General features: G+C 40.5%; 1 protein-coding gene and 1 long non-coding RNA gene across 2 annotated transcripts; both read left to right on the forward strand.

The window, feature by feature from the left end:
* Nucleotides 1–10,235: 10,235 nt before the first annotated feature.
* Nucleotides 10,236–12,751, forward strand: LOC127059289 (uncharacterized). Its single transcript, XR_007776950.1, has 3 exons — nt 10,236–10,365; nt 10,821–11,111; nt 12,480–12,751. It is a non-coding gene; the product is annotated as an uncharacterized LOC127059289 (long non-coding RNA).
* Nucleotides 12,752–37,736: 24,985 nt separating this feature from the next.
* Nucleotides 37,737–100,777, forward strand: SEPTIN7 (septin 7). The gene is made up of 14 exons (XM_018920696.3): nt 37,737–37,755; nt 40,463–40,565; nt 73,889–73,995; nt 79,953–80,053; nt 80,659–80,793; nt 83,748–83,865; nt 85,552–85,644; nt 86,874–86,970; nt 89,030–89,081; nt 89,961–90,086; nt 94,146–94,166; nt 96,422–96,557; nt 99,108–99,247; nt 99,769–100,777. The coding sequence occupies exons 2-14, from the start codon at nt 40,556–40,558 to the stop codon at nt 99,806–99,808; spliced, it is 1,176 nt and encodes a 391-aa protein (XP_018776241.1). The 5' UTR covers nt 37,737–37,755; nt 40,463–40,555; the 3' UTR covers nt 99,809–100,777.
* The last annotated feature ends 43,402 nt before the right edge of the window (nt 100,778–144,179 follow it).

Raw genomic sequence — 144,179 nt, forward strand, 5'->3', positions numbered from 1 at the left:
TAGCCACTGTACAGGTGCTGTATTTCTCTGTGATTTATACTTTAGCACTAAAATGATTTACTATGGAGTCTGCAGTCTGACTGACACACAGCAAAACACAAGGGGAAGACCAGTGCTGAACAGCACCAGTATGGAAGCTAGTTCATAAAAGTAAAGTCAAAGTCAAACTGAAAAGGAGGAATCTTAAGTCTTAAGGAGATTTTTAAGTCTTTGTTATGTGGAATAAGAGATGCACCTGAGGAAGGTCTGGGAAATGAGCCTGAGTGATATTTGTTTGTCCTCACCCCCACTGCTGTGCTGTGACCAAAAAAACTTGCCTCCATTGACTGTTTCATCTCTCTCCTACTGGCCTTAAATCATACTAGTCACTTTTACAGCCTTGCTTCTCATCAACTTCCTTTCCAGCCATAAAATTTAAGAATATGCCCCAGATACCATCACTGGCTCTGTCCCCTTACTAGCTTTACCAGTCGCTTGTTTTATTCTGCACCTCCCATTCTGGATATCACCATCACGTGCCCTTAATCTGTAGCACAGTTTGCTGCCAGTCACTCAAACCTGACCCACGATACAGCCCAAGGGATTCTCCCACTCACACTTAAGGGTGCTTTGAGCACTCTTTGGTGCTTTTCATTTCAAAAAAGTAGAAGCCTGGTTCTTTTCCTTTCCCTGAAGGCCCTTCATGAAATCCCACTTTCCTTCTCTGAGATAGTGAGGGACTCCATCCTGTACACCTGCAGATCCTGTTCCATTAGTGGGTCTCAGTTCTCAAGAGTGCTCCTCATTAACTTGCATGAATTCCCTCATAGTTGCCATGATTGTGGATGGCCACCATGTAAAATAGTCTGCTTTACTAAAACAAGTGGAAGTGGGCCGTTTTTAGGGATCTGCCGGTTGTTTAAGAGGAAGAGTTCATCCTCAGCTGGAACATCTCTCCAATAGCTTTTGTGTTTTGAGAAATGAGTAGATATAAGGTAGTTAAAAGAAGAGACAAGGGAGATAATTTAGCAGGAAATATTTCCCTGCTTCTGTTGAAGGAAGGTTTAGAACAAAATATAGAATATTGGATATAGAATATAGAGTATATAGAAGATAGAATAGAATAGTTCAGCTGGATGGGAGCTAAAATATCCATCTTGTCCAACTGCCTGACCACTTCAGGGCTGACCAAGTTAAAGCATGGTATTAAAGACTTAGTCCAAATAAATGCCTCTTGAACACTGACAACTGTACTGCATGAACCATCTCTCTAGAAAGCCTATTCCAGTGTTTGACCACCTTCTTGGTAAAGAGATGCTTCCCAATGTCCAAACTAAACCTTCCCCGGTGCAACTTTAAACTATTCCCATGCGTCCTATCACTGGATCTCAAGGAGAAGAGATAAGCAACTCCAAAGATATGCCTTCCTGCCCTCTCACTATCTTTCATGTACTCTGGACACATTCAAGGATCTTCACATCCTTTTTAAGTTTTGGGGCCTAGAGCTACACAATATACTCAAAATTAGGTTGCAGCAGCTCAATACAGTGGGATAATTATTCCTCTTGGCTGGTCAGTTGTGCTGTGTTTGATGCACTCCAGGATGAGGTTTGCCCTCCTGACTGCCAGGGCACACACTGCTGACTCCTTTTGAGCCTCCAGTCAATTGGCACCCCCAGGCCCCTTTCTGTGGTGCTGCTCTCCAGCCACTCCTCTTCTAGTTTATACTTGTACCCAACAGTATTCTCTCCCAGGTGCAGAATCTGGTATTTCAGGTGGCTAAATTTCATCCCATTAATCATAACCCAATGTTCCTGTCTGTTACCTTGTTCACAGGGGTCCCAGGATGAGGGAAGAGATGACGAAGTTGACTCCATGTATCAGAAGTCTTGATTTATTATTATATGATAGATAATATATAAAAACTATACTAAAAGAATAGAGAGAAGGATTTCACTACAATGCTAAGCTAAGAATAGAATAGGAATGTAAAAACAAAAGTCTTCTCAGACCAAGACCGGCTGGACAGGTGTTCTGTGATAGGCTCTTAATTGGAAACAGTCTGACAGGGCCAATCACAGACCTCCCCGTTGCATTCCAGAGCAGCAGATAAGAATTGTTTACAGTTTGTTCCTGAGGCCTCTCAGCTCTCAGGAGGGGAAAAATCCTAAGTAAAGGATTTTTCATAAAACATGTCGGTGACACCTGTCTATCCATATCTCTCTTCAAGGCCACTTGTCCTTCAAAACAGTCAACAACACTTCCCAGTTCAGCATCATCAGCAAACTTACTAATGGTGCATTCAACTCCTGCACCCAAATCATTAATAAATATATTAAACAGAACTGTTCCTATGATTAAGCCCTGAGGAGTGCCGCTGGTGACCGATCTCTATCCAGATGTATCCTCATTCCCTACAACACTCTCAGTTCTACCCTCCAGTCAGTTAAAGCTTGAGTAAAAAATTTGCACCTTGCCATCTTTTTCAAAAAAGCAAGCAATGATCTGCATTTTTTTTCTTTGCCAGATGAATTTCTGCAGTAAATGTGTGCTCTTCACACTCTGTCCCCTCAACTGATCTGAGTTTCATTTCAATTTTCAAGACAATTACATCATCCCCTTTGAGCCAAGTATCCTTAGAATGGTAAGGAAGGAAATACAGTGATTAATGGGGTTAAACCCTATCCTGCAGAAAGACAAAAAGAAAAAGATCATTGTTCTGGTTTAAAGTAGTGACTGAATGGGGAATCACTAAGCTGCAGGGAGATATATTCTGAGCTGTATGTATTTGCCTTTGCAGCTCAAGAGATGCATAGCTGTACAGTGGACTGGTTAATACTTCTGAACAGCTTTCTGGACATTTCAAAAGATAGAACATTCCTATCTTCCATTTTAGAAATAGATACAGGGATAAATGCCTCAGCCCCAAGAAGCAGGTTGGATTAAGATGGAAGGTGTGTAAGATGGCTTCATGGGTGTTCAAACCCTTTTCAGAATTATTACCTGGGTGGTGGTATTCTTGATACTCTCTTATATATAATCTCTCCCTAGCAACTGATGAAAGAAGGGGAAAGTCGTGATTTCCTTGAAGTGCTGTACCATCTGTCAGCTCTACTCATCTTTTCTTCAACCTTATTTTGAGATAGCTTCTTTTCTCCTTCTGACATTCTCTATTCCCAGACTTGGCTATAGCTGGATGATTGTTATGTTCAGTTATAGATTATGAGATACATACAACTGTTCACTTGAGAAATCTGAGGTATCTCATCAAGTGACATCCCATTGACACAAATGTTGACAACCAGTTTTCCACGAGGGGATGTGAAGCGAGAAGATAACCAATATGATTCTCTCAGATACTTCTGCAGGGAATACAGATATTCCATTGATCCCAGATAGCTTCTGTAGAAAAGCAGCCGGCTCTGAAGTTCATTTGTGTTGGGAGCTGATGATAAACTTTGCAGACTTTCACCAGAGATAAAAGGATCATACTCTGCAATGGCCATAAACCATGCTAAAGAAGGTTTGTGTTCCTGAAAAAGCTGTGAATTACTGAACCTGTTTTTATCACATTTTTCTTGAACCTAAAAATTACAGTGATTATGCAACACAATAAATAGATTCTTTCATATTTAAATGGGATTCTTTCATTGAGTAACATCTGGATCATGTGTGAGGGAAGAAATTATACATCTTTTAAAACTCTGTGTCTGCACTGATAATTTTAACCTTGCAAAGACTGTTTTTGACTTTTAAATTTTCTTCTTGCTGTTAGTAGGACTTTATTTAGGGTTTTAATTATTTTTACTTGCCCTCTACAGTGTCTCCAACAGACCATTAAGGCAGAAGAGGTTAAAATGACAAAAAAAGGCCCACCCTTATACAATCAGGATGCTAAATTCAGCTGAGCAAAGCAAGCAGAGGGAAGAAGCAAGACAGAAATAAAACATGCAACAGATTCAGAAGTGAAAGAATAAAGAATTCAGTGTGGCAGACAGTGAGAAACTAAGCAAACACTGAAAACACAGCCCACGAAAGAAGCAAACATGCAGCACATATAATGAGGAAGGAAAAGTCAGGCTCAGGCCATCCCCACTCACTGGCAACACATGAAGAGAGTCAGCGAATGCAAGCTGTATGGGTTTCTCTGAAAACAAAGGCTTGATTTTCAGAAATGGAATTTTCTTCTTCCCATGAAGTCAGTCCCTCCAAAGAGTCAATTTGAATACCAGAATGTGGTTTAGGGTTTTGTCTTCTGGGGAAATGTTTATCCTCACTAACTGGGGGTAATTGGAAAGGAATCATTATAAATTATCTGTGGAGCTTTGAAATTTATCTCTTGCATTGTGTCATGTCCTGGCAGTAAAGTGAAAGTAAGTTAATGCTGGCGGTTCAGGAAAAAATCTGGAACAGGAAATATCAGGAAAAGTGAGGCAGTGAGTAGCTATTCAAAACATAATTTACAATGTGTGGATGTTACACACACACCTGGAGCAAGATGTGCACATGTACACCTTTGCCATGCAGACACTGAGGCAAGAGGCAGAAAGACTGAAGCAGAAAATAGCTTAAGTACTCTAAGTCCATGTCCACATGTGTTAGACCTCTGTCCCAAGCCCACCCACACTGAGCCCTTTTTGTTCACTTTGCTAGTCTTGAAAAATGTGACAAAGAACTCTGGCATGTGGGAAAAAGCTAGTGGTTTGCTAAAGCTCTTATGGGTTTGTCTGCTTTTTTAATCCTTTGTTAAATATGATTGCAGCTCAGAATTCAACCTTTTTTATGTTTTGCAAATTGAATTAAAAATAAATAAATAGATAAAAGGAACTTTCTAGGAAAATTTATTTTATGTCTGTGTTGTTATAATTCAGCTAGCAAACACCAAGTTTTTCAGAGGAAAACATCCAGAGCTCATGGCTTAAAAGATCAAAAAGCAGAAACAAGGGAGCAAGGAGCTACATCCTTTGCTACCAGCCCAGCATCCATTACTAAGGTTTTTATTATTAAGTTATACAAAGGCAGCAGTGAAAAATTACGAGTTCAGGAAGATCTCATATATCACACTGATGGAACTAACAAAATTTTAAAATATGTGTCATTTCAAAGGGTAATGAATAAAGATAAATGTGTCTTGTTCCATACTCCAGAAATGAGCAGCTATTCAGAATGGGGAACTGAATAAACCTATCGTTTCACATCACTTTCAATTCTTCTACCATAATTTTCACAGCCAGAATAACTTAATGGGAAAGTGACACAGGTCACCGATGTAATAAAAAACTGAACGGTCAGATGGTGAGAAAAAAATCCTTAGTGGTTTTAACAGTATCAAGAATATCAGAGGCTTGGTTTTCCTGAAGCCAGGGCTATCTGCAACCAGCTCTCACAGCATTTGCACTGGGGGAACTGCTGGTGCAAACCAGGCAAAGCAAAATGAAGTTCAAGTAAAGACCTGTTTCTGAAAGGTGAAAAGGTCTAGGCACAACAGACGCCTCAGCCTGACAATGTAAATTCTGTAAGGACTCAAACAGAAAGAGGCAATTACTGCCTTATGCTCAAGGTCTAATCTTAAATTATAGGATAGTTTCCTAATGAGGGGGGACACTGCCGGAGACAGCTGTGGTGGATGGAAGGGAACACTTCTGTAATTACAGATCCTTGCACATCAGTGACAGAAGTTCCCAAACTCCAAGAGGAAACACCTTAATGATGTTTGTTTTTACAGAATCAAATACCATTCGAAGTTTGCAGTGGAATGGAAACATTCAAGTATGGGAACCTTGAGACTGGATTTCAGCCCGACATTACACATGTTAGGAGCTGGATTGCTTTGGCAGAGGTGAGTTAGTGTGCTGGGATCTTAACTTTGGCTCAGGTATGATAACAGTGGTCAACTAGAGAAATGCAAGATTTGTGAGTGGCACTGGAGAGGGAGAAAAGAAAAAAAGCCAGCAGACAAGTCTTAGGCAGAACATCTGATAGGGCATAGTCAGAACAAACTTGTTCCCTTCTTTCAAGATGACTGCTAGCAGCAAGGGCATTGAATATTTCATATGACACATAGGTTTCTTATGACACAGAGCATGTTACTGGACAGACTGGAAAAACGATTCTTGGTTTAACACTTTTTTTTTGCCTTTGTGAGCTATACAGTCATAGACAGCAGTCTAAAACATGTGGTCTGCAGACTCCCATGGTTCCACAGATGACTTCCAAGGGCTGCAGCAAAAATAACTAAAGAACAAGCTGTTGTCTAGTCACTATTCAAGGATCTGCATGTCTCCAGTAAAGTTTACAGGAGTCTACGGGTGAAGAAAGCTTAAAATCTTTGCATTTACACTATTACTATTACAAGTGAAGAAATGGATGATATTTTTCCAATTAGTACTTCCATGGATGACTCAGCTCCTACTAGTATGATACACAACTATATTTTCAAAGTATCTTTGCTTCAGCCAGTACACAGAACAAGACCTGATTATGTAATTAGCAGCTGTTCAATGATTTGTGTTCTACTGGTTGTTTAATGGGGCTTCAGACTTTACTTTGCTGTATTCTTTTGTAATGAAGGAAGTATTTTTTTGTTTCCCCAAAATGCTTGTTTATTGGCATTTAACAGTATAAAATCTGGCTATTTCACAAATATTTTTTTAAGAAAACCTATGAGTGGATGATAAAAAAATGGGGGGGGAAATAATCTTGGCAACCAATGTGAGATATTAAAACCTGATCCTTTAAAGCACTTAATGTTTGGGATTTTTTTTCATATACAAAAAACATAGCCCCCATTGACTTTGGTTACAGCTCTGAACACAGCACTTTCTCACATCAGGAGTCATGCTGACCACCAGGGAAATTAGGAGCTTCCGGGTAAACATATACAAAGTTTGCCTGGAATGCAAGGAGTTTTGGAGCAGTGGGACAGAGTCCAAGGCAGCATTTGAACCCCAGGGGCCATTTATCCATACCATATCTTCTCTTTGCCCTCAGCTTTGAGTCCTGTAGTTCTGATTGATCCAGTCCTTACCTCTGCTCTGTAAACTCTCCACCCAGTTCTAATCTTCTTGCACAGAGAAAACTAGGCCTTAGTAAATCCAAGATTAATGGACCACAGACATCAGCCCCATGCACAGCTTGTTTCTTGGACCAGCACTGTTCCCGCTCTCCATGTCTCGGCATCAGTGTTCCCATTGCCTTTCTCCCTTTCTCCTGTGTCAACTCAGCCAGGTTCAACCAGAAGTTCTTGCTGTGGGTATTCCCAAGTTCTAATAATCCCTTCCAGCTCCTGCATTGCACTTTACTTCATCACCAGTGTTCTCCCCCATCTCTGATTCTGGTCTAAAACTTTCATCCTCCCTCCTGCCACCTCCAGGATCACTTTCCACTATTCTGAGGCTTCTGCTGTGCAGCAGCTTTCCCTTTCCTCCATAGTGCTAGCCAGGGGAAGCTGGCTGAAAACCAGGCTGTGCCCCTCTCTCAGTTCATTAGGTGTGACCTGACACAGAGCCAGCCTGGTAACAACCGTACTGGGGGAAAAGTTATCTTAAATTTGGATTGGAATGTGCTCAGGGAAGACAAGTCATCAGGGAGGTTAGCTGCTAAAACTGTTTCTGTTGAATATTTGTGAGTGTCAAACCTTCAAGGGCCTCCCTCTGACTGAGCCAACTGTAGCTGCGTTTGCTGAAGGAGTGTAAAAGAGAGAGCTCTTTCAGCAAGACCACTTCTCCCTCCTCCCCCCAGCCTTCCTGATGGCAAAAGCCAAACCTCCACTCCAAATGCCTTTGACCTGACCAAGCCTTTTAGGCTGGATCTGAAAATTACAGCCACGCGTACGTAGGTGTATCCCATAGAGCCAGACGGCTCTGAACAGCTCAATTCTAGGAGCTGAATTCAGAAGAAATTATAACTGGCTGCAAACAGGGCTTTGTGAGGTGCAGACAATTTTAATTATACCTGGAGCCACCAGACTCACCTACAATAACTGATTTCATTTGAAGAAATCTATACTAAAACTGTTTTGGTACAGCCTACGGAAAAACAAGCTTTTGTTTTATCTTCCTCCTCCCCATGTTAATTGTGACAGATACAGCCTAACATCATTGTAATCTGGGAAACAGATAGTTAGGAAAGGAATTGCAGCCACACCAGCACCTAGCTTTCATCTGACTTCTTTCTGCTCTTTGATCTCTTAGCTGGCTAATTAAGAAGCTTGAATCAGCACCCTGCCAAAATAGGTTGTGCCTTTTTTCCATACCTGTGACCCTCAGAAAGAACAACCAGTGTACTCACGTTCAGTGAAAGAGGCATTGCTTATGAGTCTTTCAGCTCTGTCCATTTAGATGACCATATAAATGTGTGCTGTGCTCTACTGTGGACCCTCCTCTTTCTGCATTTCCTATTCAAAGATGAATTGAGGGGGAAAAATACAAGCATTGACATCACATTTTGCAAAGGAAGCAAATGCGCTCCTCCCTAAATCTAAATGAATGGCCTTTTAAGGTGACTGCTGAATTAAATTCCTGTATGATGAAATCAACAGGCATGAGAAAGTTCTTATTTCCAAAAAAGAAAAATGTGGCAGGGGAGGAAAAAAAAAAATCAGCCAGTATGTGATTGCAGGGCTGAGAGCTGAATGGGAGCTGTTTACACTAACTCTATAAAGATACTTTACTCAGCTTTGGTAGTAAGGCAGCTTCACAGGCTAAAGGGAAATGGGGATATACATACTCTGAGCCTGCTAAGCTTCTCTAATGTAAGACATGTGCACTTCGCTGAAGTCTGAAATACCTCACTTAGAAGAAAGATGATTGAAACCCCAAGCCCCTCTTTCTGTTTATCATACATTACATATTTCTGACATACTTTGAGCAGTACTGTATGCAACCAACACCAGTCCTTATATATATGGCTGTAAGGTCTGCAGCTAAAACTTAATTTCTGTGAAGACCTAAAATACCCTTAAGACAGAGTAAAAATAATCTCATTAGGGGAATGGGACAAGTCTGGACATTCTCAAGATAGAAGCAAGCACAGCCTTTCACTTTACCCTTGCAGGGGGAAATCACAGGGAACCAAACCACCATGAAATGCAAAAATTAAGCAGTCTCCCTGTAGTCTTGAAAAAAAGAGCCAGAGACCTCCACGAAGGCCATAAATTTTGTAGAGCTCAGGAGGTCACTAATGGTTAATTAACACTACTGAAGCACTTTTGTCTAATTTTTCACAGCGATATTGCAGAAATATGAGAATACAATGGACATGAAAACCTAGCTCCAGTTTTTTACCTCTCCTTATACCTGCTGCCCCCATGTAACCCTAAAACTTGGGTCCTTCCTCCATGTCTTCCATTGTTGGGACTTCTCCTGTGGCTGCACTGTTGATAGAAATAATAGCTTTAGGGCAGGAGAGGTCCTTTAAAGTGTTGGTATTTCTATTATTATTCCATCATCCAGACTTGCATTAAGTAAGGTTAGACCAAACAGTGATAAAACATTGATGTCTTAGCTTAATTATTCTCAGTGTTGCTACAGGCAATGGTGCTACACCAGAGATAACAGAATGTTAGGAGAGGGCGGCTATTTTAGACAAGCCTACATGTGCAGGAAGGAAGGGAATGTGACACCTCATTATGGATTTAGTTCTATAGTTTTAAGATAAATGAAGCAGAAAGCAATGATTCTCCTTTTTTGAATGCAATTCCTCCTCCTATCACAGATTTACAGGAGGTAAATTAATTATTTGGGCAGTACAAATAAGGAATGGAGAAGGCGCTGAATGATGGATTGAAAACCTTTCAGAGGCAAGTGACTTCTATCACAACAGGCAGGGGAACACTGCAGTCAAAGCTACTTTCTGTGTCACAATCTGGAGCTAACCCTGAACTGTGTCTCAGCAGGGAACATGACAGCACTACACCCTTTTAACTTCTCCTGTCGTCTTTGCTCTCTGTCTACTAAAAGAACAAAATCTGAATTTTGGACCCTACATATATCTTATCCATAGCAACCACAACACTTCCCTCAGATTTGCTAAAATGCAAATCTTGAACTTAGATGAAAGAAGATGGATCTTCCCCCGATACTCTAATTCTGAGCTTGACTGAAATTTAGAGGTAAACATCTTTGTCAGCATCAGGGCTTCCTGATGGCCCTTCCCATCTTACAGCCTCCAGACTCTGTCTTAGCAACCCGTGACCTTTGCTAGCAATCAGTGGGAAAGCACTGAAGAGAAATTGCTGAGTGATGACTCACTCTACCAGAGCTTGGTTGCTCTATCATTTTCTAATGCTGCTGATGGGAAGATATTTTCTATTGTGAGAGGCTTGTTTTCCTGCTCCATAGGAACAATGATCCATAAGGATTTCCTGAGGAATGACTTCTCCTAAGAGTAAGTCTTCTTGTATCTTAGCCTCTGGAAGACTAACTGAATTACCCATTACCCAGTTACTTATAACCTTCCTGTGTTTTCAACACCTACTTTAATGTAGAGGACTCCTCACTGGACACAGGCCGTGGGGAACAGGGAACTAATTAAAAACTTTCATAAATCAGCAGGGGAGGTGGAAACATGTAGGACCCACAAGAGGAATCAGGGGACCCATGTGGAATACAGCACGGGGAATTGGAGTTGGAGTTGAGCAACACAGTCCTGGCAATGCTGGAGTGTGAACTCCAGCTTGGAACTGCTCACCCTGATGAGGGTCATGGCAGCAGACTTCTTTCTTCTCTGATTAGAAATACCACTTGGGGCTTCTTAAGAAAGCAAAGGCACAACAGCAGTCAAAGTTTATCTGCTTGGGCAGAAGTCCCAAAGCCACTACATTCTTTCCCTTTTATTTACAGCCTTCAGTGACAACTCCTCTCTGATGGCTGCAGACTGTAATGCTTCACTGCAAGCACAGCTGGCTGTTTGGGGTGGCTGACATGCAGAGCTGCACCTGCTAGAAGAGATGCTAAGAAAAGAGATGTGTTCTGGGAGATACAAAGGCATTGTCTGACCGATTGTGTGGGCAAAAGAGTTTTTTAAGACCATCCTGTGTGACCTCCTGCATTGACCATCTGCTGGCTCCTGGTTGGGTGACAGAAAGCCTTTCAAGATGCTACCAAACGTATATAAATTACTCTGATTTGATGGTGAGTATTGGTAAATATGTGTGTGTGTGTGTGTGCCTTTAGATTGGAAGAGACGTCAGTCACACTGCATAGCTCACTATTGTCCCTTTTTCTACTCCCAGGAGGCTGGGAGAAGCAGCTGTACTGCAGAGATGCCAACCATCAGCAAAATACAGCAATTGTTTAGGAGTTTAATGCTATTTATCTTCTAATTTATTTAACAGAGATACACATAATGTTCAATTTGCTGAGGAGAAAATTCTTAAAAACACCCTTCCATTTGCTAATGTATTTTTCTTATTAAATAGATTTTTAAATTTTTTTTTTAGAATATTTAAGCATCATTTAAAAAAAAAAAGGAACAAGCAAGTCAGGGTGGAGAGCTCAAGCTGAGAGAAGATGGGAGCAGGCAACGGAAAGCAGGCCAGCCAGGTCTCATCTTCTTGTTTCTAATGACTTGCCCTACCAAGGACAGGGCCCCTGTTGGCTTGGAATTTTTTGTGCCTGCTGCAAAGGCTCACATGCTTAGGGGTGAATGGTCACTTTGTGTAACTGTGTCTGAAGGAGTTCACTTTGATCTCCAGATACAAGTGAGAAAGTTGCTGGCTTGGTATTTGCCAGCACAGGTACTGCAATCTCCTCTGTGTTTACTACAGGTATTTGTAAAGGCTGGGACTGCACAGCGAGCACTGCCAGCCTCTGCACCAAGTGGAATTAATGGCAGGATAGAGGCCCACTGCAGAAGAGATAAGAGGGTTCTAGAAAAATGACAGAGGCCAGACAGCATGAGATAAATGGTGGTGAGAAAGCCTGCATTAATAGCAGTAATGTCACTGTGTTTCCTGAAATGAGAGCAAGAAATTCCCTAGTGTGGACACACTTCTTGTTGGCCAAAACGTTCTGAATTCCTCAATAATCAGGCAGGAAGTAGTAAAATCCATCAGAAAAAATGAACAAGATGCTATTTTTTCCAACATTAAAAATACATTTTAGGTCATAACTATTACAGAAAAAACATTTTTATGATTTTAAATCAGATTTACTTTTTCTGCCATACTTAATTTTTCAGTGATGTACAGCAAGTGGAATTTCTGTACACAAAGATGTGTTTTCAGACCTTTGTTTCCATCCAGATCAGTACTTTACCTAATAGGTGCATTATTCAAAAGTACTCACTGCTCTTTCAAAACTTTGCTCAAATAGAAATTATGTTTTAGTAGCTTCTCCGTCAAGTAACCAGAGAGAAACGCAGAATTATAGTAGCCATGAGTTTTGTGCTTCATGTAAACAGCTGGAGTTAGGTAATTTCTGATTTATTTTTGTCACTTTGTGTGATTTTGCCTAGCTTGCACCATGACTGAAGTCAGTGTTGACTCTGTACCACAACAGGTCTACAGCCTTGCCTTGGTTGGCTGTTCTGAGAGCCTCCTTCCAAGATTTCCTGTTGCCTCCATTTAAGAGCAGTTCTGTCTTTTCTTCAATGAGTGGAGGTTAGTAAGACCCAGCAGATGCTGCTGCCTGAGTTCAGTCAGCAGAGGAACACTGTGATTCCTTCCAGCTTCTTTGCTTGTACATCAAGAGGAAGGAGGATGCTAACTTTAACTTCTCCCCATTGTGCCCCAGAGATTAGGCACCTTGCCATATACATATGTTATCAAAAATGGAATCATTTTAAAAATAAACTGTGAAATAACAACGGACTACATAAATGTATGCTTTGGTTCAAGACCGATGTATTCCATTCTTTGAGAACATTCTCTAAATAAACTGAATGTTTTCAATTTATACTTTGTTATGATTTATCACATTGCGGTTTATTTAAGGCTTTCAATGTTCTCTCTTCCATTTGCTGAACTTAAGATATGGAATTAAAATACGCTTGACTGCACAGTCTTCCTTTATATTCAAAGAAGAAGCCATGTAGCTATCACAATGGATTAAGACATACTACATTAAAACCCTGTCACTTTTGCAACTGCATTTATGCAAGAAGACAACAGTAGCTAATGGGTCCATCTAAGACATTGAGTTGAATGGACAATTTTTTCATAACTGTGGTAATTATGAATACTCTGAAAAAGGCTGCTTTGCCAGTTGTAGCCCAAGAAAATTGAATACTGATCTCTTGCAAAGAATGCTCTGCAAGTATTCAGCCATCTTATTCCATTACATGCCATTATAAAAAACAGTGATTTGTTTATTAATTGGAAGTTCATGCACATACACTACATCATTTGACAGTCCATAAACACTGTTTTAGCCTGCTTTCTGTCAGAGGCACAGGCTCAAGCTAAGAACCTTTCTAAAGGATTACTTGTCCATTTGTCCACGATGGACAGACCATAGCAGTAATAGAAGCATGACCGCAAAATTAAGTGATCCACAGTCTTTCATACAGGTTCCAACAGCCAGCTGTGCTGTCTGGACTCAGGCACAACAGAGTTATGGAGTGAGCCACCCATCTGCAGGGAAAGCTTTTCTTTTGGGGTACATCCCCCAAAACATCAGGACCAAACATTCAAGTCTGTCCAAACCAATTCTTTCAAGAAGTAGGGGTTTCCAGGAAAAAATATTAGTGGTGTTGAGGTATCTTCATAATAAACTCTTTCTGCTGTTTCCAAACCTATCAACTTCCATTTGGTATTAAGTCATGCCTTAAATAATTTATTTACTGTCTTGTAATGATTCACACAACTATATAGTGCTGCCAAATGAATTCCATTACCATGGGGACATTTGCAGACATTTTAAATAGTTGAGATAAATACCATAAACTAGAAAAACCACCAAGAAATAAATTGATATAAAATGGGAGATCACTGGCTCATGAACTGGAAAGAAATACACTACATTTTTGAACCAGCTAGCCAACTCAACAGTAACTGCACAAGTTGCTTAATAATACACTACAGGTAGAACAATACTGCATTCTTTCTGCAATAAAGGAGGCAAAACAAATTTTAAAGAAAGGTAATGTGGACAAGTATCTGCTTCCTACACAACTGAACCCTCTTTCAATAACACTCAATTTTCCAGCTAGGTATTTTAAGGAAATAAAGAACACACGGAAACTGGCATGTGAGTGTCAATCCAATAGACTATTTCTATCACAGTATCTTTGGTCAAAGTGAGTAATATCTGAAGACAGGCATGGCCATTATAAATACTGCTAAATTCATAAAATATGAAGTCATACATCTAAGCATTTCTGGTCTATCTATCTATCTATCTATCTATCTATCTATCTATCTATCTATCTATCTATCTATCTATCTATCTTTTATTTAGTTTATTACATAGCAGAGGCATTCCCATGCACTCCATGAGCACAAGATTAACTACCAAAAAGTCCTATCAAGTAAAAACCAAACAGTATATGCTTCCCATATATTTGACCAGTTTTTTAGCATGGTTTTTACAGAACTTTGGGCATTACATTGGGCTGTTAAGGGAAAAAAAAAAAAAAAAAAAAAAAAAAAAAAAAAAAAAAAAAAAGCATTGGCAAGGAGTTTAGAAATATCCTGTGTAGGAAAGTCCATGCTGCCAGTTTATCCGAGAAGGACACTTAATGAACACATGACCCAGAAGTTGTTTCACAAATATATATTTATGATATTATGTAAATAACCCAAACCCTTATATTTCCACACTTCCATGCAGATTATGTGTTTTGCATTAAAATTTACACACTGTAAGAAGTGTGTCTGAAGTCTGGCTCTGTAACAAGCACATAATTTCTTCAAAAAATTCTCTAACAGCTAACTTTCTGTTATTACAACAACACAAGAACTTTCCTTATCTGTAAGACTAAGGATAAGTTTTGGGTTATGCTAATGGATCTACTTTGAAACAAGCTCTTGAAATATTCTTGGCTTATATAGTGTATTCATAATCAAAAAGACCATTATCTTCCATTATGAATCCCAAATGTCTATGTAACTGATTCTTTCAGAACTGCGCTGTATTTCTAGTATTGCTCAGTCATCATAGAAAAATCACTAAATATTTTTCTCCTTATGTAAAATAGAAGTTCAGAATGTTGCAATTCAGGATACAAACACAAAGAAGAAATCTGAATTAAGTTGCAGCATTTTCTTTGTTCTATGTTTCTAGGGGTTTTTTACATTATTCATCAATAATTTCAACTAAGTGGATCGAACTGTAATGTATTTTGAGTATTTCTATAATGTTATATTCATATTTTATCAGTTTTTTGTTTTCTTACAAAATATAGTTTTGAGATTTTTTTTCTTTTAAAAGTGAGCTTTGACTGAATAACCCTTAAATTGCAAAATTCCCACTATCACTCATGGCAGTAGCATTCAGTCAGACCTATGTGTAATCAGATGCCAACTGTCACACATGGTTTAAGTAAAAAATAGAAAAGAGTTTGCTTTTTACTTACTGCTAAGTATTTCATGTCACCTTTTGTTGCAAAAGACAAGTGAGTAGCTCTACTGGATTAACTGGAGCTTTATGCATAGGTGTGTTCAGCTTAATGACTGCCACTGAATAAACTATCAGCAAAGCCCAAAAGACAGGGACAAATAAGTCATCCTCTGACAAAAGCAGGAGACAAAACCAAGCAGTGAACTATAAAAGCTTCTGTTCATTGATTCTAGCCCAGGGGTTCAACAGCTGGGTTTAGGCTGGAATCTAGAGTTCACATGCATAAGGAGTACCTGAAATTTGCAACTGAGTGTCTGAAAGGTGACTTTCAGGAGCTTTTGTAGGGTTGATACTCTGGTGCCGATACATCAATAAACTTCTTTCATACAGAGCAGCTACTCAGAAAAACTGGGAAGGATTGTCTGACTACCTTGGACAAATTACATGTGTTTGTGTGGTAGATTAGACAGGAATGGTGGTACAAGTCCTACTCTGTGTGAAATCCTTCGCTCCTAAAGGTCATGCCTTTAAATGTCAAGCAATTAATTTTGCTTAATCAATTCATTAAGTGCAGCCTCCAAGGCCAGATCTGGGAGCCAAGTCACGTGCTAAGTAAGCACAATGGCACAAGGGTAAGCGCACTGGTGGACTCAGGACCTGACTACCCAGAGGGAGCAGAGTCCAAGCTGGTCCAGCCTGAGGCACAAAGAAGAGATTCGTCACTTTGGAATGAACTTGGAGAGGATTCCAGATTGTAGGCATGCCAGTAACTATGACAGAAGCTAGAGTCACATTTTTACAGGTAAAGGAAACAGAATGAAATGACAAAGTGATTAAAATGCCAGTAAGTGGCACAACCTGCTGCACTTGGCTTCAGCTGTTCAGCATTTCTACCCAAGGCCTTGATGTGCAGACTGCTACCTCAAGTCTAGAGTCAAGTACTAGATGTACTGCCGCTTTAGTGTGTGCAAAGACAAAGCCCGATTCAATGCTCCTAGGCTGATATTGATGTCCTTTAATCGAAAGGGGACAACTGCAAAACACAGAGCTAGACACCAGTGCCACAGTGGCTGGAGCCACAGTGGCACAGGGTACACAGTAGTTGTTTCCCATCAGAATGTGTTATTCACTTTACTTTTTATAGAAACATCATGATATGAGTAAAGAGAATCAAGAGCTGACTATTATACATACAGAATTGATGTTTTAATTAATTTTGTAATATTTGATTTATTCTCTAATATTTTCCTTCTGTAATTTTAAAAACACCCACTGTCTAGTGTTTATGAAGGCAATTAATTTTTAGCTCATTAATTCATTTTAAGAAATAACACTTTTCTTTGGGAAAACATAACTCCTTTCCTGAAATTAAAAAAAAAGGCAATAAAATGTCACATTACATTGCATGTCTAAGTATTTTTTCACCCCTAATCTAATATGCAAAGTGTGACAGCAGTACCCTATTCCAGGCTAGGAAGCACTTGCTAATGTAAATAGGCAGCAAGCCCAGCTGCCCAAAGGCCTGGCTCTCTCAGCAGTGGCAGCCTGAGCAGCCCCTCCGTGCCCTGCTCAGACAGAGCAGCCCCTCAGCCCGCTCAGCTGCAGCGCTGCTCATGAACGATTACACAGCTGGCTACAGGGAAAGCCTTGCAAGGATCTACCCAGACCTGCCCAACCCTGGTGGGGTTTACTTATTAACAAATAATCAAACGGAGAACAGGAATTACAGGACACGTGGCACATATGATCACCTTGCTCCTGGTCATACCAGCAGTTGCTGCTGCTACTGCCTGCAACCAGAGGGGTGGAAGGGCGAGAGGGGCCTTCACTCAAAGCTCTGATTCCCTAGAGTAGGAAATGTATTTTTCAATCTGTCAGCTCACCAGCTTGCATCTGTGACTCTTGTACAAACAATGCATTAGATGGTGCAATTTTCAAATACTACTGGAAATCTCCTATGTCTCCCAAGACAGGAGATTTTCACATGGATGAAGAAAACTGCCATGAAGTTTTCATGTATCTCACCTCACTTAAGGAAGTAATAGTTGTTAGTGTGAGTGTGGGGCTAAGGGTTAGGCTGCCTTCCTGCTTCTACTGAGCTATATTCCTGCTACACCACTAGAACTGCACAAAGCAACCATTTTCTACCTTAAACAATAAGTGCATGTGTGTGCCTCTCACAAGGATCACATCATTGGGTCATAATCTATCAAAGCCTCTTTCTTTAGATAATTGAAGTAATGGATGTATACCAGGACGATACAGTAAACACACTACAAAACAAGAGATGCTGTATTTTTCCTGTAGCAATTGTTCAATAGAAGCCTGTGTTCATAACTTTTAAAGCATTCACTTGCTGGTGAATGTGGGTCTTTCCTATTGCTGCAGAGCACTTTTTAAAAAAAGCAAATGGCAAAACTTAAAAGGGGGGCAAGAGGTAAACATTTTATCTTGCTTTATTTGCGTATCTGCAGAATAATCTTGTAGGTGGCAGCCAAAAACACCAGTCATGTTGCAGCAGTAGTGATAGGATAGAATAATAGAATGGCCTGGGTTAGAAGAGGCTTTTAAAGATCATCTAGTTCTAAATGGCCTGCTATGAGCAGGGACATCTTCCACTAGACTGGGTTGCTCAGAACTGGTGAAGTGTTTAAAGCCGATCTGGCTTTAAACACTTCCAGGGATGGGGAGGCCACAATTCCCCTGGGCAGCCTGTTCCAGTACCTCATCACTCTCACAGAAAATAATTTTTTTCCATATATCTAATCTAAACCTAGTTTCAATTTGAAGCCATTCTCTCATGCTCCATCTTTTTCCTTGTAGGCTCCTTTCAGGTAGTGAAGACTACAATCAGGTCACCCTGAAGCCTTCTCTTCTCCAGGCTAAAAAAACCCAGTTCTCTCAGCCTTTCAATGTAGGAGAGGTGCTCCATCCCTCTAGCTGGTTACTGTGCTGCTTGTGAGTTCACAAGGGTTGTTTCATGATAGCCCTGCTCCTCTGAGAACATAAAAGTGCCATAAATACAGGCCTGACTCTGGAAACATTTATTCAGGCAAGTGACCGTACTGACTTGGTAGGTCACAGAAGGACAGGGTCGAGAGACAAGACAGATATGACACCTGAGGCATAATTTGTATCACTGCTGTTTCTTGTGCTAGAGAGCAAAGTAAAATGGCAGCATTTACAAAGAGATCATCTAATGTAAAGGGCAACAGGTGTCCAACAGGCAACACAGTACAAGGACAAGAGACACTTCTGGTCAACATGACAAGCAGGGGTCAAAGAGTGGTAAAGATGCTGGTAAGCATTATTACAAATCTGAAATTTAAGGATGGGTTTGAAGGAGGATGCTCATTATTCCCCACTGAGTATCCTCAGCCCCCTATCTTGCACAAGTTAGACTGTAGACAGGAGCAGGAATTTGGGACTTCACCCTGTTGCTGTAAAAAAACTGTTGTTTTGGCAAGACATTGCTTGGTACACAAAGATCTGTCACACTTGCACAGCAGCTCCAAAGGATGCTGCATACTTTGGACTGACTGAGCAAACATGATTCAGTCTGGAGATGCACCATGTGCCCTACAAACCCAGGAGGGGTTGGAGTTGCCATGCAGGAACAAATCAGCAGACTACAAGCGCAGTTATTCCACCACATCTCATGCTGGAGCTAATGCTGTGTGCAAATTCACCTAGTGAGTCACATCTGCTTGCATTAAAAGAAAGAGAAAAACAAAATAGTCTTCCTATGTCTCACTGGCAAGGAGAGACTGAAACTGGCTAGGCTGGTTGAGAACCAACCTGGAGGCAACACTAGTTAGGAGATTTCCTATATAAGGTGAGTGGTTTTTGTTTCTGTATCTGAGGACAAGAGGGATAGAGATGGGGATTGAGTTATGGCAGATAGCGTCCTGCATTTATTTTTACAAAGCTTTTTATTAATTTCACAGAAAGTAGTCACAAAATTGTACCTTCCATATTTGAATCAAATAAATACAATCTACAGAATCCTGAAATTTACTTGTCGAGTTCAGTTTTTTAAATATTTAATGAAGCCTTTGCTTTTGAAGAGGAGCAGCAGATCACTACAGGAATGGAAAAAGTTTGGCTTCATTATATTGTACACAGAACACAGTATTTTTCAAGCTTCAGGGACCCATTTGCATTGGCTTTATTTCTCAAAATGAACACAATTTTGCAGAATCTCCTGAAGCTTGTGAATTGCTGTATGAAAAGAGACACCCCCACACACACTGCTATTCACAAGCCAGAAAAATGGGACATTAACCTCACATAAAACCCTTTGGCTTGCATCTTGCTTCCTCATTAACCCTGTGCCAGTTTTGCAGTAGGTTTCAAAGGTGCAAGCTCACTTTTGTTTTTCGAACAATCAATACACAAAGTAATCTTTTACTTAAAAGGGAATTCTCCAAAATCATGATTTCCTACTTGAAGAAATCCCCATCAGTTACATGCTATTTTCTCAACATCATATATCTGAAAACAAAGATAAATATTTTTAAGCAATATGAAACCCTTACTACAAGAGAGAAAACAAGTCTTATTCGTACTGTTTGTTTTCCCACAATGTATTTTTATGGGAGAGCTGTGGGGACCATATTTTGAATTCAGTGAACAACTTCTGTGGTGTAAAATGTCTCTCTTTGATACTTGAATAACCACAAAAGCAATGTAGCTCTATCTCATTCCCGTGGACATTACCACCTAAACCAACCAGAATGAAAAAAAGGTTATTTCTTACCTCATCCATTGTGAAAGACATGGATTTACGAGATAACATTTGGCAGTCCTGTGACCAATGATAATAAAAATCTCTTTCCCTTGGGCACCCAAGAACCACAGCATATTGTAACATTTCCAGTTCTAAAAGAGAAAAGAGTGCTGAACCACATTGTGAAGGGCTACATACCTTTCTGAAAAGATTATGCATTTTCCTTGTTGTCATAAAAAGTATTTGTTTATCAAATGCACAAAAAAAAAAAAAATACACTAGACAGGAAAGAATTGGACGGAACTCTGTGAGAAACAAAGGCAAACTTTGTGTCTTCATTGTTGCTTCTGCCTTCCTGGCTAGGAGTGCCTACAGAAATATTGCATTATTGAAAAATTTCCTTTAGGTGCTGAAATGAAAATTGCTATTTTCATCCTCCCAGTACCTGGGCACGACGTTAAGATGTACTTTTAATAATGGCAGCAACAAATTACATAATAAACAGTAAATTAGTGTATTTTTACCTTTTTGCTAACCACCTTTCCTGATTAGAGAAGTGCACCATGCCTTATGTGAAAAAAAGGGCCAGGAACGGACCATACTTGAAAATCCCTGACACAAAAGAAAGTATGCTAAGTTTCAAATCGCACATCATAAATCCAGGTCTCCAGTATTCCAGTTTGGGCATAAAAAATCCCAGATTTTAAAAGGCTCTGGGAGCCTTTGTATAGATACCTGTCCAAAACGTAAAACGGAAATAGAACGCTGAGAGCTCTATTGGAATAGGAAAGGCAAAAGGCATGTTTCTGCCTCTCTTGGAATCCATCTTTTCCCAGGTTTTCACTTCTGTACTGCAGTGGACGTTTCTCTCGGCTGGCAGCAGCTTTTCCGAGGAGCCAGTGCAGGGTCTCAGGGACATAGGGGACAGACTAGCCCAGAAGGTAGGGCTTGGCACTGGGATTCCCAGGGCACCCAAGCATCCCTTCGGCCCCCTAGAAAAATTTTACCTGGCACCTGCATTCAAAAGGTTTGGTTGTGTTTTGGCTGGTGCTTTCTCACTGAGCTCTGATTCATTACGGGGCACTTGGGCACCCAATCATGACTATGTGGGGGGAGCAGCGAGTCGATCGCCGCAGTGCCGCAGCCCGAGGCTAAGCCCGGCTGAGGGTCTCGCTCGTTCTGCCCATCCCGGTGCCGCTCTCCCGCCGGCCTTTCCCTACGCCGCCCGTGGGGGCGGCCGCAGGCGACTCAAGGGCCCCGGCCCGCCCCGGGCCCCGCCAGGAGCGCACGGATCGGCGCCGCTCCGAGCATGGCCCCGTCGCAAGGCGGGGGCGGCGCGACCGCCTCGCCCCGCGCGTCAAACCCGGCGGACATCTTTGATCCGGGCAGAGCGCTCCCGCAGCGTGCGCCCGATTCCAAAATGGCCTCCGAGCGGTTTCTCTGTTCTCCGGCGCGGCGCGGGAGGAAATAACAGCGTGACCGACCCCGGGCTGGGAGGGGCGGGGTAGAGACGTGGGGACAGCGCCGGGCGGAGGGGCTGAGCCGGAAGCTGCTGTGTGCTCGGAGAGGCGGGCGGGGAGCGTGTGAGGAGCTGGGCGGAGGCGGCGAGGGAGAAGGAGGAGCAGGCAGAGGCGGCGGCGGGAGCGGAGCCGCTAAGTCCGTCCGGCCGCGGGAGCGCGTAGGCGCCGTCTGCGGAAGGGCCGCGGCCCCTCAGCGGAATTGGCGTAGGGGGCGTTGGAGAATCGCCGCCGGGTTGGCTAGCGGGAGGCGCTCGGGGAGGAGGGGGCGGCCCGCTCGGTGCCGCCGCGGCTGAGGGAGGCAGGGCGGGAGGACGAGCAGCCAGCCGGAGCCCAGCGTCAGCAGCGGCACCCGCACCGCCGCCGGCCAGCGCCATGGGTGAGTCTCCAGCCCGGGGCCGAGGCGTGGCGGGGGGGCCGTGACAGTGCGAGCCTGCGGCCGTGGGGTCTCCGCGATGGGTGGGCTGAGAGGCGGCTCGGGGGGGATACAGCAGGCACCTCCGCGGCTCCCATCCTGGCGGCCCCGCCGCGGGGCCCCCCGTCCCTTTGGCCGCCCCCCGCCTTCCTCGTCCTCCTCCTCAGATGCGGCTCCAGCACCCCTCGCCGCCGCCTCTCCCCCCCAACCCCCCCAGTCACTTCCTGCCTCGCCGAAATTGTATAATGCCTGCGCGGGGCTTGGGAGCCGGGCGGCCAGAATGCCGGAGATATTTCTTCTCCCTAGCTTTTCTCCCCTTCCCCCTCCATCCCGGTCCCTCCTCCCCTTTTTTTCCTTTTGCGCCCAAATTTGGGAGGGAGGAATTTGCTGCTGCAGGAATTAAAGCAGTCTTTCAAATATGCGGGAGAGGAGCGGGTGGGACTGGAATCGCGGGAGGAGGGGGAAGGAAGGAAGAGGGCGCCCGTGCGCGGGTGGGAGCGTGTGTGGCAGCAGGAGCCCGCCAGCCGCCTGCCCGCCTCGCTTGCTGCCTTCTCCTGCCCTTTTTTTTTCTTCCCCTTTTCGTGGTTGTTTTTTTTTTTTTGTTGTTTTTTTTTTTTTTTTTTCTTCTGTAGATAATTTTTTGAAGGTTGTATCTCGCTTGGGTCTGGCTTTTCTTGTCCCCCGCACGGGCGGGCGCCCGTGTTGCCCCGCTGGCCTAGTCCGTGCCCCTGCAGCCCGAGGGGTCCTCGACCGGTCGTTTGTAAAAAGGAGAAAGTAGAAATTACAATTTTCGAGCAGCTGCCCGGGAGTCTGCATGAAACACCTTTTTGAGCAGTTTCTGTTTGATCCGCTCGCTTAGCGAACCAGTCTTGCAGAATAAATGGAAGGGGTGCTTAGTGTTTCAGGAGGGTGGCTGAGAAAAGGGGCGATTATGCACAAAGATTGTTTTAATGGGCGACTTAAGGAAAAGCAGCTAAACTTATTTTAGCGTGAAGTTGTTGGCTTCACGCTGAACCAGTTATGTGCAAATGTAATTCCGAGAAAAGACAGCGTTCAGGAATCTTCTGCGTGCAGTTCGTGTGCCGCCTCCTGCAGATGAAATATCGCTGAACAGAAGACTGTCAGAACTACCCATTCACTGAATGTTTTTTCCTGGCCATTGTAATCTCCCTCTGACTGACAGTGGCTTCAGGTTAGGCTTAGTGCAAGAAATGCTTCTATATGTCGAAATACCTATGGTCTGTATTAATATCCTGACCGAAAAAATGTCAGTTTATGTAAAATATGCAAATTTTGTTCCCAGGAAAGTTAGATGGGCCATCTGGGCTTAAAAGGTACACCATACCTTCTTATGGAAGTGAGATTTTTTTTCCTAGTAATAGCTGCTCAGTGCTAAATGATAATTTAATTTCTGTCTAGAACTTTCACTGAGGTATCAAACTAATATTATTTCTTCTTTATGATTCTATATAAAGTTTTTACGTGCTGACATTCTAGGAAATAAGGGAAGATATATTTTTGTGTAGCGTTTAGCATCTTTCAGTTGATACCTGCTTAGTTTGTGAGATTACTAGCATTTTTAGCCGTTGATTTGTGAACATATGAGCAGTAATTCAATCTGACTTTGGATGACTGCATTTTTTTAAGCTGACTCGCGAATAACAAAAATCAATAAATAGAATTTTTTTACCTTAGGAGAGTGAGTTTCAAGAAGCCATTGCTTTAAAGTTAATTACTACCTTGTCTGTGTTGAAACCTGAATTGGAATCCAAGAGCGTCACCTGTTCTGTGTTTGCTACTATGGAAGAAAGGGTTGTTACTTAAGTCATTTTTAAATTGAGGCACAGTAACAAGAACTCTGCATATCATCCATGCACTGATAATAACTCACAGCATTTGCTTCTGCTTACCCGTAAGGACAAGTAACTGGTCTCAGTTGAATCAGTGCTTCAGATATGTACTCAGTGCGTGTGTGTTTCTGTGTATAGGGATAAAAACTCGATTGTTTATCTTGTGTAGAAATTAAAGGTCAATTTTGTCTGCTTTGTAAGCTAAAGTACAAGAGGTTTTGCTTTTTTTCTTGCATAGAAATGTCTAAATGTGCACAGCAGATTTTTTTTTTCTTTAGGTGGCTGTCAACTTAGTGGTATTTGGTCTCTTTCATGGGGCAGGCTCATACTTCGTGTGCTTTATTTTCTTCAGATCTAATAACTCAGTGCTGCTGTGGTGGTTTTTTTATTACTATCTTAAAATACCCATTAAGACAACAAAGATTTACAAAATACAATGGCTGCAGTTTCAAAACCTCATTTTAAGCATAAAGTCAGTGAAGGGAAATTTGCTTCAGAGAGGGTGTAGGAGAGAGGACTGTAGTATGACACACATTTTTACCTTCAGTTTATTGAAGACTCTTCACTTAACCTGTCTAGACCAGAGATGTGTATGTATGTATGAGTGACGTTCTCTTTTCTCAAAGTTGGTGCTCCAGCTCCTGAAATGAGCTAGTTAATTGCAAATGTGTGCTCTGTAATTAGAATGGCATTTAGTCACCATTTAAGTAGTTTAGTTAAGCCTCGTTTAAATTAGTAATTCAAATTTGGGGTAGTGTTAAACTGTAGGCGGTCACAAACTATTCCCTGGGAGGGTTTGAACGTCTTGAGCTGATGTTTGTGGAGTAGATATCTTGCAGAGGTGGGTATGGTGGCACAAGCGAGGTGAAGGCATTTCTCAACTGCAGGGGCCAGGGACTCAGGTCACAGAAACCAGTGATTTCCTGTTCACCTTGCCGGACTGAGTTTCATGTATGTCAGGGATGAGTCAATTTTTTTTTTCAGCCCTGGTTTAATGGCTGCATACTGATAACTCTGTGATGTTGTCAGGTGGCTCCTTTCTATTATGTGGGGTTTTAAAATAAGAAACAATCAGGTCAGTATTTAATTTCATAACTTTAGTTTAATGCAGCAGCCCTGTGAAACCAGGTATTGGCTTCATTGCGTGGAAGTGGCTGTGAAACTCCTGTAAGCCATGGCCTCCTTACCTTGCGTTAAAAAAATCAAAAAGTAGCCAGTAGGTTCATAGCCCCTTCAGAAGCCAATATGTATCCACTTTCCTTTTGACAGAGTTTGAGTTAGAGCAATGTAAAACATACGCCTGACTAAACCTTGTTCTGATGTATGTCCTGGACTTTCTTCCCTCAAAAGCCACTTAATCTTCTGCTTTTTGTGCATCAGTGCAATTCCATGCTTCAGATGTATCTTACAGGAACCTGCTGGTCTCAGGGGCTGGCAGGGCTGCTGCTCACAGTCACTGCCCAGCAGCCCTTCTTAAAGCCACTCATGGGGAACAGAATACTTCTGTATCTTATTTTCAAATGGCTCTTTGTGTGGCTGTTTTCACGCCACATTTCTGTCATTTAACACAGTGATAGCTCAGTACGCATTTAAAAATAATTTTGGAAGCAGTATTGCTGAACAATATCACTCTGGGTGTTACATTCAGAAGCACTTAAACTAAAATAGAGCTGAATTATTTGTTAGTGGCACAGAAGCTTTAGGATATTTTTTTTTTGGTCAACATTGAAAATAACATCTCCAGATACAGCTTTTCTTAATTGCCTTTTTTCTTTTTTTGCGTATTACAATTATTGTTCTTATTACTTAAAGCTATTAATAGTTGTGTGCTTGTTATTTTTTAATCTGAATACTTAAGGTGTTGACTTACAACCATGGGGAGGATTGATTAAAACGTTAGGTAGATTGCTTCCTCCCATGACCCATTGTAGAGGAATGAATTTTAAGATAGAGCACATAGTTTTGGTCTGACAGTTTTAGAATAGAGCTTTTTAAATGGAAAGATTGCATCATACTAATAAAAGATGTGAGACCTGAAGAAAAGAAAAATTACTTTAGACTGTTCTTTTGTTTGACAAAAAAGATAAAAAGATGACAATGATCTTTAGAAGTGTGCTCCTAAAGTAGAGAATACCCCATATGAGGCTTCTTTCCAGTGCTATGGGGTAAAGCATGACAGGAGAATGGCCAGAAAAATAGAAATACAAACTAGGTATACGAGGTGTGCTCTTCAGCATTGTTGGTGAATGTTGAGCTATGAAGTAGTAGTTTATCAAAATAAATCAAAGCAGTCTTAATATATGCAGGAATCAGTCTATCATACAGTGATGTTATTACAAAGAAACCTTTCAGAAAGGCAGCTGAAGTCCTTGATGGCAGAGTTTCTGGTGTGACATTTGTCTGAAAAAGCATTGTAGGTCAATGGAGTTGATGCTGAGAAAAATGTAAGATGGCATGAAGGTTGGTACTGCTACCAACGATTGTGACTGAATTATGGGCAGGTAGATTCTTAGAAGAATATTGCATTAAATATTGCCTGGTTTTATATCTTGTACATTTAAAAGACCATTCATGTAATAGTTCATACTGAACTTTAAATAAAATGAAACTTGACTAGTGAGGTGGTCAAAATTGCCAAGAATACTTAACATTAACATAAATCTTAAATCAAACCTTTTCCAGTGTTGGCCAGTTGCAGTTTTGAATTTCATTTATGTGTAATTCTGTTACAGTGTGCAGGAAATTCTAGTGTGCCCAACAGTGTCCTCTGCTTTCCTTTTTGTTCTTTTGTAAGAACCTTACCATATGATTTTATAGCCTAGACTGATATGTGACTGCACTGCAGCTGAAAAATCCTGTCTTGATTGTATGTGTTTTCTGTGCACAGTGTATGAAAACTTGCAGTGTTCATATGGTGGTGTGATTAGATGAGCTTGCTGATGTAATGGAAAGTTAACCTTACAGTAGAGTAGTTTTCAGCTGGGCGTGTGAGCTAATCTCACTTGTTCAATATGCACTTATCAGAACTGATAGGAGGGCAGCCTGAGCTTGCCCTGGTGGTGCAGTTCCTGGTGAATCTTGGCCAGCTCCTTGAAAGGAGGCAGTTCTACTGCTCTGCCAACCCTGGTGCCTCTTCAACCCAATAGTGAGTCAGTTCGTGGAGCTCAGCTCGCAGGGTCTTCCTGCTTTTTCTTTCTCAATATGGTTTTTCTTTCTGTTAGTTGAGCTGCCTGAACCTTTCATACCATGTGGTCACAGAAGCGTTGGCATGGAAAGAGAAATGCAAGTGGGTTTGAGGCAAGAGCTGGAATTTCAGCTGACTACTTGGGCAGTAGAGAGCTACATGCAGCCTTGGTTTAGGGTGTGCTTTAAGCTGGTGTGACACAGCACTGCTGCAGAGAGAAGAGAGCTTCATTTGCTGTTCCCACCCAAACACTGAATCTTAACGTAGGCTGGCCGTTGCTGTGTTGGTGTGCCCAAGGCAGCAGATAGGTGGTAGTTGATCTAGTTGTACAACTTGTTTATTTCCACTCTGCCAGTGGAAGGAGGAAGTTGAGATAGGGAAGGAGGAAGACTGTATCCTGTTGAAGGAATTAGTGCTAGTGGTTGAGAATGTAGTACTCTCCCCTTGGTGAGAGCTGGTGATTTACCTGAGGATAAACACATGTGGGCAAAGTTTAATGGCTTTTGTTTCAGCTCCTGTTGCTCACTCCTTGATCACTGAATGGGTGAGGTGAGGCTTTTTATTACAGGTGTTGAATCATTGCTTATGACATTTATGGTAATATTATATTAGCGTTAGGACTTTTCTAGAGGGATTTGCAAAACTGAGGCCCTCATTAATGATCACTGCAGAAATCTCACAGTGCCGAGAGTCTTGTAGTCATGAACAGATCCTGACTGTGGTGCTATAACAGTTTTAGCTGACTTCCTGTTATAAAAGGAAAAAAAAAAAAGGCAGTTTTGAGGCATTAAAAGCTGTTGCTGGAGAAATATAATTCTCTGGAAGCTTTCTGACAGCAGAGGATTTTCTGAATGTGTGATCTTACCAATATGCACTGTTGTAAAATTCCAGATGCTGGCTTAAATGTAATTTATTGCTTTCACATATGGGACAGTGAAAATTTGTAAAGTAGACTGATGCCAAGAAACCCATCTTCTTGTTTCTCCCCATCCCTTGCTTCTGGGAGCAAGCATGTCCTTATTGTAGTTAGTAAAGGTGTATTAACAAACCAAGAGATTCAAGGTTATCTTAGTTTCTTCTTGGGAGGCTTTGCCAGATGGTGTGAAATCAAGGTCTGAGTAATCCCTTGATGATGGGTAAAGGGAAGGAAGCCATCCTATTGCCTTCTGTGTTCTTTATTTTTGTAGCACTTAGTTGAGGGAGAGCTTAGAGGAGAATAGACTGCAAACTGCTGCAGTATGGTACTGAAGTTTGCAGTCACCTCCTTCTGTTCAGCTGTGCCAAATATTGACCTTCAGTGCTCTTATTTGCAATTCTGTGGGCATCTGCAACCCAGTAAGTTCTCAGAGCAGTGGAAAGAGCCTGCAATTTCTATCTGAGAGACTGAAACAATGAGGAACAAGACCTTAAAGGGACTGGGGCAAAAACCTTAATATGTGGTTGTTGTACAGTTGAGGATTGTGAATAAAAAAAAAATCTCCTTTTCAATCAGATAAAAAAAGGGCTAAATGTTGCAAATTCAAAACAATGCTGAAGACTAGATGCTTGAAGGGAGGAGAAGGTAGGGCTAATGAACCCCCCCCCCCCATAAAAATTTTGCAAGGAAAGCTGGGAATTTCAGCAGGGAGTTTTTCCTTAACAGCAGTTTCAAATTCAGCAAGTTAATTTTTGAGCTGGGTGGTGGTGTTTCTTTTCATGTATTTAATAACAGGGACTCTATAAAAGGTGTTTTGGGGTTTATTCTGTTCAGAATTCTTGAACAGTTGAAATTTTCAGCTGGGGAGGTCAAAATCATATTAATACTCGGTATTTTGTGCAGACCAAGTTAAGTTATTTGAATGTCATTATATTAGTAATATACTGACATACAAATGTAATATACATTATTATATACTCTATACATTAGTAATGAAGGGTCACTGACATGTTATTTGTCCAAACACATGCAAGAGTTAATTTGAAGAAGACTTTGATAATGATTAAACACAGCTTCGGCAAAGAAGTAATAATGGATGGCCTCTAACCTGGTTGCTGAATGATTTTCACTTGTCCCTGGCCTTGTGATATACCTGTAAAGCATCCAGTGTCCCCCTAGGGAAATGTGACTGTTTTTTGGTATGTTCAATTCTGATGTTCAGTGCTGTGGGCATCAACAATGATCCTGGGTTTCTTGTTGCTTTGAATTGTGTTTCTGGCTGTGCATCTTGCCTGCTGAGTACTCTGGTGTGGCAGCAAGGTGTGGAGAGGATTTAACTCCCACTTGAAAATTTGGCAGGGCTAATCATGCAGGATAGCTGCTCAGCTGGTGTACATGTTGGACCATGTAATGCAAGCTCTTTACAGCCAGCTTCCTCCCTAAAGCCAAAAACAAAAGGATTTGGGAAGTTGGGAAACCAACAGCTTTGGTGCTGTTAATCACTGGGATGGTTTGCAATCCAGCTGTGGCTTCACTCCTCATTCCTCTTTAGTTTTGTCATCCAGAGCAGTTTGACTGCTGGTGATTTGGTTGCTCTCAGATGTGTTGCCTTCCTCTTTGAAAAACGTGTGCAGTAAACACCAAGTTAAAAATTATTATTTGATGTAGAATAAATGAAATCTTTAGGATTTCAAAATGCCAAACTGTTTTACGGATCAATGGTAGTTTTATCAACTATATATTGTAATAGTCTTAATATTAAACGAGGATGATAAATTTTACTGTACATGTGGACCATTCTTTGTATCAGTTGCCACTGCAACTCACAGGGAAACAATCTTAACTTTTACTTACTATATTCCTTACATAGTAATTATAGTGGGAGCTATCTTTCTGTGGTATCTCTCTAGCTTAAAAATAAAGATAATTAAAAACAATGCAGCCAGCCAGCTGTGTTTCATAACATCTAAATTTACACGTGAAGTGGTTTTTAATACTTGACTTGGCATAATTCTTTGAAATAACACCTGGGTTTTTTTAAAATCATCTTGGTCTCATTAGAATTCTTTATATTCTAAATAGAGAACTCAGTGTGGAAGTAGTTAAAAGGTAAAATTCTCCAAGCATTAGTAATGTAATAATAATCCCTATGGACCCCTCTCAAGGTTTGATAAACCTTGTAGTAGAAGAATTGAAGCACAAAAATATGATTTCAGCATATCTTGAAAATTGTAATTAAAAAGCCTAAATTCTGTGTTTTGGTATCATTAAAATATGGTCTTACAGTGGGAACAGGGACATATGCCTTAGAATTTTAGCTCAAAATATCTGTCATGGTGAAACCAGCAGGACTTTTGAAAGGTTCTCTATGGCAGAGGGTAAGGAGTTCAGCATAGAAACTAATAGCGGAAAACATGAATATACAGAAAACCAGATGACTTCCATATTGGAATGATATGCATGCACTGTACAGAAATGTATGATAAAAGCCCTTCAGCCTAGTTACTTCTCAAATGAGAATTGTTCACGTTAACAGAAGAATCAGGATGAAATACTGTAATTTCTCTCTTTAAGGGAAACACACTTCATTTAGATTATGTTGAATATGCTTGAGTATTTATGCATGAATGATTCACCTCTCATTAGCATTTCTGCACCTACGTGTTCAAGAAGTTTTACTAGATCTGATAGTAACCCTTTGGGCTAGAACTGTAATAATGCTGTTTCTTGTCCTGCCATCCTTACAGCTGCTTGATGAGAAGGCAGAATGGGATGTGCTGCTGGGGAGTTCACTTCTGTGGGTATTCCAGGCATTGAACAGAAGGAAGTGCAAAGTGCACACCTGCAAATGTGTTTTTCAGAGTCCCTTGGTTGAAATACTGCCAGCTGGATAGTAGCAATCTACTCTTCCTGAGAAACTGATTTTTGTAACTGCCCCTTCTATAACTAATTGTAGTTAGAAGGGGCAGAGAGGGAGGAAAGTTGTCCAACTATAAGAGATACCTGTGGGCTTATATGAGATACCTGTGCTGTTGCTACTGCTTCACCCAGAGATTTGGTATGGAATCAGTTGGTTTAGGTTTGTTCCTGGGGTTCTTTATTGGGTTGGGTTTTTTTATTTCTTTTTATTTTGGTTTTTTTAATCATCTCCTGCTGATTCTTTCAGTTAACTGATCAATCTGTACGCAAATTTGTAAGGAAAATGAAATGTTGGGGTGAACATGAAGGAACTGAAAAAGGATATGACAAAAGAACTAAATGATACAATGTGGCAAGGCATGTTAGTTTGTTTCTTAATACTTACTGTCCTTTTTCCCTTCTGTGTTTCCAGTGCTAAGTGAGACTCGAAATGGACTCCATGTAGAGGCACTGACCTACTTGGGGGAGAATATCCATTTATTTAAAAATAGCTCTTTTCGAAACCATAGTTTAGTTGATGTCATAGGAGATGAAAGTAGTGTGAGATAAAACTGTCTGAAAGATGCCACCATTTTGGTATTGGTTGGTAGAGTTTTTTGGGGGAGTTTTAAAATTATCTTAAAATCTTTTATTACATGTCTTTTGGGAAATATCCACAAGCTAAATAGACATGAGACATGTTAAATATAAAGTTGAATAGCAGATAGTTTGTTTTTATTCTTGTTGGAGTTGTTTGTTTGTGTTCAGTGGTTTTTTTTTCCCTTGGAGGCTTTGTATCCAGGGATCTTGCAAACTAGGGTTTGGGGGGGGGGTTTGTGTTTTTTTATTATGTTTTTCTATTGTTTCTTTCATCTTCAGCCCTTGGTTCAGTGTTTGTATTGGAAAAAACATTCAAGGACAGCAAAACTGAGAAAGAAGAGTTAGGGAGGTTAGTGGTGGTGATGGACACACCAAGTGATGTGTGGTTGGTGCTGTTCTTGACACGAGGTCCCCAGCTGCCATTTCATTTCAACCCCGACTTTATAGAGTAAGATAATCAGTCACTTCACTGTCAAATGTGATTTCTAGTTGGTCATTTCAGTTGGCTGCAAGTTACTGTGTGATGGTGGTTTGTGTGCTGCTCTCTGCAGGCAGACTAAGGGGTTTTTAAAACCAGAATAAAGGGGGAAATGCACACTCGAGCAGCTTTAAAGTAGTATTCTTGTACTTTAAAATTTCATCTAAAATGCAAAAAAGGTTTACTTTATTTTCAAGGAATTCATTGCCTAGCTAATTCTAGTAGAGGTTGAACTATTACAAAAAATTGTCAACATTTGTGGCTGGCCTAAATTATTCTGTAGAGTCATCATGGGTAGAACTCTTTAATATTGTATGTTTTAGTTATAGAGGCTTGCTTTTATAGTTTGACAGCTTTCCTCCCTCTCTGCCCCTTCTATAACTGTAATTCATTACTACTTAACTGGCTTCATTTTGCTGTAGTTGTCTGCTCTCTTGCAATTTGGCTGCTCAAAGAAGTGCAGCACTGGCTGTGTTGGCTATAGCTGCTCTGTGTATTTATTATACACTGCCTCTGAAGTCTCTCAGGTTTCTTTTTACAGAGAACTTCTGCTTTAGTAGTGTGCCTACTACATCCTGTTTGTCTTTTTTTTTGGGGTCTTTTTGATTTCCTCCTGGACATGCTGCCTGTAGCTCAACAGACAGATTATGCTGTCTACTCTTTCTAGTGCAGAAATCACATGTATTTCAGCACTGTTTTTAATAAGCCAGATGATGGTGTCTGGTATAGGAAAAAGACGGAAGCCTAAAGCTCATTCTTCACCCGCTCACTCACTATACCTAGTGTGATTTTGAGCAACAGTGGAATTAGTGCATTCACTGGATCAGTGCTTGAAATTATTACTTATTGACTTCTTCAGCTCGCTACTAGAGACCAAAAGAGATCCTAATTTCTTAATTGTGGTTATGCATTGAAAGGATTTTCTTTTTTTTAATCCTTTATGGAAATATTTTTTATTTTTTCTAACCTAGGCTATACCATCAGTTCACAATTGGAAACCAAGTTGTTGTCTTGTGAAGAAAGGCTGCAGCTGATGTCTGTTTGAGGGAATAGAAGTGCTCATTTCCTTTCCATCAGTGCTAGACTTCTGCCATGCAGATTACAGCAGATGTTACTGACCCAGCAAATATTTTTACTTTACTTTGAATAGTGAAAGGACAAATGTTTTCATAGATGCTCGGCTTAAGTTTAAGTTTCTGAATAGATCTAATGAGTTTCCCTTTTATATTGTTATTTCCATACTTTGTTCTTTTGTTATTTGGATTTTTTTCTGTTAGTTGGTTTTTTTTTTAATATGGATTGTGTTTATCTTAAGGGTTTTTGCAGAGAAAAAAATCAATGCTGAGGTACTCCATATTATCTTAACAAGTGCTCATGGATTGTAGAAGCATTATTACACTAAATACTGCTACCTGAAGCCTCTATTTTAAGAATGCAGAACAAAAACTGTAAGTTGCAAGATGTGCAGTTGTGTCTCTGTGATGTGGGAGTACAAGATGGGGAGATGTCTGACTTGTTTTATGTATTGCCTCTATATTGACAAGTTGAAAAAATGCAACCTTATATAAGCTGTAGAAAATTTAAAGGGTTTTTGAAGAAGTTGGTAAGGCCTTCTTGCAAGTTTTGGAGGCTTCTCTCTATTGATGTGGAGACTTCAAATAACTAGCAGTGTTAGAAAGAAGAAAATAAAAAGTTACCAGGTCAGAGATAGTGGAGGAAATAGAGGTAAACAGTGCTTATAGACCAGCCATTATTCATAGAACCAGAAACTGTCAAACTGGTCATATTCACAGCATGGTGGTAGGATATTGCGTAGAAATACTGTGGCTAAAGGGTTTGCAGAAATTCAGTTAAAAGTTCTAAAAATACTATTTAAATTCTTGAAATCATTGTTAGAGCAGGTGCAAATTTTTGTGTTTTAGCAGCACTGAGTCAACTAAATTGTTTATAAGGAAAACTTGCCCTACATCTAGTTACCTTACCAAAATAAATTGACACCATAATAAATATAAATTTTAGAAAAAAATACCGTGTTCAGAGGGTGCTCCTGGTTCCAGCTGTGTGAAATGCGTGAAGAATGATCAGCTTTTCTTTTCATTTTTGATGACAACAAACATTGCTATCATATGCCAAATGCAGAGGGTATCTGCCCTTTTTAATATCACTTTGTGTTGCGGTCAGATTTCAACAATTTTTGGGTTTTCTGTGGTATTCCTGGGTACTTTTCAAAGCAGTATTTCCTAAGAGGTGACTAAAGGAAAAAGAAATATTTCTTTTTCTTAGAGTAAGTTTGATTGAGAAGCACTAAAGGCGACTTTGATTGGAAAGGGCACTGACTCCCTGATGTCACACTGCTTTTCTGTTTGGTCTTCTATTTTCTCTCCAGCTGTCTTCATTAATATTTGCTGCTAGTTTGGCTATGTCATAAATCCTCAAAGAATTTTCATAACATCATATCACAGGCTGTTGGTTGCTACCAGTGCACAGAAGCTGCACTTATCCATGTTGAGTGTGAGCTGAACTCTCAGGTTGCACATCATAGAATTAAAAAATGGCTTTAGCTCACCTTGGACCTCCTTTTAGTCAGAGGGATAAGGTGTGCTCTTTTGTCAGGCACTGGACTTTAGGCCAGAGGCTCTCATCTTTTGGCCCAGATGGAAATATCTGAAGAATGACTTTAAATTTATCATTCCTGAACACAGTCATCCTAGAATAAAGGAGAAGTGTAAATTACAGTGTCTGGGCAATAACAAAGATGACAGACTTCTTTTAAAAGAAACTACTTGTTTTTTTTAATATCAGTGATCTTCTTTAGAACTGCTTGGGAAGCCACTGATGCCTTGTTTCTCGTTTTACTCATTTGCATAGTTAGAGCAGTTTGCTGCTGGCTATTAATTCATTGATTCAGATGATGGATCCAAAAACACCAGCTCTGCAGCTGGTTTATGTGGGCTGTGACATTTTGCTTGAGGGAGACATACATTACTGTAACATTGAGTACACAGAGTGTATGCACTGAAAGTCATCTAAGGCCAAGTTTATAGTTGTATGGCTCGCCTTCATTTGTGCTGAGTTAGATTGGAGATAGCTGACAACTACAAGAAGATGAAAATATTAAAAGACTAGATATACAGTGATAGCTGGAATGCATCATGGACAAATGTAAAGTGATACACGTGGACTGTTATGCTGCATGCTCAGTGACAAGCTGTGAACGTTTTTTAGAGCTCAGGAGTGAGGTCTTGTGTACAGTTCACAGTGTCATCAGCTCAGTGCTTGGAAGGATTCAAATAAGTTTCATGTTGGGAATTGATAAAAGAATGAGAGAGTAAGAGCACATGATCAGACATTGGATTTGTGTTTTGCCTCTTGGATACTGTGTGTAGCTCTTGCCCTGGCTTCTTCAGAAGAGTACAGAGCTAGAGTAGAGTAATGTAAGAGCAGCAGGAGCAATCAGAGGCATGAAATGGCTTCCTTTGAATGCAGCACGTTCGATGATTAGCGCTGTTTTCCAATGAAGATACTACTATGCTAACAGGAGGCAATTTTGAAATTATAAAGTCATCCTTTTAACAATGTACAGAGGGAGTCCTTGCTACAGGGACTTTTGTGGTTGCTGTTTTGTGATTATAAGAAGAGTGTGCATGGAAGAGAAATTGGTCAAACGCTATTTAAGTGAAGAAATACCCCATCCTAAATGCTTGCGAGGTGGATCTTTGGTGACTGTGGAGGTGTTAAGAGAAACACTGCTCTGTTTATTCTGCTGTATGTGCTACCTTAGACGTATGTTTTGGGCCATTGGTGAAGGCAGGAACTTTGGTGTGACCCATGTGGCAGTTCTTGCTGGATGATAGGATTTGAAATAGTACTGGTTTTGTCCAGGGACAGAGGCTCCTGTGTTCACTTGGTGAACTGGTGCTGAATGATTTTTCCTTCTTTCACAGTTGAAAGTAGTGATGTGTCACATGATACCTGATAGTAATGTAGTACTTGAGGTGGTTGATATTAAAATCTTGGAGTACTGGGACTGCTGTGGGATCTGCAGTATTAGTTATGTTCCAGCCTGTACAGTTTGTTCCAGTTCTGCTGCATATGCATCTGTTTTCCTCCCAAAACAAAGGGAGCTTCCTCCCAGAGCCACCTTTCTGTGAGGTACAGAGAAGGACTGGCATTGATCAGCAGTGCTTTGCTTTTTTGTCCTCTCAGAAGAGTATAGCAGCAGTGTACCCAGTGTGCTGAGCTGGTATGGCTCTGGATGCTGGTAGAACATGAAGGGGGCTGTAAAAGCAGAAAGCTTATATTGCATTAGGTAGAAAAGCAGAAGGAGACTTCAGTGCCACTTTGAACTATAGTTTCCATCGCAGTGTAAAGTTTCTAAAAATAAATTCAGACTCTGGAACTATGGGATTGATTAAAAATTAGATATTAAGGTGCAGGAGCATTTTAACTGCTGGCCTAGAATTTGCTATTAAGTTTTTTTCTTAATTTTTTAGTATCAATGTATTGAAATACACAAGCATGGGAAGATGTTTAGTGACAAACAGGATCTTTGTGATACACCTTTTACTTAAGGTATTGTAAGCGGCATGTTGGAGAATGGTCGTAGGCCTCTTGTCATGCACAGAGTTAGATGTTGCTGAACAGACACTTAGCTTGTGCTCCCTGCTTTGTTCTTTATTTTCTGGCTTTTGAACCAGGGCAGTTGTGCCCAAGGTTGCAGCAGTGCTCTAATGCTCAGTATTGCAAATGAAGTGAATTGACACTGTTCACTGAATTTGTAAAGTGACTTAGAAGTCCAAAATCCTGGGAGACATTTGCGGGGATGATGGCTTTGGTCTTTGTACCTTTTCCACACTAAAATAAAGATGCTATGTAGTGGTGTGCTGAAATGAGATTGCATATTCTAGTGAGCACCTCAGAAGAAGATACACGCTTGAACCCATTACAGGTTCAGGTAGCATATGGCAAACAAAACCATGTTGAATGACTAAAGTAAAAAGAGCTATTGTATAGCTACCTATATTGATCATTAAAGGGCTGGAGTTCATGTAGTTTATTACCATGAAATTAGGTTGTCTTGTGTATAATCCAAACTAAATTAAGGTTACTAACAAAGTCAATTAAAGAAGCCTGCAAGAAAGGTGAAGAGGGATTTTTAACAAGAGTATGAAGTGAGAGGACAAGGGGCATAGCCTTCAACTGACAGATGATAGGTTCAGATTAGTTATTAGGAAGAAGTTCTTTATTCTGAGGGTGGTGAGGCACTGGAACTGATTGTCCAGAGAAGTTGTGGATGCCGCATACCTGGAAGTGTTCAAGTGTTCGATGGAGCTTAGAGCAAACTGACCTAATGGAAGGTGTCCATGCCCATGACACAGGGTTTAGAAGTAGATGTTCCTCAGTACCCCTTGCATCCCAAGCCATTCTGTGATTCTGCTTAAAATGCTGCATCCTAAGTATACTAGCTGGACAATACTTTGAGTTACTTTGATCAAATGTAAGTAACGTTTTCTTCTATTCTTTTCTTTCTCACGCTGCCCCTGTTCCTCTCTCTGGATTGCGGCTGCACCTGCATGGACTTGTTGCTGCAATGGTTCAAATTTGTCATTTTACTGGACTACTTCTGGATGTGTTCTCTTGATATCTTCAATCGTGAAAATGATGGAAATGTGTTGTTTACAAAGTAGCTGTAAGTATTACCTTGATACAGATGTTTTACAGCTAATGAAGGGATAGAATTAGCATTAGGTTTTTAGTAGATGAACTAAAATTGAGCTTAGGTAGCAGCTGGTTGAAAATCAGGAAGGGATAAAAATTAAGAGGCAGGTATTGTGAGTATTAGAAACGTGAGATCTCATTTGGCATCATGTTCAAGACAGTGGAAGTCAACTCTTTTACAAAAAAAAGTACTAAGTTCTTTTAAAAGCTGTTGCAGGAATTAAAGAAACTCAATTCCTAATTTGTTTTGGTCTCTTTAGAAGTGGCAAGTTATGAACAAAGGCAACCATTTAAAAACCAGTATGTTGAAATCTTCATTTAATTGGTGTACAAGAAATCTGAATTTGGCATCCAGCTGCAATTTTTCAAAAGGCTTTTTCCTCTTGAGGGAATAATGTTCACATTAAACACAGCATTAATGCCCAGTGTAACATTTCATACATCTTCATCTTTCTGGTTATTACCATTTTTATATAATTATCTAAAATTGTGGGTGTAATTAATGTAGACCCACTTAATAAAGCAAACAACCCAAAATTTGCCATCTGTTCTTTTTTAGCATTTTGTACCCAGTGATCTAGAAGTTCGTAGGGGTAAAACTCTCTGCAGTGTGGAATTCTTTATAAAGGGGAAGAGAAATAACTTAAGAATTGTATGGAAGCCCATTCTTTTAAGCAAAAGAATGAGGTAATGAGGGAGTGAGCTGTTTCTGGTAAATATGACACACATTAAAAGGTACATAGATACTAAAAAATGCAGGTGGCTGACAAGTAGAGCTATTAGGAGTGTCTGACTGTGATTAGATATTTCATATCTGGTAGGATGAATAGGAATTCCACATCCTTAATGGTTATTAAGGACCTGCACTGTTAAGGAGCCCTTTCATATCTTTAACAGCACTGACCTGCATGTCGTGTAATATCTCTGAAGCATTGGCTCCAGCTCAGGCTTTCAGATTGTGATAAATTCCATTCCTTACATGCAGTAATAGATTGGAAAATTAAAACAAATATTTGGATTTTAAATTCCTGGCTGATTTTTAAAAGACTTGAAAACCTTTCAGATGAGATTGTAGCTGCACCAAAGGCTATACTGAAACAAAAAGTTTCTTTAAAATTCCTTGATGACACAACACAAAGATTCCTACAACACAAAGATTCCTACATTTCAGGAAGTAATAACATTTGTTGCATTATAATATTTAAACTTGGGCCTCTAACTTAGTCTTTGCAATGGTGTAGTTTTGTTTGAGATTAATAGTTTATTTGCCAAATGAAGAAATCAGTTGGGTGGCTTAAAACAGAGTCCATTTATTGACTAGTGCTGTTGGACTGCCAACAGGTTAGTCCTTCTTGCATTCAATACTTTAAAGGTGATAGTGGTTTTATATCCTTGCTTTAATTAAAGAAATATTTTTAATTTTAAAGTTCTGAGTTTATTACTGCATTGAACTTATTCTGTCAGTTTTAGAAAGGAAAAATTTCAAAATAAATAAGTCAACCACATATCACACTTGAATTAACCATACTGTATCCCATACAGAGAAGTTCTGAGCCAAGAGTGCTTGCAGTAGAAAATTTTCTTTACAAATTGTTTTTTAGAGTTCCTCTGTTTTCATAAAGATAATTTGAGGCAGTGGAATTTGAACTTGTAGACAGCCCTTCAGCTGTGTGGGTATGTACAGCTCTCAAACTCTGAAACTGAGGCAGTACCACCATCAATCACATTACATCCTTTCAGCTTTGCATGGACATAACTCCTAAAGGCTGAAATCATTGCTCCATAACAAGCAGTGTGTTGTGCTGTTTTTAGTAGACAGTTGTCTCAAGAGAGTGCTTTCAGAATCTTTGTAAAATATCTAAATTGTCCAGTCTCATAAGACAATCCTCAGAGCTGCTGCATTAATAAACAAACAGTTGTAGGATTGTGCTGGAAGAGTGGTGTAAAGGTAGCACAGTTGAGCTTTGAAAGATTGCTGGGTCTAGTACAGTGAGGAGGAGGCATTTTAAGCACATCCAGCATTTTCATTAATGTGGTGAGAAGAAGTAATGGCTAACATCCAGGATTCTTCTCTTGTTTCACAGTAGGCACTATTTTGGGTAGGTTTTTCAGAGTACAAGGCAGCTGAAGTTTTGCCTGTATGGAGGATTTATGCAAGGCATGCTGCGTTAGTGTAAGTCTGGGTTTAGCATGAAGGCCTCCAGTTGAGTCACACAAAAGCAGAGGTGTCAAGTTGATTCCCATCATGTTGAGGCAGTACCACCATGACTTCGAACTACAGGAAAGGTGCATCCATACTGCTGGCCTGTGTTTCAAATGGGCATTGGTACCAAGTTGATTATGTTTTGGTTTGTTTGCACATGCTCACTGTTGTGTTTATTCAAACAGGCATAATATGGCAATTGCATTTGCCCAAAATACTCCTAGTATACCTGAGTTTCTCTGCCAGTTTTTTTGGCCATCCACTCAAAACCAAATTTTTTTTTTGTTTTTTGCTGCAGTTCATTATACTGTCTTGAATGTAGACAGCTTGGGCCGTTGAGAGGCTGGGTAGATAGCACTTTTCTACAAATGTGAAAATGAAGTGAGCATTTCAATAGCTATGAAGAATACAAGCCAATTATGAAATTACTTGCTTTCCTTTTAACTTTTTTTTTCCTAAATATCTCTTGCTTTAGCAACAGAAGAACCTTGAAGGATATGTGGGGTTTGCAAATCTTCCAAATCAAGTTTACCGAAAGTCTGTGAAGAGAGGATTTGAGTTCACGCTCATGGTAGTAGGTAAGTTTCTTTCGTTGTTTTGAGTGTTGATAGTTAGAAGTAGCTTGACATAGTTCTTAAAATCTGTGATGATGTAAGTATGTTTTGCATGATCTCAGGAGAAAACATGGATCTTACCTGGTTGGACTGATAAATTTAGGTTGGTTAAAAAGAACACATCTGATGCACAAGTTAATGAGGAGACAAATAAATGATGAGAAATGTGTAGTTCATATGGTCTTAGGAAAACAGTTTGGTGTGGATCTGGTCTAAAATGCTACTTGCAAGTATGACCGAAGTAATTTGAACCTGACTGTCGTTTGAATAAAAAAGAAATTTTTATGGTTGAGTGCAACACGGCAAACCTTGTATATAACCAGGCAGTAAGATCCTGTCTATCCTGCACTTCTGTGGCCACAAAACTATGCTGCAAAATCAAAGCTTTAATTTAAACAAACCTCTCTAGTTTGTATGGTTGCAAAGAAAACCAAATGTAAACAGTTTGTTCCCTATGGACTGCAGTAAATGGGAAATTATTGTTAGTTTGAATGAATAATACCATTCAGAACAGTTCATTTAGGCTTCAGTGATGACCCTAATTTGTCATCTTTTCTGCTAGGGAATCCCGTTTCTTGCTCATAATGAGTATTCATAAAGGTACTCAATTTCTTGCTCTTTTGTGTACTTTTATGTTAGTAAAGTTGGGTACATTTGTGTGTAACTGATACTATTGGATATGTGACCTTGTTTTGGCATGCTAATCAGGAAAATAATGATAATCATTTAGAAAGTGTTTTATAATAGCCATCTGTCACTTTGTTATCTAGTTCTATCTTTTGTAATTTGGCTAGCTTGATAGTGCTTTGTTTGTCATCAACACTATAGATTTCTTGTGCAGGCTTACTGTGCATGTAGCACATAACATAACAGTACTGTTGACAGAAATCAAGGGCTAATTGGTGCAAACTCATTGTATAGATCATATATTTTTTCTTTTGATTACAGTAGTGAGCTAGGATCTTAAAACTTGAGGGTTGCTTTTTTCCTTTGGAACCTGATGACAGGTTCCTTAATAGTCTAGCATCCAAGTACATAATTATTTAGTAAAAAACTGTTAAGTCTAAAGTAAAATTTGGTTTTTTGCTATCCACAGGTAATAAAAAGGAGGAAGGGATGAAACTATCCTCATAAGTAGTAGATGTAAGGATGTGATACAACTGGAGAAAGTCTGCAAAATTACCTCAATGTTCTCTTGTTTCCCTGTAGTATAGTTTAAAGCAATTTTACATTTAGGAAAGTTGTAGAAGATGGAAGAAGAAAAATTGTTCCAAAATTAGATAGAAAATGAGATGTTGACTAGTTTTACTGTTTTTGTGCTTATTACTAAGAGTTCATTTGTTTGCATGGAAATTTGTGCCACTGTCTGGAAGCTTACTAGGAGAGGTGGCAGTATTTTCCTAAATGAAAAATGCCACTAATTCTCTTCTTTTGACCCCCAAGTATAGAAATCAGATACTTGAAAGTGAATGTTTTAAACAAAATGATAGCTGATCTTTTAGTACTCTAGGGATATTTGGGGAAGGTTGGGGTAGAGAAATTATTTTGTTTCAAGGTTAAGTGCCTGGTAATAGTATGCCCTGAAAAAATGTGTTCGTTTTTAAATATGAAGATGAAATAGTTTATGTATTACTGATCACTTGTGTTGGTAAACACTGTAATGTAATCTGCAAGTAGATTGTTAGGATTGTAATTATTTGTTGCTGTATTCATCCTGTGAGGTAGTGTACTCTAACTTGGTTTGAAGTCTTTAGCTGACATAATGGTACAAATCTGTAATAGTAAATGGAATTATCTATAATCTACTTGATAAAGTTTGAAAGTTAGAATGTAATGTTTATCTGTGTATGGTCAGTGCTGGGAAAATAAGAATACTGGATGTATTATCTCTTGGAGATTATCTAAAATATTCTTTTGCTCTTTCTACTATTAAGAGTTGCTTGCATGACTACCTTTTACTGCAGATTGCACAACTATTGATCTGCTGGCTCTGCTTTATTTGGAAGTAGTCAGTGTGTTACCCATTTGTTCTGAGAGGCAAAAAGAGCAAAACCATCCTTGTGGTTGGTAAACAGGTACAACAAAGAAAACAAAGATATTTGAGATCTGGGATCTGTGTCCAGCTATTTTCAGGTGTCCATGAGGTTTGATATTGCATCTAATGCATTTGTATAGAAACTGTTTTCCTGTTGTACATTTAGTCTGGAATTATCAGTTAAACTTAGATGTGCATAGTGATATATCTGGCTTTTTTGTCTTTGGAATGTGTACTATGAAAATTGACCGGAGCAGTGTTTGGGGGGAATTTGCCAGTATGGTTGTACTATGGTATGTGTTTCTACTGCTGTAGAAACAATTGTTTCAGTTGGAGTGTAAGATTTTTGTGACAGAGTAAGCTGTGAGTATATTATTAAACATATCTGATGTTTCCAGTAAGAATTTTTGCAGGGAAGTAGATTAATTTTGCAGAACGTTTCCTGTGCCTAAAGCATGAATGTGAGTACATAAAATGCATATTTCCCCAGTTATTGTCATTGCCCTGGAATGATGGAGCTGCCCATAGCAGTGTGTGGTGGCTTCCTGCTCTTCTTTGTGCCAGTGAAGTTGGACAGTGGGCTTTTAAATGTGGGCATGCATAAGCCCAAGTAGTTGTTGAATAGCTTAAAGAATTAATTTCTGGAGCAGGTTTTCTCCTCCTGAGCTGAGTTGTTTGGTGGCATTGCTTTGGACCCATGTGGACAGTTTTCTGTCTATAACTTGCTCTTTTGAGTCAGGACTTAGTAGGTTTGATGTATCTGAGACTTGTAATGTTAGTGAGCTGTTTTCTGTAAAGTACAGTTGCTGATTTCCAGGTGTTATGGTGTTTACATTAAATATAACTAATGGGTGAAGTGATGATGAACTACATACATACAAGTATAAAAAGAGGATGTCAAAATACCTTTTTTATATCAAATGTTTTAAGAATAATTGAAAAGTAAACCTTAATAAAAGCTGGTGTTACTCTATAATATTTAGCCATAATAAACATTTTGACATTTCTATCTCTATTTCTTTTCTGTAAATTGTATTGATTCTTTTGTTAGTGTTTATAAACCTTTCTTGAGAAACTGAAGACTGAGATAGCCCTTTGTTTTCCTTATTAATCAGTTTTCATTGATTTGTCTTTCATCTTCATGAGACAATTTCATTTTAGTTATATTCTCAAAGGCTAAGCAGTAGATTTCATCATGCTGCTTCTGCAGCAAGTTGGTTTTGCAGAATAAAAACTCACAGGCACCTCCTCTTAGGATATGACATAAAATGAGCAGAAATATACATTTAACAGAGGTCCATTCTTGCTTTCAAAGACATTTAAGTCATGGTTTAAAGAACTGATTCTACATCTGAAGCTTTAAAGCTCAGCAGTGGAAAAAAAATGGTAAGTTTGCCTTGGTAGCTTGCTTCCTTCGTAATCTTGTGTAATCTCTTCAAGCATAAGACATTTGTTGAAACACTTGAGAACCCGACATAAATATTTAGTCTGTCTGAAATCCAAAGAGTATACTCTGTATTTCTCTGCTGTACGATTTTTTTGGAGAAAAGTACATGTTTAAGTCAGATGTTTAAGAAAAGAAAACTTCCAGAAGTAATACCGCTGTGGTTAGTAACTCACAATTAAAGAAAGTCTTAATTGCGGAATTGTAGTTCTGTCTGTTTGTTAATATAATTACACTTGCTTAAGTAGTGGGTGTGTGTTTTTGCTTTAGTGTATATGAGGTGTGGAACAAATAGTTATTTTTCAGTGTGTCTTCCTTCTAAACACTGAGTCAGGAAATCCCTCTTTTGTTGTTGTATTGAAATGACGCTAGTAATGGGATTTGAACCAACACCCAAGTAGATGCAAAGTCATAATTCTTAAAAATTCCTTTCTCCTATAGACCTTATGTACTTAAGAACATGTATTTGTGGTGACTTTTCCTAGAGCTGTGTATTTCAAAGTGTTCAGGCTTCATGAGTCACATTAGAAGTTGGACTTTTAAGTTTGGGGTTTTTTTTAAAGTGATCTGATTTCCAAAGTACAGAACACTTAAGAGCTGAGTGGTTTCCACAGGACCTTTCTACTCAGTTCCTAGTTCTTGAGCAACTGTTTGGTAGCTGTGACTTTGAAAGCTGTTTTGAAACCTCTCCCATAGTAAATTGCTTGTTTTGTTTCCACATTGTTCCTTTAGCCTTGTAGATCACCTGTAGATTACAAGTGGAAGGAAAATGCCATGCAATATTGTTGGAGTCCTTCATTTGTAATTATATGCACACTCACATGGTTTTTGGCATGGATGCAAAGAAAAGGACTGTATTTTGCAAGACTTGAAGTTACCTTAAAGAAGTAGCACAACCTGATTTTAAAATGCTTTTATTGTTCACTGCAGAAAGCTTGGACCAGTTTAATACTTGTATCTTCTGGTGATGGATTATGTTCTGATTAGAATTACCCCTTTCACTTGTTCCCTTTCTGAAGCAATCTATTTATCAAACCAACCAGTAGTACTAAGACAGCTACTCACAGATACTTATTTTTTACTTGCTGTCAGTTTTAATGCCAAGAACAAAATCATTTATCACAGGATAGAAAGAATAATTAAATGAAAAGTAACCTGTAACTAAGTAGGAAGAGTTTTGGGATGTTGCCAGTTCTTGTTGATCTACTGTGATTTGAAATGCTCCTAGTTAAGGTTTCAGTCGTGTCTCTACCACAGTATCTGAGTAGGTGTTTGGCCTTTGGTGTGACCTTCATTACCTGGCTGGTGAGAATCCTGCACTGCCATTGCTGAGTGTGCAGTGCCTTGTGCAGAGTCAGGGGAGTACAGGACTGGAGTAGATTCCTCTTGTTTTTACAAAAAAGAAACATGTGATGGAAAAGAACTAGCAAGATTTTTTGCAGGTATCCTCCCTCCATTCCCCTGTAAGTTCCTTTCTTCAGAATACCTGAATTTCTCTAGTTTTCTCATCCTCTGAAAACTGCCCTGTGTGCCACTGGACGTCCTTGGCTGCAGCCCCTTGTGGGCTACTTGTGTGGTGACTGCCTGTATGGTACAGCTGTGCCAGCGGGCTAGGCCTGGGTTAGACAGCACTCTTCCAGTTCTCAGGGGACTTCTTCTATAATGAGATGTTGAAGTCTGGGTTCAAGTGTTGTGGTATAACAGAAATAGATCCTTTAGAAAAATAGATATAAAATAAAGTTGCAGGAATTCCTTTCACAGGATTCTGAGGTTTCCCTGAAGTATACATATAGAAAAGATTGTTTTTAAGGTTACAGAATTCTTGAAAGAAGTAATTTATTTTATTCCACTGATGATGCCTACAAAGTATAAAAATTGGTGGCTGAATATGTTAACATGTACCTGAAGGGGATGCCAAAGCAAAATAGGTTGAACGTAGGAGAATTGGCAGAGGTAAAACCAAAGGAAATTGGAAATTGGTGGAACTCAGAATGGAGCCAGTGTATGCCTACAGACGACATGCTCCTCTGGAGTAATCTCTGTTTTGGAGTAATGCCTCATCAGTTGCCTGTTACTCCTTTTTGTGGAAAAAGGTTGATAAACATTTTTTTAAGAGGGCAGAATAGATGAATTATGAAAATCTGTAATGAAGAAATAAGTGTCTCTCCAAGATGTGAAAGATCAGCAACTTAACAGTGAGTTGACTGTCCTGCATGATTTTCCAGTGAGTTACTTTCACTCACTGAAAGTAACTGGGAGCTTGAAGTACATATTCATATACATGGCTTTAGTTAGAAAATCTTCTCATACTTTTTTGTTGGTTTATGGATGGATTTTTTCTTATTTTTCCCCCCCTCTTTCTTTTGTAATGCAGTGAACTACAGCTGGCAACATACTTGCTGCTTTTACCTATTTTGTAGTGTTTTGCTGTTTCTTTTTTCTATTGCTGGGAAAAGAAACCTGCACAAAGTGTTCAACCCAATGGAAAAGAGAAACTTTTTACAGTGGGTTATTGTTGAAACTTATTGTCAGGGAAATTCAGTTTATCTACCTATTTGAGCTTATCTAGAACCCATAGTTTTTCAAGAACTTTCACAGATTGCTTATAGCATAGTGGCTTTTAATCACTCAATAGGAAAAAAAAAATCTTAAGTTTTGCTAAGCTCATTTTAAACATTTTCCTCTCTGTGCAGTAGCTTAAAGGTTCCAATGAACAGAACTAAAGTTGGCATTTAATAGGATTGGTCTTCAATTCTTATTTTTTAATTGTTTGCAATTACAGCATTAATTGGAATTGTAGTGCTTACTGGATAACTTCTAAAGAGCCTTTGGATTTTTGTTTTCTTATTAAGTGTTTGGATGCAAAGCTTCTTGAGTAGATTGTATGAAAGCCAACTCCAGTAAGGTACTTTTTATTGGATGCTTGCTGTTACATGACTCAGGTTCTGACAACTTTAGGTACCAAGTATTAGTATATTAAAATATTACTTGGAAAAATAAAGAAAATGTTTTTGTAAAGCTTTGGTGATTGTAAGTAACTGATCTGTTTCTCATATGGCAGTATTTTAGTCAGATCCTAATTTATCTATTAAAATTCTTTGTTTACTGGCAAAGTTTTTTATGGGAAGAGACCAGTATTTCCAAGTGTGTTGATGTGAACCATAATTTGGCAAAAATCTGCCTGTAATCTAAATGGCTTTTATTTTTTTAAAGCAAGTGATGATTCTGTTGCAGATTTTTTTTTCTATTCCATAAATTGGTTTTTTGTCAGTCTCATAACAAATGCTGTGAATTATTTTACTGGATCACTAATAGATGAATTCAGGAAATTTCATAAAGAACATCTAATGAAAGATTGTGCTCTGCATTGTGTAGGTGTCATTTTCACTTTTGAAGCTTTGTGGATTTTTTTGGTGGTTCCCTGCATAATCAATCCTCTCACAGTACTAGCTGTCTTCAGGCCATCTTTGCTGTATTCCTAACTGCATAAATAATTTTTTCAGTTTTTTTTTTCTTCTACCTTTTTTTTGTTTTATTTCTAGATAAAAATGTGGTTGCTGATTTTACACATACAAATATGTGTGCACATGCTCACAGACACACAGTTACTCAGTTGATATTTAGTTTTTTGTTGTAAGCTTGTTCATTGTGGTGATATCAGCATTTGAACCCTGTCCTTGTTGTTGTTGATGACAGGTCTGTAGATCACAATTTAGCTGCAATGAATGCGTCTGGCATTTTGGTATCAGAATAAGAATAATCAGTAATGTGTTAACTTGAACACATCTTAGAGAAGGTACCAAACTAGTGGATGTTTTATTTCTTAAATTGATTATCAGGTGGCCAGCACTTGTTTTGATGCTGCTCAACAGATTGTCCTGAGCTATCACATGCATGAGCAGGGTGTGAACTAAATGTTGTGCATCTTTTAAGCAATTAGAAGTCACATTAATACTGTTTCCAGTTCCTTAGCCCAGGATAATCAGGTTACACCATACTGCAGCATTGGTTTTTGAGGCCATCATTGCTACAAGCCCAGAGTGAGATTTAAAGTAGAGGCCAGTTTTTTGTACAGATAAATATGCAGTATGAATTTAAAACTGCTTCTTATTTCTTGTTGGCTGAAAATGTTAGTCTTGCCTGCTGTATCAAGAAATGCTAACAACTTTTTCAAGACGTAGGTTCATATTGTAACCAGAGTGATATTTTTGGATGGAGTATTTGTGGTCTAAATATCCAGTTGTAGTAAAGCCTATGTGACCCATTAAGTGTGATTCAATGTGATTGTTTTCCCTCTGGCTGATTTTGCAACAGTCAGTTCAGATCTTTCTTGTCAATCCATTTGAAACAGTTTTTCTTCCTTTTCCAGTTTTTTTGTTTTTCTTTACGTAGTGTGGCTGCTATATGCAACTGTTTCATTTTGGGTTTTGGATATTTTTCTCTTAAGGTTCTGAGCACATTTACTGATAAATTAGAATTTATACCATATTCTTGTCTTGAATTTCTCTTATTAAAGAGAATGAGCATCTTCTAATATTTTTTCTCACCTCTTATGGTGTATCTGATGGTATTTTCTAGTAATTTTTACCATAATGCAATACTTTAAGAAGACTGTTTAAATTTATCAGTGGCTGGAGGGGAGAGAGGCTGCTGAAGCCGACTGTTTAATCAAATTACTTTTTTCTGTTTGAGTTCTTGTCATACTTTACTTTCATCCTGATTTTTCTCTGTAGGTAGTTTACCGAGAGCACAAATTTGAGAACTCTTAAACTATCTTGGAATAGTGCTAATTTTCTGTCAGTGTTGATTTAAGCTATGTTAAGTTTGTAATGCCGTTTAATATAGTTCCTTCCCTCTGCTAAACTTGACATGAAAGTTTTTTTTGAGGGTCCTGGTTTCCTAATTTCACAGTAACTTCTAGCTTTTTATCAGTGAAACTTTGGTTTTGGTCATAGATGGAACCTTAAGCCAGAATTGTGCTGTTATCTTCAGACTGGAACCACATGTCTGTCAAAGTTAATGCAAAGTGCATAATTCTGGTTCTTCTCATGAAGCTTCTTCTTTGAAGGCTAAACAAATGTGTTTCATGAGGCAGAGACTTCCTCAGAAGGGCAAAAATGGTCTGTGATTCGAGGGGATTAAACTCAGCCTTCTGTGGAGTGAGAAGTAATGCAATGGAAGGACACAGCTAAATGTGGGCTGGATAAAAACATCAAGTGTCAGTTCTAACAGCATCTGGCTACGCTGTTTCACTGCTTGGGATATATGAAGTGGTGTTGCTTTCTGTATAAAGTGACAGCTTGTGTTTTTGAAAATAATCTGGAGGACTCCCAGGTGACATCTCAAACTGCAAGCAGCAGTGCCTTTTAAAATAGCAGTCTGAGGTCATTATATGTTGAATTTTGAATTTATGGGCAAGTCCAGAATTGTGGGTCCATTTGCTGTTGCTCAGATAGTGAAAAAATAGTAATTCAGTGGTCTGAAGTGGAAAGAAGTTGTTGGATGATTGTGGAACACTTTTCAGTACAGGACCATGAGCATTGTGTTAAACTGAACAACTCTGAAACAAACCACTACTGAAGTATATAATTATCAGATAAGCAGTTGCTGATGCTTGATCAGATCAAATGACATGGAGTAACGAAGGCATTCACAGCACACTTCCATCCGTTGTTCTTGCCTTCATGCACATTGCCTCTGTCATCTGTCTTTCAAAATAGAAATATTATGTGTTGTATTCACAAGTATGATAGGGAGGAATCTCAGGAATATTCCATGTTTGGCTTGTGAAAGATATGAGTGGTTCACCTGGGGTGTAATAATCCTGTAAAGAGCTGGTTGATATTTCATCTGTAACTATCTCATTGCACCCTGTGATTTAAATCTGTAAAACATTTACTTTCTCTCTGTGTTAAACTGTGATCCATTAATTTGCCTTCACATCTACATGACTCTTCTGATGACAAGATATTGTTGAAGTTTGTCCCACGCTGCAGAGTTTTAAAGGGAGCTGTAGGTTTTCTGAGAGGCAACTTCTTTGTCTCAAAAGTCAGCAATTCTCTTTTACCATCTGTTCTTCCTTGGTTTGATGGATGGAGACAGTTTATTGTCAGTTTCCGGTTATTTTTTGCTCTGCTGTTTTCCTTATTAGCTATTTTCATCTGACATTGATGAAGATTATTTGGTTTGTTTTCTTTTTGTCATCCAAGAAAATGCCTTACAAGACGTTGGCATAGTCTGTCAAAGAAGCCTTTGAGCACTTAATGTAATACCCTGCAGTAAAAACACCCTCTCTTCACGTAGGCCTGAATAACAAAAATAACACAAGAGGATTTTTAAGGACCTGAAGATGAGTTTTCTTGGCTCTGGGAGGAAATGTGATGGTGCTTTGCTTGATAGGTTAGCAACATAATGTTCAAGTTTATTGTAATTACTTCTAAGGGGATGTCCTTTCTGAACATTTTGGTATCTCCAGACTTCTGGCCAAAAATTTGGGGAATGTAAAAACCCTTTTGATGTTTGCACAGGTTTATGACTAACCATTCTTCAGTGCTCTCAGCAATGGTACTTATGAAAAGAAATCATATAATCTCTTTATATAGGTCCAGTGTATGACACTCCCAGGTCTGAAAAAGCTGAGGTAACCTTGTTAGTATGAATCTTCCAGTGCAGAAAAAACTAGCTTTAAACAAAATCACAGCCGCCTTGTTTCCTTGTACTCTGAAGCCTGTGAGGGAACTGCTGCAGAGGTTGGTTTGAGCAGGATAAAAGAAGCCAGTTGTCCCAATCCCCACCTATGTTCCATGGCAGCATTTGTGATGCATTGGTTAACTTGAGTGAAACTCCAGCAAAGTCAAACCTTGAAGAGCATGCTCTTAGTTGCTCTATCAAAACGGCTCCTATATGTAGGTTACTGTATCAATAAAAATAGAATTTTACATTTGCTTCTTCTGTAAAGTTGTGCCAGAATTTTTCAATTTTTGTTCTATTACTATCTTAGAATAAGTAAAATTTTTATTTGAATTATTATTTCAAGGATATATATTGTCCCCTGTTTCTTTCTGAGTAACTGAAACAAAAAAACTAAACCAATTACCACTGCAGGGCAATGTCTTCTGTCAGTGATTTTGCAATACCCACTTCTGCTTCAATGCAGGTAGACCTTAATCCAATAATGCACGGTGCTTACTAATCCACTTAATAGACTAACTCTGTCTAGTGGTTAAAAAACTGAATCCATGTTCTTAAGAAAAACATGCTGTGTTTCTGAAATACTGTTCTTGGTCTGTACAATATGATCCTTTTAGCCACTGTTGTTTAATAGTGAAGTCATTCTATGATCAGATTCTTTTTAGTGACTGAATGCAGAGAAATCAGTTGAGACCTGAATGATTGGGCCAGATTTTACCTTTAAATATTTGTCAAATTGAAACAGTTTGGCTCAAATTATCACAGCTATTTCAGTCTACAATAAGTAAAAGAATGTGATTTTTATATACTGTTTGGCTGTGCTTTGAAATGAGGACAGTGTCCAGATTTTTGACTGTGAATTTATCTGCTATGGTTGATTTATGTCAAATGGCAAGCATTCAGATAGCTGAATAAAAGTGACTCAGAGGAAGTATTTTATGAGTTTTGCAGATACTTGGACGGTTTGAGGTTCTACTCAGAAACAGCTTCTGCTTTAAGTAACAGTAAATACATTTATTCTACAACTATTTGAATGACATTTTTATATACCTGTCTAATTAGAAAGGAGTTGGGATTTACCATTCAAGGCATCAGCTGTGCTGTGTAATCAACAGACAAACTTCTAGACATTGTGTGTGTGTAAATATAAATATATATATATATATATGTATTCATATTCATTCTTGTTCCCTATTTTGGCACTCATATGAAGTTTTCTATTAGGTCTTTTTTCTATAAATAAACTTCATTTATAAGTAGTAATTTGCTTTTAGGGCACAGTGTAGAGTGGTGTAATTGTATTTCTAGTGCCTATTAAATGGTGTTGAGTGGCTGACTAAGACCAGGCAAAGATACAGACAGCAGGATAAGTAGGAAATCGGGAGGAGGATCATCATAATGACAGTAGCTGAAATCATATCATGGTACTAATTTGGTGAAAATAGCTCACTGTAGAGATGGATGAAGAGGTTTCCAGTTTTGTGCCTCCTGCAGTTTCTTGACTGTTCATCTATAGAGCTCTTTTAAAAGGCTCCAAAATAGCCCTCCTGCAAATCAATGTTAAGTAGCCATTTTGTGCTTGAAGTTTGTGTCTTGCTGAAATCCATGCCTTTGGTTTTTGAGAAACAAATTTTGAGTTTAATAGTGTGTGGGCCTGGCTGTGGATAGTTTCTTGTTTACTATTTATAACTTTTCAAAAACACATGTTGTGAAGAGGTCAAAATAAAGATTACTGTCAACTAGCACAATAAACTTTGGGAGGTAAGTGGTATTTCAAGGAAGCCCCACTGTTTGCTTGCATGCCTTTTTACAGAATCATGGAATAATTTGTTTGGATGGAATCTCTCAAAAGTCATCTGGTCCAACCACTGTTCAAGGCACTTTCATGTGGTTTCTCTTGAGCATCTGCTTTTGTCCTCTCTCAGGAGGAGGGTGCTGGATTGGATAAAAAAAGCACAGTTCCATTTTAGAGGCACACTTGATGATAGTGGTCTGGTGTCAGTTGCCTTCTTGAACTTGTGGTCAAATGTAGGCTCACTAGTCTGATTTATTAAAATTACTTGACAAAGGACTCAGTAGTCTAAGCCTTTCTAGAGACAGCATTGTCATGTAGAGATTCATCATGTAGATGAGATGCTGCAAAGGTATCTTTGCCATTCAGGTTTGTCATTTTGAGGTGGTTTGTTTTGGCTCAAAAAAGGCTAAACTGCAAAAATGCTTTTATACCATTTCAACCAGAAGCAGAGCTCAGGAAGATGGAAGATGTAGATAGTTTGATAGGACTCTGAAGTCTTTGTGAATCTAATACCTTTTAGAATTGGTATGTGGTTAAATTTGTGTTCTGACATGATTTGCAGTTGCTAATCAGGTGGTTAGGCCACTCAAAGTATTGGGTTAATGAGAAAGTGAAAATATTTTACCCCAAAGTAAATTTTTTTAGCCAAAGATGAAATTGATGAAAATTAACATTTGATTAAATGCATAAAATGACAGTTCTTATTTGAATTACACTAATGTGAATATGCAGATTATGAAGATCTTTCTTGGTGTTCGTCTTTTTAATAAACTGCTCCAGAAGAGTTAATGCAGTTAGTGAGTAAATCCATAGTTGATTATCTTATTCTTCTAGCATCTTAAAACTGACATGTTGTTGCATCTTTTCTTGGATTTTTTTTTTTTTGGTGTTGCTGAAAAGCAGGGAGACAAAGGCTTCCCTGTTACTAGCAAGATGAACTGCTGGCAGATACAGAGAACTTTTTCTGCTTACTCAAATAAGGCTGTTTGTCAATATGTGTACTTACCAGTTTCCTTAAAATTCCTGCTGTCAGCTTTAAAAAAATCTGTTTAATGTGTGTTGAATGTGATTAGTATTTAAATAAGTAAATTATTACAATGCAATTCTAATAATATAAAAAAAAGCCCAGTAGCCATGCTTCACTCCTTCATTGAATGTGTTGTCTTTTTTTTACTTGTTTATGTATTTCTTAGTGGTTTGATGTAGACATATCACATTAAGGTCAGGACATCCTCAACTAGCCAAGTGCAAAAATAAGCACTCAGGTTCAAGCTCTGGCTTCAGTAGAGATGATTCTTTTCTTACTTCATTCAATGGTTTTGGGGAGACTTTTCTTAACTTCTGTGTCCTCTTCATCTTTGTGCTTTACAGAACACTTTTATGGATTGGGCTCCTTCTTGAGAAAGTGCCCATATCCAAACATTAATAAAGTGATGGGGTTTTTTTGTTGGTTTTTTTTTTCCTTTGTGTTTTTCATGTTGTTATTTGTTGGTTTTTAATATGGAGCAGGATAGTGCTTACTAATTCTCCAGCTGCTTGGAGTATACTTCTGCAAGTAAAGTGAAAGAGTCACATCCTAGAGAGGTGTCACAGCTTAAGCTGCTTGTTTTTGTTCATGCAAAAAACCCCATATGTACTGTTCTAACAAACCTACTATCCATGCACTTCAGATGAAGCTTGAGGCTGGCTCTTCGTGGGTAAGAAGAGAGAGCGAGCCTCTTAGCACTTTTAACTCAACGGAAGGATAAAAGATAAACTTTGACACAGAAGTACTGCAGATTGCGGTGTCTTTTAGAGAAGTGGGTGTATATGCCCAATTTAGATTGGCAGTAATTGGCATGTATTTCCCCATAAAGTATCTATCCTTTTAAAACACCTGGGTTTGTCATGTCAGATATTGCTGTCATAATGCTATTCATTAATATATGAATAGTATTATCTGAGTGATATGGAAATCTCAGTTAATGTTACCTATTTATTACAAAGAAGCATAAACGTGCAGTTTCTCTTGCTTATAATAGTCTGTAGCCTCAATTTGCTGATTGTCCTTTTTTGGCTTTTGTATAATGCCTCTTTGTAGATAAAGTTCTGTGGTAAATTCTGCTACGTGGAGGTGCAAAAAGATGTAAACTCAGATGGGTTTTCTTGATACAGTGAGATGCTTTTAAATGAAGTGTCATTGAAATAGTTATTAAAAATAAACCTAAAAAAACCTGAGTAAGTTTTATTTTTCAGCTAAGACTAAGATAACTAGAGAGACTGTTTTTGTTCCTGTAGATATTATGTGTGACTTCTTGGTTAAATTGTATCTTGAATATGTTTATGCTTCTGAGAATGGAAGATCAAGGGTTGTCTCTTGTGTGCTTTTCTACCTGTTTAGTTCAAGCTGCTGTGTCATAGCAGTACTGTTGAGTGTATTTAGCATTCTTTCATGCCCAATAAATTGTTGTGCTCTTGTTTCTGATGTTTCTGGCTGCAGCTTTTTTGTTGATGCACTTTGGACCTTTTCCGGAAGGCTTTTTATTACTTACTGTTCAGAAACCATTTTTAGCTTTTTCCACATATTCTGACAAAGTGACTGCATATGTCAAAACATATGTATAGCTTCAGAGCTATCTGCTTCTAGCAGCAAGCAGAAGCTGTGGTTCTTTGAGCTATTCTTGGAGAAAGTGAGGACTTCATATGCTGGGTGTGAAGGTGGGAAAGTACCGAAGGGGAAGGTGAAAACAGGAGACATCGGAAACTTTTTGTATTGTTCTTGAGATGTAAATTTTGATTTGCAAAAGTAATTAGTAATTTAATTTCCATTGATAAAAAGGTGGAAAAAAGGTGACTGGGACAGATATACCTGCTGTGTGCTGCTCTCTTGTTTTGAATCCTGTGATTCAAATTTAGCACTGGGTGCTGCTGAAGAACTGGAATCCATGTGACTGGCTGGTGATAAGGTGGGCAGGAGCAGCAGAGAGCTGCGGCTCATGGAGGACCTTCCTCCTTGGCTGAATCTGCTAACAGGTAAATTTCTGTTCAGCCTCTGGCAGTTTGCTTAAAGAGGTTGTCAGATGGTACCCTGTGCCCCACAAGGATTTTTTCTTATCTTGAATCTGCTGAATACCACAGCTTTTTTTCATCAAACTTTGAGGTGACATCACTTTGGAATCAGAAAATTGCATGAAGTAGAGGTGGTATGATCCATGTTTCCCTAAAAGATTAGGATAAATGAGTTGCCACTTAACAGGCAGTTACGAAGCAGATTTGCAAGGGGCAGGCTTGTGACCGGTCTTCAGTCAGGTGTGCCTGGGACGTGGTGTGTAGACACTGTTCAGAATTAATTCAATTCCCTATATTCTACTTGAGCTTTTTGGAAATGCGCTGAATATTGAATCATGGGGAATTTTTGAAAGCATGAATTCTCTCTACCTCTTTTATCAGAAGAGGAATTTTTTTTTTTTTTTCTTCTTTTGTTACATGTGAGCTGGTGGGTGTTTGCTGTTGAAGCCTTCAATAAGTTTTGGTCCTGCCCTTTCTGTCATCAAGTAATCCATGCAGTAATCCTTGGGGTAACTCTTCATCTGAATCATGTGATTCATGTCTCACAAAGACAGGCACTGTAAAAGGTGAAGTGCAGAATTGTTTTCTTGCACAGATATGGTGATGCATTGGCTCACAGTCATTCTATGGATGTGTTGGCCTCTGCCGTTCTGAAGGGTTTTCTCACTTTTTGCCCTGAGAAGTTTCTGCACTGGGAAGTTGGTTCAGTTTACTGCTTTTAAAGGGTGCTTGGATTTAAAGTCTGTCTAAAACCACAGATGACTGAAAAGAATGCAAAAGAATATATAGAAGCTATTCTGAAGCTCTTTGCCCTCATTAGCTCTCTTGACATGTGTAATCCCAATCTCATTTACTTATAGAGACCTTGAGAGCATCTGGATTTTGTATTGTTTTTGATAAACAAAACCTGGATATGGAAATTATAGTTTTGTGTTTTGGCTGTTTTTTAAGAGTCTAGCAAAGAAAATTTTGAATACTTTGTTGGTAACTTATTTAATATAAAGTTTTGCTAAAATGCATTAAAACCTTCCTTTTTTACTTGCTTATATAAGTTGTTGTGTAATGCTGTTTTTGGGTGGTTTTTAGGATTTTTTTCAGCATGTCTCCATTTGCTCTTGGGCATATTTGAGTTTATGCATAATGACTATGACTTGTACTATGTTGACAATTTATCTACTCAAGCTTGTCGCAACTACTGTATTTTGCCTTTCAGAACAGGCTTTTTAATATCTCTGTTCTAATCCTGATAATTAGTAGTCAGTGTTGACCATAAATCAAAACTGAGCTCTATTGTGTATGCTCTGAACAAGATGAAGTAAAAAAGCTTTCTGCCTTGTCACAGGCATGTTTTTCTTGGCGCTTCTTGTTTGAGGATATAGGAAATGTAGTAGTTGTCTAATGTTGATCCTTCTCAGTTAAATGCACTGAAGTTGTAAAACAGTGTTTCTCCTATGTTTTAAGTCCAACAGTGATTATGGAAAGAAGCAAATGAAAAAAGATAGATGACTTAAAAGCTGCAATGTTTTGTGGGATTTTTTATGTTTATTTTTTCAGTAGTACTGATACATTTACTTTTATATAAAACTTGTATGCAAAAAGGTGCTCAAATATGTTGGTTTTTTATGAAGTTTCATGAGATCTGTTATATAATGACGCATTTCATGTAGGAGTATGTTTGCTATACACTCTGTCATCCTTCTTTTTCAGAATTTTAAGATCCAGAGGTACTAAATTCAGTTTCTTTTAAGACATTCATGTGTACGTGCCAAATGCTACTGAAAACAGCCTAACCATATTCTGCAGCATATTGCTGCCTGGGTCAATGGACCAATGTTAGAATTGTAAATAAAATGTGTTCAGTGGGTTATGAAATCTCTGAGGGTAGAAATGTGGTTGCAAAAATTGCATAATGTTGCATAGATTCTTTCAGGTTTATTTTCTTGAGTGGGATTCATTAATAGAATGGAATAGAACTAATTTATCATCCCTCCCTAATATCAGAGTCAATGGGTTGCTCCCAGTAATTATATTCCAAGGCACTAAAATTAGAGTTCTCAGCTTGGCTCTGGAAGGGAGAGTCTCTGCTATTTTGTGTGAATGCTGCTGCTTTGGTTGGCAAACCAGCACTGTTTTGATGGGGTCAGTAAGGTATCTTTTGACTCACTGGTGGCTGCTTTAGGCTATCTGAGGGCTTGAGGACTAAAAAGTGCTGTTCTCCTGTAGATGAAACAATGCTTCTGCACCTGTAGGGAAAAGAGGTAAACAGCAACAGCAACAGCTCTGTGTAAGGAAGCTGGAGTCAAAAGCATTAATACAGATATATGTGAAATAGAATATAAGGAAAAAACTGTTTTGGGTGTGTTCCTGTTTGGTTGAATAAAGCTTACTTCCTCACTCCCACTTCTGGGTGTGGGAGGGCAGAACCTAAAGTTTTGAGGAAAAGGGGAGAAGGGAGGTTTGTTTCCTTTCTGGATTGTATATAAATTATGCCCCTATAATTAGAAACTTTATGAAAAAACTTTGAGATAACTAAGACCAGCAAAGTGGTCATGCAAAACAGCTCCTTGAGACTGGGGAAGTATTCTGCATTCAGTTAAAATACTGCTTTGATCGCCTAATTCAGAATTATAGATGTTGTATGAAGTACTGGAGCTGTTTTCTTCCTTTACCTTTTGTCTGGTACCAGAATACTTGTTTTTGCTTGTGCATGGAAGTCACAGTGGTCAAGCTGCCTGTTCTCAGATCCCTTCTATTCTACCACCTCTTGATGACTCTCAGAGTATTTAAAAAGGTGCTGAAAACTAGAAATGTCAGGTAATTACATAGACACTGTTCCTGCACCTTTTTTTTTTTTTTTTGTAGAATTGTGTGAGTTTCTCTCCCCGGGAGGGAATATAAATAAGCTCTTTCTAGTCTACATTTGATGTTAGTTGGACAATTAGCACAAGTCTTATGGGCTACCAAGTCTCACTTGTGTGCTAGATGGTTGCATATGCAATTCATTTTCAGCTAAGATTTAAATTTATCTTTTAAGTAGATCTCCCAGTTGTTCCCATTTACTGGGATTTCATTCATGTCATGGGGCAGCCTTGGCAGCATGTGAACTCGATTTCTTTCAGAAAAAATATTAAATTAGAAGGTCCTATCAAGGATTACAGGTAATAGGGTCAGTTTGCTGATTAGAGTTCAGTCCATCTGCCTTGAGGCTTTCATCCAGAAAGAGAAAGAGTTAAGAGGGCTAAAAGAGGAACCTGTGCTAACTGCCTGGTAGGAAGGGATGGCCACTGGTGTCTAGAAAATCAAACTTGGTTTTGTCAGTTGTGGAATAACATGTGCAATAATAGAATTTATAAACTTTTTTATAAGTCTGTATTTGCAGTTAAGCCCATAATGACTGCTTACAAATGAGGGCAATTTTTCTGAGCATACCTGTTTCCAGTAAAAGTGTAAGTGTGGCCTTAGGTGTAGTAGTAAAATCTGAGTTCCTGTAGTACAACTTTTTATGCAAATTTTGCAGTGTTTGGCTTTTCTTGTATGTAGGAAGTAGTTTGTATTTTCTGTTAGGTGAGTGTGATTTCTTTGAAAGGATATAAGGAAATAAGATGTCTAGTACAAGCTTTGGATGTCTGGGGGATTTTTATGTGTAGAAACTCTGAGAAACCATAAAAGCACGTGGCATGTTTAACATGCAGGGTGTGAGCTATAACTTGAACATTTCAATTAGCCAATGCACTTCTGACTGCATTTTATGAATAGATTACTTTGTCAAGTGTTACAAACTTCTCAGTGGTGAAAGATTCAAGCTTGTTCATCTTAATTCAATAAATGTCAAGGTGCTTAGCATAAAACAGGTTAAGACTTCAAGGTTTGCTATGGGTTTGCTGCATTTGCTTTTCCTAGTGAGGAAATCAGCAGATAGTCTCTCAGATGGATGGTGGGATTTTAATGATTGCCCCAGTCCCAGGTTGTTCCCGTTTGTGATGTTTCAAGACGGTTGAGTAAGTATGAAGACAGATACAGGAACATAGGTGTGGTGTCACTGTGGTAGGCTTGAGGAGCTTACACTTATTTGTTAAGTAATAATTGTATAGTCATAATGATCTTTAAGATAAGGAAATTGATTCTGACAGCAAAGAAACCAGTAAAAAGCTCTTAAAATCTAGTTGGTAATAAAAAAAATACCAATTTATTTTGTGCTACTGTACAAATGCTGTGAAATGAATGTAGCTTGGAGCAGATCTGACCTGATTTGAAATAACAAATTTAATGGTAAAAGAGTATCTTGTATCAGAGATACTCTTGTATCAGAGTCACTATAGCAGAAAATGGCTTTTCCATTTCTTCCTGTGCTGTAGACATCACTGTTGATTATCACATTAGGCATCTTATGTAGCTTATTGTGGGCTATTTAAACTTAAATAAGAACTTTAAAAAAGCCAGACTTTGGGACTGAAAGATGCCATCCAGGTCACTTTGTGGTTTCTCCCAGTCATGGTAATTATCTCTTTTAATCATTGAAATGAAGCTTTTCAAGTTAAAAAACTCTGTGGGCTCCTCTCACCAAGACAAAACAAACCCAAAATACCTAACCTGGGAAAATGTATTTTGTTGGAGTAACTTTACTGCACTTGGTACAAGGACTTCAGGAGTGGTAGTTGAAGTACTTTATTTTTCATTAAACGTTTCAGTTTAAATCTTCATTGTTTATCTTTTAAAATGGCTCCTTTCAGGATCAGAGCTTGGTAAGTTTTAGGAAGAGTTTTGTCGCAGGAATATGCAAACATCTTATCCAGTCCTGCAGAATTGTTTCAAGCAGCAGAAAAGGCACAGCTTGTGGTCATGATAGGGAGGACAGGAATACACATCTTATATTGTTTTTGCAGGGAGCTAGGGACCCCCTGGATACTCCTTTTCCAGTAATTGGGCAGTCAACTAACAGAGAAGGATAATTTTTACTTTTTGAGTTAAATGGTATGGTTAAAAGAAACAGTGCAGCATCCTGATAGAGATTACAGCCCTGCATCTCTGATTGAGGGGATAGAACACACAGAACATGTTGTGAAATGTAACTCTGGTGTACAAGTAGCAAGTTGGGTCCAATTACAAATAACTTCTGTCCGTCACTTCAGTACCTGAATTGCTTCTGGAGCAGTTTAGGCCTATAATTCAAATGAAGCCTTATTACAGATGAGTGCAGAGGAAAAAATTAATCCTAATGGAAATTTGGAAGAAAAGATTATGTTTTGCAGGAGTGATAGTGCCAGCCTTGGTCTTCATTTTACAGAATAGAAGAATTAGGTTCTAACTGTAAAAAGTAGTTAACTTGAAACACATTATAGAAAAAGGAGATTGTTGTGGTTGTTTATCGTGAGTTTATTTTTGGAAAGAAAGCTATTGGGAGAAGAGGGCTTATTGATGTACACTGATGTACCCAGCTCAGCACAACATATTTTTGCTGAAGTTTAAATCTTGCCTAAAACCATTTTCCACAGCTTTCCAATTGATTTTTCTGCAGGACTGTCTTACTGCAGCATATAACTGGATGCTGGGGTCACTGATGAAGATCTCCCAGTATTATATTCGATTTGGGACTCTGTCCATGATTTTTCTCTGACCACTGTGCATGACTTAGGTGCTTCACTGTTGAGAAATCTTGTTCAGAAGCAGATAGATTTGGGCTGCCTATGTGTAACTGCTGTTTTCACATATAGTTAGCAGTTTATTCTTCAGTTTTATTCAAACTGTCTTGTACTTTTTGAGCACTTACCAACTTTCTCTTCTCACAGTTCTCCTCATTCCAACCCCAGGTTTTCTGTTGACTCTGGTATTTGCCTGCATGCTAGTTTACCTTTGGATGGATATTGATGTTTGAGACACCTTACAGTGCAGCATAATGACTGAATCTGATGGCTTCATCCTTTTAATTCCCTATCTTTTAGGGTGCTTAGTTACATTCTCATTTTTCTGATGCTGACTTGGCTGTTGTTTTGCCTGTACTTTTGAGATCAGAGTTCCCAATAGCACTATAGGTATTCAAGTACAAAAAACCAAGCTGGTTTTTTCATCATAGTAAATTTGAACGATAGCTGACGTTACTGAAATGGTAAAAGCATCCCTATTCCCCACTCTTTTTATAAGGCTGTTATACTACTAGTTGATAGAATTTGGAAATGGCCAGGAAAACCCCAGAACTGGATCTTCCTTTTCAAAAGTGTTAAATTCAGCAGAAAGTCCTTGTCAGTCAGTGCCTTAGGTACAACTCTATTTTGGAGTTCCATATGCCATCTGGCTGCTTTTTTCTTTTTAGTATCAATACCTGTGAATTTCTTTGAATGGCTGTTTTTTCCACCAGCTAATGGGATTGGTGGCAAACTGTCTTTTTCTAGGCTTCCTTCAATCATTTCAGTGTTGATAGATCTGTAATGTGACCAGCATAAAGTTACCTCTGGGACCAGAGCTGCTGTCTTCAAGACTTCTGGGTCCTTTGAGAGGTTTCCCATCAGAACATGGCAAGGATGATGTGCATTGAAGATGTTAATGGATAAAACACTGTGAAGAAAGAAGACTACTTTTTGATTATGGCTCTGGGCTCGCTGTTAGATTTGTTTATTTCGAGGTCTGTGTTCTTCTCATTTTCCTCTAGCTTTTCAATAATTGCACATCTTTCAAAACTATAAAACCTGGATGTGTATTTTCATTTAAGTATCGGGTGCTTGTCAGCTGCTTTTCCTAGACCAGGTTATGGTGGCTTTTAGGTAAATGAGACTTGCGTACTTTCCTTACGGAAAGAACTACAAAACCAAAACACAAACACAAAAAACCCAAACACACACAAAACAAAAACAAACAAACCCACATAAAACCAGCCCAAAACATAAAAGGTTTGCTTGTTTAATGAAAAACAGAACAAAGTGAAGTGAGAAAAAATTATACTGTGCATTCCATATGTGGTCAGCCTCCTTTTGACTAGTTCTTCTGTAGAGCTTTTTTTTTCAAGTCCCTGATTTTTTTTACAGATGCTAGAATTCTCATTTTATGCTGTTTATTAATGCAGTGGACAACTGTTTAAAGATGCTTGGATAGGAAAATTTACTTGATGTAGAGGGTGTCAGTGGCATGAGTAAGAGTATGGAAATGATTCTTCATAATTTTTAAGTACTGGAAAAATCATAATATCCTCAGTGGCGTTTATCAAGTGTCCTTCTGGTTTACTTAGAAAAACTGTGATCCAGCAATAGCAGCTGTTCCTCTAGGCTGAAGTTCAAATTTTAACCTGGCCTAAGTCTGTGCTGCTGCTGAAAGAACTAATAGCACTTGGCCTGAATTGGATTAGTGTGCAAATCCAGCTGGAGTGTTTTCTGGGAGCTGCAAGGAATGTTAGTTTTCAGTCTGCTTGCAGCACAGCAAAGGAAAATGTGTGTCAGCACAAAGGAGGAATGGCTTGGAGGCTGGGATTTAATTTTTTTTTCAGTGGCAGTACTGGTTGATATGATAGTCATATGAGGCATTTGTTTCAGAAAGTTGTCAAACTGAGCCTTGGTTGCATTGAACTAATGTTTTGACTAAAAGTCATGAGCATTATGTAATGTTGTGGTTGTAAGGAAGGATCTGTGTTTGTCTGAGATTTTTTTCCTTGAAGAATTTTGACTTCTCTAATTGGAAGAGCAGTGTATCCTGTGGATAACTCCCTACTAAAATACTAAATGAGGCTATGCAGAAGTCAGTCTTGTAGGGTGGAATTGAAAAATATTACTAGATAAATGGTTAAAAAATTTTTTTGTGAATTCTGTATACATCTGAAATTTTTGCGAGCTCGGGGGAAGAGCACAACATGTAGCACTGTTCATCTTAAGTCACACATCAGATCAGCTGATATTAGTGGATGTGTGTAACTTTGGCAACATCCTTTTGAATTGACACTTTTTTTAAGCACTGGTTTTTGCAGCTCCTGCTCGGTGTGGTGTAGGATGAAGGGAAATATTTGTTCTTGGTTTTAAAAGTACAACTTAAATGTTTGTAAATGACACATCCTTTAGCACTGTGCAGTCTTGGCTTTAAATTAGTGGTGTGTTTCCAAATCAGGATGTCTGTTTCCAAATGAAACATTTGTTGAATATGGAAATCTTAGTAGTATGCATTTTCAGTTGGCTCCCCAAATGGGGAGCTTTACATATAAACTATAGATAAGTAACTACATGTTAATCAAGTCTATCTCACTTGGACTTCCATGCCTCACTGAAGTTTAATTTAATTTCCTTTTTTTTTTTTTTTTTCCCCAGTCTTATTACTAAAATGACTATTTTGGGAGAAATATGTATCTGATATGTCATTTTGGACAGCAAACTTGAATATGAATATGATAATTGCTCAAATGAATTTTTAAAGGTGGCACATGAGGTGTGGGAAGATTTTTGCTGTGGGAGAGTAACATTAGACTTCTTCAATTCAGATTTTGAAGTCCAGATGAAACAAAAATGCATAGTCATGCAAAGGTGGTATCATTGTATTCTAATTTAAGGAATATAGAAATTATGAGACTGTTTCATGTCCTTCTAGCCCTATAGAGGCAAATAACTTTAGGGTCCACAGTGCAACTCAGCCTTAGCATAGCATAAATATTGAAATAAAAGATGAGGTGAAACTGTTTTATATAAAACTGATGTTTTATATAAAAAGGTTAATTTAGAGGGATACCATTACATTGTCGTGGAGAAGAAATTGCAATATGTCTTTATTTTTTGAGGTCTTAGAGATATACACTGCTAGCAAAAGTGTGGAATATATATGAAGTTGTTAACTTAAAGGAAATTAGCTATTGGCAAGTATTTGTTCACCACTTTTCTGCTACATCAGTGCCAGGCAGAGCAGAAAACAATAGCTGCAACTCAGCAGGCTTGAGAAAGAAAATTTCTGAGTATGTCAGATTTTCACTTACTTACATGTTAGAGGGGTTTTTTTGCATTGTATTTGACTGAATGATTTAAGAATTTAAATGAAAAATATTTTAAGAATTATGATTTGTATCTCTTTTAACTAAACTCATTCTCACCTTCTATAAAGGACAAGCCTATCACTTACCAGATTCAGCATCCTTGACTCTGGGCTGTGTCCTCTGTAGCTGGCAGGAATTCCAGGATTCCTGATCCACCTCCCATGTCTGTCCTTCAGACTTATCCACTGCAAAACATAGCTAGCATTTTAGACAGGTCTTAGGATATGACCTTATTAGACCTGTCCATTTTCCTTTCCACTTTGTAAACGGATGCTTCTGTTGGCTACAAAAGTAGCTCAGTTTTCTTCTAGACTTAGAAGAAAACTGAACAGTGCTGGCAGCAGTTTGGAAACAATGGTTTAGCACTTAAGCAGAACAGTTCTTACCATATTAAAAAGGGTGTAGCCTTGACAACACAAGCTTATTCACACCCATTTTAGAGCTAAAATACCCATTTTTACAATTCCAGTGGAGGCTGTCTTAGGGAAACAAAAGCATGTTTTGCCAAGGTTGCTTAGAAGTGGCAGCAATGTATCCAGGAGAGCACATCTCTGTGATCCTCTTGTTCCTTGGTTGGCTAACACCAGACCAAAGAAGCAGAATTATCCTAATTTGCAAACAACATTGCCCTAATTTTCCATTCCTTATTGCCACAGGAATCACATCACTGGGGTGTATTTTCAGAATTCTGTCTAGCTGTCTTTATCTTCCTCATGCAGTTGTGCCAGTTAAGGGGTTTGTCATAACATAGTTTCCTGTTATAAAAAGTGTTTCCAAGGATATTAAAGAGAGAAGGCAGCAAGAGGGAAAGTGTAAGATATTGAAAGAAAATGTTCCTACCACAAAAAATATTTTAAGTCCTCTGACAAAGTTTGGTGGATTTGCTTAATAGCAGAGTGTCCCAACTGGGCTATTTTGAGAACACTCAATATACTTCCAGTAGCTTTTATTCTGTAATGGTGTAAATTTTCAAGGGAAGATATGATGAAAATTTAAATAAGTCAGTATAAGTTCTCTTTGTACTCTTCTCTAGAGACTTATTAGGTTCCATGTAAATAAAAATAATTTTGGTTTTTGTCCTTCTGAAATTTTTTGTGATACTTATGCCTTAGATGTATCAGTTTGATGGTGTTTTGAGGCAGATGCTGCCTAAAGTGCTTCACCTTTCTTTCCTTTTGCTCAGGTTGTTGTGTAGAGCGTCTTGTTCTTGAGCTGCAGGCATGCCACACTGAGATGTTGACCCTGTATCTGTACCAAGTGTTTTAATCTTAAAGATTAAGTAAACCCCATCACTCTTTCTTATTTCTTCATTAGCATTTTGATAGCTGTGTCAGTTTTGTTTTTGTCCAAGTAACGAAAGAGCCTACTGTGATTAATCTGTGATCACTGTTTATTAACATACTTTTTATTCTTTAGTCAGCAAATATTAGCAGTTACGTACTGGAAATCCTGTACAATTGGTTGTCAGCAGTAATGTAGAGATGACAAATTTCATGTTCCTATAATCTTCCCTCCCTTTTTTTTTTAAATAATTTGTATGATCAGGAAATTCAATTCTCTTTATCCCTGTATTTGCCTCCAGAGAGTAAGTCCAGTTCTGCAGCAGTGGTGGTCTCAGATGTTTGCCTTAAACAGAGCATCGTGCTTTATCATTTTTCATTATAGGTTCTGTTCCTCTTGACTAGATTTTTCAAGCAATAATTTTTTTTCTTCTCTTGTGAAGGCTCTTTATTTTTGCTTTGCCAAAGCCTGTGAAAATTGACATTATATCCTGGTTATGAGATTTCACCATAGAAGATTTGTCCTGGAACTCTTCAGCTTCTGTAATTTCCAATTGAATTCTTTAACCCAGTTACTTCACAGAGAGCTTGTGCATTGAGACTGCCCATGTAGGTCAGTTTTTACAACTTCTTGTTGATTGTAATGTCTTAAAGCTGCATTGCAGTATGACTACAGCCTAATCAGACATAGGAGTTTTATTTCACCTAATGCAGAAAACAAAGCACAGTAAGCTTTGGCAAGCCTGGACTGCAGCTGCTAATGGTGGGCTTGTGATGTTGAAGCTCGGATTGTTACGTTTCAGCTCTTCTTGGTACTACATAAGAGTAGACCAATGCCTTGCAGTGTTTTTGTCATCTGCAGTAATGTTGAAGAACTGGAAGTGAAGAGAAACTCGTGATTTTAGTTCCTTGGCTTTACTGGGCTGCAAATTTTTGTCCAAAATGCTGAAAGATTTCTTTCCATGCTTCATGTTAAATAAGGTAACATGTCCTATTTTAAATGGCTACTTTGCAGACACACTGTTTATCAGTAGCAAAGCCTGTATATCCAATTAGAGGAAATAAGACTTTCTTCAGGAAGTGCCACAAATTCTTTGCCTTGTGAATTGTTAGAGATTCTTTTGTGACAGAGAAGAGGTCTAGTTTTAAAGGCAGATTTTTACGCTTACCCTTGTAAAGAGAGGAGAGTATTTGACTTAGCTCATCTATCTGGTGTCATCTCCCCCTCATTTTCCCATCCTGAAGCCCTGTGTCCCCTAGTTTGCTGGATTGCTTCTTGCTTCACATGCTGTGTTGTGAATTCTAGTGCAAGAGTTGGATTGGAAGTAGGGGACCATTTTTCTTGGCAGTAGCCAAAATTTCACCTGTGAGGTTAAACCACTGTTTCATGGCAGCTTTAATGTGTCAGTTGTAGAAAGCTGGACCTGCTTCTGCTTTGAGAGGAAACACTAGTACTTGGAAAATGCTGTGTAGAATCTGTTGCAATATTCTTCTGAGGTATTTCCCATCCCTGCTAATGGCTTTTCTGAGTTATTTAAATGCCATCTCTGACAAGAATGATATACTAAGAGTCTGCCCTCAGTTATTGCACTTTAAATTCTGCTCTAAGAAAATTGATTAAATTGTCTTGCTGTATCCTAAATGCTGAAATTATGCTGCTGTTGATGCAGCTGCTGACAGGCAGAAATGGATTTATTGCTGCTAGACTTCCCTGTTCTGTTATGCTAGCAGCATCTTTGTGGCTCTAACATATGTTGCTTCCATAATTTATGCTTCACATTCAAGTTGTGAAATGGTGGAGCTTTGACTTTCTTCCCCTTATAAATGTCTGTAAAAGACAGAGTTGATAATTTGCAAGATTTCACATGACGCCATCCTACATGGAAAAGCAGATATGTGGTAGCAGCGTGGTCCTGCTCCCATCCTCCTCCTGACAGGTTTCATTTGGATGTTCTTACATGTTTATTGGACTGTTGGTTTGCATTTTGTAGAGCACTGAAGGCAGGAACTAGCCTTTACGAAAACTTCTAAAATCAGACTTGAAATTAAAAGCATCTTGTAGTCTCCATTTTTGTGGTTGTCTATAATGACACGGCAGAGCATCATTTCCCCTTGGCAAGAGGACAGTTCTGTCATACCAGTTGCCGTAGTTCAGGCTCTGATTATTCCTGTAGCTTCCCTTCTGTATGAAAGCAAAAGCCTGCATGTTACAGTGCCATCAAAGCCATTGCACATTTGCATAAAGCTGCAGGTGCTGTCGTGCACGTAAGCTGTGAATTGTACAAGGATGAAAGAAGATGAAATACATTATTTTTTATACCTTCTGACAAGCTTTTTGCCCTTCTTTGGGTCGCCAGCATCAAACTAATGGGATTATATTTTAAGCAAAATCTGTCACAATAATTAGAATTTATAAAATTGAAAAATTCCATGAAAAAACTTCCTCACCAGCTAAAAATAAAATATGGCTTTGATGTAAACATTCTGTGTAAGTAGGTTGTGGAGAAGTACAGCATTTTTCTGTTGACTTTGATCGCCTTGTGATAACTCTTTGTGGCTATCAAATGTGCTATCAAATGCACTTCATCACAGAAGAAACGTTTTGTTGGATATCTTCATTCTGCAAAAGCAGTGAAGCAACTGCAGCTTATGCTTGACTGTATCAAGGAACTCAAAATACAGATGTCTACTTAAAATGCTGTGGAAGCTTCCAAAAACCCTGTGCAATTTGTAGAACCCTTTTTACCACGGGACTTACTGGCAGCTTTTCTCTAATGAGCTACTAGTCCTACTAGGACGAGTTACCTTCTCTCAGCCATCAGAACTAGCAGTTAATGCTTCTTTTCGACCTGCAGATTTTGCTGTGTCTGGTTAATAGAGACAGTGGCAGAGACTAGGCCATCTTCTTGGTGATGGTATATGAAGCAAATCACTTTGAGTAGTTTAACTGAAGTCTCAGCTTCCAGTGCTGCAAAACATTTTTTTTTGCTGGTGGGTGGTTCCTTTGCACTCTTATAGTCCCACCTGGAGTTTGGGAAAGCAACTTTAAATTCCTAAATACACGTAGCACTTATGGTCGTGTTCCCAGTGGTGCAGTTGACTGTCACAAGTCATGAGCTTGAAATACTGTTTCAATGGTAGATAGCCATGTGATTGTTAGTGAAGAGTAGAAAACTTCTGGTTATTTCTGCAAGAGTAACTTAAAATGAAGAGGTAGGAAGTCATGCAGAGAGCATGCTGAGAATGTTCGAGATTGATTACTCACCTTGTTCACTTGATATGTTTAATAAGCTCTCATGTGAAATCAGAAATCTAAGAATGCAAGTCATGCTGGTTTTGGGGCTTGAGTTTTAGCAAACAAGATACTAAAAATATAGTAGAAAACCGATCCTGGATTTTTAGAATGATGTGGTATCTAGAAGATGTGATGCACAATTGAGGGGGCATGATGTGGCATCTAGTGTTTGCACTATTGAGAGGGGCAATATATGAGTGAGAAAACTGCAGTGTCCCCAGAAGTTACAAATAAAGCTGGAAGAAAGAAACCTAGGTTGGACTTCTGGTCCATTTTTCTCATAGATATTTGAGTGTTAATGGCAGGGGCTAGAAAGTTGGAGGAGGTAGGAAATATGCTACATGCTCAATGTGCCACAGCAATGAACAGTGAAAAAAGTGTCATTAAGGGTAACAATTCACTTTTGGTATTGCAGGGAGCAGATGCTGGCAATTTAAGGCTTTTTGTAGTAATAAAGTCATAGCAAGAACTGATGGAAACGAGTTAGCTGTGAGTAGATTTTCTATCTGATTGTCACAGATTAGGATTTCTGGCTCATTTATGAGGAGGGATTTGGAGATGAAGGTGAAAGATTTATGTAGTTCAGTTGAGCTACTTATTTTTTTACCTGAGCACTGCTTTCCTCTATTCACACGGATTGTACACCATTGTTCCAGTATTTTAGTTGTTCATTTCCTTTGCTTACTTGCTTTAGTACTATTCTGGAGACTATTTACATGGTTTGCAAACCATCCCAGTGATTGCCAGTGGTCTCCTCTGACCCTCAGAACTAGCTTTGATCTATGTGTTTGAGATGTAAAAGAGGAGACTGAATGTGATTTTTGGTTTTTTTTTCCTTGGTCTTTCTTCTCATGTTAACAGTTAGTCTTATATGTGTAGGAAAGAAGGAAGGTACTTGATCAGTGTTTTGTTCACAGAAGAAAACATTTTGCTATCTAAGGTTAGTTTAAAGTGATGTGCTGTGAGCCATCTTTACAAATATGCTAATGGTCAAGAGGTAATTGTTATCCCAAGTGTATAAGAAGAGTTCCACTCTATTTGTACAACTATTTAGAAATTCATGGACTTGAGAAGAGTTGGAACTTTAGCTAGTCCTGTGAGGGCTCACAAAAGGTATTCCTTCACAAAAGTATGTTAGTAAATGTATGTGCTTATTTCTACCAACAAGAGTGGCCAGCTTCATGTGTTTGAATGTGACTATACAAACGGTTTGATAAAATGTTAACATTTGGAAACACTAAGTTGCTCATAAATGTGGGGCGCAAACTAATGAAGAAAAAGAACAATATTCAGAATTTGAAACCTATGTGAAATATTTAGTGGGAGAGCAAGGGCAAGATAAAAGTAGTACGTGGATACCAGAAATAATTAACATTGTGAATTCAGGATTACCCTGCTAAGGAAATATTTTTCCTTGTTTTCTTCTTTTTAAAAACAAATTTCTAAAAATTGATCATTCTAAATTAGGCACCTAGGTGCCACATCATAATTCATTAAGTGATTGGAAGTTGTTGCTGTTGAAAAGTTTCTATTACATTGCATTGCCAGCTCATGCAATGGTCAAAGGGCAAAATCTCATTAGAAGTGCTCACTGAAAATGGAAAGATGCATTTTATTTGAGATGTACCACTTTGTTTCTGTAAAGGCAAATTAAATTTCATTTGTTTGGCCTTTTCCCTTGTGGTTTTGTTAGTCATATTCAAAGCCTGTTGCATCCGTGGAAACTGATTTCCCAGCCTTTCCAGTAAGCAATCCTTTTAGGTAATTTTGGGAAGGACAGAGGTTTTTGTTTGGCTGGGGAGTTAAGGGTGTTTCATGTGTGTGGGTGTTTGGGGGATTTGGGGGGGTTGTTTTGGTTGGGGTTTGAAATTTTTAATTTTTTTTTTTTTTTAACTTCTTACCATACTTCTAGTGAAAATTAGAATATTTTAGTGTGTTCAAAAAGGCTGATAGAATGTTCACTTACAGTTGATCTCTCTAATTCTGCTTTCACAGTAGTCATCAGAGAAACTCTTGTTTTATTACAGTGAAGCAGCACAACATCCTGTAGTACAATATTAAATGTTCCAGTTAGAGTTTTTACCTACAGTTTCAGTGCAATTGTTTTATTTGATGTTATAGCCTCTTACTGCTCTTGCAGAAGTTGACCCTTATATGGTCTAAGGCACAACTGCATCCAGGAATGGTGCATTGATGAAGACTCTTACATGTGATACCAATTACTGCTAGCAGTTAAGCAGTTTAAACTGTTATAATCTGCACTGGCTGATTAAAGTTAGCATGATGGGTAAGGATATCCAGGATGCTGGGCACCTTTGGGAACAAGATTGAGCATAAATATCTTTAGCATACTTTCTTTTCACTAATTTCAGCTCAAAATTCTCTTCACATTCTTGCAGCTGTGAGGGCAGTGAAGGGTGAGGAGTGGAACAAACCTCAGCTTTCTCAGGGTGTAATGCTTCAGCAGTTCAGAGACTGCTTGGGATGGAGTGCCACAGCTGCCCAAGCTGTCTAGGACAAGCTGCTGGTTTTCCATTACACTCTTTTGAAGCTGAAAATCTTATTTCCATATGTTGAATTTCAATTACAACTTGACAGGCACTCATTTTCAGGAGAAGTGGTAGTTGTCAGTGTTTTTCACCTGAAATTCTTCAGCATATTAAGACCGGCAGTAACCCTAATAGAAAGGAGAAAGAAGGAGCAGCCCTTTTTGTATACTCAAGTAGAATCTGATGCTAAAATCTTTCTTCAATACTGTAGTAGGGTGTCTTTTACAAGATTAAGGTCAAGTTAAAAAGCAAAGGTCACTGAAAAGATATGAATTGTACATTTCAAAACCAGAGCCACCCTCTTGAGGGCTTCAGTAGGGTGGATAAAAACCTTCCGTTTAACTGTAATGATGTCTATCTCTTGAGTGGGGTTGCGAGATGGAGGTTAAGCTTTAACCAGGATACATCTATGAGAATGGAAAGCTGAGCATTTCAGAAGCTTCTTTCTGTTGCCGAATTGGTTGGGAGGCCCCTCAGCTTCAGCTGACGCTGCCCTTTTAGTCTTGCAAATGCAGAGTAGAAAACCTGTGTCTTTTATAACCAGATTCGGAGGCATAGTTTGTAGGCGTCTTATGCATCTGACCACAGAAAAAGGCAAAATGTGCAGGGCAGTGATGAAATCTTGTCAGCAAGCATGTCCCTCCTGGCTTGCCTAAACCTGTCCTGATGGGGTTAGTGTTCATTGCTATTTTGGCACCCATTCCTTGAGTACCTATCTCCTTTTCCATCAGCCTGGCTGTAGGCAGCCGCTCCTCGCTGCTCGCAGCACGGGTTAGCTCATCTGTCCAAGAGGGTGGGGTTTGAAGAGCAAGCACTGCTGAGAGTGGAGACAGCCAGCAGGGGCTCTGGTTGCAGTGTTCCATCAGCTGCTAATCCGTTTACAGAGTAGCTAATGAGATTGCTCTGCTTGGTGCTGCAGACACTTTGTGCTACACCACTGTAATCGAGATGGCTGCTGTCTGTGAGCCAGTTCGTGTAGGAAACCCAGATACCTATTACAGGGGAGACAGCTCCTGACTGCTTTGTTACATAACTCTCTTGCATTAACTCAGGACATTTATCTCATGATGGGGTTGGAAGTTTTCTCATTTCAGTCTCAAAATCAACACAATATTTGTTGGGGCTGGAGTGATTAGTGCTTTAGTTAAGTTTTACCTTTCAATTATGGACCCAGTTCAGCTCATTTTCCTTCCTCACTGAAAGCACATGGTTGGCCTTTAAATTTGTTAGCTTGAAAGCAAATTTCTTGGTGTCTGTTTCTGTTTAGGTCAATGTACTGACAGACTGCATATGAAACCTCAACAGAAAGAAAGCAGCATTTTTTTTTATACCTTTTTCCTTAGTTCTTATGCCAGTGTGAATTGTTGTGTTGAAGTAGTTTCTTAACAAAAAAAACCCAAAACCTAATCAAAAGATTTTTCTTCTAAAATAATGAATAGCTGATCCGAAATTCTTGCCCTTGTCTCCAAAGAGCTATAAATGGAGGGTAAGCTTTGTTGCAGTGTGTTTAGCTGTATTTGCTTGGATTGTCATGGTAGTAGTATCTCCAGATTGTTTAGCAAAGCTGATTTACTGTTGCTTGTGAATAAATTATCAAAAAAAGCCTAATAAAATCCAGCCCCCTTCTGCCTCAACAACAAAATTCCCAGGCAAGCCATGTAGTTTGAAACTTCATTTTATCTCTTGTGGCTTTAATAGTTATAGCAAGCTAATCTCAGTCTTTCTCCCTCCCCCCCACTCCCACCCCCACTTCTTTTTTCCCTCCCTGATAATAAAGACTCTCAAATAAATAATATTTGAAATAAAGGAGACAACTTAATCTGCTTTGGCATTTTGATGAGTTATACCAGGAAGATAGCTTGTGTATAAAATTCAATGTAATGTCATCTTTGTATCTTGTAATGGGAGAAATGGACAAAAGTGCTGAATGCACTCAATACTTAATATGATCAGAAAAATTAATGTCTATAGAGCCCAACAGTGACAGCTGGATTTGAAAAGTTTTCCTTGAACTTGGAAAAGATTATACATTCTCAAAGTCTTAGAGTGTGGTGCATGTTTTCAGGTACTATGTTTAAAGAGTGTTTGAAATGTGGATCTAATGTTTATATTTGACATGATACTCTTGGTTTTACTGAAACTGTTCTGTTTTCTTCTAGGTGAATCTGGACTGGGAAAATCAACATTAATCAACTCATTATTCTTAACAGAATTGTATTCCCCAGAGTATCCAGGTCCTTCACACAGAATTAAAAAGACCGTACAGGTATGTCTGGGGGAAAAAAGGTACAGCCTGAATACTGTAACTTGCAATTTAGTAATGTAAGGTGATATAAGTTGTCACATAAGCACCTGAAACCTGAGTTTCAATATACTTTTAGTCATTATATGAACAACTAAGAAATATTCAATGTGTCTTTCAGTGTATCTGAACAGCAAAACTTTCAGGTTCTCAGGCCTGTAGCCTGTAGAAATGTGGGAGCCCTGAAGTGTTTTGTGTTTTGCCTGTAGATTAAAAAGCACATATATGTGCAGAACTTTTTGAAAATGTGTTTTTTATTATCAAATAAAATAATGAGGAAATCTGTAGAAATACATAGATTGCAGTAAAAACTGTCTGTTTAAAGGCAGGCTTTTAGAGACCAAATAGTAAATGATTTGACAGAAGTGCAGGGACCTGCATATAAAAGTATCTGTGAGTCTTCTGCAAACTGTATCTTTAGTGGTACCTTCTTAGTTTACCTGTTACAAGTTGTTAATCTAAAACATCAGGGACTAGGGTGAACCTGCCTGACTTAAAGTGCTAGACTTAGGCAAAGATGACGTTGCTCCAAGTGCACCATGCAACTGAAATATTAAGCCAAAGATTGGAAAACTGAAGCTGATCCTTTTTTTTTTTTTTTGTGTAATAACTTGCTACTTGCTACTTTCTCTTAAGAAAAGGAGCATATTTTCTGTCTTATAAAAAGATTACTAAAAATAACAGCTACCTAATGCTAAGAAATAATAATGCTATGGGTAGTTTAGGAAATCATTGTGTTTGTGAGGTACTTTCTGCCTCCACAGCTGAGCAGCTGAATTAGGATGCGTGAGCTCTGCATGTGCACTTGCTCTCTTGATGTGCACTTGCTTAAAACTTTGAAGACAGCTTGAGATAATCTAACTTTGTACAGGTGAGGACCATGAGTGCTCACCATTGCTTCTGTTGTCCAACAGAATTCCTCCAGCTGCAAAATTCAGCTGTGGCTGGACTGGGCAATTGCAAAGTTGTCATGAAGTGATTAAGCCCTGTTTTGAGTTAGGAGGGTATGCAAGGTGCTAAACCGAAGCTGTAAAATAGAGTGCTTTTTTACTCATTGGAATCAGGTAATTAAGTTCCAGTGTCATAAACCACTGTCCTTATTGCTTTGTGGGACCTCGGGGTTTTTTTTTGTTTGGGGTTTTGGGTAAGACATTTTTTAATCCAATGTCAGAACATAGAATAATTACTACAGTAGAAGGAAAAAGTTAGTTATTATGTCCATATCGAGGAGTTTAAATTGCATTGCTTATGAGTTAGCTCAGCATTAAAGCTTGAATACTATTACAAGATGAAGTCATTGCAGAATATCAGTTTTTCTTATTTAAGAAAAGCTTTTGAACATCCAGAGTTTGATTAACGATGTATTCATAATTTCTAATCTTTGTTCATATCTGTTATGCTGCTTTATCAGTTTGATGTAAAGCCATAGTGACTTAGAAAATTAACTTGAAAGCTTGTTACCAAGGGCATCAGACCATTATTTGAATAAGGTCTTGAAACAGCTTACTTGTTTCAAAGAGATGTTAAGGGGGATGGAAGAGTTGTGCAGAGTTAAACTCTCATAAACATCCTTCTTACTGAGCCAGTCAGTGACTGTTGGAAAACTAGAATAGATGGGTGATTTTTTTATTGGAAGAGAGATGTAGCATGATATTGTTACTGATGATTACATTTTAGTTTAGCAGAAGCAAAACCAATTCAGGTTATGTTCATTGAATTTTAGTTTAAGTAACTGTGGGATGGATTCCCTGGCGTTGGAAAATTTTTTGTTTTTTCAGTTGGGAAAAAAAATCCTTGGTAGAATTTGTACTCAAGCTAACAAAAAACCCAAACCAAGACATCTTCCAGAGAACTTACTTCCCACCCCCCCCCAGTTAAAGGTGCATCAGTATAAGAAAAAAATATGAACCTCTGTGTGGAATTTCTGGAATTTGAGTTAAGTACTTTCATCTGTTAGGGGGCAAGATTGTTCTTAGGGGGCAACAGCATGATCTGTTGTTCATTCTGACCATCAGGGTGATTTGATTTGTATTGATTTACTGGTTTAAGAAAAACACATACTTTTCAGAAAGCCTCACTTAATGATTTTTTTTTTTCGTATGTAAAGCTGGAGAGGGGAAGAAAAGGTTTGAACAGAGCTCAGGCTGAAAAGTCATTGCATTTTCTTCTTATATCCACTATGTGCGCTAAAGTTTGAGGCCAAGAGCTTACCAAAGCTATTTTCAATAGTGAATTGGGGTGGGAATGAAATAGATTTAAAGACTGTCTTCCCCTCTAGAAACTAATTTTGACTTTATCTAATAAGTACTTTTTAAAAATGTACTTAAAATGCAGCTTTGCTTTCAGTTTCTTGGGATGAAAGAATAGTCAGTGTAGCATTTTAAAAAAGAAACTGAAACTATCTTATTTCATTGTCAGTGTAAGTGAGGATAAAATTGTTTCCCCCTACGAGCTTGAAAATTGTGTGTGGTAGCAGTGTGTATAATGTGGAGGTGATTCCTGTCAAATATTAAAGAATAAGCAGTGGGAGTTGCTGTTTGGATCCACTGGATTTGTACTCTGCCAGTGAAAACCTTTTTAAGTTGAGGCTTGATAAAAGGGTTTTGTAGGGTAGGGATGAGAGAAACCACCTCACTTGAGCATCCTCAAATCTTGGTTGTAATAATCACCTGTTCTTATATGGTAGGAACAACTTACTAACCAGGATTTGTGTATGAGGCTCTCTCATAGATAAACACAAACTGTGGTTTGGGCTTGAAAACCATTGCAGTTTGGAGTTGTTGGCAGCTCCTTTGCATTAATCTCATGGAAAATGCAGAAAAATGTTTAAGTGATTTGGTGTCAGATGAATTCAAAGGAAACATACTCAGAAATGAGTCTTAAATGTGTTTTCTCTGATCATTATCTGACTGCCTTAAATGCAGGATGGCAAATGCATGTTTCATCCAATAAAAAGCAGTCAAGCTGTAACAAGCACCAAGTGATGAACACTGTAGGAACTGCCAAGGAGACCCGTGTGACCCAGCTGACTGGAGTGCATGGGAAAATGGCTCTTTGGAGGAGACTTCTCTTAAAAAGTCCTAAATTCCAAGACTTGAACTAATGTTTTCTATGAATCCCTTGGGAATACTTATAAATCAGATGATGGGATGCAGTTGGATGCTTAACTGTGAATGACACTAGTTTACAGTGATTTTCTGGACCTTTTCCAGATGTTGCTGCTTTCTGTGACTTTGACCATGTATGGACACATCCATTTAGGTTAGAAAAATGCAACTTTGCGGAGGCTTTGTGGCAGGGTCTTCATCTACTTTTCCTACCAGTAGAATCTACTGCTTACAGTATATCCTGGATGTGGTCTGATTGTCCACAGCACAAGCACAGGAGTTTTAATTCATCAGCTAATGTCTCTTGTTCTGTAGGTTCGTGAAAACCCTGCTCTGATAGCAAGATACTTACATGAATTTATTAAAAGTAAGAAAAAAATTTAAATCCTCACAACCCAGTACTGTATTAGCACTGTCTGCAGAGATTCAGTTGCTGCAGACCATTTGTCATAAGGTGACTTCAGCCACAAATTCAGCTGCACTTAGATTTTACAAGCATGCAGAATCAGGGAAAATGCTTGGTGTGACATTTCTGAGATCTTCTGACCTTTCTTTTCCTTTGTTATAAACATATGTTCAAGATAAAGTTTTATTAATTGCTTCTTTTGTAAAGGCATTCCACTGGGAGCCCATAATAATTTAATGGTTCTTGCTGGGATTTTTGTGCTGGAGAATAAAGCTGATACCTTGTAGCTCTTGGCAAGAGTACATCTCTTAACATTATCATCTCTAGTATTGTGCAACTGTTGTGGGTTTTGTATACTTACAGAGAGCTTGGTAATAGGAGGGCTGTGTGGTTACTATATGCAAGATAGCCAAAAGAATGCAAGGAATCAGAAGTTAATCTCTTCTGTGCTAAAGCTTGTGAGTAGTAAACTCTTGGCTGAGTTGACTATGGCAGGGGATTACTGTCTCGAGTTCTGGTATCAATTGTGTACAATAAAATTTCCTGATAGAACTCTAGTGGATGGGTGAAATACACTCACCATAATTAAAATGTATGTTTTTAAAGCAGTGAATGTATTCCTAGGTTCTCATGGCTTTCAGCTGCACACTTTTGGAAGGATGAGAGTTTTATAATTTGTGAAAGAGTAACTTGGTGGTGGCTTAGGCTGGTGTGTGTACAGTTTTGTTTGGTTGGTTTTAATTCCTGGTTTTTTACACCTTCCTAACCTTGCAGTAAGGCATGTTCATGTTGGAGTTTGGATTGGGTGGTCTTGAAGTCCAGCCCAACCTGGATACTTCAGTGACCAGTATCCTGGTAGTCATTAAGTGTTTGAGAACTAGCAGTGAAAGGGACTAACCAACTTGGGTAGGATCCCTACTGATGAGTAGCTAAAAAGAGCATCCTGCATACTCAGAGATTAAATAGGAAGCTTTCTTTGTAGGTAGTTACTGTTTTCTGTAATTCTGGATATTCTCTTCTGAATTGGAATCAGTGTTACACTTGTGCAAGAGGGATTTAGTCCGACTTTCTGCAGCGTTAGTTTTTCTTGTGGGTTTACACAGCATCACATAAGCAGTGATTGCAGAGCGTTTGCAACAATGTTCAGGTGTGGCTGTGAGAGTCTACTTCACTTGCATAACAATTAGAGATGTGCAAGAGCTTAAGAAGCATTAATATGATATTTCTCAAATCTTGAACTGGTAAAGAGACCATCCAGATAGGGTTTAGAACTTTCTTTTCTCTCCCCAGTTAGGGTCTGTGATGCTTAAAGGAATGTTAAGCAATGAGCAACAAGGTGGCATCACCTTGAGTCTTCCAGATCTCGTGTGATTCTGGATAAATGGATTACATGGATGAATTCTTGAATCCATATCTAGAAAATGGTGTCACTCATGATTTAATAGGAATTGTTTTAATATCAGGGAAAAAAAGATTATTAAATGTCTGAGCAATTGGAAAGAAGTCAACATGGCTTTGTCATTTCATACTGCTGTGCATCTTACTGATAGTACAGTGGTGTACAGCACCTTCTCAGGCAGATGGGCCTGACATTGGCAATATCAATGATTACTGAAATATTAGTAGGAAGAAGGGGGTAGCAGTCCCCGTGCTGCTTAGCCTAGTTCTTCTCTGTCGTGACATGCTTAATCTGTTGGGTGACCTGTTCTGTGCAAGCTTCCTGAGCTGTGCTGCTGATGGGTGGTCGCAACTGGAGGCATGAAGTCTCACGCCCATATCTTGCATCATTCCTTGTGCTGATTCAGTTGCCTTCTGAGGCGAGTTTCCATCAGTGACTTGAGCTAACAAGAAGCCAATCCATTACAGTCACATGAGGTCTAGCTCAGCAGATTGCAGCCATATTGTATTACTTTCCAGTATAATTCAGTTTGCAATAGGAAACCATCACTTTGAGATTTCCATTCCCAACCATTATGCTAGCTGAAAAATAAATGTATTCTTAAAAATACATTAACAGGATTAGAAGCGTCTAAGGTGCTTGTGGAGAGGATTAGTTTTGAAAAGTGTCATTTTCTTTGAAGTGACCAAGTTTGCAACTTTATCATTATTAGTTTAATGCCTGGTTAAGGTTTTTCCCGTTTATCAGGAATTTAAATATTAAGCTATCTCACATACTTAGAGTTCTTTTATCACTAACTTTATTTAAATAATGATCTTTTCCTTTAAAAAAATATTCATTATTGTAAAATTATTGGGATTTCATAAGCAGAGCACAGACACAGTGTACCTCTGAAGCAGGATAGTTAGGAATTCTTTGTCAGGCTTCTTATTCATTGAATGCTTTTCTGAGTGTTTAAGATAGTTGACTAAACTGCTAAAAATTTAATCTTACTGTATTTTTTTTACAGGTTGAGCAGTCAAAAGTTTTAATCAAAGAGGGTGGTGTTCAGTTACTACTTACAATAGTTGACACACCAGGATTTGGAGATGCTGTGGATAATAGTAATTGGTAAGACATTCTTTGTATGTCGTCCCATGATAATTCTGCACTGCGTTTTCTGTGTGTCTGAGATGTAGTATGTTGTGACATATTTTAAAATGAAGGCTTCAATATTCAGTTAAAATATTAACACTTCTAAACTTTGTATTTATCTGAAAACTTCTAACTACTCTAATTCCAAGTACCTTTATAACTTGTCTGAAGTGCTGTCAGCCTTTCCCCTTAAACTGAATGGTGCATTTGGCTCTTTATCCACACATGCAGTGTGCAGAACCGTCTTCTATGCTGTCACAAGATGTGATCAGTGAAGCATATTACTTTAGCTACAGTTCTTAAGTATTGTCTTTAATGTTTTGACAATGAAGGTGATTGTGTTTGAAAAGTTTTTTCAATGTTCTCACACATTGTATGTTCAGAACTATGTAACTCAATTTTACGTTGTGGAGTTGATCAGTTGCAGTGTTGAAGTACCTTAATTTTAAAAAAGCAAATGAAAAGCAAAAAAAACCCACCCCAAGTTGTGGAGAAATTGTGAACATGTATTTCTTAGCAAAAGCAGATTTCTTTATGTAAATAATGTAACTTACAGGTTTTTATTCATGTAATCTCTGCAGCTGGCAGCCAGTTATTGACTACATTGACAGTAAATTTGAGGACTACCTGAATGCAGAATCTCGAGTGAACAGACGCCAGATGCCAGATAATAGAGTGCAGTGTTGTTTATACTTCATTGCTCCTTCAGGACATGGGTTTGTATTAGTGTATTTTATGTTTTCATTCTCTTGTCTCAGATAAATATGCAGATTCGTCAATCTGAGTTCCAAATTGGATTTTCTCAATGGCCTGCAGCTCATGCTTAATTTCAAAGATGAGTTTACTTTGGCTTGTTAAATATTAGCAAGCGAAACACCAGTAAATATGACTGCACATTAATTGCATAACAAAAGAAGTAGAATTCTAGCAATGAAAAATACAAAGATGTTCACAGGTGCCACGTCTGTTTGTGATCTATATGTCTTTAGATCACATTAGGAGAAAGTGGTTCACATGTCAAGTAAAAGGATTTTTCCTGTCCATTCTTCATCCCTCCCATTAGTGTAAATTGAAGATGGAAAGTTTCATGCATCCTTGTTAGCATACCACTAATTCACTAGGTCTGTACTATTTTGTCTAGTGGCAATTCCAGTATAGGCATTGCAGATTTTTTTTCAGTTATTATATTGTCTTCTACCCCTGCATGGTTTTTACTAGATCAGACTTCTATCTAGTGGTAGGCAGGGAGAACTGCATTTCCAGGGTGTATAAGGTACAGATAAACTATCTGAAACTGGTTGTGTATCTTTTTATCATGGTATCATGATTAAATTTGTCAGACTCTTGAGTTATACCTTCAAAACCAGAAGGAGTCAAAGATAAGTTTAAGCCTATTCTGTTGTATTGATCAAAAGTAGTAAAACTTGTTCAAGGGAGTGATGAAGGAATTTAAAGGGTATTCCTCAGGCAGTAAAAAATGCCAGCTATTATACTTAGCTTCTGTAGCTAGCATTGGAATGGGTCTAGTGATTTTGAACTCTACAGATACTTCCAAATATGGAAAGAAATGCCAGAGGGAGGAAGTTTTTTTTATGTAGACTTGCCTTTATTAAGTATTTTGCTGTTGTTCAACAGGCATGTTTGTAATGCCAGTTTTGCTCAACATGCATGTCAGTTTTAAATGCAAACACTTGAATTCTTGACATGCTGTTTTACTAGTGTGCAAAATCCAAAAGGTAGTTTAAATAAAGGGAAGATGATTCCTTGTGTTAGTCAATTATTTCTGAGCTAATTTTTGCATTCTTCAAAAAGCACGTCTTCCCTGCACGCCCCCACATCTGTTAGAACTTCCTAAATCAGTGGGAGGTACAAGTTTTTCTTAAGGAAAAAGAAAAGTAATGTTTCCAGTGGATTAAAATTTGGTCACTAAATTTGTGAGGCTAAAAGCCATAAAAGGATATTCCTTGTACAGGTATTTCATGTTACTTTTAGGGGAGACAAAGGTGTACAATTATGCTAGGTTTACATAATGTTTTTCAATTCCTGGATTAAATGCTTAAAATTGTCATCTCAGTAAGGAAGTAAATGAAGAAAATTGGTGCTGCTTTTAGCATTCATTTCCTCTTTTAAGATGCTGCCCTCTCTGAAAGGACAGAGCTCACTTCCTACCTGGTTTTTTTGGTGATGCAGTCTTTACTCCCGTTTCCTCTGCAGACAGCAGCACATCTAACCCGCCAAGTAGTGTCCTCTTTGCTCTTAATGCATGATTATATTTACATTGAATTAAAGCATTTGTGGGTGAACTTACTTCTACTTGTCATTTTAATACATCTGTAAAAGCCTGCTTTAGAAATTTAAAAATTAAAAAAAGAGAGCAGTTAAAGTCCTTCCATTTAATACATTCCACTGTTTTTAGCTAGTATTCCTGTAAACACCTAAAATGATTGAATTGGTTTCAGTGGAAGCAGGGGGAGAGAGTGGAGGGGCAAGAGGAACCTTCCAGGTAAGTGAATGGGGTGATGATGGAATTTGCAATCTTTCTGCAATTTTGGAATCTTTATATAAAGCTTTCCTTCTTCAGTCTCCTCTGTAAACACTCAAGTCCTTAGGTGAGCAGCCCTTTTGAACAGCTCTGCTTTGGCAGCTGCACTTCAATCCAGTGTTACTGCCCTGGCTTTTTGAAGCAAGTAGGGGGAAAGCATATTAAGGTGAATGGATAACCAAAAGAGTGCTTATAATATAGATGTGCTTTAATGTTAGCTATTTAGTGGACACATGTTGAGAACTGGTGCAATCAGTGACAGGTAGAAAATGTTAAAATGAAGTTAAATATGTGTTCCTGAACATTTTTTTCATTCTTTTTTGTATCGTTTTCAGAAATTTCAGTACCAAATTAATTTGGTTTTAAAGTTCCTAATACTAAATGTTTTAGGATGAAAAATAATCTTGTTAAATCCTCTAAGTGAATCCTTTAAGCCTGACTAAACTTGCTGTCATTAATGCATCAAAACCTCTCTAGTTTTACTTCAGGAAACAGGAAATGGTGGCCACTTTGATCCACATAGACGGTGAATATTCTACCACACAGCCACCCTATTCCCATATGACAGTTTAGGTTTTGTCACTGTCATCCACTTTCATAACTGTCTTTTTGTTTTACATACCAATTTAGAGGTATTTCTAATTCATTTGTACATAGGCTACAGGGGTTATCATCTTCAGCAATCTTAAGGTCTTAAAAGAAAAAGTCTCCTAGCCCACTCTCTAGAGGAAACATACTGAGACATGACTTTGAGAACCTCCAACTGTAGGTGTGAACAGAGCATAATTCACAACTGTGAGCTCTTATCAGTCGGGCTTTAAGTGGGATTATCTTCCAGCTAATAAAACAAACTTTACTACCTTCATAGAGTTCTTACCTCCTGCTTAAATAAGTGTACTTTCAGTTAGCAGAAGACTCATGACTGCTAGTAATATTAACTTACCACTTATTCCTCTTGTATTATACAATTTAGGGGATTGGCTGTAATAATTGCAGGTAACCTTTTCATTTTCAGTCATCTGTCACTCATAAATCAGTGTCTTAAGAGTAGTTGTCAGGACGAATCTCATCATTTGTACAATCTTGTTTAATTAATATAAATTGCAAAGCTCTAATGCTGTATTTCAGACTTAAGCCTTTGGATATAGAGTTTATGAAGCGCCTGCATGAAAAAGTGAATATTATTCCACTTATTGCCAAAGCAGACACACTTACACCCGAGGAATGCCAACAATTTAAAAAACAGGTGAGTTGAAAAATTAATATTTACAACTTAGGATAATTTAGTAAGTCGGTCCCTATGGAAATAGTGAGATTTAACTTACATGCAGAGTTTAAACCCTGAAGCAATAACTTGAGACACCAAAGCTAAGTAATTTATATCTCTAGATTTAATTATAATTCTTGGTGAAATAATCTTGTTTCTGTCCTCAGGGGAAGAGGTTTCAAGTATAGTATGTTTCTTGGCAAGTAAAATAATTCACTGCTGAGATAAAAATCAGTAAGGGAGGAAAGAAGCTTTCAGGATTTAGGTGCCTAACAGAAGCATGTTAAAAAAATAAGGTATTCAACAGTATCACAGTTTTACTTATTGCATTGAGGTATCCACTTCTATGTTGATCCACTGTAATTATTAAAGATACCTCAGGTATTATATGAGAATCAGTAAACTCGTTCACTCTTGGGTGTGGTAATGCATTTTAAAGATAATGAGATAATTCTAGCATTGATAAAACTGATACAATGTCTTTGTATTTGTAGAATGTATTTGCTATGAGTGTCTACACGTGGTTTATGTTTTATTTTAAGCTACATTATCAGAGTAGAACAGTTAAGCTTTGTAGTATTGTATGAAGAGGACAAGGAGGACCCAGAACAAGACAATACTAAGTCTTTTTTTATTGAACTCTGTCCAGTCCTAGTTTAGAAGAACACAGTTCTGAAAAGAAATTGGCATTAAGAGGTGTTGAGTGTAAAAACTCTTGATATAAATAGATAAGATTAAAAATTAGTTGACTAAAAGAAAGGAAAAAATAGTAGAACACAAAATATTTCTAAATATATAAGCAGCTTTATCAATGAGTGGATGTTGAATAGGGGGGACTTTCCCAAACAAACTTTGAAAATAAGTCCTTGCATGACTTGGAAGCTTAACTTCTCCTAAGACTGCAAACCCATGAGCCAGAAATGTTCCCCACGGCTCTGCAGTGCAGCTGTCAGCTAAATGGTCTAATATTTTTCCATCCTAAAATTCTGCAAAACTAATCAGCTTGTTTTAAAAATACCCTTCAGACAAATATAGCATCAAAACAGGACAGTCACTTTATTTTCATTATCACTTGTGAATGTTTTTCGACAGTACTAACTGCTAGAGTTAGTCCATCAGTCACAAGCTCTATTAACATAGGCAGGTGACCCTGCTTCAAGCAGGTGCTGCTCAGGTATAATGGAAACAGAAAAAGAGTGACAGCAGTAGCTGTTGTGGGAACTCAAAGAGATAAAGTGTGCCTGCAATTATCTATTAAAGTATCTGGTTTTTAAGGACCCAATTGCAAAACTGGTCTGACAGTTTGTATTAGGTTTTGCATCTAATTCTATGCAGGCAGAACTTCCATTAGAGTAAACTTTTTGTTTATCCTGTTGTAGAAAACTGGTATTAATTTTTGCTATCTTGTTTTGGTGGATAATATTCTGGTAGCTGGGAGCTCTAGCTCTGATTGTGTCTTCTCTTGGCTAAGGAGAGATGATCATGCTATTAACCCTTTGGGGTCACCTGAGGCTGTTAAATGTGCAAGTTATGCTGTAATTCAAGTCAGGGTAATCTAAAGGATTTTATGTATCTAACAAAAGGAGAAGAAACAGACTGCAGCAAAAAAAACCCAGGCTATTATAAAGTATGAAATCCTCAAACATATAATAATTTTGTTTCTAGATAATGAAAGAAATCCAAGAACACAAAATTAAAATATATGAATTCCCAGAAACAGATGATGAAGAAGAAAATAAGATTGTTAAAAAGATAAAGGTAAAATAATTTTCTTTTAAAAAAGTGCTTATGGAGGGGTAAGGGAGGGGTCGAGTTTGAAAAGCATTCTGTCATTAATGAAGAGCCCCCCAAAATGTTTAGAATATAGAAATCAGATGTAAAGCTGTCCTAAGGGTCAGTGTTCTTTATCGGAAGCAAAGAATGACATTATTAAGTCATCTAAGTCCTTCAATGGCTAAAATTCAGAATGAGAGCACTAGATCACATGTTCATTAATAACTCTTGAAGATCACTTTTAAAAATTCATCCTTATTTGACTTCTATCCACCCTCCACAGCCTGCCACTTTTTTTTTTTTGTTTGTTTTGAGCTTTGTAGGAGGCAAGGGTTTTCTGTCAGACAGAGGTGTGAAGTGGCATAAAGTGTGTGCATTACAGCTAATAGCTCTCTGGCTGATTGATACACTGAAACCTTAATGGAGATAAATGACTAAAGAAAATCAAAAGGACTGTCAGGCTGTTGAAAGGCTTTTTCTTAGTTTACTCATGTTTTCAGTTTGTTCTTTCATGTTGGAGTCCATCTTGTGTATGTTTCTTGAGCCTTGCTTCTGTTTGTTCAGTAGCTGTAACAGCTTGTAAGGGCTTTTAATTTTTTGTTACAGGGGCAATCTCCTAGGATAGATAAACACAAATAGGACAAAAATTGGAAGATATTCTGGGACTAAGCCTAGAAAGGAGCAGAATAAAAGCAAAGACAAAAGTGCAAAATACTGAGCTCAGTACTCTGTCCCTTTCTGCCCCTTGAAGCTGCTCTTGGCTCCTTTGTTGCTTGTTACACTGGAGGCATTCTCAGTTCAGCTGAAAACAAGAACTTGATGTAGTTACTTGCCAAACCTTTGAAAACTGGGTACAAGATCCAGTCAAATTAACAGCCCTTGTAGCCAGTGGGTATATGACTTGGTAAATAATTGTGCAGTTGAATAAATAGGAAATGGTTTGCCTCTTGCATAGCTTACTAAGTAACAGTAGTGTCTGTTCCTTAACTAGATTTTCAGAATGCAGCAGCATAAGGAATTCAGATGGAGTATGTGTATATATAAGTCATAAAACTGGGCAAAGGTCAATAAACATCACTCTTCTTGCACTTTTGGGTTAGCTGCATTGCAGTGTTACAGCACTGACCTAGCTTATGTTAAGTTGATACATGGGCATGCTTTCAGTATCTTTTGGCAGCAGATTTTGAATTTTAAAGTCATACTTTATCTTGTAGGACCGTTTACCTCTTGCTGTGGTAGGTAGTAATACGATCATTGAAGTCAATGGCAAGAGAGTTAGAGGAAGGCAGTACCCATGGGGTGTTGCAGAAGGTAAGGCTTTCTTGTGATTTTTTAAATCCATTTAAAACTTACTAGACATGAGTCTGTATATGAAATGTTTGAAATGCTTAATTTCAATGATCTTTGGTCTGGAAATTATTTGACTATACCAGTTTGTTATTCTGGCAATATTGGAACAAGGTAAAGGTTTTGGCAACTTGTAACTTTGCAAGCAGATTTCTCTTGAAGCCTTAGTGAGAAATTGTAAAACCTGTAGTAATTTATTGCAGGTAGTGATGTGACTTAAATTACAGTTGTTTCCTAGCTTTTTTACCTTAACTAGCTTAATCTAAAACTTTTTTACCTTAACTACCTTAATCTGTGTATTAAATTTTTCTTTCTAGAGCATTCACATTATAAATATTAATTTGATCAGTTCAATTGCCATAAATAAAATTTTTCCCAAAACATCTGAGTCTTAAGTGTGGGGTGTCACAATGGAAAGGTACCTGCTAATGAATAGAGTACTTTTTAATTTTTTTTAAATTTGTTTAAAACTTACTTTCTACTGCTGTAGAGACTTGAAGATAATTGCATGTTCTTCTGGCAGCCATTTCTTGTGTTTTAAGGCCGTTCATATATTTCAAATGCCACATGGCATGGCTTGCACCACACTCTGTAGTAAAGCAATCACTATTAGACTGTTTTTCTGTGATCATTGAGTTTTTTTCCTTTGGTGTGCATGTATTGAATAAAGAGGAATTTTTTTTCCCGTCACTCTTTCCGCCTTCCAAGGGCAGTGGACTATAAATTGGATGCAGTGTAAAACAGACAAAAAAACCCGAGCCAACAAGCAGTGTATGGACCAATACTTTAAAAAGGAATGCTGTAACACTTTGAAGTGCATGTCTGGCAGGAAATGAGGTTTGGCAGAAAGTAAAAACCAACTGCATCAGAGAAGATCAAGCTTTATTTCAGGCTCTTCTGTTGGCATTTGGAGATGTGCAAAATCGTGCTGCTTTTCTTTATTTTAAAACAAATTTCTGAAAGGTTTCATGTTCGCAATTGTATGACTTTTGGAAAGGAAGAGCTACCATAACTAAAAGGAGCCTCTTGGAGTGGCTTTCAGTCTGTCAGGACAGAGATGTTGCTTTTTTGAGAGTATGACTTCATGTACCATCTGAGTGGAATTTACCAGTCTGTGTAAAACCATGGAATAAAATAATGCAGGAGTGCAGATACAGGAATGCACACACAAAGTGGCAATGTTTTGCATTTTTCTGTAGGATTCACTGAATTTACTTGGGCTATTTTAATTCCTTCATCTCAGTTTTTTCCCTCCTTTCCATGACAATGTCTGTCTTTACTTCAGAGGCACATTGGAACCCACACTATGCCTTTCTTTTGTGCGTGCTAAGAGCTTTGTGTGTTCCTTCTATGTCTGCACATCAGAGTTCTGGAGAGTGCATTTTTCTCCAGTGTCATTTCATGATCTCTCAGGGAAATGCCACTCAGCATCAGACTCTTCTACTTTAGTGGGGTGGTGGCACAGTGGAATAGGTGGCATCTGTAATGACAGCTGCCAGCTCTCTCTTAATCTTTAGGTTGATGCATTAAATTCAATACACAACCTTTCTTTGCTTCAGTAATGAAGAACTAAATCCATATTAAAATTAAAATGGAGACTTCTGCAACTTATTGGGCAGGGACAAACAGGTTGAGTCTGTCTTTTAAAGGTTTTTGGATATAGCTGGATCTAGACTGAAGTCTTCCCTTAGTGTCTGATCCTTACACAACTGTGCTGTGAGGCAGCCAAAGGATGAAACAAGTTAACTGGCAAAACTCTGCTTCTGTTGTGGTTGCTTATTCTGCTGCACTGACTCAGTACAGTTTGCCAGTATGGCTTAGGGGAGCATAGGAACTCTTCTAGTAAGACACATTATTATAGTTATGTTAATGCTTTCCTTCTGCTAACACACATGTTGTTTGAGTAAGGAAAGGCTGTGGGAGTAATTTGTTGTTGGAATGAATGTAGACAAGTGACATCTTACCTCTGTGTAAAACACGGATTTTGGTTGACATCTCAACAAAAGCTTACTTCTTCTTGCAGTTGAAAATGGTGAACACTGTGACTTCACAATTCTGAGGAACATGTTGATAAGGTAAGTAACTGATAGGTAACATTAAGTTTTCTAGTATATCCTGAGAGATTGGGAAGTCATATATTGGAGAAAAAGGAATTTGAGATAGTGAGTTCATATGAATTCCCATATTTTTAATTGGAAACCGTTATCTTACATTTTATGATAACTTGTTTAACCACATACTTAGCAAGCAGTGGTGTTGGTAGTGAATTTTTTGTGTTTACTTTTTCTGTTACTTGTTACTAGTCCATAGGAGCATGTGTTATCTCTTAGTGCTGATGTGCATGTAGTTGTAGGCATTTTGTAAAAACTTTAGCACTGAAAATTTACCTAAAACAAGACTGCCTGTGCTTTGTTGTGTTAGGTGCTGAGTCCTGTGCTCCCAGCAGTTCACTAGGTGACATCTGCTGTAAAAACTGTTAGTTTGGTTCCTGAGCTTTGCTTTTCTCCCAGCTGACAATGGAAAACTATGAAAAGAAGTGAATGCTTTTGACTTAGTCTTGAACTAAACATTTAGCTTTTGTAGAATTAAAAGATAGAAACTAGGAGGTTTTGGCTGTTGTTTCTTGCCTGACATGTTTTTTTCACCTACTGTAGTAGTAATATACAGTTTTCTTACCTGCCTATCCAATACCTGCAAGTTTATTCACAGAACTCAAACTCTCTAAAGACTGGTCCTGTAAGTTAGTGTTTGGAATACTGCAGGCTTTAGATTTCTATGCCTTTGATGTCTTGAGAGCTCCCGTTTAAATGGTAGAATAAAAACATTGTGGGTAATGGGACATTAATGGAGGGATATAATTTAATTCAAGTCAATCTGCAAAATGAACAGGGACTGATTTTTCAGATAGTATTTTGTATTTGTGCACTAAGCTGATAAATTACACTTATTGACAGAACTCATATGCAGGACCTGAAGGATGTTACTAACAATGTACATTATGAGAACTACAGAAGCAGAAAACTTGCAGCTGTTACATACAACGGTGTTGACAACAACAAAAATAAAGGGCAGCTAACAAAGTAAGTTCCTGTTAAGGCTGAATTGCACTTTAATCTTTTTTCTTTTTTTTTTTTTTTGGTCAGCTGGTTTTGTGAATGTGTGGTGGTGTTTAGGGTTTCTTGGGGAGGGGTGCTGATGGGTTTGTATGTATATAGCCTTCAGTCAGTTGTCTCTTTGCTGTGTTTGAAAAGAGACAGCCTCTTGTTTACTTGTAATTTGGGGTTTTTTCCTCTTTCAGTAAGATTGACACTAGTTTCACTGAACATGCTAAATAGTAGATTCAGTTTTGAAGAGAATTGTTACATTTACTCAGAGTTTTACTTCATTGATACTGCAAACTTCTTGCGCATTAGTTTCTATTTTGGTTTATATGTTACTTGTGGAATTTTTGGTTCTTCTGCATTGAATGATCAATACTATTGTGTCAGGGATGTTTTTGAGAAGAATGGGTTAGTATTTATTTAGAAACTCTGAAAAAGTAGACCTGCTACTGTCATCTTTGAAATGCTGCTCTAGCAACTCATATGGCTGCTTATCATGGCAGGGGAATTATTGCAACATCATTATCTTTTGTGAGAAGGGAGTTGCAATGCTGTGTTTGGGGGCTTTTGTAGCTAGATTTTCAAACTCTGATATGGCATTTTTATTACCTTTATATGACAAGAAGTTATTTGCCAACCAGATGAAATTAATGAAAGATTTAAAAGTAGGTTCTACTGTATTCTGCATTGTGTAATGCTATTTGTGAATAGCTACATTCAAATATTCTGCTCTGCATGTAGTAACTGCATCAACAGTAATTAGTGATTAAATAATTATTAATTAATGGTGTTCTTATTTTATACTATGTTTAAGTACAAATTTCTCAATTAAGTATAGGGGACTGTTCTTTTCAGCTTATGGTATGCAAACTTACAGCTGTTCTTTCTGAAAAAGATCCCTGAAGTTAGTTGGAAATAACTGCTATTTGCATCCATATGACAGCGACAAAGCCATTTTTCACTAAAGAAATGTCAATTCTACACTCTCTTAATGCCTTAAAAGTTGTGAAGGAATGATTTACATGGACGTGATTTAGTTTCATCTAGTGTGAGTCTACATGAGACTTCTCTGCAGGGCACTGACAAAGAATGTAATAGTTTATGTCAGTTATAGCAACTCTTCAGAAGTGTTCTTGCACTTAAGTAGCGTTTTTAATGAGGTCCAGTCTTAAAAATACTAGTTTTCAAATATATGTGTCCATAACACTGTGGTTACTTCTTCTCACTGTCATGTTTCTTGCCATCACGTTATCCCTGACTCGTAACTCAAGGTTTCTGAGGGCACATAGCAAGTATGTCAGATGAAAATGTAGTAATAGGAGTGCAGAAGAGAAAATTCTGCATTTTCTCCAGGACTTCTAACTTGCTATCACTGTGCTTTTTACTGTATTATTATTTGCTATTACTGTACTGAAAAGTGAAACTCCCCCCTCCGTTGTTATTTGGACTATCAAAGGAAGTTGTTTACATTTTTCTGTGTGTTGTTAAATACTGGGGTTTCTTATATACCTTTTGAAATCTTAATATGTTTTCCCTAGATTTTGGAAAATCTGAATTTTCTGGTTTTGTTTTGTACCTGCTTAGATTTGTGTCAGTCTGCACCTACAAACTCAGTCTGTTACCTCATCCATGTAAGAGGACTGGTTATTCTGCATTCTTAAAAATAACAACAGAGTCGCTATTTAAAATTATTTTTTGTTCCCGTATTGCAGACACAATAAGATGTTACTTTTCCGAAAATACATCTATGAGTAGGTTTCAGAACTCTTTGTGGCCTTCATGTGACCCCTTTGTGTTTCTGATAGTATTCCTGATACTTCTTTTTGAGCCAGAACCTACACTATGAGGAATTACTTTGCTTTCTGAAGCATGCTCACTTTGCATCTCCTGTCACTTCAGATCACTGTGCTGTCCCACCTGAATATTTCCAGGTGAATGTGCCTTCTGGAACTATTTTCTCCTTTAGAAATCTGTTGCTTGGAGCACTGCAGTACTGCAGCTCAGAGATGAATCAATACAATTGGTGCTCTTTGCTATCAGGGTTTTTGTTGTTCAAGAGAATTAGTAAATAATTGCAGTTTGATTCAGCCATCTGAAAGACAGTAAAGTCTATTGCAAACTTACAAAGACTCTTTTGAATATTTTGTGAGAGTTTGTTCCCCAAAACACAAGGTGACTTAATAAGTAAATACATTAAATTATTGAATGCGTGTGCTGGTTATGAAGCAGCTGATGCTATTTTTCTGGTTCTACCTTAACCATATGTTGAGTTGCGATTTGTTTTTGGGTTTTTTTTAAGCTTCAGCACACATTTTTGACTTCAGTGTCTTTTTGTAGCTTTTGATTTTTTAATCTAGTATAGTTGAAGCAGCACAGAAGGAATCTTCCTAATAACCATGTGCATCCTGGAAACTGAGGGGGAGGAACAGATATTAACAGTTTATCTGTGCCTTCCCTTCAGAATTTTATGCTTGCCTGCTGGCCTTTTGAAAGAAGTATCTGTGTCTCAAACTGGGGCAATATCTTGCAAGGGAGACAGATCCTGTATCTCTGTGTGAGAATGGAGACGTGCTCTGATGCTGTCTGGTGGTATTACAAGCATATGGTTAAACACAGATATACCCCCTGACTCTGGAAACTCCTAAGCTGCTGTTTTTTGAGAGACTGGGAGGTCAGACATACCAGGAGACATGCAGTGGTGCTTGTACTTTTCCAAAAGTATCTCCTTCTGGCAGCTGTTGGAGCTGTTGGACTGACCTTTTGTAGCTTTAAAACAGCTGTATTTTTATGATCCTAGCAGATCTCAGTTTTTCATGCAGCTGTTAACATATTTCTTTAGACAAAAATCTCATGTGAAAACAAATAGAAGTATGTGCTACAAATTTTAATAATACTGTGCGGATTAATTGAAGCATTTTTCTGTCCGTTTCTCTGATTTGGTGAAACTTGACTGTTCTGTAAGTAACTTGTTAACTTAGGAGCAATCCAAAGCATGTATTTTTCATGGTTATGGAGGGTTTTTTGTGTTTTAAGTTTAGTCTGCTTTGTCAAATTTTCAATATCATCCTAACCATTAAAAAAGTAAAATAAAATGTAAAGATAGTTTTCACATATGTAGATATCTTGTCTCTTTAAATCATGTGGTAATTGTAGTTTCACATGTGTACTATGTGACATGTGAGAAAATTGGCATTTGCTCTGAAATTCAGATGTTGTAATTAGAGAAATCTTTTTGGTTTGCTGTGTGAAGCTGTGATCTTCAGTGAATTTAAAGTAAAATCTTATTTTCATTGAAAGTCATAGTGTATGTTGTAAAGACATGTCTTATCCATCATCGATCCAGGGTAACAAAATAATGCTTGAGTCCCTCTGACTGCTAAGCCTGTCCACTTCCAGCTCCTTTTGCCTGTATTCTTGGCGGGTTCTGTGAAACAGCCCTAATGCCCTGAAGCCCATATGAGAGGATGGTGAGATCAGAGCCTGTTTGCATCCCGTTTTCCGCTGAGCCGAGGCACGCTGGGTGCAGCATCCCCGTGCCCGGGGGAGGTGACGCTGCAGCCGCTGAGACCTCTGGTGGCCGTGGGAGCCAAGTGCTCTTCCTGCAGTGTCAGAACGCTCCCGGGTGTTCCATACACGGGTCTCTGCTAGCTGACAAATTCTAAACGAGGAGATAAGGCTCCAGGTGGCATTGGTTTCCGAAAACTTGTATAGAGCAAGTGGTGGTTTGTGTCACTAAAATATTTTGAATCTTTTTAAAAGCATAGATGATGTAGGAAAACTGTTCCTGAAAGCCTCTGCACATCAAACCTGTGTTAATATTGACATGATGTAGTGATCAACTAACTGAATTTGAAATAAATATAACAAGCTTTAACTAACAGTTTCTTCCTTTTAGTATGAAAAATTTGCTTTTGGGGAGCACATAATGAGCTCAAGGAATCTAATAATATTGAATTTACTTTTTTAAATTATTGCTTTTTGGTTTTGTGGTTTTATTTAAGCATGCTAAGCTAAGCCTCTGTATTTTTTGTTTTTTAGATTTGACACAGTTGAAGGCATGTAAGTGGTGATTTAAATTTTTCCAAAAAACTTAAGACAAAAATTCTATAAACACAAAAAGGATTTCACTGTTTGATGTTTCAAATTTAAAACAGTTTCCTGGTATCCCGCTCTTGGCATAGTTTTTCTCCCTAGCAGTTGGTTTGGGGTTTTTTCCTAAAGCTGTGCTACAGTAAATTTTAGGCATTTATAAATGCTTACAGTGACAAATACCTCTGTAAAAACCCATCCTCTTTAGAAATCTTTTGGCTAAGATTCAAGTCAAATCTGGTCAAATTTCAAAAATTAGTAGAAGTGCATAAATTATGGAATTCCCCCAGATTCTATCCATGGCTTAGTCATCTTTACATAGATGCTTATAAAGAGTTAGTGGAATTTTTATCCTTACCTGTAAATTTACAATTCTTAATTGAATTGGGGATTTAGTAATTTCAATAATTTCTGACCATGATTTTATCTCATTACCTGCTTGCAGAGATTCTACTTTGCACATATCTAGAAAAATTTTTAGTTTTTGCAGAATAACTTAGAGGACTGTTATTAGAGCACATGTCCTCTGAAATCAGTTAAATGTTTTACATCTTTGTTTAGTGGTCTGTGGGTTTTTTTTCCCCTTCAGCTCATTTTTTTGTGTTTGTGTCTGATTTTTGTTTGTTTGTTTTTGTTTAAATCCCTTGTATCATTTTGTCCTGAAATACAGAGTGATGTGCTTTTATCTGTGTCACATACTTAGGACCTAATAAAACCAGTTGTGACCTAAGTTGTAAAGCTCTCAGCTGTAAATGCTCACTTGTCAGTTAATCAAATTTTCTGTGCAGACTGATTTTTACCACTTTCTCAAATACAGCTTGCACAGCATCCCCATTGGATTTACTAAGTTTTCAACCAAAGGACAGTTCTGCACCCCTTTGAAGTTAAAACTGCAGCAATGATTCCTCAGTATTTATTCTGCTTTGTAGGTTAATTTTTGAAGAGCAGATGCATTTGAGAACTTTACATCTCTAGAAGAAAATAGTATTATTTTTACTGCTGCTTAGCTTCCACAAGTACTGCTACTCACCTCTTCTTTCACTTCTTTAGTATTTTCTACATTATTGTACCTCAGCTGTCTTTAACCATTAATTTTTTCCTTGTAAAAGATTGCTAGTAGTTGGCCTTTTGAAGGACTAAAGTAAAAATTAAACTGAAAATCAGTTTCAGTTCTGTATATTATACAGCATTTTACTCACAAGTCCAATCATTGCAACTATTAATTCAGATTCAGTTTAATATATAGATTAGATGTCCTCTGCTGATTGATTGTAACAATTCCAGATATAATCAGTTCTTCATTTTCACCAACACAATAGTTAAAACTTTGTCCTTTTAAGCCATAGATACTGAAATAAGAGGCCAGTGATTTGGTTTGATTGCTCTTTGTGGAACAGCAGAGTCTTAACAAAACTCTTTAGCAATCATTACTAGATCACAATCATCCTGTTTATTAGATGTTTACAGTGAAACTTACTATTTAAAACCCATATCACCATAGCATGGATAGGAGGCTTATACAGCGTTAAAAATTCAGTACAATCCAGGAAAGTATACCATAAACTATATGGAAAAAATAAATATAATGTACATTATTTTTGTACATTACATTTATTAATAGCTTTCTAAAGGAAAACCTTCCAACTAACACTTTGAAATATTGATGTTCAGTTGCCCAGACCTTTTTTTCAAAGCTGATCTCTTTAAAACTATGACCGGAGCATTCAACACAGTTGCAATGTTAAGTGTCTCTTGGGCTCACTTGGCAACAATGGAGATTTAGAGAGAAAATAGAACTTAAGTCTGCAGTGCTCGTAATTTTCTTATTATGTCCATTAATTTTTTTATGTATTTGAATTATGGGGAAGAAAAAGATGCCTGAAGATCACTTGGAAGATGCTAATTTTCTTTTTCTTGTTTTAACATTTCCTCTCTTCCCATGACCAGGTGGTTCTACATATAGAAAGTCAACAGTTTCTGTTAACCTAAATGTAGTATAAATCAATTGTGGGGGAGGAAAAGACATTGTATGACATATCTTTTTGAGTAAAGTTTATCGAAAAGTTAATATAATAATGTAAATTGAATTTAAGCTAGCAGTGCCTACAGCAATGTGTTTATGTTACTGCTTCAGCATTTTTATCTTGCTTTTTCCAGATGTCCTAATGTAACAGACAGGGAAAAAAGTTCTTACTAGCTAACTGCTTCTTCTGGATTTATGGCAGGAGCCCATTGGCACAGATGGAGGAGGAAAGGAGGGAGCATGTAGCCAAAATGAAGAAAATGGAAATGGAAATGGAACAGGTGTTTGAGATGAAAGTCAAAGAAAAAGTTCAGAAACTTAAGGACTCTGAAGCTGAGGTAATCAAAATGTTTTAAACACCAATATAACTTGAGGCTGACCAAGTTTAGAGGTGGGAGTTTTTGCCAAGACTTTGCAACATAATTGGTTCCATAGTTGGTTTATATGTGTAAAGACAACATTGTTCTTCTTCCTCAGCTTGTTGCCTTTTTGGAATAGTATAAGTCTAAAGTTAAAGTGGAATTTCATGTTCACATGTGTTCCATTTTTATTTTCAGTCATAGCATGTTATGACTGAAAATAGTTAATACTCCTTATCTTCCTTACCTTCTTCTTCTCCCTTTTCTTTGGAATATTTTGTGCTTATTCTTCCATGTGATTTTATAAGTTTTTGAAACTTTTATGGCTTACATAAGCTAATGCAATAATGATAATTTATTGTGTGTATTGAAAAAGCATTTCAGGAATTGGACACAATGCCTATAGGCATCTCACCTAAATGAGAATTACTAGGCTAAGGAAGAGTCAGGGATTTGGTTTTGTCAGTGTTTTGGTACCATTTGAATAAATTCTGCGGATACATAACTCTAATTTCTGTCATCTCCAGGTGAAGTCCTCACAGTGAAACTGTTTTTTTATAGGCTTCAATGGGCTCTGAAAAATGATCTTTTTAAGGGACTATTATGGTTTGAAGTTTAGGTAAAACGTCTTAAGTAAAAGTTAAAAATTAAATAATTTTTTAAGTTTTGGGAAAGCAGTTTCTTACAAGAAGCCTAATAGAGAAGTTCAGAACTGTCAAAGTTCCTTAAGAAAGTTTGTCTCCAAATATGAGGAAAAATGAGGAAACTTGGAAGGGTAGTTGAAATGCTTGGCAGCCTAGGCTCTGTAAGGTGCCAAGGCATACTGGATAAAGGAAAAAAATTAGTCTAGATTTTTTTTTTTTTGAGAATTGAATAGATAAGGATATGAATAGTAATATTTGCCAGTCAGCAGTTTGAGAATTTTAAAGCTATATGTTCTATCTGGATCATGGTTTTTGTAGCCACTTGATTTATCCTTTCTTTGAGTTCTGTCTTGAATCTTTTTGAACCCTTTAATATTTCTGGTGTCCACATTCTCCTTGTTACGTGAAATACAAAAATATTTCTGGTTTTCATGTACTATCTCATGACTTTTTGAATGAATGTATCCTGTAACACCAGTTTTTTTATGTTCATTGCAATTCATTCTTCTTTTTTCTTCACCATTCATGGCAAGTAGGCAACAGACAGTGCCATGTAAAAATGTCTAAAAGGAAATAGGTTTTAAAGGGCTGTGTAAAACAGAGTTATGCAAGAGAGTAAGGAAAGAGGGAGTTTTATATCTCTTTCTCTGAAGTGTGGACATCAGGTCAAGAGAGGGGATTCTGCCCCTCTACTTAGCTGTGGTGAGGCCCCCCCTCCCCCGCAGGGCTGCATCCAGCTCTGGGGTCCCAGCACAGGAAGGACATGGGACTGTTAAAGTGAGTCCAAAGGAGGCCACCAAGACAATTAGAGGGATGGAGCAGCTCTTGAATGAGTGAAGGCTAAGAGAATTGGGATTGTTCAGCCTGGAAAAGAGGAGGCTTGATGGTGGTCTAATTGTGGCCTTCCAGTATTGAAGGGACCCAACAAGAAAGATGGAGAAGGGACTATTTACAGAGGTATGGAGTGACCAGACAAGGGGAATGGCTCTAAACTGAAAGAAAGTAGGTTTAAATCAGATATTAGGAGAAAGTTCTTTATTATAAGAATGATGAGGCACTGGAACAGGTTGTCCAGAGAAGCTGTGGGAACCCCAACCCTGGACATGTTCAAGGCCAGGCTGGATGGGATTTTGAGCATCCAGGTCCCTGCCCCTTGGCAGGAGGGATGGAATTAAATGATCATTAAGGTCCCTTCCAACCCAAACCATTCTATGATTTAACTCAATTCAAAAAAGCACTCTTCCACATGAAAGGAATCACTTCTTCTGACAAGAATTTCCATCCTTACATACAACACCTTGGATTATCAGTCTGTCCCATCAACTTGCAGAAGAGAATTCTTATTCTCTTTTGAAATGTAGACAATTCACTTTATCAATAATACTAATTCATTTAATTAGGGAATAAATTAATCCACTTAATTTTTTTTCCAAATAGATCCACAATATAGTTAATGCTATAGGATGAAATCCATATTTTGGGGTTTTTTTTGCCCCCACAGAAAGTCAAAGATGTTGCTCTTTTATGCATTAGTGATACTCAAGCACTCTGCAATTTGCTGCTTAGTGTTTGCATCAAATACCAAAGTATTTTTTAATTTCCTTTTATTTGCCAAACATAGCTGCTTACAAATTCTGTTTGTAAACTGGGTAGCATTTGGGACATTTTCTGTTAACTGTAAAATGAAGCTGTGGGATTAATAACCTTTTGGTTTCTGTTACTGGCAGTACCTATCACCTTAGAGTTTTTAGTCTGAGCTACTTTCTCTGAAGAAAAATATGACACGTAATTTTGTTGCATTAGTAAGTTTATTTGCTGATGTTTATTAGTTCCAAAAGTTGCTGTGTTTTCTGCACCTGCTGAATCTGTTCATAATCTTCTACAGCTGCAGCGACGCCATGAGCAAATGAAAAAGAATTTGGAGGCACAACACAAAGAATTGGAGGAAAAGCGTCGTCAGTTTGAGGATGAGAAAGCCAACTGGGAGGCTCAACAACGTATTTTGGAACAACAGAATTCTTCCAGGTAGATTGGAGTCTTGTTCTGCAGTAAAAGTTCTGTACCTTTCTGAGACAGTGATGGTCCATCCATGGCTGTTGACCACTATAGAGGTGTCACTTAAAAGCTAAGAAAAATCTTTAACTGCTTTTAATTACAAATGACCATATTTCAGCAATAGTGGGAAAATTATTAGCTTCTAAAACAGGTTTTAGCCTGCAAAAACATGGTACCCACACACACATATATATATCTCTGAAAAAAAAAATATAGTGATAGATTGCAACAAGACTTCTGAGGGATAGAGAATTAAAGTTCTGAGAATTAAAATGTTTAATTCCCTCAGTTCTTGGGAGGGGAAATCTCGTGATAACTGCACTGCTTGATTCACACAGTAAAAGTACTGTGTACTCAGTAAGTTTCATCCATTGTAACCAGTAAAAGCCTTATTAAAATGCCTGTTTTAAAAGGTGCATATATGTTTTTAAAAAATCAGAACTTGCATGCATTATTTAACAAACCTTTTTTCTTTTTTAATGTCATTTTAGAACCTTGGAAAAGAATAAGAAGAAAGGGAAGATATTTTAAATGCATCATTTTGACCACCAGTTATGTATTAGTTGCCAATATGCCAGCCTGGACATCAGTGTTTGTTGGATCCGTTTGACCAATTTTGCACCAGTCGTATCCATAGTAATGGATTTAACAGCATGACAAATTTTTGTTAATTTTGATGGAGAATGAGATGCCTTGAATTGTCTAGGGTGTTGTGTACTTGGAAAAATAACAGCTCTAAGTACCTTTTTTCATTTTTTTTTTAAACAGGTGTCATTTTAATGCAAAAGAAAACATTTTACTGTTGTACAATCATGTTCTGGTGGTTTGACGGTTTACAGGATATCAAAAAATGCAGGACTCTAGATGGTTTTTAGTGAGGATAAATTGCCATAATATGATGCAAACAATGCTTCTCTATTATAATAAAAATTCCATTCAGTGCAGCATATACAATAATGTAATTTAGTCTAACACAGTTGACCCTATTTTTGACACTTCCATTGTTTAAAAGGACACATGGAAAAATAAAAGTTGTAAGCTTACAGTGCACCTAAGCTTTTTATAACAACCCTTTTATGTTTTGGATTCTTTAAATATATGCTATTCTCATTTAGTAACTTCTTTAGCCAGAAGGATCTCATTACTGCTTCATTTTTTGTAATAACATTTAATTTAGATATTTTCCATATATTGGCCCTCCTAAATAGAATATAGCTTCTTTCATATGGTAGGAACCAGTGAGTAAAACTTTCCTTTAACTCCCTTTTTACATTTTATGGTAAGTAGCAGGAAAACGCATTTATAGGTCATTTCTAGGCAAAATTGTGGAGTTAACTACCAACCTGTTTCTACCTGTGTGCAGTCTTTATTTTACTAGAAATGGGAATATGGCCTCGAGAAAAACATCACCATTTTGCATTTAGCTGTATTCATATACTGCATTTCTGTATTTTTGTTTGTATTGTAAAAAGTTACATAATAAACAATGTTGTGATGTAACACGCTGCTTTGTCAGGAGTTGTAATGGAGTTGAACAGCTGAGTACTTCTCTGGAAAGATGTGAACTTTCTCTCTGATTGACCTGTGCTTTTATTTCATCTGAGGAATGAGTTTAAGATGTAGAAGACCCCATTTCCATGGCCATGCTCTGAATTGGCTAAACAAGGATCTTTCTGTCATGCCCAGGAGAGGGCACCAAGTGCCTGCACATCCTGTGCTGTATCCCACCAGCTCGCCTTCTGGCAGTCCTGCTTTTCCTGCTCTTCTTACTGCCTTCTGCAAGCTTTTAGGAGGATCTGGGTGGGAAACAACACATTTGTAAGTTGTTAAAAATTGATGGGGATTTCTTATGTCTTATTTGACTATGGAATAATGAAGAATATATCTTTTATTTAGGCAGATGTTCCCTGTATTATCCCTGTTATTGCTCTATTTCTGTTAATTTTTCTTTTACATGAGTTATGATTGCAGAAATATGTTTTATTCAGCTAGCTTCTCAAAGCAATTGCATTTTCAGTAGCCTGCATAAGGGCCTCCTTGTAACTCATTTCAGATGTTTTGCCTATCTCTTTTTTAGAGAAGACACTGAGTATCAGTAAGTGGACATTTCTTTCTCTTGCAAGTAAATAGAATTGCAAAATCTGGTCTGTGATGCATCTCAGAGGATGCACACTGCCTGCATCTGCCCCTCAAGTTTCAGATTAATTCAATAAATTGAATAATTTAATAACCAGGCAAAAGTTACCATCTAGGACAGAATTCTGAACTGCTTTTTGGACTCATCAAAACTGAGGATGCACACTATGTGGATATATGCTGGTACTTCAGCATCCCCATTTGCTCTGAAGTAGAGAAGTCTTTGATCAGGAGACTTGGTTTCACTATGCTGGTTTTCATTCTCCTTACTGTTACACTGTAGTCTCTCACACACACTCGGGGTGATCAGAAACTTACATAAGCTCATTGGATCTTCTGTATTAATCATAGAATCATGGAATGATTTGGGTTGGAAGGGTTTTGTAAGTTTAGTTCCCGCTCCCACATCAAGGATAGGAACATTTTCCACTATACCAGGTTGCTCAAAGCATCATCCAGCCTGGCCGTGAACAGTTCCAGGGATGGAGCATCCGCAGCTTTTCTAGGAAATGTAATCTATTACTCAGCATTTGTATTTGAATGAAAATGCAGAGCAGGTGTTAGGAGTTCTCTTCTGAAATAGAGCATTGCCGTTTTGGGGAAGACTTCTGTCACCTCAACTTTTCTTTTAAATGCTTTGGCTTTTCATGGTGAGTTTGGGCTGCACTAGGGCTTTTGTATTAAAAAAGTAAAATTTGGAATGATGTGTAAACCTCTGCAACAGCAGCTATGTAGCCAGTACTAAATCTGTAAGCTGAAGAAGCTCTATGAGACAGCCAAGGTTTATTTTTTTTTCTTCCACTGACAAAACATTTAAATGTGTTATTTCTGCAAAGCCAATACTCATTTTACATGCTAATATTTGGGTCCTAAAATTTCCCTGAATTAGTGTCAGAACTCTGAGCACATGCAGCAGAGGTTTTGTGGTGTGTATGCTGATCAGCCAGAAACCTGTTGCATCCAGGTGTCACTGGACTTGTCTCCTCTTTCTTTTAAAGCGTGCAGGAAACACCACCTGCTCTGCAGAGGCACAGAGCAAGAGCTGTTAAGGAGCAGTTCTGTGCATCTTTTGGGTGTTTCTGTATCAGGAGTTGTTCCAATAACATAGTCCCAGGTAGTTGTGGGGCTGGACATTTTGCTGGTTTCGTGAGAATGAAGCTCTCCATTCAGCTTAGTGTATGTTCTGTGAAAGAGGCAGTGAGGGAGAGAAAATAATCCTCCTCCTGCTAAATGTGGCACTGCAAACAGTCCTGTTGAATGTGCAATTGCACTTAAATATGGGGGATAGGTATATTCCATTTTAGATAGATATAGGTATGAAAATGCATTTATATTTTTTTATATGAAGAGGTGAGTAAAGACTGCAAACTTGAGGTTTTCTTCTGATATAAAATACATTCCCACATTGGGTAGCTTATCTGGTTGGCTGCAATGGAGGTTCAGCATCCTGATACTCAGGGTGCTGAAATTGCTGCTTCCAGCATGAAATACAAAGTTCCAAGGGAGTGATGTAGTTCTTTTTGGCTTTCACTGCAGTTTTCCCATGTGATAAGCAGTGAGCTGCTGATGCCTTGACTCCTTGAAAGGCCACATGTTGGACCTCTTTGGTTCAGATGACACCAGAGTACTCTTGTGGTCAGGCTGCCAAAACCATTCCTCAATCAGGCACCTCAGGGAATGAGGCAAATCTACATTTCCCCTTCATAATTTTCACAGTAAGCATAAGAGATTCTTAATTGTTAGATTGCCTTTGTCTTCATTGATTGAAGAAACCCCTCAATCAGATTTAAATACGGCTTTAAATAAATGGCTTGAAATAATGCTTTCAAAGGTTTCAATACAGATAAATCATTATAGGTGTCAAGAATTGGGCTGGATCACTGGTTTATGCTTTGACAATAAGCAGAAAGTGCAGCTGAAGTTGTGGAGCAAGCCAGTCCACGAAGGGTGCATTTTCTTGTCTGTGCAGCATTGTCAGGCCGATTTGTCTGTGGGTGGTGGGGGCAGGCTGTGTTAGTGCCCAAGGAAAGGGTGTTCTTTTCCCTGTGAACTACCTGATGAGATTGTTTTTGCACACAGTTCTGGGCGTTCCAAGCCTCTCTCCGTGCTGTTGACGTTTCTCCACTGCCAACATCTGTGTTTCCTGACATTAAGCTGTTTAAGGCTCAGCAAAGGCAGTTGCTCCCTTCTCCACAACCCACACCTGCCTCATCCTATGTTCTGGTGAGTATCCTGTTCTGCTGGGTGGCTGGTAGGTTTGGTGGCCAGCCATCAGGATAGCCTGCTCCTCACACCAGGTTCAGCTGTGCTACTCTTCCTGAAAATGGGCTGCCCCTGCCAGCACCTTCAGGAATGGAGCACTTCTGGAGCTTTGCTCCATGCTGTGGGTTTGCCCACCCTGCCTTCCTGTTCCCACATGGTTACTTCTCCCAGGAACTACTCAGCTTGTTCCTATTGGCAGCTTCCGTTGCTTCTAACTAGTCACAAGTGTTCATCATTAGAAGTGTGTGTTATGTCTTGGTAAAAATGGCACAGGTCACCTTCAGGGGATGCCAATGGGATTCCTCCCCCACACCCAGATCTAAACAACTGCTGGTGCTGGAAAAAAACACTGTTCCCATCCTATTGGCTCTCTTTAGCTCTGGGCAGCAGAGAATAAGCCCAGTGAACAGAAGGCTTTTCCTTGCTGTGGTCCCAGGAGGTCCCAGGAATATATAGCTGTGAGCCTGGAGAGTTTGATCCGTTCATTGGGTATGCACAGCTGCCTGGGGTGTCTCTGCATGAGCAGGAGGGGATGCAGGAGGGCATCTGAGACTACAGGTGGGGACCCAGCAGCAGCACTGGGGGACCTGCAAGTGGCTTGGGGTGCCAGGCAGTGCTGCTGTGGTGGCTGCAGCTGTAATAATTTCTGTGTGCCGCACCCTGTTCTCTTCCCTTGCACTATTAAAAGGGGATGACCAGTGGAACAGATTTTTGAGCAATATCATAAGGAACTGCTGACTGACAGGAAACCAAGTCAAAATTTTTATCCATTCCCCTCCTGACTGAAAAAGCAGCTCTGGTTCTGTAACATATCACTTCTGCACTGTCATCTGGAGAGGTCTCTGAGGCAGCCAAGATGTTTGCTTTGTGCAGACTGGGCAGTTTTTTAATGAAGGCGATCATATTTCAGCCTGCCCTGGGACAGCTCGACCACATAGGTCGAGATAAAACTTGTGCTTTTGCTTTACTAAGGGAATATAATTTCTCTGGCTTCTCGGATACCCTCTGCCCCAGTCAGCCTTTCACAATGAAAGGAAATGGAAAAAGCAGTCATGTCACAGTGACCAGATTTTTGTAGTGTAGCAAGATTACAGAGAGGCAAGAGGAATCCTTTTTCTGCTCTCAAGACTTTCTCATTTGGAAACCTTAGGAATTTCTTTCTCTCCTTGGGGAGCTGCTGAATTACTTCTCCCCAGACTTGACTCCATCTGAGGTCCTGCATGTGTTGCAGCAGTCCCAAGCTAAATACAGGCTGGGCAGAGGAGGAGCCTTAAGAAGAAGGATTTGGGGGTGCTGATGGATGAGAAGCTGGGTGTGATCCAACAATGTGCCTTTGCAGCCCAGAAAACAAATGTGTCCTGGGCTGCATCCAAAGCAGTGTGGCCAGCAGGGAGAGGGAGAGGATTTTGACCCTTTGATCTGGTGAGACCCCTCCTGCTGTGCTTCATCCAGCTCTAGGATGCCAGCACAGGAAGGAAATGGACCTTTTGGAGGAAGTCCAGAGGATGCCACAAAGATGATCAGAGGGATGGAGCACCTCTCCTGTGAAGACAGGCTGAGGGAGTTGGGGATGCTCAGCCTGGAGGAGAAGGTTCCAGGGAGACCTTAGAATACCTTCCAGTACCCATAGGGGCCCTAGAAGTGAGCTGGAGAGGGACTTTTAACAAGGGCATGGAGTGATAGGACAAGGAGGAATAATGGTTTTTAACTGACAGAAAGTTTATATTACATATTAGGAAGAAATTCTTTGCTGTGAGGGTGGTGAGGCACTGGAACAGGTTACCCAGAGAAGTAGTGGGTACCCCATCTCTGAAAGTGCTCAAGGCCAGGCTGGATGGGGCTCTGAGCAACCTGGCCTGGTGGAAGGTGGCCCTTCCTGTGGAAAGGGGGGTGGAGCTAGATGGGCTTTAAGTTTTCTTCCAATCCAAACCATTCTATGGTTCCTGGTGAAGAAGAAAACTTGCTTTGTATGTGCCATGCCTGAGAACTGTGTTGACAGCATTCAGGCCTTCACATGATTAGTAAAGGCCTCTGAGAACTTTGGAAAGTCACCTAAAATTGTCGTTTTCCTCAGTTTTCCCTCTGGAAAGAGAGATTTGTGCCTCCCTGCAAAGGCAAAATTTTCTTTACTTGCAGGAGATGTAGGCAGGGCGATGGAGTCTTGGCAAAGTAGATGAAGCTAATTTAGCCAGCTTCAGTGAATTGAATGTTGGCATGGCATGACCTCCCTTCCCTTTCTGCTGCTGTGTTGGTGATTTTAGACCCTGCATGGAACTGGTTGAGACCCCAGAAAATGAACCAGTGCAGAGTAATTTCATCATATCTGGAAACCTTACAGAAATTAAATTCATATTAAATCAGCATGATTCCAGGGCTTTGCATTTCCATTTGCTTTCCTGTGCACCAGACCCTGGTGAGGTTTCACCCCTGTCCCTACAGATGGTGTAGCATAGTCCCTGCTGTTCCTTCCTGGCCACAGCCACTGTCCCCAGTATCCCAACTGCCTCTGCAGCTGAGGCTTCCTTCCAGATGGTTGTGTTAATAGATTTTTCCCCAGAAGCATTTTACCAGGGGGAATAGAAATTCAGCGCTGCTGTTTCATCAGCTCTGACTGCAGAGCAACCCAGGCTCATTTTATTTCACTTCTCATTGTCTGCCAAGCTACTTCTCACAGAAACATCAGCATTTTTATTTAATCCTGAACAAAGAATGAATGCTCTAATAATTCTAATTCTCAACGTTACCTAATTCTTTGAATTGCAAATAGCAGCAATTTCACTCCTATCCCTAGTGTGTCTAGGCCATACACTTTTAAACAGTTCATTGAAAATAATTTTAAAAGTCCCTTCTGTCTTTAATTTGCTTTTGGGCACTCAAGATTTGTCTCTCTCCAAAGGTTTGCACCTCATGCTGGGTTGACACCAGGGAAAAAGTGGCAGCTAAGTAAACAGCTGGGCTCAGCTGGAGACTTTTCAGGTGATGTTTGCTTGCCGTGGTAGCCACCTGATGTGCAAACCTGATTACAGAGAAGAGTGCAAAGAAATGAGTGTTTTGTGGTCTGTTGTGTTTGCCAGCAGTGCAGTGGAAGAGGAGTTGCTGGCACCTGAGTTATGAGCAAAAAAAAAAAATAACCTATTAGTCCCTGGAACATGCACAAAAATTCAAATCCCAGGAATGACCCAAACCACAGGGAGCTTAAATAGTCAGCCCTTACTTAAGCAGCAGGTGGCAACATCCTCTGCCTGATGAAATTCATCTTAGGTTTTTATGAAGGGTTTCTTTTTCCTACTTTTGGAAAAATAGAAACCTCAGGCTCTTTTTGCAGCCTCTGCCTTTCTTGGGAGCACCTTGCCAGTGCCTCCAAAGGAAAGTCTGCCAGAAGCACAGTAGGAAAGTGTCTTGACTTTTGTGCTATACTTCCTGTTTAGAGAAGGTGTTTCTTCCCCTGTGGTTGAATGGTCTTCACTGAGAATAACCTGAAGTCAATCAGTGATATGTGCATTTGTCAGTACACATGGGAATGCCTCCATGTGTACTGACAAATGCTTTCCCTACATGCTGGCTTTAGTTGGTTTGGGAAAGATGCAGAAAAAAAGATTTCCCTAAATACAAGAATGTGAGCAGGTGTGTGTTTTAGTGGCTTCTCAAATCGGCAATTGAGAAAAACATCTCTGTTTTCCTATTCCCAGCATTTCCCTGCAGAGCAGCTTCGTGAGCACCAGGACTTTTCTCATCCTGCCCTTGTTTCCCCAGCCTCCTGCTGCCTTCCCTGTGGTCATGCCCTGATTCTCCTGCCCCAGCCTCTTCTTCTCCTGCTACAGTGATTGATGTGTCTGTGGAAAATGACCCTACTGAGCTGCCTCCTCCCCACACATCCTGCTCTTCTCCTCCACCTCCCCACTGTCCTCCCCGGCCATTACCTCGCCTTTCCTCTCCTCACTGTGCCTGCAACAGCTCCTTGTACTGAGGGTTTTGTTGCTCCAGTGAGCAAGGGGATAATGAGGGAAAGCCACTTGGGAATGGACTGCTGTGCTGGGCAAGCAGCACTCAGCCCTCATGTGTTCCTGTTCATGGCTCCTCATGTGCTCCAGCTCTCCACCTTATTTTTCCAGCTGTTGGGCACAGGGATACTGCTCAGCTGTCCCAAGGCCTGCAGGAAGAGGCGTCCTGAAGCTGAGATGGGAGGTAGCAGAGCTACACGGTAGTGCCATGTGTTTGGGATGCATGTGATTGCAAGCTGGGCACCCATCCTGGATGACGCTTTAAAGGCACATGACTCCATGTGTCTTGTTCATACTGCCTTTAATGAAGCATCAAGCCTCTTGTTTAAAGGGTGTTGCTGCTGCTGCTGTTCTTTCTGCTCCCACTGCTAAATCTCAGTATGCTCCTCAAGTCTTTTGTGGGCCTGAGTGGGCCACAAAAAACCACTTGTAAATGTGAATTCAAGCCCTAACTTGAAATGGCACCACTCTGATATCACAGTGGTTAGGCCTGATATATGGTGGCTTTATTGCAATCCTTGGCACCACAAATTCATAAATAGTCCTAACTCAGCCTAACTCAGACATCTCTGAACATCAGCTTCTCAAAAAAGCTCCTGTAGACCCACTGACTCAATTCACTGTTTGTTTCTGTGTGCTTCATCCTCCACCTTTCTCAGTCTGGTGGGGTGGGGAAAGACACTTGGGGTTTATCTCAAAGTGGGGAAGGCTAAAGCTAATTTTTAAATGAAAACTACTTGAAAAAGCCTAAAATTATTATATTCCTGGCATAGGAGGGCCCAGAGTCCAGGCCAAGTAGTTTAATTCTGGTGAATCAAAGAGAACCCCAGTAATTTCTTCTCTGTGCCGTCTTCATCTTACATCTCTGTTCTTATGAAGTACACTTGGTCTCTGCTCTCAAACTCTTCTTATTGACAGAGAATCTTGAGGGCCAGAGGTAAGGTTATATATTGTTTTGAACACAGAGGACCTAACAAATGAAGTGAGTCTATTATGGAAAAAGAAGCAGCCAGAAAATTATGTCAGATCACAAGATTGTGGTACAACAAAGATTATGTCTGTTGCTGTGCAGAGAGTAAAGGCAGCCCAGAAATTCCTGGAAATTGCAGAAGAGACACACATGACACTGATTTAAGAGATACTAAAATATTTCTGTCTGTAAAGACAGATGATCAACAATAAATGCCTGGAAGCTCAGGGGATTTCATTTGATCTGGGTGAGGAGGCCAGCTTATGAAGTCACAAAGTGTTTGTAGGCAGTGAGGATTGCTATGGGCATTGGCCATAGACCTGTTTCCACTTTCTATTTCACCTTCTGCTCTTGTTGTAGTTGTATTTCTGGTGTGTGATTCATACTGCTCTTTTCCATTTGCCTTAAACTTTTCCTTTTTGAAACCTTCTCTAACCATTGTTCTTCCTAAATCCAGGTTTATATGTCTTCCTGTCTTTCTATTTACAGGGACAATCCCTAGCCACATGAAGCTAGAGAAATGCAGTTGCATGGAGAAAGCATGCAAAAAAGTGGTCCTGTGTACTTAGAAATTTAATTTTCACATTCAGAAAAGGCAGGAGCAGGTGTTAAACCTGCTCCTTCCTACTTGCTGCAAGGGGAAAGGACTAATTCTTGAGAGCACACCTGGGGTGGGACTGGCCAGGGAGCAGCGCTGTGGAAAGTCCTGGGGGTAGGGCAGGAGCTGAGTGTGAGCTCCCAGTGTGCCCTGGCAGCGATGGAGAGCAGCGCCTCCCACTCCTGCGGGCAGAAACACGGCCCGTAGGTCGAGAGAAGGGTTCTTTGCCTCCTCTTGGCACTTTGTTAGACCACATGTGGATGCCACATTTCACATTTTACTGATACCTGATGGATGTCAATGAACTCGCTGTCAATGAACAGCGAGTTCAGGGAGGCCCCACGGTGGCTGTGCAGGAGCCCAGGTGGTTGGGAAGGCTGTGAGGGCTCCATCCCTGGAGGTTTTACAGCCCAGCTGGATACAGCATCACAAGTACCCTTCTCTGAGCTTTGAGCAGGGCATTGAAATACAACGTCTTACTCTGTGCCCCTCAGGTTGCTCCGATGGAAGTGGCAAAGACAAAACCCTGAACTAAACTGGCCTGAAATCCACAGCCACACAGAGCAGCCCAAGCTGGCCAAGAGCATTGCAGAATGTCAGGAAGGGACCACCTGGCAGTGTTGGTTGCTGCTGCTCTGTAGTCAAGGAAAAAAAAAAAAAAAAAAAAAACCACAAGAAACAAAAAAGCCAAAACCACACAGAAAACCTAATTGCCTTCTCACGACTGAGAAACGAGGAAATTTGAGCTGCTTAAAATGCTAATCAAGGGCAATGTCCTGTATGTCTTTATTTATGTGAGTTTATATAGAGACACTGTGTTTATATACGGGATGTAAAAAGTTGGCCCTGGTTTTGCATGGTGAATGGGAATGTCCCTCAGCAGCTGGTATCCCCCCTGCCCATGGCCTTGTCCCATGACTAAGCTGGGTTTCCTGAGTTCCTGGGTAGCTCCTTTGGCCAATGCCTCCTTTCTGGCGGTTTCTCCTCGTTTCCCGGGAATGTTTGCTCACGTTTGCCACTCGTCCCATGGTACTACAGTGGCTCACAGGTGACTGACCCCGCAGCCGCCCGGGGGAAGGGCAGTGCCTCCGAGCAGCCTGGCTGGGACAGCACCATGGGACAGGCGAACGCAGTCTCCCGGCTGGGAGGGAGCCGCCGAGCCCCTCGGCCACAGGGAGAGCACAGATGTCCGACCCCTCAAGCTGCATCTCGGGGTGTTTGTGTCGCAGTGCCTGCGTGGCGCCTGTGCCTAATCCCCGCAGAGAGGCAGCCTCGGGGCCAGATGTTTCAACTCCACTGACCTAATTCGGGATCCGGGCGCTGGCGCCGGCCCTTCCTGCCACATCTCCCAGCTCCCCGGAGCAGCAGCTGCCAGAGCGGGAGCAATCACCGCAGGTTCAGGCCCCTGCAGGACGCCTCGTCCCAGGGCACCGCTGTTGAGTGTGCCGCCGGCGGCATCCCGGCTGCTGTGTGCCGCAGGACGGGCACACGCCGTGGTTTTCAGCGCCCTGAGCCGATTTGCTGCGCGCCGTGAAAGGATGGATGGCGTGCTGGGCTTTCTTTGAAGGCTGATTTCCCAGAGGAGCGATTTCTGTCAGGGATATTAACTCCCTGCTGCTTCAAGCTGAGTGCTTCGAGTGGCTCTCACTGATGTCTTAAAAATAGAGATATCCTTATTAATGTATCCCAAAGAGGGAAAAGGTTCTTGTTCTCCAGCATAATATGTAGTCACCCTTTATCAAGCATCATCCTTCCTGCCACAGCCTTGCTGGCCTTTGACTTTGTCCAAATGAGAGTCAGGAGGCTGCGTCCTTTTCCTCAGGATCACTGCTTTGTCAGAGAAGGGTTTGGGCTGATTGAAACCCCAGGGGTTTTCACAGACCTTGGCTTTATTTTGATGCCTCTCAAGAAAGCCAGTGACATACACCCCTCTGTTCCCCCACCCATCAGTCTGAACGAACTAGCATCCAGCGTGGGCTGGGCAGTACCTACCAAGGAATACGTGTGCAGAGAGACTCTCCCAGTATCACAGAATCATCGTCGAGGCTGGAAGAGACCTTTAAGATCATCCAGTCCATGTGTCTATCCAGCACTGCCACTGGAACACCTAACCCACATCAGCCAGAGCCAGAGGCCTCATAAACACCCCAGGGATGGTGACCCCACCATCTCCCTGGGCAGCCTGTTTCAACGCCTGACCACACTAACACTGATTGTTTTTTCTAATATGTAATCTGAATCTCCCCTCTCTGATCTTAAGGCCATTTTCTCTCGCCCTCTCACTGCAGGCCCGGTAGAAGAGAGCGGCCCCCACGTGGCCACAGCCTCCCTTCAGGTGCTCCTAGAGAGCGATGAGGTGCCCCCAGAGCCTCCTCTTCTTGAGACTAAAGAAGCACAGCTCCCTCAGCTATTTCTCACAGGCATGTTTTCAAAACCTGCCAGAGCCTTGTTGCCCTCACTGGACACTGTCCAGCCCCTCGGTGTCCTTTTTAAAGTGTGAGGCCCAGGCACAGACGCAGCGCTCAGGGTGAGGCCTCACTGGTGCTGAGCACAGGCGGTGGTCGCGGCCCTGGTCCTGCTGGCCTCACCATTCCGATTTTTCTGTGAGGAATTAGCCTTGCAGGGACCCTTGCAATGCATGGCTTTCTCTGTCACACCAAGGGCAGCAGCACGGGGACAGGGAGGCTGGATTTGGAGGATTTGGGGTGCTGAGTGCTGGCTGAGGTCTGACCCCTGCCTCTCGTTTGCTGTTTTATTGGCCAGCTCTGCATCTGGAGGGCTCCATAAGAGCCCAGCTCTGGGTACAGCAGCTTGGGCATGTATGAAAAAGCGCTCTGCCCAGCAGGAGAGCTGTGGCCAGCCTTCACCTATTGTTCATCTGAAAAATACCCACTTGATTTTGCACTGTTTTGGTCCTTAATTCATATTTGCTGTTCCTAATAATCTCTGGTGTTCTTTACAGAAGCACTGGGGGAGGATTTCAAGCACACCACCGTGCCTCTGACCCCAAAGACTAAACCCCATGGGGAAATGGGGTGGTTGGTTCAGCTGTGGGGTCCCAGCCTGCTGGGAGCTGGAAGTTGGCAATCCTGGCAGCGGGCCCAGCTGCTGGTCCAGGCTCACGGCAGCCACCAGTGAGTGGCTCACACTGCAGAGGCACCAGCTGTCCTGCCTGGAATGCTGAGGGAGGAAGGCAAAAATACCTCCTCAGTCACACGCTTGTGAGATTCTTGGATGGAAGATGCTAAAAACAGCACAATGGTTGTGGATACGTTGGGTTTCTTGGCAATTGCTTTCAGCAATTAGTCTTCCTCCTGGCTTTGCACCGAAATGGAGGTGTGGGTAATTAGGGCTGGGAGAAAGCAGTGCTGCCCTAGGGTTGTGTGCTAGAGAATGCATGGATGAAGCAGCCTTTTCCCAGCTTTCTTTCTGACTTAATACATCCTGGCAGAAGACCTTCATGGCCAAAAAAAAGTATGCCCTGAAATCATAAGGCCTGCTGGAGCAGAACAGAGGCAGGGCTGGACCATCCCATATTGGTTTAGAATATTGTAGGAGGAAAGGCATTGTGGTGGTCAGACATGGGCTGAACAGATTTGCCCCATGCATGTAGCAAATGGAAGTTCTCAAGGACATAACATAATGGAGGAAAAGCTGGGATTTTTCTCCACAGCCCTGCAAATCCTGCCTGTGGCTGCTCAGAGCCCTGCAGCTGGGCTTCCCCGCAGTATAAATGCAAGCAGATTTGGTAGGTGTGCAGCCAGATAAGCCCTGAAGAAGGTAGGTTGCGCTGTGAAGAAGCTGGGTTGTGCTGAGACCCAGTGGCTGGGACATAGGCAAGAGGTGCCTCTTGACAGTCCTGCCCCACACCAGTGAAGGCTGTTGAAGCCCTGCTGTGGTCACTTCCCAGGCTTGACAGGGAGCACGGAGCAGTGAGAAGTACTGGAAGGTTGAGCTATTAGTAGGCAGCTTCTCATCAACCCCTGGAACAGGACTATGTCCTTCCCCCTAGCCAGCAGGGCTGCAGCCAAGGGAATAATGTGGTGAATGCCATTTTCTTGGCAGCTCTGAATGCTGAGTTGCTACCTCAGGGAGGAAACAGCCTGTGAAAAATGTCTTTGAAAACCAATTGCTAGATAGTCATCGGGTGAAGCAAGATGCAGCTTTGGGCTGAGTATCAGAGCTGCTCTCCACTGCTCATCCTCACCCAGCAGGTGCACGGCTCCCCTTCCAATGAGCTGGGGACATAGCTGGCACTGCTGCAGTGTCCAGCTCCCAGCAGTGTGGCTTTTTCTCTCCATCAGCTCCTTGGGAACTCAGATTCCTGCTCCTCAAGCAGGGAAAAAGGTCTCTTTACCCAGTGGAGACAGCTGAGATCATGGATGAGTATCATCCATTACAACCTTGCTCTATGCTTAGATATGAAGTTTCTCAGCAGTGCTCACCCTGATTATCTTAACTCAGGGGAAGCCAAATAGCTTTAAAAACATCCATCTACAGGCAATGTCAGCTGGCTGCTGTCCCGGAACAGCTGCTATGGAAAGCTGTCCATCCCAGCTCTCACAGTGCAGGAATGAGTCTGGTGGATGGGAAGTCACAGGAAGGAATAGTAAATCAGGAACCAGCACCCTTCCCATCTATTTTTACAGCAGTTTCAGTGGTGTTTACGGGAATTTCCTCCTTGTCCTCTGTGTTCCTGTTGACTTCCTTCTCAAGGATGTTACAGCTTCAGTCAGTGTGACCTACAAGCAGATGCAAAGCAATCAACAAGCCTTTCCTGGCCGTGGGGAGGTGTGGGATGAGGGGTTCTGCCGTGGTTACTGGTGTGGAATGCTTCCATCTTTTATGTGCCCATGCTTTGCCCGAATAGCTTAATCCTTGGTGATGCTTTCCTTAAGTCAGACGTTGCTGAGAGTTCAAATCTTCCCTCTGGAATTGTAAATGGTCCCAAACCTCCATCCCCACCTGCAGGTAAGAAGGAATGGGCCAAAGCAGTGCTGGTGGCAGGAGCTGCTCCTGTGCTGGCCTTGGTCATTAGTAGCAGGTGGCCACAGGGGATGCTCCATGAAGACGTTATTTCCAGGCAGAAGTGGAAAAGTAATCACAATTTTTTGACGTGTTGGGCCCTGCTGGAAGTCTGTCACACTGATCCAGATTGTGCAATTTCAGTACCATTTAGCAGCATGGCCTGTTTAATTAGCCCACCTGCTCAGCAGTGGGAAAGGGATGGCATTCACAAGCCTTGCACATCAACTTTTCTGGGCTCTGCAAAGCCTTTACACCAGGCAGCAGGATAATGTTCCTGATTTCCCTACACTGGCAGGCAATAGCAAGCCTTGCCTTCCTCCTTTGCCAGCCCTTTCTGCTTCCTCTCTTCTGGCAGGCTTTAGAAAACCCATGCACACCCATCCCTGGCATGACAGGACATTCCAATCCCTCCTCATCTCATGAGAGCAGCAGTAGGGCAGCCAGGCTCCCAGCCTAGCACACAGATCTTTCAAAATATGATGTCATGATTTGCCCTTTTACCATCTACCTGGTTTTACTGATCAGGTAACACAGGCTGACCTTGCCTCCTGGTGGGCTTTGCTCTAGGGGCTACAGAGGGAATAGACAGATTTAGCGCACAGAGAAACCCAACCCTATTCCATCCTGGTGGGGCCAGTGTGTTCTCCTGCTGCTTTCTGGCTCAGTGCATCTATCCTCTCCAGGCACAGAGATCCCAGCACCTTCCTGGAGTGGTAATAGTGAGTCACTGCTGATTTCCTTCTGCTGGGACTTAATCCCCAGTAGCTGCCAATTGTGGGGCCAAGTTATATAAAGTTCTGAAGGCCCTTTCCCAGGTAAGGAGTTTGAGGTTTTTTTGTTGCTGTGGATGTTTTTCTGGTCTGTTCCATGTGCTATTGTACCAGGGATCTCAGAAGCCATTTCAGCATCTGAGAGCAGGGATGGCAGGTAAGTCAGACTCCAGAGAGGAAAGAAAAGTAAGGTTTTAAACATAGCATACTATTTCCCATTTTTATTTCCTATAGATTAAATCCTAAAATTTTAGGTGCTCATGCTCTTACTGTAAGTACTTATTTGTGAAAGATTTGGGCTGTAAGTTGTTGTGTTAGAGCTCCTCTCACAGCATTCTTTACCTTCTAAATATGCCTGTGGGTTGTTATTGCTGCAGTGGAAACCAAAAAAGAAGAAGATTATGAAATCTGGTGGAAAAATAAAGCAGTGAGGGTTAAGGTTTTAAATCTCCTCTGCTGTGAGTTAGCTGGCTCATGGCTTAGAACAGTTTTTCTGGGTAGATATTGGGAGGGAGGGCAGGATGGTGTGATGAGATGCTTTGTGGCTCACCTGGAAACCATTTCAGAAAGATGTAAAGGGTGACAATTTTCTGTTGGCAAAAGGGGCTGAAAAGAATTTTTCAGAAAACAACCGTGGGAGATGTATGGAACCCTAGGAATGCAGTTTGACTGGAGGAGCACTTGAAGAGTACAGCAGTGCTGAGTGAGAGGTGTACAAGAGCTGTGTACCTGGATGCTTAATTCTGTGCAGCTGAACTCAGGAAGCCACCTGAATCTGGCTCAGCTGATTTATGCAGCTGTGCAAACTCTTGGTGGCCTTCTAGCCTCTGGAGGCTTCAATATTGCCTTATTTCTTTCCTCACATTAAACCAGTAAAAGAACATCTTCCAGTATAACAGTTTGAATGGTGAAGGGTGGGTGAGATTTTGGAGTGCAATTCTCTTACTGGTTTGAGCCTTTGAACACAAGCAGTTGTGCTGGAGTTGATGGCTGTGACTCTTTGGCTACCAAAGTTTTTGCTTACTAGGCTTGTGCACAGCACAGCTCCTAGACTCTGGCTTGAGGTGATGGTTTTAAGCTGCTTTTGGAACACCAACAGATACCAGTTGCTCGCGTGTTGTGCAGAGGGGGGGAAAAAATCCAGTCTTCATGGAAAGAAAAGGGAGCAGCAGTTTCTCTAGTCAAACACTGCCATGGCAGAGCTTGGTGCTGCAGTAGGCAATGCCCATGTGCCTGCCCATGGGGAACAAGGGCACATACAGGTTGTTTCATACAGTTTGGAGATGCTGGCCAGGTTACTGGCCCTTTCCTTCAAGTGGTTTGGGATCACTGTATGGAAAGTTGTTACTGATTTGAGGACAAGGGACTTTGAAAGACCCCATGCTGAGGTGAGTCACTTCCTAACTTTAGAGGGCAATGAAATAAGCTGCCCTCAAATCTGCTCAGGGAGACTCTGATCGAACATTACCTGCTGGGCCCACAGGACTTCTGTTGCCCTGCTCCCTACAAACACGTGCAGGGCTCCAGAGGACCTTGCACCTGTTCTTAGGAGCAATAACAGCAAAATCAGCCCCCACTCCAAAAGGTCTTGTCTGGGCAAGAACCAGAGTCCTTCCACATCTGGCCTGCCCACTGGCTCCTGGCATCTTGTTGCCTCTCTCACAAGCGAGCTGCACAGCCTTGCTTTTCAGAAAACACTGGTGTTTTGTAATTTTTTTGGCAACTGGGACAAGTTCTTTGCAACTATCTGAACTTTGCATTTGTTTAAGCAATTTACTGCCGTGTTGCTCAGAGGGGTCATTTGTTCAAAGCTGAATAGCTGCGGGGCTGGAGAATAAACATCAGTCTCCCCACTCTTGCCTCCACAGGGTATTGGCCAGCTGTGGGTGATGCAAAATGGGCTTAGCTTCACCCTGTTTAATGAGTCAATGAACCCTGTATCTCTCCTGACATCCGGGGTGACTTCTAAAAAGAAAGCTGGTCTCTTTGTCCTGCCCATTCCCCAGGCATCAGGAGCTGTGCCTCCATGCCTGCCCTGCTGCAATGGGGCAGAGAGTTTGGCCCTGGGGTGCCAGGGAAGGACATGGTCTTGTGGTGGTGACCTGCCTCCAGAGGCTCTGTAACAGTTGGGTGTTTTAATCCTAAATAAAACTGCTTTAGAGATGGTGACAAACAGCACCATTGGGAACTTTCAGGCAGAGCCACAACTGGAGAATCTCTCTCCTTGTTCCTTAGCTGAGACTGATTCCTTCTGTGTCTTGTGGCTCTCCTTGTCTCACTCAGCAGCCTTTAAAATCTGGAGGAAGTCTCTCTTATCCCATCCTCCAGGACAGCAATACAACCTCTGCCAGGTATGTAGGAATACTCAGGTCAGGGCTTTTTCTGAGACACAGGGTGAGAGACAGAATGAAACTTCTCTATCCATGCAATGGAAATGTCCAACAGGTGGGTGTTCACTCTTTATAGATGTACAGTGTTGCTGAGAACTCTTACTACTTCCTTGAGGTCAGGCAGCTTTAGTACTGGTGAGGTGTCCTGCTGCTTCACCCCAAAAAGAGCACAAAGGTGTCTCTCAGAGCACTCAGTCAAGACTTCTGTTTGCTTCCAGTTTATAACTGCCAGAGCCCTGATGATGATGACTTCTGGGCTTAAAATAAAAGGGATCCACCTGAAACTGGCAGGCTCTGCTGGGCAGCCATCCCCACAGCTTTGCTGGTGCAGTACAGCTTGATGGCTGACAAGAGGTGTTTGCCAGGTTGGCAGCCCCTGTGCACCCCAGCCACACTGCAGAGCTCAAACTGGGAGTCATGTTCCATGGCTGAAAAGTGTGACACTACCTGCCCTGACCACTGCCAGGCTGCTCAACTGATTTGCATGACAAGAGGATGTTTGGCTTCCCAAAATTATCTTCAGTGCATCTCTAAGGTTTCATTTCCTTGTGGTGGCTGCTTTCTCAGACGCCTACACTTCCACATGCACACAAACACACCTCCTGCTGCAACAGTGAGCACCCCAGCAGCCTGGGCTCTTGAGGCCTAGAGCCAGACCTCTGGCTTTTGTTGGAATAAGCCAAAATTTCTGCTTTGCCCTGTGCCAGGCACTGCTCCACTGTCCTGCTCAGGGACCAAAACGTGCCGTGCACAGCAGGGGAGGAACAAACCTGAAGCCTGTACAACCTTCCTGGCTGACCAGCATTCTGCTCACAGCTTCCTTTTGGGTTCATGAAGCAGTGGAATGGCAGCATCTTTGCAGGCACTGCTTTGTACCATCTGCAGTGTTATGGCCTAAGTGTTTTTAGCTTTTCCACATCGTGCAGCACAAAAGCAGGGGCAAAACTTCCCTAAGGATATGTCAAAAACTCCAGAAACTGGGGCAGAAACTGCACAGGCCCCTTTGGTCCCTGGAAGTGCCTGTAAGATGCCTGTGATGGGCAAAGAAGAATTTGGGAGGTGTTGCTGGCTCCTGTGGGATGGCCTTGACAGAGCTGGGGTGTGCACAGATGTCCCCATGCCACCAGTGGCAGGATCAGAGCCTCCACCATGACTTGGGGCTGTGGAAAGAGTCCAAACCACTGGCTGGGTGGGAGCTCAGGATGTTCTGAGTCTCGCTGGGGCAAGAAGGAAGCGACGTGAATGCTCACCTCATTGAAAACCCCAGAAAAAGTCCCGGACTTTTTCCTAGCAAGACTGAAACCCTAACATGCATAGCACAGCCCCAACCTGGCACACTGCCCAGCACTGAACTGGCAGGGGAGTCCCTATCCCCTGAGCATCCCTCCATGCAAGTTAGTCCTGCCAGCCTTCCTGCTCTCTCCATAGCATAGGCATGTACCTGCAGCACTTGACTTCAGACCTTCAGCCTTCCACATGCCAAGAACAGGACCACACCTGAGGTACCCTTGGCTTTGCCAAAGAAAGGATGTTCTGCTCTTGCATGTGGTAAGCTGGGGTTTCTCTTCCAGCCTTGATGGGGCTGGTGACTCATGATGCTGCTTTGAAAACCATGGCTGGATTAGCAGCAATAGGCTAGTTGTTGTTCTCCCCTGTCCTTTGTGCCTCATTTACCAATTTATTGCCTGATCTGAGGCTTTCTCTTTGTTCCCACCAAGACCTTTGTTCCTGTTGTCCCAGCTTGTCTTTTCCTTGACAAATCTCATTTACTTGTTTCTCTCACGTTGACTCACATCATACCCTCAATCATTCCAGACAAAACAGAATTTGGGGGCTTCTAAAAACCTTTCTAGGAAAGGAGAGAGGGGGCTGGAGTGCACTTGTCTACCTCCAGCCCCACACACACACCCCCAGGCAGTCCCGGCAGGGAGTGTGGGGAGATGTGTGGGGCAATGCACTGGCAGGGCTGTCAGCAAGACTGCTTTGATTGTGTGGGGTTTAGTAGTAACCCTCACCAGGCTTGCTGTGCTGAGGAAAACTTGCTTTTTTTGCTTCCACCTGCTGCCCTTGTCACCTCTTCTGTGGCCGTGAAGTGATCTGTTATTTCATCCTTCAAATTTTCCTGTGTGTAAGGATATGGCAAACCCAAGCTATGATGTGATTTGGGAAGAGGAATGAGGCATTTCTCAAGGGAATATTCCAACCCCTCTTTATCAGCAGAGCTGTTCATGTCCAGCCAGCATCATGGTGGGGTTTACTACTTCTGCAGAGTAGGAAAGGGAACAGCATCCCAAAGTGCTGCTTCAGAGAGGAAAAACTTGCATGATTTTAAGAGAGTAATAAAAGAAGTTAAGTGCAATGATTCATCTGTGGGGTCTGGTTCCTGCAGAGACAGCAGCAAAAACCAACCTATGCTGTCCCCTCTCTCCAGGACCAAAGACTCTGGGTGTTGGGCCTTGTTCCCCATCAATGGCTGAGGCAGGGAGCATAGAGATAGCTGCTCAGGCCATCATTAGCACCCCAGGGCTTGTCAGGGATGTGCTTCTTGCCTCCTACATATCCACACTTGAGGTACCCTACAGAGAGCTAATGCTCTTGCAGTACCTCTTGCAGGGAGGTTGTTGTCCTTGTGTCCAGTGTTCAGCTACAGCTGATGAATGGGCTGTAAGGGAGATAAATGTGCCATTTGGTGACTGGCCAGAGCATTATTTACCATTTAACAGGGAAAGCTCAGCCCTGCACAAGGTGATGCATGACTGGCATTACCAAAAGTGCAGGGACAGCCAGACCCAAAAGGCAGAGCTGCTGCCTTTGCCTGTAGGAGGTCTCTTTCTGAGCACAGCTGGCAGAGCTGGGGCAGCTTGTGCTTCCCAACAGACTGGATCAGAAGCAGTGAGATACTGGATTTGCAAAATGATGCAGGGAAGCAAAAGCCCTTCTGAGGTGGCTTAAAGCTATGAGAGGAGAAAGATGCCTGTGGCAAGGTTTAGCAAGACTGTGCTTCAGGAGTCTTTATTTAAAAAAATGAATGCTGTCTGAGAAATAAGCTAGGAACTCACCAGACCTTACCTGTATTGTTGCTGCTACTACAGTGATCCTCCAGAGTTACCAGCTGTGTGTAGCTCTGCAGCAGCTGAGCTCAGAGGTGCTGCAGCACAGAGGAGCATCTCACAGGTGGGAAAGCTGAAGCAGGCAGCAGTGCTGGTGCTCAAGGGCCACTAAACTCATCTCTCCTGTGTCTCTCTGCTCCACTTGGTGGGCTCCTCTGCTGGCTGCTGCTCTAGAGCCAGAGCAGCTGTTGCCTGTCATGGGAGCAAGATAGTGGAGTTGGGTATGATGTTTCTTAATTAACAGGATTGTCTGAGTTTCTTTGCTGGCATCAAAATGTATTCCACACATAGCTGTGCTCTCTGCATTGCAAAATGGACACTGCTGCTATTTTTATAAGTGTTTTCCCAACTGTTTTTCATTTTTCTGTGCATCTGTTCCTTGCATGATCTTGCTGTGTAGCCAGGAGTGAAGATGAAGTAAGAAAAGAGAAAACACTGCAGTTTCTGATTTGGGCAGCCATCTGGAGGCTTTCTCAAAACATTAAGAATCCCCTGAAACTTTGATCTTTTTGCAGTGCTTATGCTGGGCACCCCCCAAAATGGCATCATCTTAAATCCCAGCTTTGAAACATGAAGGCCAATCTGTGGTAGTTGGCAGAGACATCACAGTAACCAGTACCAGCCTTCCTCCAGAGCTGTTCTGCTTCTCTCACTTTCTCCTTGCTCTTCTTCACCAGCTTATGCAGGGTGGGGTGGAGGCAGGCAGAACTGGATGGGATCCATTTTATATTTTGTCCCAGCTAAGAGTGACTCTCTGAAGTGACAATTTGCTCCTGGCAAAAGGTAGAGCTGTGCAATGCAAGGCCTTTCTGTCCATGCTCCATGTCCCTGTCCCACACCCCTGAACCCTATCCCAGCATGGATAGAACTGGTCTTTTGATGGGCACAAGGTGCTGCAAAGCCTTGAAGTTGCTGCTTGTGGGAAAAAGCAACCCCAGCAAGGCTGTGCTGCCTTTTTCTGGACAGAATGGCAAAACACAGAGGCTTTCTCCCTTCCTCTCTGTTATTTTCCCTTTTGGGATTTTAGAGGGATTTAGATAACCAACAGTATATATGGTATTCCTTCAGTGTGGTGGTGTTTTGTGGCTGGCAGATGTTGACCCCTTAGATGTGTGAGCAAATTGAGCTGCTCCTCATTCTGTGCAAGCATTTTCCAGACAAATGTTTTTGTCTCAGATTGCCTTCAGGTACAGGGCACAAGGAGGTTACCTCAGTAGCTGATGGAGAAATGTTCCTACTGAACATTATTCCTGCTCAAAATCACATCCTGGTCTATTTTCTCTTCAGAAATTATAATATTTAATAAATATAATTATTAAAACCAATCTCTAACAAGATTATTAAATCACTGCCTTGCTATAAAACTGCATGACAGGAAAAGCTGAAGAAGCTGTAGGGAGAGATACAGGTTGTATGGCAATAAACTCTGAAAACTGTTTGTAGAGTGCAGGGAAGTTTTGTTTTTAGGCAGTGATGACAGCTGGAGAGAAAGTGCTGGACTTTCTCTGCAATTCTGTCACCCTCTGACATCTGGTGGGGAAGCTATTTCTTCATTCTGTGTTGCTATCCATGCTTGGACTTCCAGCTTAATTCAGAGTGAGTAGGAAACCAAGACAAAATGCTGAGAGGTGCCTTAGCAGAACCCCCATCACACGTAAAATCAGAGATGGACTTTCTCTCCCTGCTCTGCTTGCTGGGTTGGTTTGTGGTTTTTTTCGCACTCCCTGCGTGCAGAACATTGTTATGAAGCATGCTCAGGTTACTTTCTTCCCTTGTCCTTTGTTCCGTTGTGCACTAAGTCTGGCTTGTTCCCTTAAGACAAAAGGACAAAGGAACTGAAGTTCCTCAGCTACAGACCATGTATAGTGTCTGTCAAACTCGGCTTTTCCTTTGCTGGTATTTCTAGTACTGGGTTTGGGCTGGTTCTCAAGCCAAAGCTTCAATCTAGGCTTCGGTCCCAGAGGAATTCAGCAGTTAAAATTCTCCCTGCCTTAAAGGGAGGGAATAAATCCCATCCTCTGAGTGCCATGCTGTGCAGAGTTCCCCATATTCGGGATGTTAAGGCTGGAGGATAGCACGTTTCTAACCTCAAGGAAAGAGTTTGGAAAGCACAAACCATTGGCAGGTTCCACCAGAGTCAGGTGTGTAACTCAAGCTGACATTTCTGGAGACAGTGCTAGGCCAGTGCCCAGCAGTTTTGGGAAAATCCCACTCCTTAAAACTATCTCGGTTACGGGCATCTCTGTTCATCATGGAAAATCCTCCAAGCCTTCCCAGTCTAAGAGCAGTGAGGACCCTGTGGTCCCCATGGTACAGGAATGCTTGGGGCTGGTGGGTTATGTGCTCCAAAGATGTTATGCAGCATGGCAAGAGCTCAGCCCTGGATGCTGCAAGGCTGCTGGGGCTGAATGGGCTCTGCCCAAAACTGCTGCTGAGGCTCTCTGTGTCCAAAAGAGCATGGAAGAGTCACTGTTTGGCTGGAATCTTTTCAATTAACATCAGGCTGTCATGAGTTGCCCTATAAGGTTGTTGAACATGCCCATCTTCATGTGGGCTGGAGATGATTTGAAGGTGTCCTTGAGCATGGCACTTCTATTGGTAGGAAAGCAACCCAACTGTGCAATGTTTAAAGCAGGATGGAGAAAAGGGGAAGCCCTGCTGCTTTGCAGGGAAGGCAGGCTTTCACTGGGCTTTATTTAATTGGAAATGATTAATATTCCCTTGTTGCTATAGCTCCTCTGGGGCTCTTCCTCCTTGTCAGGATTTTCATTTAGCATGTTTTTAATGCATTCTTTTCATATCTGCTATCACATCTGAAAGTCACCTCTGCAATATTTAACAGGCAGGTGGAGGAGGAGGATGGAGAGGAAGGAGCACGGATGCCTTTTCAGCATGCACTGAGTGCTGTCTCTGGAGAAGACCTGCTGGCAGCTAGTGCTGGGAAGCTGGGAAGGCTGTGCCATAAGCCAGCAGGCAGGCAGTTGGGAGGATAGCAAGCATTTCAGCATGTAGCAGTTGACATCTGGTGCAGGGAATGAGTGGGAGGGGAGGAGGGGAAAAGGCAGCCTGATTTCTCAGAGTTAGCTGCCAGCTTCCTCACCCTTGCCACCTTGCCAGCTCCCGGAGTTCAAAGTCGTGAGGCAGCCCATCCTTTGCCTGAAACTATGAGTTGTTGTTACTCCATAAAAACATCCTAATCTCCTCAGCAAGAAAGCAATACTAAATGTCTGGCTCTTTTTGCGGTGGGGGTAAGGGCACGTTTTCAAGCACTGCTCTGCAAGGAGGTGGGCCAGAAATGCAGGGCTGATGAGTGAGAACTGATGCTCTCCCACAGTGGTCATGGGGACTGAGCTGCCACTGCTGGGATGCTGCCTGTCAGCTGTGGAGGCTGCAGAAATTTCAGGCAGCATGTCTTCCATCAGTGTCCAGATTCCTCACACTTTGTATGGATGGTTTGGGTTTGGATGACCCCAACCCAAAAGTCTGGCATGGTAAAACACCTGTCATGTATAGATGTACTCCAAGCAGGGATTGAGTGAGAGACATGTGGCTTCACTTCTGTTAGTAATATCAACACAAATTCTGAATGAGTTGTGGTTTGTTTTTACATTAAAATTTATCTTTGTTCTCAATGAAAGTTAAAGAGAAGAGGATTGGGGTTTTCAAGTGTTTAGGCCTACCTACCCTATTGTGTTTTGTTTCTAAGCAGTAAACACTGCTTGATCAACTGTTCCTGACTGCTGCCACCTCCTCATCTTATGTTGCTAACACCTGTCAGCTCAGCCAAAATCTGTCAGCAGAAGTCCAAATGCACTTCCTGACTTGCCAGCCCACCCAAAATATCCTGGCCATCCCAGCTGGCTTTCCTCAACTTTCACACAGTGCTTACTGGATCAGATAAGTCTTTTTCTACTGATGACAAGGTGTCTATGTCTCTATGGGTCATTTGTGCACACCTTAAAATTACTAGGAAAAACCCTTAAACCCATGTTGGCCGCTGGGAGAAAAGGGGTTTCTTGGTAATTCCAGGAACAGTCTAACATTGCAGCACTCCCCGTTTGGAAGAGATGTGGATGGTCAAAATTGTGCCCCCAGCACAGCGTTGTTAACAGTGCCTGTCATCAGCCCCTCCCACTCCCTGCCAGCAGAGACAAGTCAGGAGGGCTCTCAACCCCCAAATGGAATGTGTCCCACTGGCACTTGTAAAACTTTTTTGATGTTATAACTTTTTCTGTGTGGGTATTTTCACCTTCTTCAATGCATGTTACAAACCACTTTTGCATATGGAACCAAGCAGCACACAATAAAACAGATCTGTTGAGCAGACCCTTGTACCACTAGAGTCCAAGGCAGCTTTAGAGAGAGACCAAGAATATCTCAGTGATAAATGTCTTGTCAATGGATTTTCAGCCACCTGTAAGGAAATCAGTGATAGCCTTATATTTGTCATTGATTTCTGGGCTGAAATACAAAGAGCAAAGACTTGGTTCAGGGGACCATGATGATTACAGTTGTTGGCTACATACTGAAAAACAAACCTGTTTGGTCAGTCATTAACTAGAAAGAAGAAAACAGAAGATGGCTCATTCAAGAGGCAGTTTGTGCTCACTGAGTTGAAACAAATGCCTTTATTTAATTTTGTGAAGTAATTTTCTAAGCAATTAGTTTCATCCTTGCCCCTTGTAGTTGTGATATGCTGACAAATATTTTTCCACAGCCAAGGAAATTGCAAATGACTTTTCCATAAAAACTCAGCTGGTCTTCTGGGAATTTTGTTTTGAGAAGAGATGGCAGTTGAGTTTTTCCAAACCCTTTTTTCCAGCTTTAGCTTGGTTGGACACCACTGCTAGAGACCAGAAGTTTGGTCATTGTGGTTTTAAGAATCTCTGCAGACTTGAGCTTGTGGGATAATGAGTCACTTTAACATGGTTGCACCCATCAGAACTACCTACTGCTATTCTTGTCAGAACTTTGAGATGTAGAAAAATATTTGAGGTTTTTCAACCTGAGTGTAACTCCTGCACTGAATAAAGTCTTGGAGTACTGAAGCACTTGAGCATACTGATAGACCCAAGTCTTATTAGTCAAAACATGTAAGGTTGTGGTTAGAGCCAAGGCTCCAAGAAACATTTATTTCTAAGAAATGTGATTATGGAGCTCTGGAAACCCAGAGTGCCTGTCACAGGGAGGCCACTTGCAGTCCTCTCAACCAGAGGCATTCTTAAAGGTAGCCTTGTGTTGAACTGTTGTCTTGGATCAGGGCTCAGGAAAACACAAAGGAAAGAACATTTTTATACTGAAGGCCATTGCAGGAGATGTTGTGGGGAAGCTGCTTTCACTGAGAAATGTGTGTTGTATGAAAATCATGATTATGGCAAGGAAAATGTTAGTTCTTGCAGGCCACATGCTGGTGCCACCTAAGGGATAGTGGCCTTGTGACAGGCAGTCTGTTGAATATTGACTGTCTATTGACTGAAGCTTCCTATTGATCTCACATATCTGTCTTTTAAAGAAAATTAGATGTGAGCAGCTTTCAGTGGAGGAGAGAGCAGAAAAGAAGGGCTGTTTCCAGCACTAGCAGCATTTCTCTGTGCAGATTTTAATGCCCATGATTCTAGGAAACTATTCGTGCTTTAAGTCTGCCTCGCCTAGAGGCTGGCAAAGACAGGATCTGTGCATGAGGGGTTTGCAGGATTCCTGTCTTACTTTTTTTTTTTTTAAGGAGAAAACTTTACAAACAAGACAGTTTCTATTTCTTAAGTTTGTATCAATGTGAAAAACAGTCAAAGATAAATATCTTGATCTCTTCCTGACATTTGTGGTGGGGTGTTCAAGGAACAAATCCAGCTCCTAACCCCCTAACCTTGCAGGGGTGGGCAACTGCTAATAGGCAGCCAGGATGGATTTGTTCCATTGGCATGCTGAGAGGAGGTAGCACGGACAGTGAGGTTTGAGCTCCTTGCTGAGGACCCCCTCCTGCACAGCTTGGCTATGGATGTGTCCCCCATCTCATTCCCCAGACTTTCCCTCTGGCCACACTAACTACAATCACCGAGTTACCCATCCCCATGTTCTTCCATGCCTGGGGATCTGTAATTAGACAATGATGGCTCTGTAAGGGTGATGAAGATCTATTTTGGGGATGCAGGTCAGATTTGAGTGAGAGTGTGTTGGATCTCTGCATGTGTCTGCCACAGCAGAGCCCACGGATGGGCTGACATTTCAGTGCATCCTGTTTACACTGCAGCCCAGACAGCAAGAGAAGTATTTTTAAACAAAAATGCAGATTGCATTGTAATCACCCCATGTTAAGGAAACAAACATTTTTGCCACAATGAAAAACCAAACATTTGCTCAAGATTTAGGATTCCTTTCCCTTAAGCTATCTGCAAAACATAAACTCTGACTTTTTCTCTTTTCTTCCATTGATTTCCTCACCGCTATCCTGTGATACATTAAATGGAGAAATGTTTGCCATAGGTAACAGTTTCACATTTTTGCATTTCATAGCATGCCAGGAATTTGGTTGCTGAGCATTTTGTGTTTTGAAATGTCAGGCGTGTCTGTCTGAATCAACTGACTGCAGTTTGCACTGCGAGCAATGCCTGTATTTTGACAACATCTTTACACCAAAAGAGAGGGGGGAAAAAAAACAACAGAAAAGCACAGGCTAAAAATTACCCTGGTTGCTAAAAATACTGAGGACAGGAATAGAGAATTCACCACACTGTTTTTCAGACTCACGTGTGCTTTGAGTTTGTTACAGGATTAGAGCTGCCAAACTATGCCAAAGGCTGCAGTTGAGTTTCTATTATAAGTCTGCTTTCTGGCTTCTCCCCCAGACTGTGAAAGGCTTCATATAAGGAGGCAAAATCCATAGGTAGGAAGCCTTTAGGATGAAGGAGTAGATATAAGGGAGTTGCTTTGCTTTCTCCAGAAAATTTTGAAGCAGGGTGTCTGAAGCAGCCAGGGTATTGGGAGCATCACTCCCTGGTGTGTGCTCTCCTGGTGGCCACTGGAATGGGGAGCAGCTGCTGTTGGCCACCTTGGCTTGGAAAGGGTTTATTGTCACTGCAATGAAGTGTGGGTTTTACCTGTCCCACATTACAGCCCTCACTGTGCAGAACCACGATGGCAGAAACACTTGTCTTGAAATTGGGCTTTGTCCTGGCACACCTTTTTGTCCTACCTTTGTCCTCCTAATGCTGGTGAAGAGGATTGAGAGGCAGGTGGAACAAAAGAGCCTTTTGTAGAAGACACTTAAAGGGGAATAGAAGTTAAAGACAGCATTAGCATTTAACCAAAATCATATAGCAAAAAACCCCACCCAATCCATTGCTACCTTTTCATGTGATAGGAATCTGAAAGAATTAAAGTTTCAAGATGGGTTCCAAGCAGGGATCCCCTTGAGGTACTGCATTGGGCTGATGCTGCCTTATCATACATTCCTGCTTTCCCTTCTTTTTTATTGGTTTCATGTGATTTTATTCTTCAACATGCAGAATGCATTATTTTGGAGAGCTCAATCTATAAAAAGCAACAAGTAAGTTGGAGCCTTGACTCAGCTGGGAGCAGCTCTGCCACTCTGAGTTATCAAGCTCCGTTTGCAGAGTGTGTGCCAGGAAGGAGCAATACCTGAGGGGACTAACCCAGATAATTTGAACAGCACCATCTCTTATGCTTCTAGCAACAAGGAATGGCTGCTGCAGATCATTATTGTAAAGAATCAAGCAGGCACACAGGGCCCAAAGCTGCACACAGAGGCCAGCTCGTCACCTGTGCTGGCACCATTGTGTCTCTTGGTCAGGCCACATCTGCAACGCATGACAGAGTTGAAACACCTTGCAGCTGGCAGTAATGATAATAAGGCTAATAAATAGACTGGTTGCTTGTGAAATGATAATTTGTTCCAAAACACTCCTTATTAATAGCCCACGGATGGCAGTGGCCATCTGGGGCCTCAGCTATGCAAACTGCTACAAGAATTTGCTCTGCAGATGATGGGGAGCCCCAACTGCTGCTGGCTTAGTCCTAGGTGAAATGCTTGTGAAAATGGCTAATTGCTTCTTTGGGGAAATCTATTTCCAGTCAAAATATCTATTTGTTGCCTTGAATATTTCATAACACAGTTACAAAAGATGCAGGAAGAATATTGACCCCTAGAGTACAATATGGGTGACTTCATGAGACTTGCTCCCTTCACAAACTTGGCCTGCTTTATTTCTTAATGACATTTTTGAGCTAATTAAAACCCTCTCATGCACATAGCTTGCTTCCCAAGCAAGAAGGAAAAAAAAAAAGGAAAAAAAATTCCTTGAAGCCTTCCCCAAAGGTCAAGCAATGCCACAAGCTGTGATGAATGTGTCCATTTATCACCTCGGGTGTGAGGCTATCTAGAGCTGTGACATTTCCCTGGTAGAAGTCAATAGGAAGTCCTCAGTTTGTAGCACAGTGTGAAATTTGCTTGCTTTTCCTTTTTCCTTCTCCCATTTCTGTTTAAAGGATGTGATGGTCTGTAGCAACCCCCATTCCTGTACCAGCAATAGCAGCTGGTCTCAGGCATGCAAGGAGCTCCAGAACCATCCCAACAAGACATGCCCTTGCTGGGAGATGATGGGACTGAGGGACCAGCTCCTGGGAGAGGGCAGATCCAAGCCTGCAGGAACAATTATCTGCCAAAGCTGCATATTAACAACAGTACAGAGCCAGGCCTGCTGTCTTTGTACTCGACCCTGCTTTTCCTCCAGCACAGAGATGCAAGTCTGAGACTCTGAGTCTGTGCCTGCTGGCCTCCTGCTCACCCGGAACAGTTGTGTGCTGGGAGGTGAGAGCTGGATGCACCTGCAGGGTACTTATTTGACCCAGGTGCCTGGGAAGGAAGCCAAACCAGAAGCTGCCTTCATGTGCACATCAAAACTGGTCTGGTTCCAGCTGGGGTGGCCCGAACCAATTCTAAGTCCTTGTGGCAGGAGCACTGTTGGGGTGACCAGACCTCCTCTGAAATAAAACCTTTGAACTGCTTATAGTGCAAGGGCACCAGCTGCTTTGGTCCGCTGATCCATTCCTAGCATGCTGAATGATTGCTAATTATGGCCAGGAGGCAAACCTTTCCCCCTGCCCTGCTGAGCTATGCTGGCCTCCCAGCGAGCTGCAGGGAAGTTTTAGCCCTATCTGTTACCATCAAGTGCCCGGACTTCATCCTAGCATACAGCTGGCTCTGGCTGCTCTCTGCCAGCAAGGGCCTGTTACATTTAAAGTTTTAGTTGCCAAGTTTTAGTTTTAGAAGCAAAGGCTGAAGCTGTGGTGTCCTCCTACACACCCTGCTTCTTCCTGGCTTGTGGCTTTTGGGGTGTCTGAAGAGGATCACAGGGAACCCACGGCAGAAGGGGAGACCATGTATCCCCACCAGCACTGGTGCAGGATAGGGAGGGAGGGGAAATTCAGCAGCGAGTCATGAGGAAGTTAATCCAGAGCTGTTTCACTGCCCTCCCCCCTTCTCTGTACTCTCGGTGACTTTTTTGGGAGATGTTAAAAGATACAAGCTCTTCTATAGCTGAAGTCAAACTGTCTACCAATAATAGACATGTTCTTTCCCTTTACTTCACCCACGCAGGTTGATCTGTGTTTTTTATTAAATTTTATGGAAGGCACTTCAAACTTATAATGATTGATTGAAAAAAAAAAAAAAAAAACAACGAAAAACTGTTCCTTATGTTGCTGTTGTTGTTATATTTAGGAGTTTATTTGGCTCAACTGTATTTTTGGCTTGGCTTAGAAATTTCTTGCTTGCCTGGTCTGCTTTTGTTGGCCTTCCTGTGAATACATGCTTTGTAGATAGGGAGAAAAAATAATAACAAAATGTAGTTTTCCCTAAGGGCTCTGAACCAGGTGGAAGAGCCCGTGTTTTGTTCCTAGCAGTGAGAAGTGGGCTAGCTGCTGCAGTGAGCTGGCAGGAGGCAATATCTTTATTTTCCTTTTCTTCTGTGGCTGCTGCCTGTGCCACAGGTGTAGAGAGCTGCTTTGGGATACAAAGTACCCCTGGGAGTTAGTTGTATTCAGAGGGGTTTGAGAGGTGCCTAGGTAGGGAGGACAGGAATGAGAGAAACTGGGGAATGAGGACAGGCAAGTGAAGCAAAAGAGGAGATGTGGGTAGGAGGATAAACAAAGAAAAATAAAAATGGGGAAGCTGGAGCTGCATACCATGCTTCAAGGGTGAGTCTAATGGAGGTGCCAAGTAGACAAATATATGAAGAACTACATATAGACACACCTGCAGATGCACACAGATAAAAATGTCTCTTAGGAGTTCATAAATTATTTGAGCAAAATATAGATCTGTATGTATGCATCATCTAAGAACAATTGACTTCTGAATTTGGTACTCTTCACTGCTCATATCAGTACTGATCTATAAACCCAGCACAACAGATCCATTGTTCTCTAAATAGACTCTTATTTTGAGTCTGCATAAGGTCTGCAAAAATCAGGAGGCAAAATGCAATGTATATTAAGTGAAGTGAATTGTATAGAAAGAGAGGTAAATGGTGTCCTCCAGGGCATGTGCTGGAGGAAACTTGATACTTGCAATTCTTTTTAACTCTGGACATTATGAGGATGAGGTTTCTAATTGCAATGACCACTTTGTGAGGAACGGACCTGTTGGGACGTTAGCTGGGCATTATTTTAGTCTTCCCTGCTGAAGTCTGTTCTCTAGCAGCACACCTTGTTCACCTGAGCATCCCTAGTACCCTTGAATTCGAGAAATTAAAATAATTGGGCAGGGGGAAAATAGCAAAAAAGGAAAAAAGGAAGGGCTAGCCAAGCTGAACACACTTTTCAGTTATTCTCTGGTGTTTGCTGACAAGGAATTATGTTAGAAAAAGGTGAAACAAGGAGCCCCAACGCTGGTATGGGGCACAGACTCTGCAGAAGGCCCTACAGAAGAGGCAGAGGCATTCCTTATGGGATGGGCATACTACACTGCAGCTGACATCCATTCATAATCAAACAGCTGCCAATTCAGTAGGATTTGAGTCCTTTTCATAGGATCTGAGGAAACTCCCAAGCCAGTACTAAATTATCCCTTAAAAATTCAAAGCTTTACTATTTATTGAATGTGTCACAGTAGGATGAGGGAAATGTGCCAGGGCCCTCAGCAAGCAGAAAAAAAAAAAAAAGGCTTGTACCTTATATCAAGATCTTATCTGGGGGTAAAAATTGAGTGATATATGCAATGTCACCTGCAGAGAGTTATGAATGCCCTGAGAAGTTTAATTCCAGCGAGTGCAGAGTAAATGCTATAGGAAATGGAAAATTTTCCCCTAAGTTTTCTTCCTGCTTTCTGGAGTATAGAAATTATGTGTCTTGGAGACTTGGTGGATTCTTGGTTCTGGACAAATGGTTTCACAGCAGAGCTTGAAGCAAGGACTGGGGCTCGGGGCATGCCCCACATCAAGAGAGGGAAGCCAGTATGGGGACAGACGTATCATGGGCAGTGAGGTTTGCACAAAAAGTTGCATTGTTTTTGTTTTGTCAGCTTTCTTTCTTTGCAAAGAAACACTCAGATTGAGGACCTTTTGTTTTATTTTGTTACAAACCTGAGTTCTGATTCAATACCCACTTCTGTAGAGAAGAAGCCTGGTGCTTGGCTGATGCCTTTATCTCTTTACCAGCTGAAGGCAGCAGTAAAACATTGAAATTAGACTGGAAATCACAGGGTACTCCTGACCCAGCAGCTGCCTGTTCATCACAAGAAAATATATAAGAGTTTCAAATAAATATGAAATCTCTGTAATCCTGTGCTTTAAGACTTTTAGAGTACTTTTTAAAAAATTATTTTTAATGTCTGTCCAACTTAATTTGACCTCCTGTTTTTGCTTTTTGGCAAAAAAGCCTTTTTCCCTTAAAGGAAAATAAAGGATAAAGGATTTCCCTTCTGGCTTGAAAGACTGATGTCAAAAGCTGGGCTGCAGCCAGGTAATCAGGTCAGCAAGGCAAAATTCAATCAAGTGTTTTTTCAGCCAGTGTCACTGTGGCCTGAACAGACCCTGGAGCCACAGCTGCCTGGCTGCCCTTGCCCCCTGATAAGCTCAGAGCTGATCTGCACACTGTTTTCAGCATATGTTTAATTCTTTACATCTTGCTGTGTTCATTGTGGGGATGGGCTTGCCTTGCTCTCCTTGTGCCCACACCAGTGGGTTGCTACCAGTGTGGTCCCCATTTTTGTGCCACCCTACCCTGGTGTGAGTGCCTATCAGCAGATATAAGGATGGGGTACTCACTGATGTTTTTTGGGAAGTTCCTGGCTCTCTGGTACTCTGTCTTATGGGCTATCTTGCCATCCTTGCAGTCCTTGTGAACTGCAAGGATGGCGAGATAGCCATCGGTACCATGAGTTGACACAGGCTTTGCATGAAGGGCTGCTTCTTTTTCATCATTTTAAGCCTGCCACATTCACTCAATATCCAGAAAATAAAAGGTAGCAAAGGGGCTGCAAGGGTCCTGCAACAGGTTTCTAAGCAATGCTTTCTTCTGCTGTCAGTGACCAAGTTTTGCTCTCCAGGCTGGCCCTGCTGGGAAAATTAACTTCTCCTGGTAGTCTCTAATCCAAGCCTAAGCTGAAATATGAGACAAGTCGATTTTCTGCTGGGTGCGTCTTAATATTTCATTGCCAGCACTGCACAAGCAGCACTTCCCCTCCATTATGAAATGGCATAAGAAGGATGCAGAATCCCAGAAACAGGCATTGTTAATTTACATTTTACAAGTGTTGTTTGTCAAATACAACCATTGTAATTGCTTGCTTTCCATTTCTAAAATGTGCTAGCAATAAACTGGAAAAAAATAATGGGATACATGTATTTGGCAAGCTCTTTTCAAGGTTTTATATCAGTCCACTGCTGGATTCAATTACAGGCTATTTGAATTTTTCACACAATGTCTTTCTTCTTAAAAATGTCTCCTTTCAAATCAAAGCCCTCAAAATAATTTGTGAAAACGTTCAAGTTTTTTTAAGTTTTCTTCCAAAATTTTTCCTGTAGTGTGAAATTGGACTTTTGTGTTATGTGGAAAATGTTCTTCTTCTTGAAATAAACTTCTCCAACATTTCTGTATAAATGGGTACATACTGAGCCAGATCAAAACAGAATTTTTTTTTTAACATCCTTCTCCTCTGATGCATGGGGATAAAATTGCCAGTCTGTATCCAGCTGCCCTGCTCTTTACAGCTTGAGCACTGTCCAGGCACATACTTCCCCAAATTAATTCCTATGGCACCCAATGGTGACAATAGAAAACCAAGAACCTGTGGTTGTAGGACAGCTTCTCTGAGGTTTGAGGTTCTTTCACTTACCAAAAAACCCCAGTGGTTGCTGGGATTCTCAAAAGTATTATAGCTTTTTTTACTGAAATAGATGATACCACTGGAATTGTGCACTGGGCCACGTGGCCGTTTATCCCAATTCCCTGTGGCTTGGAAGATATAAGAAGCATTGTGATCTGCTTATTCTTCTGTTTTCCCTTCTTGGGCAGACTTTAAGTTCTTTTCCTAAAAAGTGTTTCAAGTGAATGAAGCAGCTGTCGCTCATCCTAATTGATTTTAGCTGAAGTTAACAGTGCTAATTATCTTTTACACCTCCTTCCTATTTTTATCCTCTGCTGCTGAAAACAGAGGAGAAGGCATTGGATGAAAATCCTGCAGCGTGGAGAATTTCTGTCCCGTGCAACCAGACAATTAATAGTATATGGTGTTATTAACTGTAAATCTCAGTCCCCAGGCTGGCTCCACTTCAGTACATGATTGAATGTTCCCTCTTCCCGCTCAGCAATTTCTCCCTAATGCCACCCCACCCCTTGCTGATCCTCTTTTGTACTGGGCTGTCAGTCACGGCAGATGTGGCCAGGGAGCTGCAGGGTGGGGAATGCAGCGAGGCTGCTTCCCTCTGCACAGGCAGGGCCTGGGCCAGGGCGTCTCTCCAGCTCCGGGCACGCAGCACAGCTGCTCTTATCCCTTGCCTTGGTAGCCCCTCCATGCAGGTGTGCCCCACAAGGCTGTACTGCTGTGAAAACCTGTGCTTCAAGCTGGACACATTCCTGCTTTACCTTTTCCTATCCCTGGCAGGTTATATTTTTAAAGGTCACAGAGGCACAGAGTGAAATACGAGCATCCTGCCCTTTGCAGCTCTGGGCAGGAGACCTGTAATTTCTCTCTGGGGAAGGGGAGGAGAGGGGAGAGCTGCAAACTTCCCTGGTAAAAGTGGAACTGCCTGGGAGAGAAAATGCAGGGAAAAGAGAAGAAAAATAACATAGCAGGATTGCAAAATATAGCAGTCCTGCAGAGACAGTCAGTTCTTGTTCAGCCTTCTTTCGTTGATTGATATCACTAGTGCTTCCCAATGGGATATTTCAGTTTCCTACAGCTCTCCCTGCTCATATGCCATGTGTTTCTTCATAATTTATCCTCACAGATGTGGACACAGAGGCAGTAAAAGGTGAAATGCCTCTGCTAAGGTCATGGAGCAGATGTAGGAATTGGGAACAGGTGTTTTCCCTGATACTTTCTCCTTTTAAGCAGGACAAGGCAATGAATTTTGACCAGGATCCTCTAGATGGTTTTATTGGGGCCACCAAAGCAGCTGCAGCTCTGTTGGATTCTGCTTGCTTCCATTGTGCAGCTTTCTGAGACATTGAAAGAAATAATAAGGACAGTCCTGCAGGCATATAAAGGACTATCACTTGTACCTAGAAAATACAACCTTGGACCAAAGGTTGCAGGGCTTTCTGCTTCCTCCTGAGCCTCATGCCAGGTAGGACACAGGATCCCATGCAGTACATGGAGGCTCTGGGCATGGCACACATCCAGCATCCACCAAAATATTCTAATGAACAGATTTGGAGGAAAAAAGCTTTGAGTTTTCAGCCTCACAACAGCAGCAGTTTGCCATGTCACAGGCTTGGTCCTTAAACTTAGTCTACAGCAATTTAGGAAGAGTTTTTCAAGGAGTAAAATGTCTGGGGAGAAGGATCACTCCATTGGCTCAAAGGGGATAGCCCATAAACCATGGGCTGTTCTGAAACACATAAAATAAGTGTTCCTTCATAGGAATAGGAGTGAAATGTCTATCATTAAAATTAAGCATATTTATTAGAAGTGGCAAAACTTACTCAGAGAGATGAGCCCTTGGTGTAATTCTTCCCTGAGGCTGCCCCTCAGTTTTGCTTGTTTTGGTGTGTGTGATATTTTTGGTGGTGTTTCCTTTTTAATTCAAAGCTGACACACATGTTTTGGGCCACCAGCAAAACTATGATGAAAAGAAGGACAACATGGAGAAACCCTGTTATCAAGATGAACTTTCTTGCCAGAGATTTGGAGTGACAGAGGCTGTAAGAACTGACCCCATGACCTTGACCAGCTAACCTAAATGGCTTGAAACTATGTGCACCAGTTAGAGGAATAAACTTCAGTGCAGCAAAGCCATCATTTCTGATGTCAAAGCAATATTCAGGCATCTCATTAAGCACTGGAATATTTTTTGTGTAGTTTCTGTCAGATGTAAGGGAATTTTTTAAATCTAGTTCAGAGATACATGGGGAAGTACTCAGGACATTAAAAAATAAATAAAAAAATAGAGTATCTTTCTTGTCTTGTATCCCTTATGTCTACAAAAATGTGCATGGGAGAGCAGAAAGAAAGTTGCAATAGGCACCCAGGGCTGTGAGGTTGGTCCCACAGTATCTGTTCCACAGTGTTGACATCAATGACCAAATTACTCTCCCCTTTCTTGTCTGGCTCCTAGTAGTAGAAAGAGTATCTGCCTTATCTGCCAATATCTGCCTTAAGAGGTCACTTGATGTGGCTTCATAGAAAAAAGGGCTGTGAGGACATCAGCAGAGGAGGTTTCCAACTTTTGGCACATTTTTGAAGGTGAATCTATCTGAGTCTGTCTCTTGGAGTTGCAGGAGGGAGAAATGCATGGTTGGAAATCTTGACCAACGCAGTATCTCTGGGCTGTCTTTCATCCCCTCATGCTGCACCCTGAGGTTAAGGTCTGTGATTCCACAGTTTGTTGATTAGGTTCTCTTTAAAACTGAGTAAGTTTAAAGAGTTTTAAAAAGGAGAGAATCTGCCAAGTTGGGCAATGCCTCCAAAGATTTATTTCCTTTTGTTCCTATGTTAAACATTTTCCCTTTCAGGCACTTTCACTGGGCTACCAGTGCCAAACAAAAAGAATAGGAACACACCAGGGAAATAACTGGCAATAGTTTGAGTCTTCCTTTACCTTGCACGTGCTGAGCTTAAAAAGTGGCGACTTTTCATCATGGACCTGCTGGCTCTTTCAGTTGGGTTCAGAAACTCATGTGAAGAAGAATGCATGTCTGGAAGATATAAAACAAGCTGTGGAAAAATGGGAGTGAGGTGGAAGATACCCAGCTCTCTATATTTAGAAATCAGAGTATGTGTGCTCCCCCAGCAGCTGTGAGAAATAATATTATATGGGAAAAAGCCTGGCTTAATGGGTTCCAGCCTGCCTGTGGTGGCACCGTGTTTTTGATCAGTTATGGTATGAATTACAGCAGCTCCAAAATTTCATCTATAACCCAGGGACCAGCTGGAAATCAGCAGGATGTACTGAAAATGTACAGCATACATTACCAAACCCTAGTTACAGAGGAATGCCTCTGGGGTAGAGGGTTAAAGGAATTTAAAAAACCCATGGAGCAGATCACCGATGGCAAAAGGGCACCAAATTTTCCAACTCTTTGTAAATGAGAATCTTTTATAACATGATAAATTGTATTTGACTAGGATCCTTGGGGCTAAAGCAGCATCAAGAGCCCTTGGGCATGCATAAGGTTTCTGCAGGATTTAGCCATCAGAGCACCACGGGTCATTAGAAAAGCCACCATAGGTCTTTAAATATAGTGGAGCACAAATGTTGTGTGGCTTAAAATTAAAAGGTATGCTTTTATCTAGGAAGGGGTAAGTCCTAGGGAAATGAACTGTGTGATAAGGGAGGAATTTAAGACAGTCAGTGCTGGGAAGAGACCTGCAGAGGAGAATTTCCTACCTGCCTAAATGAAAATTTACACACTGACATCTGCCGAGGTAGACCCATATTTCAGGCAAGTGTTAGAGCACAGATCTCCCTTTTAACTTCAATTTCTTTCATCAGAAACACAAATATATTTTGGAGAAAAATATGTCTGGCATGGAAGAACTGAAGCAAAATTGCTTCAATCTTTTATGCCCTCTATTTCTAAAAATATAGATGACTAATCGAAATAATAAAATATTCACATAGTCAGGAATCCATGTTTACAGTTAATGCTGAATTATATCCAAAGACATTTTAAAATGGGAATTTAATGGGTGTCTTTGAGCAGAATGAGAATTTTTTTCTCCGTTCACTCCTCAGAGAAGGAGCTTTGGGAAATCACTTTGAGAAGCCTGTCATTGGCAGCCTTGCCAAAAGCCACCATGCAATCCTGGGCAGCACATCCCTCTGTGTCTGCAGAGCACTTCCCCTGACAGGAGCTGGCTGCCTCTTGGGATGGTGCTGACCATACCAGTGATTTTGGCAGCATGCTAATTTCCTGCTATCCAGGAACATAAAATAGCATTTTTCTTTTTGTTGGTAGATGAGAAGGGTTTTGTGCCAGGGACTCACCAGAGGAGAAGTTGGGAGAAAGAAGCAGGTCTGAGATCCCTCTCCATCCTGTGTGGCCCCAGGATTGGTGTGTGATGGGAAGGGCTGTGCTGCTGAAGGGTCCCAAGCAGAGGAATGAGCATATCTGGCTCTCCTGAAGCAAGTTCAATTTCAGAGAAAAAAACACTGACCTGTTCTTGAAAAGTCTGGGATTTGACATCCACTTCTAACCCTGACTAGCTGAATATCCTTAAGTAAGATGTTTCAGTTCCCCACAACTCAGTTTTCCACCTGAAAACCTATCTGCCTGAGTTTTTCATTCCCTTATTGGGGCGGAGGACTGCCCAGAAAGTACGTGTCACTTTAGAGTAGGTAGGCAGGCAGCACTTCCATGGGACAGCACACCTTGAGGGAGCAAGCTGGCCCAGGACTGCCGATATTGGTGAGCAACAGTCTCAGGATGACTCTAAAAAAAAACATTAATAAAAGGAAACAGAGGAGTGAGTCTTCTAAGGTGAAAGCATGGTGTCATTTGCTGCAGTTTCCCAAAATTCTGGTACCGAAAGTAGATATTGAGGAGCACAGAGCTTTACAAACTGCTCAGTATGCTTTTTGAAGAGGCTTGCAAATCTACCCACCTTTCAAAATGTTGCATTAGGGTTTCTAGGGTGGCCCATTAATCTAGATTGAAAGCGTGCTCTAGCTAGGGAGCAGATAATGATCCATGAATGAAGTAATCTTCCCTCTTCTTTAGAGAGCCAATGTATTTTCTACAAGGCACAGCCTGCTAGGTACTTACTAAACTGTTTATCTTTCCCATCTCTGCTTCTTGTTTCATAATAATTTTTGTATCGTTGGCTTCACAGGATGACTACCATTCCCTCCCTGCATTACCATTTCTTCCTGTTGACCTTTTTTTATTCCACCCGTAGAAATTCATGAATCTAAGACAAACTTTCCAATCCATAATACCTGAGGAGATCTGAAATGAGGTCAGAGAAATTCACCCATCCCTACAGGATAATCCTGCTGCCCTGCAGTGTTGCTGGATGTACTGCAAATGCTACAGACACACTTGCAGGACTGATAAAAGAGCTGGGAGTGTGTTAAATAGAGACAGTCCATCATGCACAGGAAAATCAGCAGGAGTGCTGTTTGGCCATCCCCTCTCTGGGAAGAATGTGGTGTTGGACTTCTCTGATTTCCTTGCAGTAAACCTGGAAATGACATTGCTGCAGCAAACCAGTCAGCTGGGTTGTCACACTGCTGCATGCCAAGGTCGTTTAGAAAGTCACCAGTGACTTTCTGGGAAAAGCAGCTCTCACCACTTCAAGGGCTCAGGCTGCTGCCACCAGACCTAGTTTCTCTTCTTCACACCAGGCCTTGGTGCTTGCTGCCAAGCATGAAGGAAAATCTGCAAAGTAAGTCAATGTCTGCAGTTTCAGAACATGAAGAATAATTTCCTTCACTGTTGCCAAGGCAGGACTGAAGGCAAGGAGTGGAACAGACTTCCTCCCACCTCAAGGGCAGCAGCAGGCATCCATCCCTCTTGTTCCTTTGCAAGATAAGCCATTCCCATTCCTGATGCTGGGTGTTAAAACCTTCTGGAAACACGATGCTAAAGGACATTTATTAGTATGCTGACATGGTCCTGTGTGTCCCTTAACAAAAAACATGGCACTGAGGAGAACTTCACATTGCACCCGAAGATGTGCACTGGCTGAAACAGACTTTGATGCTGAATTCAGACACAGAGTTACGCCTGAGGCTGTCTCAGAGGACCCTGGTAGTTTCCAAAAACTTTTTGGAGGAGATATTTCCATCTGCTTTTGATCATCCCTCCTGGTGACTCAGCCTGACTTAAGTCAAGCTCAGCAGAATCCACCCCCACCTCTTCCTCTTCTGGGTTATGCTTTCCCCATACCCTCTTGCTGGGGCAGGTAACACTGCTTGCAAGGACACGAGTTATCCATTTGTAACTGTTGTGGTACTCAAAAATAATCCCCCAGAAAAGCCTCTGGGGAGAGGAAGGCTAATGGAAGATTTGGCTTTGAGAACAGTTGTTATAAACCAGCTCTAATCACTCTTGGGAGCTAGAGAGTTCTCCCAGGCTTATTTTTGGAAATTTAAAAAATCTTTTTCTTCAGTTATTTTCTTTCTTCCTCCATCCATTTGGATCTGGAGTGCTCACAAGAGGTAAGGCAGTAGCCACTTGGCTGACCAAAAAGCCCTGATGGGCTATCCAAATGCATATTTTTCCCGTCTGAGAGACATCAGTAGGATAAGGTAGGAAGTTCCCCCTTCTCATGCAGGTCCCAAAACATCCTGGCTTCCCTGAGAAGAGGCAAGCTTATGACCAAGATAAATGCATTGACATTACATGCAGCTCCTCTGGGTGAAACCAGAGATATTTCCCCCATTTTTGGAGTTGATTTGTGGAGCACGATGCTTCATCTGCTCTGGGGCATGGCCCTTCCCAGGTCCAATCTCAGCACCTGGCTGTTGTGATGGGATCTGGCACACACAGATGCCACTGGAGCTTGCCAAATCTAAGTGACACAGACTTGAATGCCGAGCAGAGGAAGGATGGTGGCTGCCATTTGGTCTAGAAAGCAGGATTTTGGTGCAGCAGCTCCACACAGTTGCTCTGATGAGCTATGTGGGAGTGTGTGCGTCAGGAGGAGGAACATACTACTCTTCCCCAAGTAAGGAAAGCTCTTAAGCTCTGAAATGCATTTATATGTCAAGCAGTGAAAAGATTAATCATTTTTGCTTTACAGCTGGGCTCAAGATACAATTCTAAATGAGTTTGGTCCAACATACACTGACTGAGAAAATTACATCAACCAAGTTAAGCCTGAGGCTTGCCTTTTTAAAAAGGAGGAGGTGTATTTAAACACCACATCCTCACCCCCCTTTCTAGTAGCAGGTAGAGTCACTTTTCTTCAACTCAAATCTGTTCTTGGATCTGTCAATAAAAGAAGACCCCTTAGCAAATGAACTGGGTGACAGTCTTTGGATATGATCCAACTTGCATGTGAAGTTGAATGAAGAACAGATGACACCCTCTTGAGCCAGGGAATGCTGTGGGTGACAGAAAAACACCCTGTGGTAGATGACAACTGTGTTTTCATAACCAAGCCATAGCCTTGGGGTCACAGGAGAGGGAAGATGAGACACTGCAGTGAAACCACAGGGAGGAAGAGCTCTGTGCCCTCACCCTCAGAGATGCCACTGTGGTTGCACCTCTGGTCACAACAAACCCATGAAGATGACACGCGATGTTCAGCCTAAAACACTGCACCTCCCCAGAGCAGCCCAGATTGACAGGTAATTTTTGCCCCAGGCAGAAGGAAGCTGTTTCCATCTAGAAGCTCCAGCCTTGCCTGACTATTTTGCACCATTCATGCTTCTAGTAGGAAGCCTTCCATACATGGGACCTGTGTTTGTGCCCCCTACTTCCACTGCTACAGCAAAGAGCATCAAAAGCTGGTTTATACTTCAAAGCATTTGCTCTGACACTGTTTTGAGTCATCACGGATTTGGATATTAAAGCATCATAGTTTCCAGTAATAGGTCACAACATATTTGCCAATTCTATTAATTTGGACAAAATGAGATAAAACTTATTTAGCTTTCAGAGTGCATGCACCATGCAAATGCCAACTGATCTGGGTTTTAAAACAATCTAAAGCTACAAAAAGAAAGGAAGATAATTATTTTTAGCTCCGATTCAATGCACAGCAGCGAGGTCCCTGTATATCATAACAAGGAGCGTGGAATGATGCAGAGGCAGAGAAAAACAGCCTTAGAGAACAAAGCAAAAAAAGAAAAAAAAAAGAGAAGAGGAAACTTCTTAAGCTATTATTGCCTTTGCAGTCTTCTTATCTGGAACTGAGTACAAGAAATAATTGAATTACAGTGCAATAATTACTGGGTTAATGAGGGCAGACAGGCAATTGCAATATGCCTAGTTTTCTTCCTTCCCTTTCCTGAAGATACTTTAAATAATTGGTAAACAAAATGTGTTATTTATAAATAGAGACAGACTATACATCCCAAACCGGCACAGCTAAGCAGGGAGAATGGAAAACATTGTTTGCCTGGGATTTGGAGATATTTAAAGGAAAAGCTTCCCTTAAGGAAACAGCCAGCTGTATACTTTCAGAGCTAACTTCACAGCTGGCTGTTAAACACCCAAGCTGCTTTAAAACTGCACTTGGAGATGCTGAATCCATAGCTTTAACTCCTAATGAGGTGTTAAGTGGCTCAGTAATTTATTTCCTTCCCAGGGGCTAATGATGATGTCAGAAGGGAAAGGACAGCTATCAGCCTTGACATTTCGGTGATCCCCATCAGGACTGGTAGAATTATTATCCCCTCGCTCGCCACAAGCCAGCGAGCTCTCCCGGTGTCAGCAGCACAGTGGGATATTCTTTTTTTCCTTATTCACCAGCCTGTGTTATTCCTGGCCGGGGCTAAACACCGCAGGAAGGATGACAAACAAGTAGCCTGTGCCTGGGGAAGTTTGTCAGGCAATCTTAGGAAGATGAGGAACTCCCACTGAAAGCCAAAGCTGTGCCAGCTCATTATCGCTCTAAGGGGAAAGCATCTCCTAATGACATGGGAGGCAGCTACTTGCTGCCTTTTTTAAGCATCAGGTTTTCTAACTCGGCACAGGTCAGCTCTAATCAATGTGGGTTTTAAGCCTCAGCTGCCGGCTGCTTTTGAGCAGAGCCTCTCAAAACAAAGCTGGGAATGGTTTGCAAAGGTTTCCTTTTCTGCTTTTTCAGACCAGGCTGAAATCAGGAGGAAGTAAATATTTATTTTCATTTTGATTACTTTATGCCCCTGTAGGTGCAGCTTTGCTGAGGCACAGTCTATTGTGCCAAGCAGCAGTGTTTGTGGCCTTGTGTGGCTGCAGAACTATCACCTAATTTCTCTGATAGAATTGCTCAGTGAGTGAAATGAGGCTAAATCTTCACGATTTCCATGATGAGGCCAATGCAAGAAGTCACTCTGTCTGCAAGTTGGGAAGCACTGTGAAGAAGTTACCATTTAAGCATACTAATAATTATGAAGTTCAGATAAATTCTTGCTCTTTTGGGGTATTGCTTGGCTCAATAAACATGAGCTGTATGGGCTAACATAGAATCAGAATGGTTTGGGTGGGAAGGGGCCTAAAAGATCATCTACTTCCAGTCCCCTGCTAAGGGCAGGAGCATTTTTCACTAGACCAAGTTGCTCAAAAATCCCATCCAACCCAGCCTTGAACAGTGCCTTGAACAGCTTGCAGAAAGGTGATTATTTAGATAAAAAAATATGTTGTATTATTTATTCTCTTTTTTTTTCTTCTTCTCCTCTTTCTTCTTCCCTGTTGCTCATGTCTTGTGTTTATAACTGGTTTTCAGGAAATGCCCAGTATGAAACATCACTACAGTTCTTGCCTTAACAATAAGATAGCTCTTGTGGGACTGGTGATAGCTTCAGAGAGAAAAATGTGGCCCCCTGATTGCCATGAATGAGGTAGGCTTCCTTTGTGCTGAGTTGTTTGTCAGAGCCATGTATTTCAACCTCCCCTACAACAAAATCTCTGGCTTGGTGAAGATAAGATCACAGTAAAGGCTTATCGTACTTGTTGTCCAATTATGTCAGTCTATAAAAACAGCTCCAAGTGAATAAAAATAGCTTTGACAGTGTGAATTACAGTGTTCTGTTGTGTGACTAATTTCAGTGCCTTGGTGTGATAACTTAGTTGCTGTAACAAGACTATACAATGCCTTGGTAACAGATGTGAAACTCGGAGTTAGGCTGATCTTAACTCTTTGTCTTAGCATGTTTTTGGAATGGACTTTGCCAAGTGTCTTTTCTACCCTCCAGCCTAAGCTAGGAGGAGGAATAACATTTTTCCTGCTCTGTTATCATGGCCATTTTAAAGTTTTAATTTCTAGATTTCAATCTACCTGTCCCTGTGCTCCCGCTGCCTTTTGTA

Source organism: Serinus canaria, chromosome 2, assembly GCF_022539315.1.
Source record: "Serinus canaria isolate serCan28SL12 chromosome 2, serCan2020, whole genome shotgun sequence".
NCBI classification, from domain to species: Eukaryota; Metazoa; Chordata; class Aves; order Passeriformes; family Fringillidae; genus Serinus; species Serinus canaria.

Bases quoted from the DNA above. Each gene is read 5' to 3' on its own strand.
- SEPTIN7 (XM_018920696.3), top strand. The intron at 86,971-89,029 runs GTAAGGCTTTCT...TTCTTCTTGCAG, and splicing joins CCCATGGGGTGTTGCAGAAG to TTGAAAATGGTGAACACTGT. The intron at 94,167-96,421 runs GTAAGTGGTGAT...GATTTATGGCAG, and splicing joins TTTGACACAGTTGAAGGCAT to GAGCCCATTGGCACAGATGG.